This window comes from Thunnus maccoyii, chromosome 8, assembly GCF_910596095.1.
Source record: "Thunnus maccoyii chromosome 8, fThuMac1.1, whole genome shotgun sequence".
Taxonomy (NCBI): domain Eukaryota; kingdom Metazoa; phylum Chordata; class Actinopteri; order Scombriformes; family Scombridae; genus Thunnus; species Thunnus maccoyii.
Genome location: NC_056540.1, coordinates 25,531,601 through 25,675,779, shown reverse-complemented (window position 1 = coordinate 25,675,779; position 144,179 = coordinate 25,531,601). Strand labels below are relative to the sequence as shown.

The 144,179-nt window shown below is 37.9% G+C and overlaps 1 long non-coding RNA gene across 1 annotated transcript; it reads left to right on the top strand.

Moving 5' to 3' along the window:
- Positions 1-39,927: 39,927 nt before the first annotated feature.
- Positions 39,928-119,512, top strand: LOC121901287. Its single transcript, XR_006097226.1, has 3 exons — positions 39,928-40,011; positions 82,390-82,462; positions 119,451-119,512. It is a non-coding gene; the product is annotated as an uncharacterized LOC121901287 (long non-coding RNA).
- Positions 119,513-144,179: the final 24,667 nt, after the last annotated feature.

The window sequence follows — 144,179 nt, the reverse complement described above, 5'->3', positions numbered from 1 at the left end:
ACGACAAATTTCACTTTGTGTCAACACCAGTCAAAGAGCATGTACAAAACTGTATGTCGGCACATGTTAAGCCCAGTCATATTACCAATACATTTTGGAAGCAGAGCAAAAGGCAGATGGAAAAGCATTTTGTGTACTTCTTATAATTCATGATTTCTCTTACTCAAGGAACATCCAATTCGTATCCCCCACTGAGTATTTCATCCATTGTGCACAGCAGCAAATCTCTGCCCCACTTGTCTGGAAGTGTCAGCTTATAAAGACTTTTCAGAGCACTAGGGTTTTCCTGGAGGTAGTGCTCCAGAACACATAAATGCTTTGCAAATATAATATAACTTAAAAGATTTTGGAGACCTTACATTTAAGCCAACAATTATTCTGGATAATTCCTTGAGAAAGCACTTTGCCAGTCCCTCATCCTCCCAACACAATGCTTAACAGGACACGTAATAGCACAGCAAGCAAAACTTTATTTATATAGCACATTTAATTCCAAGAAAAATACAATGTGCTTCACAGAAGAGCAATTACTAATACCTCAGTCAAAGACATGGAAAATTAAATACTTACTAACACGTGGACTTTTAATCATAATTTCCTGGCAAAAGTCTTTCAAAATGGCTTACAGTTCACTTGCAAAATTTTAGATCTAAAATTAAGACAGAAAAAAACACATACGCACAAATACAGACTTGTTGATGGCCCTGGGCCAAATCACCTGTTTAAAAAACTTGAGGGACAGGTGTCCTAGCATGCAGCGCTGACAGCAGACAGACTCAGTGATCCACCAAAGCAACATTCTTTAGTGTATTATGATCAGACAATAGTTTGTGAAAAGCTATTGTATGTGGTGGTGAAGCTTCAGCCTTGGATCAAAGCCACAAAAGGAAAATAAAACTGGGATGGGTTATTATACTGCTGTCATGAAAAAAATAAGAAAAATTCTGATGTCTTTTACTTTCTTGAACGGAGCATTTCAGTATGTGCACATACAAGGCTTTCATTTTTACCCTGCCTGTCTGTGTACCTATCTAACCGTCCCCAAATCCTTGACTTTGTAGTAGTTTCCTTATATCTCCTCCTCATCTAGGGCACTGTATGCTTCCCTTTCACAACATTTAAAAAGTGGTTTGTACATGTTACCCTCATCAAACTTTCACCAGAGTCGGTTAACTTTTAGGCACAGTTCAACACAGATAAAAACACAAAAAGTCAATTTGAGTATCATCTTGATACTGACTCTGGATGTGATCTAATTTTTGATGGTATTTGCCTCTTTTACAAAAAAGTCTAGTATTATTTTTGATGTATTCAACCAAGTGCACCCTGGGAGGGTTTTTACACTGCTATGTGATAATATTACCAATTTGAAAAATAGCCTATATTGTGATGAGTACAATGGAGTCCAGCAACGCTGGAGGCTCTATATCTAGTAGGAGGTAATTTAATTGCCCCCATATCTAGCAGATCCTCTAAAACATAAGCATTATTAGAATCAAAATCATTTTTAATGATAACGTAACTGTCAGAGAACACTGCGGGAGAGTCTGTGCGCTCTAATTTTCTTCAAGATGACCATCGACCTGAGCTGAATTAATGAGGAGAGGTTGCAGGAAAACTTGGCACGCCAGCTGTCAGCATCAGGGTGCAGCACTGCTACGTTTATCCCTGTCAGAGCAGGTCACTGTTTCAGAGACATGTATGCAAGCAACATTGTCAAAACATCTGCAAACAGCAGACTGTGTTCCACCACAGTCTGGATGTACAGGGCCTTATTAGCATTCATGACTCTCTTTAATGGTATTCACAGTCACACATATATAATGTAAGCTTATCAGATATGTTTCTTCATTGTTAGATCATGGTCCATGGTTACTTACATAAAAAATAGATAAGACATGTTTAATTTTAGAAAAAGATAAAGGACTTTTTTTACAGTTGTTTCTTATCTTCATTGTTTGAAGCTATGTTATGCACCAGAACATAAAACAAAATAACTCCAGCCTTGCACTTATGTGCAGTTTCCTTATCTGTCAGTCGAGGCTCATCCTCATTCAAAACACATTTTGGTGCATGTAGGGAGAGTGTATTTGTTCCTGGATGAGGTTTGTATGTACATCTCTGCCATATGTCAAGTTAACCTCCTTCTTAGATGTCAGCAGTAATGTTTGGTGAAAGGCGGGAAAGAGAACAACGTGCAAGTCATTACAGTTTTATACCAGTAATCTAATCCAATTTTTTGGTGTTAATAAATAATGGCTTTTTAACTGAAACAGTACCATATGACACACTGTATATGAGCATCGTTTGTTGTATTATATTATATGTATTATAATAATTTCAATATTCCAAATAAGAAATAAGCTGGTTGTGAATGAACTTTAGGTTTAGTTTTGGTTTAATGAGATCTCTTGGAGGTGTAGTTCCTACCTTTTGCAGCAGAAATCTGAAAACAGTAAATGTCAGTTTGGTGAATTTCAAGAACACACCATCTTAAACCTGCCTAAATAAATATTAACTTTCTCTTGACTGCAACAGATTGCACATAAAAAGTACCCTGAGAAACCTCTCCATTTAAAAGTTAGCTCAACATTAGTCAAATATGTGTGATACCTTTTTTCCATTTTGTCAAAGAGAAAATTACCTTTTAGCAGGCAGATACTGCCAACAAATGAAGATGCCCCACACAAAGGTCATGTGCTTCTTCAAAAAGGACATGGGAGAAAAACATCTGACTGCAGTCATTGAGAAAGTGCTTGGGGACTGAGTAAAAACAGTTATTCTTTGGCAAACTGGTTGCACAAGCATGATAAGTATTATTTAGGGCTGAATGCCAGACAGATGCTGACAAAAAAAATTGTGGTGATCTTTTTTTGTAGGAAGAAACTGTGTGCCTGTCTTTGCATGTGTGTGTGGATCTGCAATCTTGATATAATTTAGTCTGACAAGTGACAGTGATGCATTACTACTCCAAGAACCCACAACAGTCCTTGAATAATACATTTTGAAAGGGTTATATGGGAATTTGTGGAAGAGTGACATCTTTAGCACGAGTCTCCCGACCATGTGATCCTGCCATCTGGCTCTTGAAATGACTTAAGTGGGTACGTGGTTTGGAAGGCATCCTACTGTCTTTTAGTCAAAAGCTACTGTTATCTTAAGTGATGAAAATGCATCCAGCCTGGAGGTGGGGCTGGAGGGCTCTCATGAGGAGCCATCATGTTGAGCTGCTGAATTGGATAGACTGAGAGTGACAAGGTTATAGCTTCTTAGCACAGACAGAAAGTGAGGGTCTTCACACCAAACTTAGTTTTCACAGTTTGGGGGCCACAGAGAGCAGGGCCTGTCATGTTTGATTTAAATTTGCTGAACCCAGGTAGTGTTTGTATTTGACATACTACATATATAGAGAGAGGTAGCCTATACTGTATACAGGAACGTACACTAATTCTCTGTGCAAACAAATACTGATTTAAGACTAATCTGGTACTGTAAAGCTTGTCATCAAAGAAAGAGGGCACACAATGCAAGTGAAGCAGGAAAAAGTATGCTCTGCCGATTGTTAAGACCAGAATTAACATTTAGTTTATGTTCATATTCAACACAAGTGAGTTGTGTAATATGTAAGAAAAAGATGACACTAGGAAACTGAACTCAGTGAAAGCAAAATCACAGATTACTAGCTATATACATAGACTGTTTATGAACTTGTCTTGTTATGTCTAGCAAAGATTCATATGTACAGAGACTGAAAACTACTGTCCAGGATGCACCATTAAAATAGTCTTCCATTATTAAAAAAACAACATGAAAAAACAGCTACTTTAAATTTAATCAGTAAATGTTTGGGTGTGTTGCCAATTCGAATCCATTGTAATCTTCAGTGTGATTATGCAAACACCATGTTGAACAAAATACTATACTGTCACTAATTAGAGTTTAAGTGTATATACTGTACATTTCAAGTTAGCAACATTTCAAGATGAGCAACTTGACTTTATATATATAGTTCGGCGGGGGGGATATATTACCCAATTTTGACAAATAAGGACAAGAAATAATTTCTGGAAGGACAACAGCTTCCGTCTTGGCTCTATCTCAATGGAGAAAAAGTGAATTCTTGCCAAGATCTTCCTGTGTAGGTCTACCTTTCAGCAGATTTTGAACTGTTGTGCTCAGCATCTGCGGTAAGTGCTGAGGTTCTCTGCTGACCTTGGCCTAGTTTTACATGAAATCTGTGATCTCTCCTTGCACTGCATACAACATTAGACTGACCTCTTTCAGACTGTCAGTCCAATGAGGCCTCATTAAAATGGGTTGTGTGGAGAGGTTAGATGCAAAGGCCCAACCTCTCCTTTCCATTGTCTGAACATCAAAACATGTCATCATATATATCGTAAATACCATATCACCTTATCAAGCTTGGGTCACTCATGAATAGATTTATGTTTGTACTTTTATATAATATCTCCTATAAATACAGGATTGTATGACTGGTCTGAATAGCACCTTAAACTCCAGAAGCATTATGCTCTATCTCTGGAGCATAACCACAAATAAAGATGCCTATACTAAATACTTTTATGATTTTGTGAGGTACTTTGGATAAAGGCCTAGAACAATTAGGATATATGATACAAAGGAACCTTATCAATGTTTGTACCATGTAATTATATGAATTTATCCACACAGAACATAGTCTGTATATAAAGATGGACGGAGCAAGATGTGATGTCAACCATTGGTTTGCACTGGAGCTGGTGTGAAGGCCAGAGTCGCTGCTTATGGTCGGCACCATCTTTTTCCTTTGGAGCAGGTGCTTTCAAATAAAGAGGGTGTTGTTCTTTTACGCTCTGGAAACACACCCTACTACCTTGGACTGAAGCGCACACTAGCTTACTTGGAAAATCAAGTGGTGCACACTTGCACACATTAGCTACTTTAGCTAAATTATGCTGTCATCATCAAGTCACATTAAACTTATCTAAACATTGTGAGTCCAGGGGCCGGAGAGAGCAGCAGATGAGTGAACTGTCAATCATAGTGGTCAATCAACACCCACGCAGCAGACTTCAAACCGACTATAAGTCTTAAAATCTTTTTAAGAGAGCAATATGTGGGGAAGCACCAACTCCCTCACTAACTATTTGCTAAGCCCTTTTTGTAAGAAAGGTAGACATTTGCTCACACACATTTTTTTTGTTTTCTTTACTCAATTTATAGTACCAATACCAATTGTCAAAGACAAAGAATTGTACTCAGCTTTAGAATTTAGTTTATATCTTTTAATATATTAAAAGACATGCTGTAATTGAAGCCATAACCTGTCAGACGCTGTGTCCAAAATCGCATACTATGCACTACATACTCAATATGTAAATACACAAACAGTAGTATGTATCTTTTCGGACGCACTGAGCTGTGATTATCACGTCACTTCCTGAGAGCCTCCTTGCTGGTTGGAGACGCGAAACCATAGTAGCCTGTGCCCACCATAAAGGCTGAACTACTTTAAAAAATATATTATGCCAAGCATAGTGAAAGCTTACTTAAATTGAAGTGTTACTGACGTTACGCCAGAGCTGCCTTGGTCGCTGTCTGCCATTGTGTTTTATGTTGTTCTCATCACTACTGCATTGCATTATGGGATATTTATGCAGGTGTAGTGTCCAGTGCTTGCATACTGCAATATTTGCCTGTAAATGGTATGTAATTCACATACTATCGCTTTCGTACTAAGGTTTCGGATATACTAAAACACGACACATAACGTTTTAGCATTAGAATGGAATCTCGAACACAGCCCCAGTTTGAGTCCTTCGTGGAAGCCATCTTCTGCCAGTGCTTAAATAGGAAGCAATAGTAGCCCTTTATGTAGTGTATGAGTAGGCAGGTTCTCAGATTTGATTGGATAGTGGATGTGTGATGAAATTACAGCTAATTAAGATAAATACTGAATGTACAAATGATTTGTTTATTTCGAATGTACAGTATTTATGTTAACATACTGAAGAATGAATTGAGGCCTTGTTGGTATGAGCAAGTTGAGAAAACAATGTATATTTGTTGCTAACCTTGTCAATTCTCCTTTCTAAAGCTCTGACCTGATAGGAGGGCTATCATGCTATATATATAAGTGCAATGGGAGAGATGTCTGCCTATTTTTCCAGCACACCTCCCTGCCCACATGATGTTATGTCTTCCTAACATTTCACCAAGCTACCCTGCACCTCACCTTACAACACATTAATTACCAAAATAACCATGAGCACATTTATTAGAGGGCCCAAATTTTGCGAAAGAGACCATAATGACTTGTTGAAAAAAAGTGATTGACTTAGTATTTTTAAAGAAAAGTTGACGCTTTTTGAATGAGAGTAAATTGGAACCAGGAAATTTTTGGAGCCAGCATCTGGTGGCTGTTGGTGGCATTGCATTTTAAGGTACATCTAAATTGGGTTCAGCCTCAAGCCGTGGTAGTTGCTGCTTGACACAGAACCATCACAACCTAAATCAACCAGTCTGTTGCCACCATGGGAATCTATGCAACTGCACAACATTACCTGGTTTCATCAAAAAGTGAAATGAGATCTCCAACATCCATTTATATTCAGAATGTTGATATTTTACCCCAAAGCTTTAGCTTATATAACTATAATCACAATTTAGAATTAGCAGTCCTAAACTAGTTGGCCACATATTGTAGGGCAGTACAACTGTATGCCATGTAGGCAATAATATGCACTGTATGTTTATGGACACCAAAACTTTGATGTTGGGTCTAATAATATGTCAATTATGGTATGTAATTCTCTCCCTAATCTCCCAAATCTTGTCACATTACTTTGCATCAAGGCAAATTAAGTTATTTCACACTATAACAAAGCCTTTTTTCAAAGGACCAAGCTCTGTCAGTAAATAATCAGCTATCAAAAAAAAGATATATTACAGAATGAGCAACCAAAGCAAAAGACATAAATAGCGACTGATAAAGGCCATTTGATTAGGCTGAAAGTATGTATTCAGTTTTTTTTTTTTTTTAGTTATAAAAAGACATGTTTAGAAGCAACCCAGTTGCCAGCCACCTGATATCACCATCCGTGAAGACAAGTTCATTAAGGTCATTGAAGGTATAAACTTCCACTCTCAGCTTTAATAGTATTAAAAGTATATGTACAGCTTAACTGCTCGAAATGACAAAATAACCATAATATAAGGTATGTGCAGGGATTTGATCAAGTTGCAAAAATATCAGTGACTCAACTTACTTTTCCAGTGTCTGGGATTTCTGGCTTTCAAAGGGCTCATTTCGGAAAAAAATGAAATCATAGTCACTGGTACTTTCAGCAACCATGTCTGTACACACTGTGGGGACAGCGCGATCTGAATGTGTCCTTTGAATACCACAGTCCCCGAGGTATTATTCAGAACAGAGAGATGTGTTTAAAATTCATATACGTAAAAGCACAAAACCAAACTTGGTATCAGTATCAAAACTTTGTGGTATCAAAGGTGCGCAGTGAAATCCCTACTTTCATGTCCCACTCTACAAGTCTGTTCCAATCCATTTCTCTAACTTTAGAAATGAGCTCCTCTCATTGGAATATGAGCACCAGTGATTGGCTGCTTTACATGTTTGTTTCTTGTTTGCTTTGACCAGAGAGACAGTCTTTGAGTACCTTTGATGTGAGGACTGTCTATGATTTGAAATGGGAGCATAGGCACTAGTGAATGTCCCAGCTGACTTATCCCTGCTTCAGTGTTATTGGAGGCTCATCCTATCAAACAGTAGGAAACAAAATCATAATTAAGGACATTTGTAGTGGGGATTCAACTTTCATTATAGCACAAGCCAGCATAAAGCCCTCAAGCCTGGTACATGCTCGGCCAACAATGTCATAAAGGACAATATGGCTGCTGTAAGGTCCACAGTGACAAGACCAAATGACTCTCTAGCCAGAGATAATCAGCTTTGTATGTCATGTTGACATGAACAGAGTGTTAAGGCATATTGCACTTTGATGCTGGCAACACTGGCACAAAGCTGATTTAGAAAAATGCAATCGTCGAACACAAAGGGAGACAAGCCCGCAGTGCCTAACTGGCATCTGCATTAAACAACAATAAGGGAGCATAAACTGGTTAAGAGTGACTTGGTACATTAGGACTTAAATGAGTGAGGGCACTTTATGTCCATTCTGCAAAGCTCCAGAATGACACTGGATCCGTTTGAGGTGTTCTGCCTTCTGGCTCGTCCCTCCAGAAAGGTAGACAAACCACTGGCATGGTTACCAAGAGATGAGAGGCACTGATGCACTCCTCCGCAACAGTCACCAAATGAACAGCAGCCAATGTTGAGGACAGTCAGTGCCTAGACACTGGTTGTTCTCAACAGAAGCAATGTTTAATAGGTGGTATTTAGGGCATTTCTGCTTTATGAGGAGCAAGTACACAGTGGAGAGATACAGGCGATGGCAGAAGAAGAAGGGGAAATCACATGCAGTAAAGGTCTCATGTCTGATTTCTATTTCTATCTGATTTCTATCCACCTTGTCAGGAGCATATAATGTAGCATGTTTCCTAGTCTGCTGAGACACAGGAACCCCAGCAGGGTTTGAGAATTGTTTTGGTCACAATAATAATGAGACAGAAACCTTAACATCTTCAGTAATATTTTAAGAAAGATGACAAAGCCACCTCATATAGCAGCAGTGGCTAATCTATTCCACCCACAGACTAGTGAGGAATGTATTATACAACCTCTAGTTGACACTCTGGGTTCAAAGCAGCGTTTCAAAAATTGCCTGAACCACCCTTGACTGCATTCTTTATTCTAGGGCTGTTAGTGAAACCAAGACAACATATATTAATATTGTATATGTGCACATATATATCTACACAGACTTGTATATAAACCCTCAAACTCAGCTGCACTGATTAATATTGAGAGTCAGTTTCTTAATTTTTGTATTCATTTGACAAATGAAGGGATGGAGCTGCAGAAATATGAAGTTGGGAACAGAAATCACAGCAAACATCAGTGCACACAGCAGCAAAAAGCAATGTTATCTTAGGAGACCTGAACAGGGCAATGGGTCATTAAATTATCTGTGAACAGAATGTGATTTCCTGCAGGCAGACTTGTAAATTGTGATTATGATCTTTTGTTTGCCTCATGCATAAATGTGTCTTCCCTCCAGAGATGATGAATTAACTTCACAGTGTGGGACAGTTTATGGAAACATTGCTGATAAGTGTTTATTTATTCAACATGTGGTATATGTATGCATCTTTACAGGCTCAGGGGCAGACAGACTAAAGTCACACTAGAGATTCTTAGCATTCAAAGCAGACAAATCCTAGGCATCATTTTAAATCTATCTTAAGTCCCTTTGCATAATAATGAGAGTCCCCATTATGAAATCCATAATTTAAAACAAACTCTTAATAACATTGTCACAGATAGCGGAGAACCCCACCTCCACTCGCCACTTCTAAGGCACAAACAGAAGGGTGCAGTAATGCCTGATAGGCGGCATTTAATTCCAATCCATTATTAAGAGCAGGTATGTATATGATCCTGCAGCACAGCAGCCCACACTTTGTATTCAAAAGCGTTTTCTGGCCCCATGCAGTTGTATTACTTTCAGTTACAGCTCATGAATAACATCAAACAGACCATGAAGTGCATAGAAATAGAAAATGTGATAACTATGAGGGTGTATCCAGCCACTGTTTGAAGTACCTTTGAGCCTCCGGATCTTGAAATGTGGGTACAAGGAAATGCACATTGCTGTAGTGCTGTGTAATAAAAATCACTGGGTAAATTGGTTGATTAGAAGATTATGGACATACTATGGGAGAAGAAATAACCTGAGGTGAAATAATAATAAAATCAGAAGCTGCAGCTTTCTAATGTTGGCTTCAAACCAATATTTATTCAAAACCCACATCTGCTTGCCTTCTGCCTTTTTGAAGATCTTGGACAAGAAATTTTAACATTCAGTGTATTTCATTATCTATCTCCACCACTTATGTGAGGCACACATGCTTATAACTGTGATTTCCTATATTTGGAGCAGATTATCTATTGTACACCTACCACTGAAGCGTGCCAAATGGTTGTAGAAATGCAAATTTGTGTTTTCTAAAGACCATATTCTGCATTTCAGCAAAGGAACCATCAAGCTCATCCGTAAACACAAAGTGGAGAGCTTGCTCATCAAATTCTTTGAGCTCTGTGAGGTTAAAGTCATTACATATTCAAGGATAACAAGGCACTTAGCTATATGGCCTTACTAACTATTCCCTGTCAAACATGGATTGGGAAGGCTTACTTGTGAAAGAAATGTATCATGACTAAAACATACAACTCTAAATTCATGATCACAGTTATAATTCTATTATGTAAAACACTGTCCTGTCCCCCTAAATGACAGCACACAGGGGAGAGACATATACTCAGAGGGGACAGGGTGTATATTTAAACAAATTCATTCAAAATGAAATGTCCCCTTGGTATGAGCATGTGTACTTTACACATGCTCATTATAGCACCAATAGCGGCAATTCAGGAGTTAATCCACCCACTTTACCCTTAAGGGAGTGCAACCTCCACTACCTACACGTAAGCCAATTAAAAGGCTTCTGCACATTACAGGGAAACAACAAAGCAATGCATGTAATGCCGTGTTCACATGGATTCAGGCAGACGGTAGACGGCAAACTGGATATAATTTTAGTGGACGAGAGCAGAATGGTAAAAGTAGGTGAGACTGGCAGAGAATACCAACAACAGTAACAGTAGATGGCATTGACGTCAAAAGTTAAAATATATTAACTTTTTGCCGTGCTCGGCGTTGGAATTTACAACCAAATGTTACATAGTTCCCTCACACAAGGAGAAACCAAGTGTGATCTGGGGTCTGGACTATAGAGCAAGTTCAACATCCCCAGGATATCTTTTCATTAGATGACTCCATTGAGCCTAACATTGGCCGTCCAGATAAGATATATGAAGCTAGCTATCAACTAGCTCAGTCAACTCTGGATTTTCCTCTTCAGCTACTAGCGCATTAATGTGAAAGAGGTGGGGTTGTTAATTACGAGTGACATCATCAGAACCATGAATGAAATACTTCATATGATATGAGATGAAATGGTGATACCAAGTACCTGCGGAAAAGTACTTTCTGTTTTAGGGACAGCAAAAACATATGTTCGAAAAAGTGAAATGTAAACAACAGCCTGTTATCATACAACAGAATAAGAAGATGTAGAAACACTGGGATTAATGTTCACATGTTAAAAGTAGGCTAAGGCTTAAAACACATGTAGGAATTATTATATATAACTGAAGTATAGATGGAGTATTTTTTGCTATTTAGTTGGATGATGAAGAAACCATTCTGAATATGTCACATAAAAAAACTTAAAAGTAATGCCAGACTGTTCCTGCTACCGAAGCAGAGAGCTGAAAAGTAGTTAATGACTGACAAGGTCTATCTGAACCAAATGTTGCATTTATAATCATGGGAACCAATTAACATTGTGTGTGGATTATTTTTCTAATAAAAGACAATCTTTAGTTTTCATTTCCAGTTATCATCACCCAGTGGTCACATGTTATTCTGAGCTGCAGTGATGGAATCAGAGTGTAAAATCATCCACACTGTCAGCTGTCACTCCAGGGATAAAATAAACTTTGCACAATTAAAATGCAGCTAAAATCATCATTACGTGTTTAGTGCTGTAAACGAAAAATAGAAAGGCCGGAACAATAAAATGTTTCCACTGACCAATAAAAATATATATTGCTCCTTTTTACTTGTCACTTTATTGTAAACTCAAGACTTTTGTCCATGTTGGGATCCTGTAGGAATGATGACTCTTTTTTTCCAGTGATCTAATTAGGCAGTGGTCAGGATGTTGACAGGATGTGATTTGATCCTCTGATCTAACCTCCTCCGGAGCAGCTTAGCTGTTCAGCATATACTATGGCGATGTACCCTCAGTATCTTGCTAACCCCAAATCATAGTACAGGCCTCTGGACAACAAGAAGCTAATAATAATAATAATAATTGTGATAAATATCACCTAGGACCAGCTAATCTCACCCACATGTTTTGGACTTGCCCTGCCCTTTCTCTATTCTGGAAATCTACGTTTGACTCAGCCATCACATCTGCTAATATCTATCCCTTACCCTCAGCCTGTTCGGTGTTCTAACCACTAACCATCCACTACCGTCATGCTTCACTGAACTAGTACCCTTTCTTACATTACTACCGAGGCGTGTTATTCTGATGGACTGGAAGAGTCCTCGTCAACCCCTCTCACACCCATTGGATAAAGGATGCCCTATCCTTTGTAAAAAAATTAAACACTTCCTTTGTGGCTCGAATATAAAATTTGCAAAAATTTGGCAACCTTTCTTAGAGCATGTCAAGTGCCCCCAGCTGGACACTGTCCCCATTGACTCAGAAACCCCCTGTACTGCACCAACTTCCACCTGAACAAGTTCTGCTTTCCCCACACCAGTAGCACGCAGTATGTTTACTATGTTACTGTCTTCAAAATGTCTTGTAGTTTGGATGTTTTTTGTTTGTAAATTGTATTTAGTTTTTTTGTCATTATTGTTTATTATTATTGTTGATATTACCCTCATGTCTCAGTATCATTACTACCTCTGTTAATGTTTACTCCACCTTACAGAATGTTTTTTTTCTTTTTTACTTGGTCATATATACGAGGGTTTATGTTTATTTATGTATGTGTGTGAACATTTTTTATTGAAAATTTCATAAATAAATCAGATATAAGAAGCTAATAATTTTGGTGCAACAACATCCAGAATTATACAATCAGAGCTTGAAAACCTAGTTTTGGTTTTGGAGACATTAATTTTAAGTTTGCAATAGAATATTAAGAAAAAGCTGCATTTTAAAGCTACATGCATTACTAGGATGATTACATAAAATAACAGATACAAAGTAATTTATTTAATATACAGTATTTTATTCCATTCTTTGTACACAATACAACATCACCATAGCAACATATTGTCATGCATGTTTCACTTTGCCGTCCTGCCATTCTGTTGGACTGTTTCCCGTGCCGTCCAGAAGGTGTTGTCCATCTGCCGTCTACTGTCTGCCTGAATCCATGTGAACGCAGCATAAGGCACTTTTTGCTGATTTTAATTTCTGACATATTACAACACTTAGATTTCTGCCACAGCAATTTCAAATGCATTTTTAATTGGTGATGATCGCAGATAAACCACATCATTCTCAATCTTTAAAATGTATTAATTAATTGTCTAGATTAGCTTTGAAAGGATTTAAGTAGCCATACATGTAAGTAAATGTACTGTATACTTAAATCAATATTTCTGTGTAGACAATTAATAAAAATGACTACATGTAATGTGAAAGGTGGTGCTTGCAGTGATAGGAGCGGCAGATTAGAAAAAGCTCCTATGTGTCGTTCTGGAGTGCACATGGTCAAATGATGTATTTGGTCATTTAATTTGGAGGACTTGTTGGTTTTGGTGCATAAACCCCCTTTCCAGCTGTGGCGGACATCTGCTTTTTCAGCAAAAAAATCTCTAAAAAAAAAAAAAAGAAAAAGAAAAAAACCCTGTATGCTACTTTTCTGGTATCAAACAACAGACAAGGTCAGCGACAAGCCATTGAACATATGGACCATTTACGAGCTAAAGAGCCAGATACTTTTTCCCTGGAACTGGTAAAGTGGAGTGAAAATTGGATTTACATCGGCCATGAGATTAGATTATTGGAGCAGGATTGAGCATGGAGGTTTATTCTTGCCTTCTTGACTTGTAGTTAAGCAAAATAATCTTAACAAAGCATGGAACTTTGGTCACATTATTACAGGTGGTCGTAAACATAAGGAAAATCATAACCTTGTCACAAATCAAGAATGGTCTTCAGCAACTCATGTTAAAGTCCTCCTTTATCAACTACCTTTTACCACATGAATGGTGCTGTATGTATGCAGGACAACCAGAATTAAAGGCCATTAAACATGACCAACACACTTGATTCTGATTTTGTATGCCTCATTCATCCCCACAGGTGGGATAAAGATACGCGTACTTATAGTACTTAAAATAGTTTCCATGTTCAACACCCACATTCCCTGCACAGTTCCACAGTACAGATTGTGAGAGGACTGAATATGTTTTTCTCCCGCTTCAGCAAATATTTAAGCTATTAAAAATGAGAGCAGAATAGAACTTGCATGCTGTACTTCTTATAATTTATTATTTATTATAATTCAGCTTTTATGTTTATCTCTCCAGAGTCAAGACTGAACTTGTGTTGACTGAACTGAACTCCTATCAGCCTCGCAGGCCTTCACTCTTACTATGTCAGCTCTGATCCAAACAAAAGCAGTCTTTGACTAATCACTACACCCCGGCACTAATACAGATCAAATAAGGGCTGAAGGTGAACCTGATTTAAATGCAATATTTCTTCACTTCACAGAGTGGTGAGGCACACTCTGTATTCAACAAACACTGACACATTTAATATGAAGCGCTTTCACAGCCACTTTTTCTTATTGACCGCTTTCCGACTTGGCAGGCATGCAGTTATTAAGCCATAATAAATAACGGCAGGCATCTCCCGTAGGCTGTCCTGAGTGCCACCGGTGATGAGAATGCTGTGGAAACAAGAATGCATGTGTGAAATAATGTAACATTACACATAAAGGAAGCAACCATATTGTTGTCTTTTGTTTCTGATGTGTGTGTTTCTTCCTGTGGGCTACCAAACAAAACAAAAGTGTAAAGACAGAATACACTGCCTCAGATCTGCAGATACACTGCTACACAGATGTAATTTTTCATTGAGCTCACTTTGACAAATGAACCTGGTTGATAGCTGGGAATTTGTACAATGCAATTGATCATCCAACGGAGCTGTGTTGAACCTGCATGAAAACCTTGATCTATTGGCTCAAGTGGTGTGAGGAGAGCCATAAATGTTTGAGGCCTTAATTGGTAATCTAAATCTTCATTATTCACCTGTTTAGCAGACAACACTTTATGGCACCACTTGATCCTGTTTGTGCAATCAAAAGCATGAACTCTAGTAGTAAGATGGCTGCTCATTCATTAAACTGCTCAGACTAAATAAAAGAAATGAGTAATAGAGACACCTTTGAGCACCAAACCACTTTAGCTTCCATAATTGTGGTCATAACTTATTTCATCCCACACTGCAACCTACCTGATAGCACATTACTTCAACGCTCTGCTTGAGACACACTAACCCTTGTATACACATGCACTCATATTGTATTCCATGCCACCTGAATGCCCATACATGCTTAGTGTATATGCTTAATTTATATGCATAGTCTACAGTCCTGTGTGTCCTGCTCTGTCACCTTGTGCTGTACATGATGTGTGGCCCTGCAGTCCCTGTTCTATATGTGTGTTCTGTGTTGCAAGGTAACATGTTGACCTATCTGTGCATACTTTAAATATCAAACAGCATATACCTGCAGTTGTGGCTCTGAGTCAGAACAGGTTCTCTAATGCATACTTATTCACGGCATCTGAATGTGGTAATGTAACCTTTTTACTGCTGTACTTTTTCAGATGTATATACTTACAGTATAATTATATGTGTAAATAAATTGTTTAAATTAAAATGTATATTTCACAATGTAGTTGTGATTGGATGTGTTACAACTAGTATTGAAAGTGTTTGATGGGAAGTGGGTTGTCATGCGCTTTTGTTTGAATTCCGCCACATGACAAGAGTTGAAATGGCTGATGTACAGAATCCATTTTAACAGATTGCAGTTCTTGCCAAAGACGTGGATGAGTCCACATTAATATTTATAAGCTAGGGTTAACCATACATCTGTAAGCTTTTGTAATTGAATACTCTGTTCCTATATGTGTGGCTTTTTTTTCCATTACCTGTTCTGAGGAAGCATGTTAGTGACACATTTTAACATTATACCCCTCATAAATCTCTCTGTCACAAAGAACAATCCTGCATTAGTGCCACTTTGATTATTCAGTGCACTTGTGTATATTTAAATGAACTACGTGCCAAATCTTCAGCAACACTCAGGTATGCTACATAAAGATTCTACTAGTGTTTTATTGTTATACCAATACAAGCCTGTCACAGTTTGGGTTATCACTGTGAGCCTTGGATTACTGTTATTGCGTGATTGCTGCAGCAGTCACACTTTGTTCTCCATTTTGTTTATTATTTTTATTCTGTCACGTTTCTTCGACACGTGACTAGTCCCACATGCTTACAGCTGTGTTTTGAATATACCTCACCCACTGTAAGCTTGTAGGAAACATACTGAGGATATGGATGGACAATCCAGAAGTGGATCATGATTTTCAAAGTTTTTTTGGAAATTGGATAACCACTGGCATTGATTGTAACAGAAGAATCCATTATGTAGGAGCAAGTTACAAACATTTGCAAGCTACCTTTCAAGCTTACAAAGTCCTTTAAATTCCTTTATTCCTTTAAATTATTGTAATGTCTCTTTGTCATAAAAAGAACTTAATTAATAACAGATTGACTACAGCAGATCCATATGTGTACCGTTACAGCAGATGTGTGTATTCAAACTTGCTGCTTGGTTCACTCTTTCAAAAAGTAATTAAAAAACTGTTTAACTATCACCAAGACACATGAGTATTTTCTGGATAAAGGTGGACAAGTGAATGAGTTTCTTTGGATATAGTCCATGGGCCAGGCCAGAATTTGGTACCACCTAAGGTGGTAAAAATCTCTTTGGTATCAGTTTGTTTGTAGGGTCCACATAAGTACTTAGAAACATGAAAACTATTTCAAATGAGTGGCGTTACTAATTTTTTGGGACAATCATCATTTTTGCCATTATCACCCTACAGTATCCACACAGTAGATTTGCGTGCAGTCTGGTGTAAGATCTTATGTTCCACTACATGCAATAATTAAGTTTGAATCACACATGACATATACAAAGAATATAAACAGGTTATATGTAAGACAGACAACAAAACAGCCTTGATAATATTCATAGTGGACCAGTGGAAGGTAGCAGAGAACCAGGTAAATCTTCAATCTTCCTTTGTCCCGCAAACTATAAGAAAATAAACAGCCCCTTGAATCAGAAATGTGGCACTCAGAATCAGACAAGGTACATCAACATCAGCAACCTTGCTCAGCTCCTTAGAGATGACCTATGTGATGCTCTTGAAAGTGTACATGCCTTTACAGACTGTGATAGTGTAACTGCTTTTGCAGGATGAGGAAAACTCTGCCTTCTCAAACTTGTCAAAGGAAACAGGACATTCCAAGAGTTCAAATCTCTCTACTAAAGGAGGGAATTTCTGTATGTATATATGTATGTGTGTATGTATGTATGTACTGTAATGGGAAATTGCAGATCACTCAATAAAAACACAAAGAGAGCATTGTTAGGTTATGAAATAATATAATCAAATAACACCATCAGAAGTACAATGCATCATAGTTCTGGAGACAAAGATACATACCAACCAGCTATCTTTTCTTTGTCTGAAAAGTTGGCACTTAACCAATCCCTTAAATACTACGTGTACAGAATTTAAGACATCTGTTCACTAACCTTACAGGTCAGCAAGCAACCCTCAGATAGAAACAAAAGTCAAAAGTTCAACTAACCTAGGAACAGTCTTTCTTCACGACCATATATGATAGTACATAAGCATGCACCAAGTAGCATCACAAAATAACATTACTACTATATTAAATTAAGGACAAATCACACTAACCTTATCAGATTAACACATAAACATCTACATAACTATAGTTTATCTTATCATCGGCTCAGGTAAAAGTACAACAGAATAAATTAACTGTTAAACACTCAACTGCCTCATCTTACACAGCAAAGAACTAAGTTTAGAATAGACATAGCACAGAGGAATTTAGAACAGGTGTGAAACACAAACTAACACTAAACTGAACTTAAACATTATCTGAAACATACATGATATATACAAGAAATACATCAAATGATAACCTACTATTCGGTTTTCTTTCACAGTATGTATGTATGTATGTATGTCCTTTGCATATCTAGAGTTTGGACACATGATACATTTAATATTAATAAACTTTGAATAAACCAGCAATCAGCAAACCGCTCCGCTCTGTGCAGGGGCAAGGCGGAGCTTCAGGGTTCTGTCGACTGACTCCAACATGTCAAGGAGAGACCAGAGACGAGGTGTGACATGAGTCAGAGAAAAGTGCTCCAAAAAGATTAATGTAGACAGTGAAAACATAGCTTTTAATCAAGAATGGACAGTCTTACCGAGTGTCTAGACAGAAAACATAGCGGTAGCAGTACGCTTAGCAGATCAGCAGCAGCAGTGAGTGACTACACAGGAGGCGTTCAAGGTACATGGTTGAGTGTAGGTCACCCAGGTTTTGGAAGCGCTTAGAGCACAATACACAATGGCTGTAGTTACGCTTGTAAAACGAAGGAAATACATCCCACGGCCAGTTCAAAACAATGGACTATGGACAAAGCACAAATCTTTCAAGCAAACATACCCACTCAAATCCAAACTGAGGGCACAGAAAATAGGAACGATCTAAGAGCCCAGTATGATTGATCCACTTTATTTTAGGATGTGCATTATTTTACTTTTAAATGCAGCCCTTATTTTAGGCTACTTGAAATGAGAAAAAAAACATTTATTTACTATTACAGTACTTATTATTTATAACATCTGTGTATAATAGAATGTTAGTTTCTTTCATGTTGTTGGTGTATATACTCAATCACACCTCACATCAACTGTATTAATTTTTCTATGCATTGAAGTATGGACCCAGCAATTGGTCTATTCCGAATGGGCACTACACTAGTGCTTCAAATTGGAGGACCAACTCCACAGTCCTTGTTCTGTGTAAAACATATACTCTAAAGTTGAGGAGAAGTGCTAAATAGTTACTTTAGCAGAGCTCTCTTTTTAGCAACACAGGAGCAGGAATGCAACAGTCTGTTATTTTTCACACAATTTTAGCATTCTGTTTCCTTAAGGTCCCTGTCTGAATCACAATATGATTGATGCAGTCAGTCATAGATTTTAGCTATTTAGGCTACAAAAACAATCTTGTGAAAAAAGTTTAAAAGTTTCATCAAAACCTTCCACTGATTTTTGATAACACACTCAATCACTGATCTTTTTGTTGAGCTGACAACATCGGGATATTTAACTTGAATTTCTTCAAATATGCATTCTTCTAATGGGATAAATAAGTGCATGCATATCCAAAAGTGTCTTCTTCTCTTCAACCAATATTGCAATAGCAACAGCAGAACACTGTTTTGTTTGCCCTCCAGTCCTTTGTAAACATGTGCAACGTGCATCAAAACAGCCTGGCATCAGCTCTTACTTAGCAGCACTCCATGCATATCAGATGAACTGCAGCTGGGCTCATTTACATGTCGAGTCTTAGAAAATCCCCTGCTAAATTAAAGAATTGAAGTGACGCAAACATTTGCAAGTAAAAATAATAAATAGGCAGTGTTTCCTTGCTGAGCTGCAGCAGAGGAATACTTCACCGTAATTGCATGTAAGTTTGTTGCCAAGACAGAACACCAACAATAAACCTACACGGGACTGCCAGGACCAAGATATCCACTTGATTTGGGTAAGAGACTCCTGAAGGCACATATTAGCTTCATCTAAAATTGCATGAATACATTTTTACATGGAACAAGTACTATGGATTTGTCCCTAATTTTTTACAGTGGGATCATGTTAGGAAGGGATTGCTTTAAGGGTATCATGGAGAGGAGGAATAATTTCCACCCGCTAATAACTTTGTAATTATACATTTGACATGTGAATATTGTATTGAGATAAACGTGGAAAACTCAAAACCTATCCTTGATCTATTTTAATTTTTTAAAAGGCTACAGTAGGCACTCAAGTTGGTTTCCCATACAATATGTTATGTCAACACTGTACTGATTGACAATGATATTACATTACATATTACATTGCTGGTCTTGAAGAACTCAGAGATTCCTGGAATCTGGAAGGCTGGAAGGTCACAAAGGGCCAGAATGCGTCCAATGTTGACATCATTTTTTTCTTAGATTGACAATCAAAAAGTAATAATTATTACACAAATAATTATACATGGCACACACAGTGTAACAGTTCAACCAATGTAATTTAAATAATATGATAATTATGATGGTTTGATTTTTTTAAACACCCATAGTTGCCACAGCCAACTGCAGATGGTACCAGGCCTTTATTGGAAGCAGGCTTATATTAGTTTGATAAGTATATTTGCTCGTATTTTAGTACAAAGTCTTGTTTTCTGATCTGCTTCTGTTTGCTCTGTTAAATTTTTGTTACTGCATTACCGGTAATCCACTTACCCTGACATGCAGAACAATAATTCTAGCACTTGTCACTTCTCTGTGATGGTCATCTAGAGGGCTATGTATGTACTCATAAAACCAGAGTTACATCATAACTACTACCATATTTATGTTTAACTTGCATGCACATTGTATAACAGGCACCAGGAGTTTATCCACCCTTTAGTTGTTCATGTCGACCATGCCCCCACCCATTATCAGAGACCCAGCTTTTAATTGACTACTGACTACTATTAATGAAAATACTGTATGCAGATTTTCTGCTTTTCTCTATTTTATATCGTTGTGAATTGAATATCTTAGGGTTTGAGACTGTTGGTCAAACAAAACAAGACATTTGAAGAAGTTGCCTTGAGCTTCTTCAAATGACACTAAAATGGGCATTTTTTCCCTACTTTTTGTCATTTTATGGCCTAAATGATTAATTGATTTATCAAGAAAATGACCATTAGTTGCAGCCCTAGTTTGAAGTTGTGAGCAATTTAATTTATTTGGTCTTCAAAATAGATGTGAAGCTGAAAATGTTTGCCTGCAACAACTGATGAACTTTAATCCCTCACTTATGAAAAAGTTGAAGGCCAGTATCCATTTCAGATGAGGCAGCCAGTCACTGGAGTAGCACTGGGGGGACCCTTGGGTACATGGCTAATAAAATTAAACATTAAAGCACCAACACTATTTCAGCATACATCATACCAAGATTTCTTTGAAGCTCACAGACCCTCAGTGCTCACGTTCCAGTTGAGCCTAAGAGGAAAGATAAGTGACAACAGATATAAGTTAACTGAAATATATGAAGGATTTATCATACGAACATGCAGTATGTTTAATAGTAACACAATTCAATATTTACTGGTTCATTCAAGCTATTTATATCCAAAACATAACTATTTAGCTGAATTTTTCCTAGTTAAAAAAAACTGTTTTGACTATTTCAGTAAAAAATATATAAAATCTTAAGATCAGAGGAGGAAAGTAGTAGTTCTAGGACTGTTATATTTGAAGGGTGTGGCTGTGAAAAAGTGGGCGAGACCACACCATTTTTTCCCCATTACACTTTGTATTTCTTTCCTTGTCATTTGTTTGTTTAGCCAGTTTTAACATCTAGATTCTTAGCATTGCTGTCACATTCTATCCTGGCTTTTGTTTGTGTTGTGCATTGTTTTGTTACACTTACATCTGCATTTATAGTTTAATTGAGACAGACAGGTATTGTTTATTGATTTAAAGGGGACCTATTATGTTCATTTCCACGAGACTAGTTTTGCATGATTCAGAGTTTAAAAAGCCCTTTATGCAGCCCCTCAGTTCAGTATCTGTGTCTTAACAGGCCGTTTTAGCTCCTGTCTCTTTAGGGCCCCCCCACCTGATGAACCCACTCTGTTCTCACTGGCCACCTTTAGGAAGCCTATTGAGGGGCAGCTGAATCAGAGTGATGTTAAGCTACTGCTGATGAAAACCCAACAAAAAAAACTTTTAAATGACTAAATAACGGGAGACTTTTATTTTGAAGAATTTACAGGAAATTAAATATGTTCACCACAGAATAAGTGGAGCTTCATTAGCGGCTGCTATTCTTCAATAAAAAACAGATTAAGACAACAGCATATGGAGATATTTGAAGCTCTTTGTTCAGCAGATCAGTTAGAAATAATGCAAGGAGGAACAGTACAAGCAGAAACAGTCAAAGTGATGATGATGTTTGATGAAGAGCTACAGACGACCAGCACACCTCCAACAGGTAAACAACTTATTTTACTTTGCCGTGCTGCAATTTGTGCTGGTCTTAACAGTCAATGACAGAGCATTTTGCATGCTTATCTCTTAGCTTAGAAATATTGTGTTTGCTGCCAATCCAGTTGATTGCGAAAATAACAATGGCTACCCTTGTCCAGAAATCATGGAGAAATAAAGATGCGGGGGCAGCTGCAATTTCAATGATGCCCCAAGTGATGTAAGAGGGGGCATCAAATCTGAATGGCCTGTTGAATCGCATAAGTGCAGAGCAAGCCAGTCCACACCAAACTGACTGAGTGGTCCTACTCCACAGTTTGTGTACACATCAGAGACCAAATATATATGCACAAGTACTGAAAAAATGAGTTTTTCATGATATGACCCCTTTAATTCCTGACTTTCTTGAGTTGTAGATTAGCTTGCATTATAATTTGCCATATACCTATCATGTTTTCCAGGAGAGAAAAGGGGGAGGCACTGAACCACTTCCTGCTTTTGGGTTAGACCAAGTATGGGGGGATTTATTTTATTTAGTAAAATGTTTGGTTTTGTATTTATGTTATTTGTACTTTTCTTGGTTAATGGTAAGGATTTTGCTGTGGTTGATGTGTGTGTAAACTATATTAACTGATACAAATAACACTGTTACCAGTTCTTGGTGTAAAGGAAAGGACTACCCTACTAGAAATATGGTTCTGGTAGGCCTATTTAGGGGGAGAGTTGTTGGTTTGACAAAGAGCAGAAACGAAAGAGGATGTCAGTGTAGTTGAGTTAAGGTAGATTAAATTTGCTTGATTTCATTCCATCTTTTGGAGAAACTTTTTTGGTTACACTGGTCAGAATAATATCACCTTTCTTAAGTCATTCAACAAGTCTCTGATTCTGTCCCTTATCACCTGCCCTGACACTTCAGCACTTCCTCACAGGTAAAACTTTATTTCACAATAAAACAGCAAATAATTGTAAAAAGCCAGAAAGTGCTGCATAAATGTTTAATTTAGAAACTCTGAATGCCAAAACATTTGTTCTCTTCAATAAATGTATGTTATTACTTTTCTTTTTTCTTGCATATTCCAGTGATTTTATCAAATTTTTATTTTTTTTAAAATTAATTTTCAAAATATTTACAGTGGCAATCTATGGGGGGAATTATCCATCGGATTTTTAAAGTTGGAATCTCAACAACTACAAATGCTAAAGTATTGGCATTTGATACAATTTCAACTTAAGGTGGCGCTTCACGATTTACGAAATTTGTGCAGCTTGCAGCAGCTCTCTACAACAGTAGAGAGTTGGCACATTTCTGCCAGGGCAGTGAAGTATGACTTTTCACCCATCTTCATCCATCAAATCAATGGCAGAGTTCTTTTTTGCATTGCTTGGTAGCATAGGCAAAAATACATTACATTTCCAATCAATTTGAATTGTATGATACACCCTTACTTTACCATGCCATCTGATCACAGCATGAAACAAATCAAGCCAGTTTACTAGTATAGTAAGCTTTAGTTTTAGGCAAATCAATTTCTACTCAACAAAATGGGAACTTTTTCTTCACATGTCAGGGATAGTCTGCTGGCTCAGTGGTTTAAGCACTGTTCTCATGGTCAGCTTCCCTGTGAGATTATAAGGTTGAGGGTTTGATCCATGCTCCTGGCAACACTGCTCCTCTTAAATAAATGCAGACACAGGGACGTGCAGTTGGTTCCACTTAGCTATTTGAACTTATCTCTGTCTCTCCCTTTTAACTGTTAGTACATTCAAACCTTCAGGTTTCATTCACAATTCAAAACTGCTTCAGTCACAAATACACACACACACACACACCAAAACAATAAAAAGACACAATAACATACTGACATGCACAAACACACACACAAACCCCCTCCTTGTCACCTTGTCTCCTTTTCTCTTAAAATTAAGTTGTTCAGTTATTTTATTTGAATACATCAGAGTCTTGCTGCACACTGTTAGACACATGAGTCATTAAAGCCATCTTAAAGAAGTGAATCAATTTCTCCTGAAAAAAAAGAGTAATCTTTTGCCTACAGATAGTGGTATACCCATGTAGTCCGATGGTATAAGATGAGGCCTTATCAGTGCCCTTTTTAGATCCCAGGGTTGTGAGTTTGATCCCTGTTAAGGGCAGCACTCAGTAGAGTTTTTAAGGTGACACAGATGCTGACACATACAGGTGCTCCCAATCTTCTGATTGAGGCTGATTGAACACTATCCCTCTGTTCAGATCCCTCTCCCTCTCTCTGTTTTAAACTGTCATCTCAAACCTTCAGGTTTCATTCGCAATTCAAAACTGCCTCTGTCTCACAAACACAAACAATACATACAAAAACAACATAGCACACTGGCATGTACATGCACAAACACAACCCTCCCTCCTTGTCACATTGTCTTCTCCTCTCTTCAAATGAAGTTGCTTAGAAACAGTGCTTATTTGAATATACTTCTTTGCATTCATTGCAGTGGTATGAAAATTGTCCAGAAAATCCTTTGTCTGGACAATTTAGATGATAGTTGCCATGGTGTCTTTTTAAACATGTGTGTTGGAGGAGTCAAATGGTTTTATTTCTGATCAACATTAAAACAATTCAAATCATGGTGAAGATAGATATGCATGTTACTGACACTGTACACTGTTACTAATGTGTCTAACAGGGGCCATTTGAAACAGAACTGCTCCTGGACCATCTGAACCTTAGCAAAAAATTCTGTGCTGCATGTCAGACAATAGTAACAAATATGCAGTTTCATGGATTAAATAAAAACTATTGTTGTTGTGTGATTGCCACAAGCAACTGTGGGTACCTTGACTGAAATCAATCTATGGATATAGGCAACGCCCACTTGTAACTATAAAATGTTTTTTGGTAAACACAGTTTGTGCTTCTTATTGTGCATATTCATCTTATCTTCACCAAACTTGGTATATACCATATTTGGATGACCCCGAACAAAACTTATCTTTTATATATATATATATATATATATATATCTCCTACTGTTTCTTGTAATTGGTTACCAAATCTTTGTAGGTGTGGTGTAATACACATAAACTACCATATCTCCTAAATGCATTTTTCAACAGAAACAGAACAGACAGGTATGCTGAACAAGTCTGTAGCATTTGATACAACTTCACCTGTAGGTGGCGCTACAAAATTTAAAATCTTGTAAAATTGCTGCTGGTGCAGAGGCTTGCAGCAGCAGTAGCAGCAGCTGGTAGCAACAGCAGCTGGGAGCAGCAGCAGTAGCCTGCAGTCTTATCAGCTAGCAGCAATCACATGCATTTTCTTCAGGAAATGCACATTCTAGCTCTAGTTGATGTTGCTGATTTCATTGTGATCACTGCCATGGTTGATATCCATGTCAATTATAGCAACAAGTGAAAGAATATGTAGATAAAACAGACACTTAGGCCAACCTTTCTCTCCTTGATGAAAAAGTGGTATTTGTAAAGCTGTTTGGCATCTCTCCATCACTTTAGGGGTGCTGAGCTTTGTGAAAGCTTTATACTTCCATTGGTATCCTTTAAGGACATATCAGATCGGTACAAGTGGTAGAATATGACACTTTACAAACACCTGGGTAATATTCTGTCTCAGATGAGTGTGCCAAGCAATAGCAGATGCCAAGGAACCAAAACACTCTTTACGATGTCAACTTTGTCTAAAAGATAAAATCACACCTGCTGTCAAAAGTGTTTGTCTTAAGACTTCAGCTCCTCTGTTAAATTGTTTTTCTTCCTTTCAGTTTGCTCTCCATTTTCAATGACAACTTTCAAACTGATATTTGTAGTTGTCATAACACCTTGTGTGGCTGCACTGCTGTCTTAAGTGGGTCCTCTTCGGTAGTTTCACGTTCTCCAGAATTAATTAGATTTAATTACTCCTATAATGTCATTTAAATAATTAACATAACAAATACAACAAGCATTGTAATGTAGCAATGTAGCAGTTTTTTTTAAGGACAGCGTGGACACAGTAAGCATCTCTAACATGGATAACATTATGACTATGAGATTAGCAGATTGCGCACAGGGAACAGCAACACATTAATTATAAGGACATTAAAAAGTAATGAACATTGAGAATATAATTTTAAAATAACTGTGTGGATATGTGACAATTACGTGTGCTTGAGTGGATGCCAAATTAAAGTCTTTGTTTTTAGTGTTTATTTTAAGCCTTTATTGGACAGTGACAGTTTGCACATGATGAAACGAGGGAAGAGAGAGACAGAAAATGATATGAAACTAGGGTCCACTGCTGGAATTGAGCCGTAGACGTTGCGGTTATGTGGCATGCGTCTTTTACAGATTATTTAATGGAGAAGATACATTTAAACCAATTTTCACCAACAATTTACATGGTTCTCTTATGATGCTGACAGCTTAGGGAATGTGTCTATTGATGGAAAGTCAAGTGAAAAATTGGCTAGAAGGTGCAAATGAGCATGGCATTTTAATACTGAAGAAAAAAGAATGTTAACATTAAAGGAACATGAAAAGCGAAAGGAAAAAATACAATATATATCATGATGTAAACTCTCTCATGTCTGAATGAACTGAGGTTTGTAAGACTAGCAAATACACACTGAATTGGTCTGCATAATTAACATGGATATCTACAGCTGCAGTACAGACAGAGGACCAGCAGAGACTAGACATTGTCAGTGAAGAAAAGTGAGGAGAACAACTTATGCTTCCTAAGTAGCGATTTGCAATGGAGATGAATGAAATGGTTTCACAAGTAAAACAGTTCCATGTTACAGTAGTGAAACTCATGGAAAAAATTCTACATTCATTTTTCTTTGCCTAGTTGTCATGTCATTGGTGGTGATTTTTCGGTGGTGAAAAGTAAACGCAGTAGATTCACCACGACACTGTTCAGATTTGTGACCAATACCGGTCAATCAGATCCACATAAGTTATCTATTTTGTTCTGTAACAATATGTGAATCAGAGCAGGGTGTGATCACAATATAATAAAACATGGATTAAATTGAATAAGCAATACAAATAAATGAAAATGGAACAAGTAACATGATATCAGGACATATGGATCCCTGAACAGTCAGCCAACAATCTTATTATATTTTGTACTGGATTCAGATTACTTCACACTTCTCAAAACCACATAAAGATGAAAATGATACCTCATTACAAAATGCTAATGAATAGACACATTTAATTTTGTCTCTCTACTTTTGGCAAGTAAAGTGATCTGTGTGATCTTTATATTTTTCCATGAATCAGATTTATGTTCATGACAGAAAGGGAGATATTGTCCTTCCTTCCTACAGTAAACTGTGTGTGTTTGAGGCCTCCCTTGTCTTGTTAAATGCACCTTAATACAATTTGACTCTAGGGAAAGTACATCATACAACACCTCTATTATAAACCAAACACCATAAAAAACATTTTGCCTTGCAGTCAGTGAATTAGGATTTAATCTCCATCCCTTGTACATTTTTGTTTGGCATGTGTCAAAATAGTGTCATATACTGTTGAAATGACCTTGTCTTCATTTATAATTAGTGGACATATTTTATAGACCTTGTCTCATAAGAATTACATTCATAGACAACTATTCAGCCTTGTGTTCAGTGGAGACATTAAGTGCTAAGGTAGTAAGTAGTGCAGTGAAAAATAAGAGTGAGTAAGTTGGGGATATGAATGGATATATAAAAATGTGCCCTCAACACTTTGCATCTTGTCTCATATCTGTAGTGAGTGTTAACATTTTCATTGTTTAACCACATGAGCACATTATTTCCCTGCTCTGCCCACCCCTAACCATTTTGTAATAACACTTTTGTTCCACACCTGCAAATAATATTAATTTTAAATTTTTTGATAATAAAATTTAAGCTTATATGTATTTTTTTATAAAACACATCAAATTAGATTCCTCCACGATCTCTAACCACCAATCACGGCTCAGCTGTCAAACTTTGAAATCTGTTTCCCTCTCTGTCGCTGTCAGCTGTCATTCCAGAGCAATCATCGCAACCCTCCTTCGCCCCATCCGCCTCCACAGCCGCGTCCCGGAAGCTCTCTCCTCTTCATGCCAGATCACCATCTCGCCCTCTCCATTCCGTTACTTCAGCACCAAGCCTGAGTTCACCAGATGCCACTACCACACCACCAAGATCTATGCGTCTTCATCACCACCACCAGCGTCTAGACTCCATCGGAGGGTTATCCTATAGTACTCTTGCATTCACCTTCGCCTTACATATCCGGTGACATCACCATGGAGTCTAATCGCCAAAGACTTTTCCACCTTCATCTTCATCTTCATTCAGCTTGTTCAATAAATATCATTTACTTCATAAAGATATTGAGTCTCTCCTGATTGAATTGCTCCATAACACGATATTTCCACCAAAAGGTATTTTGCAAGGGACAGAATTGCAAAAGGACGTTTGGTTAAAATGGGAACTCAACAAGCACAACATTTTTATAATAAAATATACATACAAGGAAAATCATGGCTAAATTTCTTCCTGCTTATGCAGTTTGTCTGAAATTTGTTAAGGGAAAATGTAGATATTGTGATGAGTCTTCCCAGTTTCAGCTTAGTTCAGTATCTATTAACTCTGCATTCAATTACATCTCCTCTGCATTCCTATGTCCTGCATCAAATGGAGGTCCTACTTGAGAGGTTAGGTACTTTTTCTCAAATCCCAACTCACAAAGAAAATTCAAATGAATATGGCTGCCCACATAGCCAGCAGTAAATTAAAAACAATTCCAAGTTCAGCTTGGCATGCTTTGAAATCATTCAGTATAGGAATGCATTACAAATTAGTTAATTAAACCTGTACAAATGAAAAAAATCTGATAATCATGGGCAAATAAACATTTGAATGCAGGTGTTTTTCTGTGGTTGAAAGAACCTTATACAGACTTTTGTGTACTGTATGTGACTGTGATATTCACTGTAAACAACCAATGTCATGTAGCTGTCATGTAGCTGTAGCAATGTCGGAAACAGTGTGATGTTATTATCAAGTGATTAAGTCCCCAGAAGAAGCAGGTTGGGTGACTGGATGGGTCAACAAAACATTGAATTTCAACACAGGATGCTGCAGATGGTGTTCTAACGATAGAAAACATGGAAAACGTGGTTCTCTTAACCATGCCTGCGGTTGTTCCCTAACTGTAACCAAGTAGTTAATATAACTACTATTACTATTGTAATTATTGAAACCAACGAAGGTCCCCTAACCTTAACAAAGTAGTTATTTCAACCCAAACCCTGATCTTTCCTTAACTCTAACCGAGTTGTTCGTGTGCCAATACCTTAACCACAGCATTGATAGGATGTCACATCAGAAAATGCTTATATGTGTTGTTTTGGGGCTCGTTTCACCAAATTTTCAAGATGCAAGCTGTGATTTGGATCTTGAGATCATTTCCTCTCGCATCAATTGTGATACATTCAACAAATCAAGAGAAACATAATACTTGTGACCCGTACATGAGCATGCAAGAGGACTGCAGGACTCACAAATGTATCTGCAATTTGCATGTGACAGTCAATTGTGAAACAGGCCTCTGGTGGACATGGGCCAAGAACGTTTTTTGTTGTTGGTTACAATATGCATACAAATAACTACACACCAAGATATTTTGTTAAATGAAGGATGGATTATAATGGATGGACACCTCCTATTAGTATCAATTTTCTAAAAATATTCAGCATTACTCTGCTATCACAATTTTGAGGTGAATTTATTCATACTCCTAATACACTGTATGTTTTAAATGGCAAAAAGTCAAAGAGGATTATTGCAGTATTAATGTGTGCCTGTGAGCAGACAGCAGGGAGTATTGAAGGACAGGACAGTCTTTGGGGCATACTTGTCCATTCATTTGTAATTTTAAGTGTTTAATCCTTAATGACCACCACATTATATTCTTTTTACTATCTATGAAGCTCCTTGGATAAGTCTTGATTAAAGAAACATACTAACATCAAAGCACCCTGAAGAGTAGAGATTCAGCATACGCTTATTCAGCGATTGTTGACAGCCTAACACAGCACTTCAGGCGGCATCTCACGCACAAGAGAGTAAAACAACCTCATTCAAGGTTTGAGAGATAATTATACATTACTATTCAGTAAGTCAGGGAGTTGGGTGGGATCCAGCAAGTGCCAGGTGGTTAATGCTGGGGTCACTGAGGGGTCATGTTGACTGAGGACAAAGGCAATGCAAGCAGGCTGACTTTTAAATACTACACTCTTTGAATATTCAGTACATAATGTAACTGATGGCTGCAGGCTTCAAATGCTTTTTAGCTGTGGGGCATTAGAATGATATTTTGTAAAAGTTGTTCTATAGTATTGGAAAGCTGTTATCACAACACACACGTACTGATCCTGTATGGAGGCAGCATATAGTAATAAAATAACTCATTGTAGCTATTGGCAGTATTTTTACTTGTGGGTTCTATTGTTTTACTTTAAAGTTGTACTGAAGGATGATATTCTATATTTTTCTTGCAACTCCCATAAATAGACCAACACCAAGGATGCATTGATCCTACTAACAATTGTTGTCTATGTATCACAAGCCTGATTAAACTTATTCCTCTGTGCCGTAGAGCTCTATTAAAAACTATTAAAAACACATTAGTGAGCCACAGGGCTGCGCAATGTCAAGCCCACATACACCATCCTATTGTCATACTCACTAGTGCACCAATTCCACAGCTGAAAATAGTACCCAATGCACTATTTACTTCTCTTTGAGTATTTTTTTTTTTGATGCCCAAATTTTCAAGCCATTTCTTTTATGTAAAAGTATACATTTATAACTTGTTTTTAAAGATTTACATCTTCAGAAGGAACCTGCTGGGCTTGGGGTTGAGTGGCACAGAAGTCAGAAAGTACAGAGAGACAAGCTAATGCAAAACAATGACAGTAACACAAATATAGAATATCTTGTGAAACAAAATCTTTAAAAAGAAAGAGGAAATTACATGCAGTCACAAATCATAAATTAAGATAGAATAGATCTGCCTTGACCCAGACTTCTATTCAAAGGGGTTGTCTTTTAGCCTGAACATTTTGTCACGGAAGATTATGTGTCCTAGTTATAACTGATATTACCTGAACAAAATGTCCAAAAATTGGACATTGGATCCTTTAATGCTGACAGCATTTCCATCATGGATGTGCTATTCTTAAAATTAAAATCTTGTTTAATCTAATCACAGAAGACATATCTTGTCTGATACACTGTTATTTCACAACTGCACACGCTGAAGTTGTATTTTTCTGCCTACACATGTACCTTCTTGACCTCTGCCAGTGGGAGGCAAAGATATGGCAGAGAATAGAAACCTTGTTTTTGAGTTAAGTATTTCAGGTGGGTTTTTGTGATTATGTATATTTTAATTAGTGCTTGAGGTTTAATCATTACAATTGTCTTTGAAATTGAAAAATAAAATTAATTTTGTACTACTTTGTTCCACCTACATAGAAATGTACTGTGCCAAAAGAAGCAGATATTTGTAATACATAACTAGAAATACAACTCTACAACCACGATTTGAAAAGGTCTGCAACGACAATAGATGACCATGCTGAAAGCACGAATAAAAAGCAAATTATAAGCTTCTACTTTAATAGATATACAGAGAGACAGACACACATACACACTCTATACTAGATGATGTATTGTTGGATGACATAGAGTTACTGAGCAATTCTCCTTAGATATTATCTTTTCACATCAAGCACATCTCTACTGCACTGACAAAGAACCATTACAGCATCATTAAAGAGCTCATTAGCTAACTGTCACACCTTTGCTCTTCTCATAAGGTAAAGGAGAGAACAGAAATTTTTAAGGTGATAGCATGTTAAAAAGTTTGTTGAGTGGATTATAAAATCCCCAAATCAAGCAATTTACACTGGCTTGCAGTTGGGAAACGTTTTTTGTCGTTTCTCTGAGGCTTATGGCATTTCTTTTTTGTTTCAAAAGGTATTACTTTTTTAACCATTTGTCTGTTGTTGAAGCAAAGTTAAAAAAAAAAAATAAATAAAAAAATAAACACTATTTTCATAAAAGAAGCATCAAAAGAAGACAGAAAATAACAACAGGCTTATCAGAGAGAAAGGTTCCCCACGACAACTTTATATTTTACTGTGCTCACAATGTCTACCTTTCCCTGCTTTCTTGTCATCAAACAAATTAAACATCAGTCTCCTCTAATACACACCTACACACACAAACACACACACACGCACACACACACAAAGGAAGGTCATTCATCACTCCAAGTCTCTTTGTCACACCAATCACAGTCAACTGGTGAGAATCAGGTGTGCCAGTTCAAACACCTGCTATCTATTTTGCATTTAAAACTGTTTCACTGTTTTGCAGTTTTTCACTTGCCTGTTTTTTTTTGTATTTATCAAACTTTTGAAGGCAAAATGTAATATATTTTGATATTGTATCTATCAGTTGTGCATGTATCTCAATGCCAAGACCAAATATTTACTTTTCAAACACACACAAAAAGAGGAAACAAAAAGACCACAGCATACAGCAGTCAACAAGAAGCAAACATATTGTCAAACACAAGAAAATGATCTACAATTTGTGTCTGTCTGTGACAGTGCAGTACATACTGCATTTTAATTATTTTGCCAACTATTTTGCCTGTTTTGTTAATTTCTCTCAAATACCTGTGCCACTTACTAGCATACTATATGTATATTTCTGTAGTAAAACCACTTAAGGATATAGAGGGATAAACTGCACTGCTGCACTGTTTACAGTTTTTCTTACTTGATTCAGAATTGTTAAATAAAGTCATTAATTCTTTGTGAAAATCTCAAATCTATAGTTTATTTTTAAATGTGTTGCATTTGTTAGTGCTTTCATATATGAGTCAAAGTCAAGTCAAAATTCTCATTATTCAAATTATCCAGTGACGCTTTGTGTTAGCCTCTGGGATCAAAATGTATTATTCTGCTTCTCTGTATAACTCAGATGTGTTCATCAGCATGCTTATTGTGTAGAATCCTCACATGCAAAATATTAAAGCCAAGAGTCACAACATTTTAAACATAAATGTCTCATAGGTTTCAGTAATCTGGTATTAATCTGTATGCGTGACATATATTGTAATATACTGTATGTCTGGTTTGAAATGTTTCAGGGTAGATATGCTTGAGAGGCTATTAATTAGTTTAATTGTTTTTTTTACATCATCACTAGAAGTAGTTAGACATTATACTAACAACAAAATATGGATGTGTTGTTTCTACTGCTATTGACAATATTAACAAAGCTACATCTTATAAACAAATTAAGACGCAGATGTATTCAGTAAGAAACACATTTATCTGATCAAAGTAAAACGTTATTATATAAATACTCATGTGAGTGAAGTCAAACCAAACAATGGCATACTTGCTGTTACAGACATTTCTGGGCACAGCAGGAAACTATAGGTAATTGGGACAGCGTATTGCATGCTGCCAAATCAAAACATGAATCAAATACAGTAACTATTATGTAGAAGAACAGACTCAGAAATGAACAGGTTTCTTTGCTATTGCTACTCTGCCAAACGTGATTGGCACAGTAGGCTGTACATATATTTGAACCAAAGCACCATCTCTAAAAGCATGTTCCCATTTAATTACAAAAAAATTATACTCCATGGACATATGAACCTGTAATACTAACCTAAATTACTGGAGGGTAAATTAAGCAGGATCTCATGGATTACTAATTTGTCTTTATGTGATGAAGCTTAAACCCACCTGCACTTTTAGACCCCTCAGGAACAATCAAATGGCCTAATTATTATCCACATTTACTCTGCCACAGAATGTATTGCAGTTGTGTTGAAAGGCTGTTAGATACACTTGGACACTGCAGGCAGAAAGCTCCACTCTAGAGCTTAAGTTAAAATCAACATCATTACATAACCTAAGGTCGGAGCTTTGGCTACTCTGATGGAGATGCTACTTGAATTACATCAGTGTCCAAATCTGTTGAGGACTGGACACTAGATCGCCTAGTCTCTTTCTGTTATTAAAGATACAGAGGAGTAATGTTCAGCTTCAGATATTTCATGTGAACTGAACTGATTATAATTTATGACATCTAATATATCAGATAATCCAAACACACACCAGTATATAAAAACATGTCTTTTATATATCTGTGATGAAAGTGGTTAAGAGTAAAAAATCTGTGTGTGTTATCTTGTTTAGTTACTGCAGCTGAGTGAAGGGGACTCGAATCAGCCCTGAATGTGCACCACAACTAAGATCATCTCTAAGATTGCTTGTTTTCATCAATTATATTGCTCACTAATTCAAAATGTTTGTATTTTTTATTTATTTGATGGTATTAGAAAATTATGTATTCTGTTATCCTATCTATTCCATCTTTATATTTTCAAACGGACATACTTTTCGTGCCAAATATGCTAAACTTTACATCTCATCATATTTAAATCGCTGCAGTAATACAGAAACAACTATTTTATATTTCCAACACAATTCTTAATTAACTTAAATACAGTTTAGTAGGTTTGTTCCTAAGTTTAATCCTCCCTGTTTGTAAACTGCTGCATCCATACCTGAGGGTGAGGAGAAAGTCTCCATAGGGCGTAAAGTATATCAAAATAGAGACATCCACATTAGAGTGTATTAGTCTGGGGATTTATTATCATATTATGGGGCAGATAAAACTGTATCACAGGAATGTGCTGGGTGTCTTTCTGATCTTTATTTTAATGAGGCTTAATGAGGTATGCCCCTCCTAATTAGTTCCCCCTTAACATGTCAGAGTTTCAATTCCACTGTTGATCAATGGGGTGGAGACAAGTCATTTAATTTACCTCAAGACAAAAAGTGTCAGACAACATTTTGTGGGAATCCTGAGCTTTAATGATTCCCGATGCTATGACCCACAAAGTAAATGGTAAACAAATAGTTCAAAGAGCAAAATCAGACAAAGCATGCATACTTCCACAGATGTATAAATAGGAGCAGCCAGCCAGATTCATAGGCATTAGTCAAATCCACACAAATGTCTTTTTTGCTAATGCTGTCAATGGAAAGAGAACGTGGAGGGGATAGTACGTAGAGATGTGGGGCAATGACGCCTACACCAAAATTACCAGATCACAAAGAGAGATCTTGTGAAGTCTCTTTTTAGTCTACTTAAGACTGTCAACAGATGAAACATTCCCAGGGGCATCATGCACTGACACACTGAGACTGAAGAAAATCAGGGCTCTAAGGATCAGCACTGAGTGAGGTTGGCTCATCTTTGGGCTGCAAAACAGACTGATAATGGCTGGGTGTTGAGCTCACTCAATGCAGGAGATCTGTGGGAAAAGGCACAAATTCAGAGGTGGGAAGTAACTATACATGTACATTTATTTTACTGACTTCTGTACAATTTTGAGGTTCTTGTTCTACCTATCTATCTATTGCTTCTAGCACTTTAGTAAAGGATTTGAACATTTCTTCCACCATTGCACAAATAGACTGAGTTAGCAAAAGTAATATAAATAAATTACAAAGTAACTGTTTAATAAGTGGTGACAACATGGAGTAACCGGTGTTTAGTTGACTTTCATTATAAACCAATGTTCTGTTTGGTTATGAGTCTCCATAACTGGAACATATGTAAAATAAGCTCATTTCAAGTGTGTAAGAATCTCTCCATTTAATGGAATGAAAGTGCACAGGAATAGCTGAAGATGGGAAATTTATGACTCAACCACAGCACAGTGGAGTGACGCAGAGAATATTCTTGTAAATAATGATGTTAATATCAAAAGTGCATGTCAAAGTGCAACAGCAACAGAAGCAACAAGCTTTGATTGGGCTCATAGAAGCACTGACTGCTAAATTAGCTGTCCGTGACTTAAAGAAACCACCTCACTTTGCTCTACAAGTTCTTTATTGACTTAATGAGGTGATAAGATTCAAAGCTACATTTATCAAGTAAGTAAATAACTTTATTTATATAGCACCTTTCAAGAGCAGAGATGTCACAAAGTGCTTCACAGAAGCAATAAAGCATAAACATACTATGCATACAGGCATAAAACACAATGAAAACAGAATTGAATAGAAAATAGAAATGTTACATGAAGGCAATAGGAGTGTGCCAGAATACAAATACATTATTTGGCAAAGCACAAATAGTGGGTTTTTTACAAACATTTATTTCCTACAAATATTTTAAAAATTATTTGTTTACAGAACGAAAAAACAAACATGACAAATACATAGACTGTATAATAATATGGATGTAGTCACCGTGACGTCACCCAGTGGTTTCTGAAGAGCGGTTTTGAAGCTCAAAGTGAGCTGTTTTCCGGCCGTCACCATCTTGGCAGTGCATGACTCTGCCTAACTCCCGGCCAATCCAAAATGGGCAAAGAGGCAGGCCGAATGGCTAAAACAAGCACTTCTGTATTGGCTTCATTTTTCAGCCCCGGATATACCAGCGTGCAGGTCAGTTACATCGCTATCTTAGTCTCTCTCCTGTGCTCTGCTGTTACATCTATCAACGGGTCTCAAGGAGGAGAGTCACATCAACCTGCTGCATGATGCACATTTCCTTATTTGGACATCACTCCTGGAGTTAGGGGTGTTCCCCCAAGATAAAGCTGAGCTAATGAGACATGCAAAGTGCTTCCAAGGAACTCTCCATAACCTGTTGTTCCCCTTCTCCTTTCCACAAAGTTTGTAAATAGGCAATAAATGAAAAGTGCAAAGTAAGAATCGCCTTTGAAGTTCTTCTCTACACATTACACACTTTGTTGTCTCTGTGTTATTAGTGTATAAACAGGTAGTGGTCTGTCTGCGCACCAGCAATGCACTCGGTTTAGCTCCGTAGTCAGCGCAGTCATCTACAATCTGGGAGACTCGAATTCAAGACCCAGTGTGGGGACCTCCTTCGTAAGATAGTTTATTCATAAACACTTATTTTAACACTTTAATATCCTAAAATTAAAAGCATAATAAAAACAAAAACTGGATTTTTACGCCCTATTATAAAAATTTTATTACACTTTGTATGTGTGTTACTATTTCACACAAATCATGATGAATTGTTCCGGTTTTGTACTGCAACTCTGCAACATCAGCAGACTCATCAGCTAAGGTTAAAGGAAGTTCAGTATTATATTTGTAAAAAGGAAGATAGAGAAAATAAATTGTTGGAGACAGGGCGAGACATGTCATCTGGGGGTCAGTTTTGCAGGTTGGCTCCTCATTAGGAGAACTGAAAACAGTCATGACGTTATCTATGAAGTCTGTACTTGACAAATTAGGAGAAGAACTGAAACGCCCACCTATACTGTATAAAAACTCGTTGTAGATGTTCCTTGAGGAGCCTTTTTCTTTGTAACCTCATCTTGTGTGTTGCACTGTGAAACGCTCCTTCTTGTACACGAAAATAAATTCTGTTAAACTTTGATACTTCGGTTATGGTCTCTATTGTTTTAAAGATTATTACAAAGAAATTCTTCTGACACGCCCATTTCCACTTTCATTTGAATACAAATACAAATATAAATAATTTTGCTGACTCAACAAATATAGATACAAATACAAATACTGGGCTCTCTGCACATCCCTAGAAGGCAAGTCTAAACAAATGGGTCTTGAGCTGCTTTTTAAAGGGGTCCACAGAGTCCACAGATCTTGCATCCGAGGGGAGAGACTTTCCAAAGTTTATGAGCCACAACCTCAAAACCTCAAAGGAGTCTCCTTTAGTTTTAAGCCTAGAATGAGGAACAACCAGCAAACCTTGATCAGAGGACCTTGGAGACCCACTGGTGACATAAGGCTGCAGTAGATCTCTAATTTAGGCAGGTGCCTGACCATATAGAGTTCTATAAGTGATCACAGGAACTTCGAATTGGATTCTGAATTTGATGGTTAACCTTTATTTAAGGTCCTGCATTCAAATGTTCACCTAGGCTAAGTAAAAGTATAATCAGCAAAATATCATCAGCAAAAAACATCCATGGTTTTGAACCCTCGAGTTTGGCATTTTGTCCGTACCCATCTCGGATTTTTGGAACCAGAAGTGATAAGAAGTGACTATATTTGGATGAGAGCGTGGAGCTCACCCTAACGCTAGCTGCTAGCTTGGTTGCAACAGTGCATTTAGTCTATGGTTAACTGTGATAATGCTATTGCTAACGCTAATTTTCGTTAGCAAAAACGGGCTTGAAACCATTAAAACAAAACGTACTTATTGGAAAAATTGAATATCCGACTCCTTAAAAGGTCTTTTAGAACAACCAAACGCTAAAGATTTTTTTAAACCAAAATGTTACAATTAACTTTAATGAACTGAAAACACACTGAAATAGCGATGGCTATGCCCATACTCTGTGAATCTGGGGTTACGTCATATTTACGTTCCCTAACCAACGTTGTCGCCGTCGCATACCGTCCTTTATCGTCATATTTAAATAAAATGGGACCATAATTTACAAAATGAGCATCATGCTGTATTGAAGAAGACTTGAAACTAGCAACTGAGACCATAAACTCATTAGAAAGGTGTTGACTGAGGTAATAAATCAAGTGAGAAGTAACGTCATTTTCTCATAGATTTCCATAAAAATGGACTTCTTTTCGGAGTCAGTGGAGTTGCCCCCAGCTGGCCATTAGACAGAATGCAGGTTTAAGGCACGCATTGGCTTCACTTTTCAGACTTGGAACTACACACTTGGGTTTTACCTTATGTTGGTACTGGCTGCAGTGGTAGTATTAGTAAAAGTGTCAGTTGGCCCACAAAGTGTCAGGAAAGACTTTAAGGACTTCGTTGGTCTCTTTTTATGTGTACTGCCGCTGAAGGAAGTTAGACTATGTAATTATTGAGGGAATATGTCGGTAAGTTTGTTCACCCAGAAATAGATAGGTCAAGAAAATCACATCCAATTTCTGAGAAATTGTCTGGGAAGATAACAACTGTGATATACCATTAATGTCAAGGAAACCAGAGTCAGGTCAAAATCAAATCTGATGTTAGCTACTGGAGCAGCCTGTGATCCTGTCAGTGGTATCAGAAGTTTGGAGGCAGGCGTCAACGTTAACAGTGACATTACCAGTGAGGAATGCCTAAACATGGCATTTGGAGATAATTGTAGTAGTTGAATAAGTTATGAAAAAGTCCAAAATATAATTTAATATTATATTGTTATATTGTTGTATTATATTATTCTTTGTTGAGGGAGACAGAATGACCTGGAGAGAGAGCAGGATGATACGTGACAATGGTTAAGGCGAAACCCAAACTAGAGCGTCATGGGCATCACTGAGTCATCAGGAAGCTGCAGAAATTTGCAGGCTTAATTGCCTTTTGTAAGGTGGGTGATCGAGCTGTTATATGTTTAATTGCAGTGTGTGACACAATGCTAAACATACTTCATTTGCAATTCCTAATGTGTTTATAAAACAGCCTTTCAATATCCTATTGTTAGAATACTGTGTGTTTAAACTAGAATATGCTATCAGATTAAGTCCTTATTTGATCTTTATTAATCAAAATATGTTTACATGGATATATCCTATTTAGCGTATTGTCTTATCTGTATAGATATATTTATTATTTTTAATTTTGGGTAGTTTAATATGTATGATCTCTGTAGGACCAGTATTAGTAGTCATAACATTGACCGAATATATCTTCTTGTCCTGTTGCACAGATGCCAGCCCTCACCTCTCATGTTCCTTTAACATCCAGTGGCCTGTAATGGACAATACAATTGCATTTTCACAATGGAGACAACTAAGGTAATTTTTCAGAGCAAAGCTCAACAGTCAGTGTATTAGAATAGGTAACATATCAAAATACAAAAAAATGTAATAATACACTTTGGTCATAAGTGGTCATTAATAGCCATTAAGTTGCTGAGCTGTTAATGATGCAGTCATTTTTTATTTGTGTAGGATGTTTTGAATCTTGTATTTGACCTGTGGGTCAGTCAAATTGGATGAGGGGTTTGGACTGCTAACATAACATCAATTTTTTTAATCTAATAGTGTATATTTTCTGCGGTTTGTGTCCTGTGCAGACACTGTTCAATTCATTAAAAGAATGGTTGTATTTAGCTATTTAGCACATGTCCCCATCTACCAGCCAAAATTACAGATACACTGATACTACTCAAGCCTACTGATAGTCAGCATAAATGCTCCCTTGTGGCTGTTGCACGTTATGGCAAAATCTTCAGATGACACTGAACCAGGATTGAGTGCTGAATTGTTCACAGTGTGATTTGTTTCTGTGTGACTTGTTAGATGAAACTGAGTCTACCAGAGACAATCACAGTTTAGTTTCTTTCATTTTTAGGGTTCTGGGACAAAAAATGTGATGAGTGAAATCATTTTAAAATGTTTAAAGCAATGTTTTCTGTCCTCTGTGTGTAATTATTAAGCACAGTTTTTGGATGGATGGATTTTGCAAAACCCTGAATTATGTTCAGTGGCCATCATTTGATTTAAAATAATTTACTTTAGAGCTCCAATGATTAGTTGAATACTTGATTAGTTGATCGACAGAAAATTGGCAACTATTTTGATAGCTGATTAATCCTTTTATTGATATTTTTCTGTATGAATGCCACAAATTTGCTATTTTACGATTCTCAGATGTGAGGATTTGATGCTTTAGATTGTCATATATAAGAGTAAACTGATTACAGTGGAAACTGCTTATAATGATCACGGTTACAGTGATCAACTGCTTATATGGATCAAAAAGCTCAGGACAGAATCATTCCTATACAAATGCTGTTTAAATAATTTGCTTATAGTAGTCCACTTACATTGTTTATTTTGGGTCTTATTGGGTCATATATGACAACATATGGGAAATAAATTAAAGCTACAGTAATTCTATGTTTTTTTAACTTTACTAAGTGGTTTCCACTGTATCTTTGGGTTTTGTACTATTTTTTTTTTTTTTTTTTTAAAACAAACTGTCCAATCATCTATCATTAATCACCTTGGCCTGTTTGTAATTTTAACAGATTTTCTGACATTTTACAGTATAGATGATTTTATATCATGATTAATCAATTCATCTGGAAAATAATCGTCAGATTAGTAAATAATGAAAATAATTGTTAGTTGCAGCCTTAATTTACTTCATATGTATCTATGCATAGCAACTTTAATATGATCTAGATATTGTTAAGGTTGGGCACCTAAAACACTTGGTTTGGTCACCGTTAAAAGAACAATTATTAAATAGTTAAGTGGGTCTGTCTAGGATCCTAATCTTGCTGTTGCTGTTGTTTGGTTTTTGATAATACATTTTAAAAAATGATATTAAAAGTGAAAATGACAAACCAAGGATATACATAAGTCATCCATCTTTACAAGTTGAAAAGTTGCAATGACAACGGAACGACAAATGGGTAGATGCTGGCATTTTGGAGCATGGGTCTGGATTGTGGACAGTTGGTTGGAAACAGTGCTACCTCGATAATGAGATTCAGGAAGGGCCGTGCTGTTGTCTCAGCCAGAGGGCTTACCCAGGCTTATCTGCAAGCTGTACCACAGAGGGAGGGAGAGAGGGAGAGAGAGAGAAGGAGAAAGAGAGAGAGAGTATTAGAGAAAGCAACAGCAATATATTTTAGTATAGACACTTACCTTTCACAGTAAACATTTGTGATGAGTATTGACGACTGGCATCAGTTTTACAACATTCATGACATTTTTAAATTGAGTATCGTACATTGTCAGAATGTTCTGATCATTCAGCCACGCTTCACACACCATCTGTCAGTGGTAATGCACCAATCACCATAAAAAGAGCAGTAATAAGATTAGATTTTGGTGTTTTTATGCCTCTGCCAAAGGCATTATGTTTTCAGGTTGTCAGTCCGTCCATCCTTTAGCTTAATAATGATAATTTTGCTTTAGTTGCATATCGTCACACATTTCAAACATAGATGAAGCTCGGTTCAGCTATTATCATGTAATTTAAGCCATCCATTTTCTTCACTCTTGTACAGACATACTTTAGGGCAACACAAATTGGCAACCTCACATAGCATTAGGGATGGGTACCGAGGACTGGTCTTAAATTGGTACCAGTTCCTGATCGGTCAGAACCTTGTTACCAATAAACTCCAGCAGCATTCAGTACTTCTGCCAGTATTTAAACATCATTTATTCATTTGTTTATCACTCAGCTTTTTTGTTTTGAATTACCTTTTTCCCTGCATGGAGACATCCACCAATGATGTACTTAGTGGTGTTGCAGGACATTGTGTTTACAATCTCTGGACTGTATGTACAGTGGACGAGTCAAAATGCCCTGAAGAAGAGGTTAACTGTTAGAAAGTGAAGAAAAACAGTGAATAATAGTTTTGTGTAACAAAGGAACACCTGGCAAACAAATGGGACAGTATTCCATATATTTGCAGTGTTATATATCTTCTGAGCAAAGCGGGTTGCTTCTCCTGCAGCCCTGCAGCCAGTTTTCTCCCCCCAGCCTGAGTTGGTGAGTGACTCCATTGACATGATGAGTCAACCTCATGTCAATGTATGAAGTTATAAATTTCTATCCCTTTAAATAAAGGAAGAGTATCAATAAGTAGAAGTGTTGCTAAGTATCGATACCAATAAGCAGTGCTGGTATTGATTAAAAACTGTACATAGCGTTGCATCATTTGAAGTGTGTCAATTGATACCTGTAAACACACAAGAAATAGTCAAGTTGCAGTAGCCTGGAGCAAATGGAGCAAACATTTCTGCTTTCCTAGAAAGTTGACACATTGATGCTGGAAAATAGGACAGTAGTATAGCCTGACATGGCTGTACATGTGCATAGACAGAAATTTTTAAGGAAGGGGTAACAGTAAAAGATAATAATGTACTTCCTGGATAATATCATAGTGTGAGATGGCTTGTTTAGGTCCAAAATGTTTTTTTCAAGTGAAATACGTGATGACATTGTTGACATGACTCCCCAGGGCAGACATTCATGATGGATGGAATACAGTAGGCAAGTGACCCTGCCAAAGGCACTCTAACATTTAGCTCAGAGTTTTGGTGACAAGGTGTTGATGAGATGTGACCTTGCCTTGATAATATCAAGGTCAGCATCCTCTTATCAAGTCCAAGGGAAAATGGAAGCAATGCATAATCTACGTACTCTATGGTTTGTGTCCTGTTACAGTTATACATGGCAGGTTAAATATTCACGCTGCAGGGATCCTAAATGATGAATTTGTGAGGGGTTACACAAAGCAGTACCCAGAAAACAAGCAACCTGACTTGGACCGTGAAGTCCAGGCTCAGCAAGATAATTGCCTGGCTTTAGTAATGTTATTCACAGTAGGTGTATGAAAACAGCATGTATTGTTGTCATGTGGCTCTGAGTACATGACAAATTGAGTGTGCCGTGAATAGTCTCTCAGTAAATACATGTGGGTTGGTGAGATACTGTATATGTGGGAGGATTTCCAGAAACATTTCAGAATTTTATTTTGTTTATAATTGTTCTTCACTTTGTTTGTTATTGTGCTATACCTCTAGGCTAGTAATCACTGTGTATGTACACACAATGATAACAGAATTTCTGGCAATTTGTTTAGGTGGCTAATTATATAATTATACGGCTGTTACGTACATGCATTGTCCTTGTTTCTATGCAGGGTGCTGCTCTCTTGCTTGCTATTTTTGTCTTCTAGTTCAGTCACTCTTGACAGTTGGCCAGCATCAACTACTGTACTGACTCTACTGAATAAAAAAGTTTGCAATAAAAGACATGTAAAACAATGTGAACTCTAGGGATATTAGTAATTAGTAATCAAATAACGAGGATTGAGAAAGCAGATTAGATTGCCTCTTGACTCAGTGCTCTTCGCTATGCTGCATCTTCTTCTCTTCATATCTATTTAATTTTACATATTTATCAAGCATTATTTGTTTCTCTGAGGAGTATGGGCGGTGAACCTTTCTGTCTGACATGGCTGGAAATGGCACAGCAGTAATTGTCAAAAGCCAGAGCTAGAGGAGTGCATATCTCTGTGTGTATGAGAGGGAAGGAAAGGAGGAGAGAGAAAACGAAAGGGTGGGGAGGTGCAGTGAGAGGCAGGGAGGGGGCATGTACGAGGGAGGGAGAAGGCAAGGGAGAGAGAGAGAGAGAGAGAGAGAGAGAGAGAGAGACGGAGCGGGAGAACAAGCGGCTCACCTCATTCCGCTGATTTCTCAGCATCCATTCTGAGACCCTATTCCGGAGAGGAGAGAGCTACATAACAGGCAAATTGGAGAAGGAAAAGGGGGGAAAATCCATTGAAGAGGGAGGATATCGAGGAAAATAACACATAATCAGGGCTTGCAGGCATCTGCTATCACCTCTTATAGCTTTGGCAAAGGTGTCTGAAAGTTTCCATCTGGGGGGGGACACCCTCCCCTTGTTGTGGGGATGAACAGCGGATGCTGAATTTCATTCCTGAAGGCAGGAGGAGAGCTGTGAAGACCGGCTGGATTCACTTGCCGTGGAGCTGGTAGTGCGCACCAGAAGAGATCCTACAGTGCCTCTTTCTCTCTCTCACTCAGTCTCTCACACGCGTATTTTCCAGTACGATACATTATTTCACTGTGCCAAGGTGGGATATCTGAGTGGAAGCAACCCAAAAGAAATCTTCCTGAACCAGGGAAGTAAAGGAGAATGGATTATATACAGAATCAGTGAAGGACATCCTGCTCTCAAAAAGTAAGTTCTATCAGAAAAGGCTTTTAAATTGGTTCTGATTCTGAGAGACTTGAAGGATTTTTGCCCTTTTTCTTTGTTCTGGAGCATCAACGAGCTTCAGGCAGCTTATCTTGTGGACTATAGGGTTCTGGATGGTATTTCAAGGTAAGGACACATCTACGGGTTCTTGTACATTAATAGCACCCCCCAGGTTTTGAGAAAAGGGGAGATTAGGGAGATGAAAAGCTCAGCGTGAAAGATACGGTGAAGGAGGAAAAGCAAGACAGGAATATGGAATATGCAGGTCTTATTCTAGACTGTATTCACCAGTTTAACAGAAAGTGCAAAGTTGAGACAGATGTCTTTTTAATACACTACCGTGTCAAGGACTCATAAAGAACATGACTGTTTTTTTTTTTTTTTCTTCTTGATGGCTATTGGCAGGCTACTCCCCTCTGCAGAGAGGAATGTATCTTTGTGTATCTGCATACTTCTGCATGTGCGTTTGCTGAGAGGGGAGATGCCTGTCTGCAAAGCAATTCATCTCTCTGGTTCTTTGCTATATAGCGGTTATCACCAGGGGAGGCTGCTAGTGGAAGGGGCATAATTGCAGTGGCTGTTTGTCCTCGTCTTTTCAACAGCTAGTATCTGTGAGCACAGGGAATTACTTTTGTACTGTAGCCACATTTTATTCATAATGGTGAGTGCCTCTCTGCATTTTAAAGGCTGCTCTGTCCCTTTTATCTTTGCTCACAGACAACTGATTGTACCCGGTATTACACTATCAGAGATGCCCTACATTATACCTACACCTTCAGTTTCTATGTATGTAAGTTTGTTCGTGTGATTCTGGTCCAACGGTGCATCTTTTTCTATGTCTCTTTATCTCTCCCCTTTCTTGCTCTCTCTCTCTAAATGGGAAAGTGATGATACAGTAATTCCTGTATGTCTCTCGCTCGTCAAGTTTCTTTTCAGATGGAAATTTTTAGGAGACAGTGCGCAGACTGACAGACAGAAGGATTAAGGTATACTATTGTGTCCTTTTTGAGGAAGAGTGAATCTGCTGCCCTCTTGATCAATACCAGACAAGTGCAAGACTACCTCCTTTTGTAAGCCAATGGTTGAAATATTTATGATTGCATGCGCATCCAGTCAGTCCCTTGAAATATTTAAAATAATTGAATAATAAATAGCCTGTCTAAGCTGTCAAAGCCCAACTTTGGCCTGGACAGATGATTATAATTCCTCCTCCTCATGTAACATGCAAAACAGTGACCATTAAATGCCTTTGCCTCTGGGTATGAACATTTTGAAAGAAGTGTCTCTCCTCTTGCAATACATCCACTGGGGTGAAGTGGATCCTGATGGGATGTTAATGACAGCTCTTGTATATCTGGCATTGACTAGCTATAGGTGGCTCAAATGACCAATTGTTCCCCTGCAAACATAGCTTGATTGCAAGATGCTGTGCACAAACGTTCTATTGAAATCATATTTAGTATTCATGAAGCACAGTGTGTGTTTGTTTCTTCTTGAAAGAGATGCAAACCTTTAATCTGCTCTGCCTGCTGTATTAATTTAATCTAATGAGCTACATCTACAGTATGTATATGTCAAATATGCATGCTAGTGTGTACTGTATATGCGTGTGTAAAAGAGCGTGTAAGAGTGAAAGGGAGTTTCTGAGTGTATCTGGTATCTGCGTGGGTGTGTATTTGTCCAGAGCTCTGAGCTTCATCCCTTTTGATGTTTTATTGAGTGTTAACCATGGTAGTACTGACGCATTGCCTCTGATATGGAGTAGCATGGTTAAAGGAAAGCACTAAGACTGACTTTGCTCTTCCTAGTATTTCCTTTAACTCTGAATTAGCAATGCTGCGTCTGCCTTTTTCAAGCCCCTTGGATTTGGTGAATGATTTGGATCAGGTACTGTATATGTGCAGTGGTGTGATAGTGTGCGTGTGTACATCTGCCTCTGTGTGTACAAGCAAGTAGGGTATATGTGTGTCATACATACATACAGCATGTGTACTCAGGTGAGAGTGCCTGTCTGTGTGTGTATAATCCTCTTCTCTCTCTGTAAAAGGGGATGTACAGTGTGCAGTCTGTTTTTACTCCCATTTCTGATGATGGCAGTGGAGTCAAAGACAAGGCCCTCCATTTTCAGTAGTATTATGCATCCACTGAATCACAGGATGGACGGGACATAGGGAGGGAGCCCTCATCTACCTCGTGATTATTCAGTGCCGTTCACAGCATGTTTACATGGGGCAGAAATCAGAGGAAACAACTTTGATGGCAAAAATGCCCAGCTTGTGATTTATTACTTGCAGAAACAGGGTTTGAATCAGTATGCATGCACGCCAGTAGGCAGCTGAAATCTGACACACCTGCTTCCAAGTATCATAAATCATTTGCAATTGTGTGCCTTTCTTGGTTTGGTATCAGCAAAATATCAGTCGATTACAGATGTTGCCAATCAGTTGCCAATATTTTAGTATCAGGTTTTTATATTGCCAGTATGAGACTTTATACTGTATTATCACTTGGGGGTTAATTAGTATATATATTACATGATTATTATTAACTGATAGGGCTTTTCCAAAGATGTCATATCTCATCATTGGGTTAGCTTTAAGGACCTCACAGCATATGGAATAAAATGAGTGTAGGCAAAGTATCTGTTCTGGAATATTTACTTAAGTTTGATGTGAAACTAAATCAAGATATCTCTCTTAAGTGAGGCATCAAATTAATTTTGTTATTGAAACAGATGAGAACAGAACTTAATTAAAAATTTTCTAAGAGATAAAATATGGGGGTGATCTCAACTCTCAACAGCTCTCTTTAAACCTACAGTGTGGAACTTTAACATATAAATGAATGTCTGTTACATTCAAGCCCTTGCCAAACGAGTTCACACAAAGCCGATTAAGCCTATACAATAAATCTCTTGTATTTCAGTGTATGGCGTTTTTAATCTAGTGTCAGGTTTGTGATTCCTGCACTAGCCGGACTAGGGACTTCTTCCAGCCAAGCTGGCTAACTTCCGGTTAGCTCTCTAACTCTCTCTGCTGTTATCAGACTGAATGGATCAAATTCTGATAGTGAAATGAGTCATTTTGTGCTCAAATGTCCACCATTTTACAGCCACAATAGTGGTGACAGTGTAGGCTTCAGTGGGGCCATGACGTAAGCATGTGTTGACAGTATTTTTGTAAATACTCTCACTGCCAGAAGGGAGTGATAAAAGTCCCGCACTTCAGCTTTAAATTAAAGGCTTATGTGTTACATTAAGTCTGAGTGTGTCAAGATTTGCAAATATTGCATTCATATTGCTTTATATATCATATTGAAATAATGTGACTTATCTGCACACAAAATGGAAGAAATACTATAAATTTGATACCAGATATGCATTTTAAGCTGTGAAAAATGAAGCTTAGATTAAAATTAAATAGAATTTGTTCCACTTTTAAATATCAGCTGCAATGCAGTGGCATCTTTGCACAGCCATTTAAAGGTATTTCAGTTTTAGTCAGTAACATGCTCCAAAATGCTTATATCTAAAAATAAATCAACGGCTTAAAATTAGTTTATATAACATATAACATTATAGATTTGTATATTGTAAAAATAGTCATACCACATTATTTCAAATACTGTACACTGGAAACTTAATTTGTTGTCAGAGGGCAGATATATAGAGAGCTCTGTGAAAAAATGGACCTGTACCCAGAAGCACAACATTGTATTTTTAGCCTGTCCATTAAGGACATGGAAGAAAAATCAATGATCACAGACTGAAACACTGGGTTTCAAATTTAAGATTTTTTTTTCCTCTATGACCTTTGGGTACAGTTGGACAGTTGGGAATAAGCGCTTAGCAAATATGGGATTAAAACTTACTCATGGAAAGAGTCTTTAGACATAAATGAAACAAGATGTTGTCTTTCTCATTGTTTGCTCATATAATTTATAAAAAAAAACCTTAAACGTAATTAGGTAACTTATTTATTCATAGGATCACATTTCACTGGCATGTGGAAAAACTATTGCTCTCAGGTTTATATCACACAGCTTTGTCTCACCGCATACTTTCATATTTCAGGCTAATATGTGTTTAATTGTTGCTGTCACTTAGAAACACATTAACATGCTCATGCTAGCTATCATGAGCCACACATCTGTAGCATACACACCACCAGCTGGCTGAGTATAACAGAAGATCTTATTTTAAATGGAGGTCTGGTCAGCTGGACTCCAAGCCGTGAGCGGATGTGGCTGATCTGTTGTCAGCCCCTTTGAATCCCTGATGAGGCGAAACACAATATGCTCGAACAGCTGGGTCATTTATGGAATATGCTTACTCATCATGGTCCACTGCCGCTAAAAGGAAGGGAAAAGATTTCTGGATGTTTCACAGAAAAAAAAGAATATTTTAAATCATGTATATTCATTAGTTTACAAAAATTTTCTTTCTAAAAGACATCTGGGGGAAGACCTTTGAGTAAACAGAACAACTATACACTCACCTTATTCTTATAGAAGTGACAAAATCATCAATTTTTCAAGTGTATTGAGCACACTATCCATCACTGATTATGCAACAATATGGGCATATATGTGTTTGCCTGTGTGGCTCTTTCTCTGAATTTGCATTTATATTTAAGACAGCTAACAGTCTCATTAAAAGCAACATTCACTCTATATCCACAATTTCTTGTGCATAAGAGGAATGTTAGGCAAAGGACACAAACACAAAGGATTTTTGTCTGGTATCTGTTGTAGAGGGGATGTGCTAAGTGACAGCTGGTGGCAGTGTAGCCCTTTTGGGATACAGTAACCAGGAAGAGGCTGTCTGGGGCATGAGGACTGATCTACGAACAGCTTCCATTGACAGTGACCTTGCTGTCCGTGTCACTTTGAAGTGTGACCTTCCTGGGCAAGCTGCCGGGGGCAATAAGTGTCGTGCCACCTTTGGAAAAGTCCCTTTATGTGTGTGTCGACAAGCAGCATTAGTAAGGGTCGGAGGTGATGTAGCTGGCTAAGAATAGGGGGCAGAGGATATCCATGAGGCAGTTGAGATAGAACAAGAAGAAAGGAGAAACAGCTATTCCCTCATTTAAAAAAAAACAACAACAACAAAAAAAAAAAGGATCAAATGTTCTTGGTCAGAGTCTGCAGTTTAAATGAAGAGACTCTATATTATAACCTTGGCTTGAACTTTTGCTTCCCTTATTACATGTCTTTACACAAGTCTTCCCTTATTCCTATCCAGTGCATTGTGCAGAGTAGGATCCTATAATCTGCCAACTGTATGTGTTGCCTCTTTAATCACGGCTGAAGGAGACACCAGAGAATATAACTGTAACTGCAAATCCATTTGTTATAAGTCGGAATAAAATCATATGTTCGATCCAAGATTTGGTGATTTTCCCCTTCCTTGCCCCTTCCTGACTAAGATTATTCTTTATGAATGACAACAAATGAAAAATTAAAATGATTTTAGAAATGACATTGTTCATGGGCAGTGTGCTGCTCTGTCTTGGGGTCACATCAGTTATCAAATGCCACCTGAAAAAACAAACAAAACTGAAGTATGTAATTTTTCTATTTGAATACTTTTGTATCCCAGCTTCACAAATGAGAGGTTCAATTAAATCTGAAAAAAAGATGTTTTAAATATCACATGCAGGTGAAAATACAAAAATGTGTTTATTAAAAAAAAAATTCATAAAACAATTCTTTGTTTGTGAAAATAAAACATTGTGATACCAGTGCTGGATATTTCCTTTATACCTCTTTAGCACTTGTATGAACAGAGGATTGCAGGGAAGTGCCAATGTAACACGTACCTTAACATCCTTGGCCACAGTGTTTTACAATGCCTCTTTGTACAGTATGTAAAGGGACATTGTGTCCTTTCTGTTGTTGTGCTATGCATGTGTTCTTATCATAGGTAATCCAGCCAATAGTAATCTACTCAATAAGTAATTTGATCCACAAACATGCAAACACAACAACCAAATCACTAATGTATCATTGCTATACCAGTCTCATTTTTTAACCTAATTAAGGATCATTAAATATTCACGCAGTAGAATAACCTGCCTATATCCTAATAGCAAGGAAAGATTGATACTGGTTCTTTTTTAGTGAGTCCAATGTTTGAGACATCCATTTTGTGTTTTGCCTAAATCAGCCACTTTAGGATGTCCTCACAGCGACTTTTCCACCTTCATCCTTTCCCTGCACCCTCAGTTTTCAGCTGTGAAGCAGGGTATTTAGAGTATTGACCGCTTTGCTCTTCAGACGATAACAGAAATGCTGTGTCTCTTGTATCAAGGTGAGGAGCTACTTACGTATTCAACTCTTTGTTGTGTGCGTTTTGTAAAGCTTGAGCTATAGTCCCATTAAACGATGGGTATTAGCAGAGCAGATCAAGGGTTGAATATTAAGATAAGAGAAATGATTTATTCAGCATGTGCGCTTTTGTAAAACATGTAAAATTCAGTTAATGTAAAATTCATATAGCATAAATATGTGCATGGATTTGACAAACTACACTTCACTCATTTGTTGCATTTAACAAATAAAAATCATCAGGTAAAAACCGATCTTTCAAATAGTTTTAGAAAGACAGCAGTCTCAAATATATCTCTGAGCTGTGCAGGGCCAGGCTGGGTCCCAGAAAGGTTAAGTCATTACATACACTACAGTATCCCCACTAATGCTTCACAGGTAGATGTGGATATGTCAGAATGTAGTCTTTTCATTGCAACAATGGTGGAAATGTCAGTACATGGATACTTCCCCCGCCTCTGAGGGGACTATGGACTCTAACAGCACTTGTGTCTCTTACACTGGACAAGCTCACATAATCCTGCTTCTGCCAGACTATGAAAGGCTCTCAGTAGGACACTGGGCCTGCACTTGTTAGTGCAGGTCACTGATCCTAGCCTCCTTTGGGCTTACAGCTGGTATAGAACAAAGTACAGCTTGGATGTTTGTTAGTTGCTTAAGCTTTAAGGAGTCTGTAGGGAAGAGTAAGGACGCCTACACACCTAGAATCCTACTAAGAGTAGAAGTCATTGTGTTGGGAGAACGAAGTGGATTGTCTCCCCAGGTGCTGTAGATTCACAGAATATTGTGCTGGGTTTTGTGGTGGGGGTGGGGTTTTCTCTCAGTCTCCGGGTGGGAAAAGGTTTCTTCTAGAAAGCTATATGTGTTAAATCTGAGGGTGCAGTTAAAGAGTGAAACAAGAGATGGAAAAAATACAAGAGAGCACCAAGAGAATCAGGAGAGGAGATAATAGGTCTAGTAATATATACAGTGGTTAATCATTTCTATAATTAGTGGCCTTGCCTTTTATTGGGTTTCACAGCCTAAATGTCAATTTTGACTATTCTGTTGGTGGAAAAGAAGAAACACAAAATGACATGAGATTAATTCCTGTATAGGCACAAAAAGCTCGTATTACATTTGCACCATTCTATTTAGATAGTGACAGTTGGCTGCTATCCAGCAGGGCCAACCAACCCAATTTCATAACAGCATTGTTCCTGAACTCCCATACAGCAGTCACCTCCTGCTCTATTTCGAGTTGTTGCATAAACTACCAATAAATCGGGAGGAGAAGCTGTCTCAGTGTTGCCCTTTTAATTTATTGCATGCTTTTTTCTTATATTCGAATAATCTCAGATAGCTGTCAGTAGGCGAGAGGCTCATTAGAACCTTTGTCATGTCGTTGCTCCTGGGCTGGGGAACATACTGAATAGATAAGAACTCCTTCTCCTCTCCCAGCCTCTCTCTCTTCTGTGCCCCAGCTCTCTCCTTTCCCCTTTCCAGCCTGCACTGTGTGTTACCAGAGGTTTGACTGTCAAGTGGAAGCTCTAAACATTTTGGAGTCTTTGAGGGAGGCGATGGAGGTTCTGATGGCAGCACATAATCTTCTGCCTGCTGCGGTCTCATTCTTGTTTGCCTTTTGGTTAAAGAGGGTTGTTGTCTGATGATTCAGTTGCTTGTCTGGAGCAAATGTGGGCCATTGTGTGTGTGTGAGACTATGTGTTGACTATGTACAGTTATTGGCAAGATGGAGGAAAAAAAGTCAGATTTGTAGCGATTGTTAGTGTAAAAACAGATAAAGACTAGTCAGGATGTCCTTATTAACTTGTAAATTACTAATGTATAAAATTCAGTGTTGAAAGTGTGATTGTAGCTAGATTGGAGCTGTAACAGGGTTTTAACTGATACGATAATAAAACTGATTAATAACTTTATTAGCTGGTGACTTGCTTAAGATTAGTCAAAACTCATACTCATACACCATCACTTAAACTATGTCACTGTTAAACCTTCTGAAGTAGTAATTGCTGGTTAAACATTTTATTACATCACTCAGACATTTTTAACAAGGCTTTGTTACATTTTTCAGATTGGCATTTTATCAGGTATTAATAAGCTATTTCATTATGTGGTAGTTAATATATCTATAGGTGCTACAGGATTTACTGTGTGATTTATTTATTTTTTAATTATTATTATTATTTTTCTTTTTTAAGAAAAGAGCAGTCCTTGTCAACCAAGTCTTAACAACCATCCAATCGGTGTGAAACGAGACAAACTTTACATTCGCTTAAATTTGTAATCTGTCATTACAGTATGACATTCTCTGTGAAAACACTGCCTGCCCACTATGGGCTTTGTTTACATTGTGATTCATTGGATTGAAGACCTCATTTCCCTCTGATATTTGTTTGTGCTATTGACATTAGAAAAATGATTCTGTATGTCACAACAAGATATACAATACAGAATGAGATTTTGATATGTATTTACAAATTACATAAGAAATGGGTCCATAGATCCCATGTTCTATTTAAATTTGCATTACATGCAGACAGGGTCTGAAATTAACACCTGCCAAGCGCCAAATGTGGGTAGATTTTCCGTTTGGTGAGTAAATCTCGGAAGGCTGGCCGCCACACTGGTGGGTAAATGTTTGTACCAAAATAGTCATGCAATAAAATATCTGGTATGATGGCTCGGAGGAAATGACTCATGTTTGTCCCTATGCAGTGTAGACACGTGCAGCATATGTGTTTTGTACGCACATCTAAACAGTGCTGCGCAACTGTAAGAGTGCTTGAGACGTCAGAGGTGAAGGAACACCAGCCACAGACAGTCTTGAACACTCCTAGTTTTGTGGCACTTTTTACCATTTGAGACATCAGCTACTCGACATGGCAGCTCTCAGCTAAACTGTCACTTGCCGCTGGTCTCCTGCTAGCTACAGTATTCAACATAACACCTTATTATCTAAATTAATTATATACTGAAACAAAATTTATGTGACACAAATAGGCAATTGATTATTTTGGCTGGTAATAAATACACTTGGCCCTTGGATTTTTTTCTTTACCAGTCCCCTGAGCAGGTGAGTCAAAAAGTTAATTTTGGACACTGCATGTAGACAATAAAGAAAATATTAGATTTGGGTTAAAAAATACACAGATGTCAGGTTGCGACATGAAGTTAAAAAAGCCGCTGTAGCTCAACAGTATCAAAATGCTTTGAGATAGTATACCATAACACTACATCACCATCAAGATGATGATTATCCTATGTGACTCAATAGGCAGACCAGGACAGAACACCTGACATTGTCATGGTTAGGTTTGGTTACTCTAAAAATATCCAAATCCACTCCTAGTATTGTAAGCCACACTGTGTAAAGGCCTTCACCAAATGGCACTTGCTTTCTGGGTTACAAATGGGTCCATAGATCCCATGTTCAAATATGCAAGTTATGGGATATACAGTAAATAAATAACAAATGAATAAATAAATAAATAACATCACATATCTTTGTGAATGAAATTGATGACATCTCCACAACAACTAGCTCTCTCCTGCCACCCTTACAGTGTAGGCAACACATGACATAGATTAAATGTACATGTCCTCAGAAACACTCTAAACACGTACTGCGAATTCAGCTTGCCTGCCACATTCAATATTGCAGGGCCTGTACTGCCCACTCCTGTTTGATGAGTCAGGAATTAAACCTCCAAATTTAAACATTGACCTTTACTTCCAAGTATACAAGAGCCACTGCTATTGTCAACATGTGTAATTCCTAGCCTTGGATGTCGGCATGCTCGCTGTGAATTATAAATCAATGAGCATGTATTAGTGTAAAATCCTCTAGCACTTGGGGCTTTGCTTGTGATGGAAGAATGAATAGGAGGGAAACAGGGGCACCTCAGGGGATGTTAGGCTGTCCAACTCTGGGTCTGCTGTTCACAGCCTGGAGCTCATCCATACAGATACATAGAGACAGGGAGCTTATATAGCACTGGCTGTGAAAAAAGTGTATTTTTTGTGTGTCTGTGTCTGTGTGAGTGTGCTTTGATTAGCTTCAGGGAGTTTCAGGAATAGTTGCAGCCTACATATTGGACAAAAAAAGACACACAACTTTATGTATGTCCATTATTGTAACACTTGTGATTCCACATTCACAGTACTGTACTGTTGAAAACCATAACTTATCCTGGAAATGATTCAGTGATTTGCTTGGCAGCAGTAAGAATCGTTTGTTTGGAGTAATTATTGGAGGAACTGGCTTGAACTGCCACATTACAGATCACTAGCTACAGGCACTCAGACTTCATCTACAAAAGAGAGAAACACGTCGCAGTACTGGACATAGGCCTACTTCTTGATATGAAGTGATCTTTGTGATGTGCAATGCAAATGCAATGAAGGAATGGGTGCTTAGCAACAGAAATGCTCCCCCTGCCAAGAAAAGGGAAAAAGGGCTGGTTAACATTTTGTTTTGGCTTTTTGATAGATTATTTAATCATCGAGCATGAGAGATGTTTGCAGGAAAGCTCTTTATTGAGAATATGACTCACACTCTTTGTGTCTTAGCAACTCATGGTCCTTGAACAATATGTTATGTATACAATATGTTAGCGATATGTTTGAACCTGTCTGTCTTAGTGTTGGAGTTACAGTAAGTAAGAGGCACCGAATGACAACAATAGCTAAGTTTACCTGTGACTGAATGAAGTGGAAAATCTGCAGTCTCTGCAGTAAACCTTCTTGAAAATATTGCACATGTATATTTGCAGAGATGTACTGGATGTGGAAAAAAGTTAAATTTTTGGAAAGACAAGTAATGAAAATCAGATTATCCCATTTGTAATTAAAGTAGTATGTGTATTGCACAATATCACACAGAGATGGAGTTATGATGATATTTTCAACTTATTTAAGACATATGTGTGCCCTTAAGGAATTCCATAAACACCCACACAGACCCAACACTCACATGCACACATACACATAAACACTTGGATGCACACAGAAATCTGAATAATTTAGATTCTATGAACATGTTAAGATGCATTATTTCTACAAGCACTCAACAGAAAGTAATGGAATTGTTTTACATGAATGCATCAGGAAGCTTGCTCAACATGTTCATATTACTTGAGAGAGGGAAATTTCTTAGCTTCTTTCAGCTAATTAGCAACTTAATGACCTGAGACACAAAAAATGCTAAAATAAAATCACCACATTTATTGTTTTATCTTTTGGAATTTATATGGATACATGGTGAAAACATGACCACATGAACGTTCTGCATGAGAAAAACTCAGGCGCAGATTGTACAGCTGATGATCACACAGTTACTTATCTGCCCTGCAGGAAGAAAAAGAAATGACTTCAACAGCTTACTGCAGGGGTATATGATTGACTCACTGAGGTTTAAGAGGTTGTTAAAAGAACTTTCTGTACCCAGAGTAATAATGACATGGCACCTGGTGTACAGTGAGGTTGAGGAGTACATTATATTGACAATCACTGTTCTGTTAAGAGATGAAAGTTTGCTACCACACAGTTTTGCGTCCACGGCCGTTGCCTTTGGTCCTCAGGGTTGCCCATATACTCAGCGGTCCTGGTTTCCTCTCTTCCGGTGCGACACCCATCTTATCCCATTACTGTTTGTGACTCACTACTTTCAACTGTCGGGAGAAAAAAAAAGGTGCATAAATAATGTATTCCTCGGGTGTATCCACCCCCGGATCAATGACAATACAAAGACCATCTACAAAGACGGTTGGCTCAAGGCCATATTTGATCACTTCCACTGCGCACGATCACTGCTCCCTTTTTTGTCAGCCCGCTGAGACTCAATTATTTCCAAGTGTTTGTAAGCTATTGTTGAAAGAACATGAAGTGAATATTTAAACTTGGTGAGGGGAAGAAAAATCTTTGATGAGACATGAAAACAGCAGATGGATGGTAATAGTGAACTGTTAAACAGTGAAAGAGGAGGAGAAAGAGAAAGAGGAGAAAAGAAAATGACGGGATGCAGCACCCTGTTCCTCATAGGGATACTGGGAAAAGAGTTGTATGCATGACAACGGGCTAGCCACTGCTGTGTTCAAACAATATGACAGAGGAAAAGGACAAATAACGGAGCACTTGATCATCTGAAAGCAGCTGATAGAGCAGGTCATAGCATTTAACCAATCAGTAGGAACTGGAGTGCAACTCTGATGGGCTCTCCTAACAAGGGAGCACATTAACAGTTTTCATTAATGTTCAGAGCTAATCTACTTAAGCACAGCAAGAAAGTGTTAAGTGTTGTTCCTAAGGTGCACCAGAAAGGAAAAAAAAAACAACCTCACACAAATAAACACTGACAACAACAAAAACACATACCACCACTTTGATGAATGAAATCAGAAACTCTTTCTAAGGTCGTTAGTATATACACAGAAGAATTTAACGTTTAGCTTTGTGGTCCAAGCAACAAGTGACAGCAAACCTTTCTTAACACAGAAGCACAGATGTATTTTTCTTCCCATATCCCTTGCTGGGCTTGTTCCTCCCCAACCCAGATGGCTGGGCTCATAGCCCAAGATTTTCACCATGAAAGAAAAAAAATCAATTTTTTTTCATTTCCTACGGTGCAAAATCTTCACTCCTTTAGCACGAATTGATGGTACATCCGATTGGCACGGTACCACCACTCTGGATGTCCCACGGATGATGAGTATTTGTGTGAAGGGCAAGGCACACGCTAAAATTAGATCAAAGGTCTGTGCTCTATAGGCATCAAACGGTGGACACAACTCTTGCTCCAGCATGGGTAGTACCATGCCTATTGAGTTACTCAGATGTCATACCACTGATAATGACTGGAGACGTCTTTTGATGTGGCGTTCCCGAGTGGTTTCATCAGTCTCATTTACATTCCAGACAATATTTGATGGATTAAAACTGTGTAGCTAATCAGCAAACTGTTGCAGTAGGATTCTGCAATCATTGATCAGTGTTTTTTGTACAGTTGCACATGAAAAAGACCCCACCTGCCACAAAGGTCCTTAGTCACACCTTAGTTTTTTATTACCCCTGCAGCACCTCCACCTGCTACATGCTATGCTGTACTTGTGCTGACATGGGGCAGTATCTGGTTTTTAACTGAACTGGAAAGTGCAATGATACTTCCATACTGAAGAAGACGGGAACAGAGGGGACAGCATTTGCTTCATAGGAGACTGAGAAAATTATGTTTTCTTCAATATGAGATATTCACAAAAAATTAACACTGATTCATATAAAATTATTTCCTGGATGACATTTAAATACTTGCTTCAGGCTTTTGCTCATGTTTTCATAATACTTTATTTTAAGTCCCATACGTAATACATTAACCGGTGCATAGTGTATCTCAGGAAGAGTAAAGACAGATCACCATCTAGACTTTGCTCACCTCCAGTGAAATTTATTACATTTCAGTCATCTGACCTTTTACTTTCAAGTGACCAAGGTCTCACTGTTGGGTCTCATGAAAGTATAGCTTTAAAACCAAATTATTTTTACCTTTTTAAAAGGTGATATCTGAAATCATGAACGCATTCTCTTTATTTGATGAGTGATAGCAAAGGGGTAGGTAGAAAATTAGATGTCAATGCAATTTGACTACTCTCATTCAAATAAAAACAATAAAAAAGATGAGACCCTTTTTCCCCCACATTTTGCCAAACTTGTAAGGTTAAGAGAGGCAACTGTAATCAAATATTATTTCTTGACTGAAAGTACTTCTTGAACTTGTCACTCTGGTTTATCGTCCACCCGACTTACACCTCAAACCGCTGACAAAACAATCTATATAATCATTGAAAATGCGGCACAGATTGTCAGGTGTTAAGCATGAGGCTGGCGCCTATCATCGAAAATTTAATTAGAGAAGTCTGACGTTTGCAGGAGTGTCTCCCCTTGTCACTGCTGTCTGATTAAGTGAATGCCGTAGTGATGGAGTCAACCTTTCAGCATGTTGAATTGGCAGTGTGTCATGTGATTCACCTCTCACCACCTACTGTATATGAGTGGGTTATCATCTTTTAATCCCCCGTAAATGGAAAATGTGCATTGAATGTTATTAAGAGGTGATAATTTGATTCCCCATCGGGTCAAGCAAGTCAATAAATACATCTAAAAAACCATCTGCAGCATGCATGAGTAAAACAAATAAGGGTTTAAATGAGAGCTCTGCTGATAAATGGGCAAAAGGGTTCAGTATGTTCATCTTGTTTTCTTGATCAAATGTGATCAAAAGTCACTAATCTGAAATTACAGAATACTTCACTGAAAATGTAGTGTTTTACACATTTGCTTAGCTGCTTTTGGAAGGTGTTCAAAATGACTCCTTGTTGACACAGAGCTCAGGTAACCTTGTGTGTACTACTTTGATGAGAGAGGGGGTGTAGTTTCATTAGATTTTAAATAGGTCACTGTCTGTGTGGGAACAAGATACAGTACATAACATGACTGCTAGAGGTATACACTGGAGAGATGATGAATGAAAGTCAGTAGGAGCAAGCATGTGCATGAATGGGGGGGGGGGGGGGGCAGCAGAATGGTGAGTATGCAAGGAGTAGAGGTAGCGAAGGCGGATGAGTTTAAATACGTGGGGTCAACTGTTCAAAGTAACGGGGAGTGCGAAAGAAAGGTGAAGAAGAGAGTGCAGGCAGATGATCTGTGACAGAAGGGTACCAGCAAGAGTGAAAGGGAAGCTTTACAAAAAGGTTGGTGAGACTAGCTATGTTACACGGTTTGGAGGCGGTGGCACTGACGAAAAGACAGGAGGCGAAGCTAGAGGTGGCAGAATTAAAGATGCAAAAGTTTTTGTTGAAGAAGAAGAAGACGAGGCTGGTAGCATGAAGTACATCTGGGAAACAGAGCTTGGCCTTGGATGTGGAACACATGCTTTATGATTATATTTAAGGAAGTAATCTAGGCCACTAATATTACCTCCACCCATCCATCCATATAACCACTCATCCTTTAGACGGTTGTGAGGGGCTGGTGCCAATGTAAGCTGACATTGGGTGAGAGGCGAGGTACACCCTGGACAAGTTGACAGTATGTCACAGGGCTGACACATTGATGACACAGATAGACAACCATTCACATTCACATTCATACCTACAGGCAATTTAGTCTTTGGACTATGGGAGGAAACCAGAGCACCTGGAGAAAACCCACACAGGCACAGGGGGAACATGCCTACTCTGTACAGAAAGGTCCCAGCTGGCTAGCGGGTTTGAACCCAGAACCCTCTTGCTGTGAGGTGACAGTGCTATCACTTATTGCGATTATTACCTTAGCTTGATTATTTTTCAGAAGATTAAAATATTTGACATTTTGTGACTTTGCTATTGCTTGTTGCTATGGGCAAAAGACAGAGGAACACTGCCAATTTTAGGTGCTGTTTTAGTTATACAGCTTGGTTAACCATTGTCAAAATCATTTTATTATTATTTATTTAACAGGGACAATGCATAATACATTTATTGTACCAGATATAGCTAAAAACAACCACATCACCACAACAGTCAGTTGTGGTGATTTAAAACATTGCACTCTGAAAAGAAGCATGATAAAACATCAATATTACAATCAGAAAAAAGAGACACTAGTGCCCACCTAGGGAGTATACTGTAATCTAAACATCATTAAAAAAAAATCAGTATGACAATTTTTCCAGTCAAACAAGTAGTATTAATGCTGGCCAACATGATCAGTGTGTCTTAGTTCAGGGTCTATATTAGTATTCATCAGCCATGTTTGTACTAGATTTGAATTGTTTTAAAGTGCTACACTCCATGGTAGAAAAAATACACATCCTGGCTGCCCTGTGTAAAATTATGTTTCAGAAATTCAGGCAGAATATAGTTCTTATAACTTAAATGTGACTTGAAATCATTACAGATCAGTGGCAGCAGTTGGTACCAAAAGTATCTTTTGAAACTAAGTTAGTGGTACCCCAATACTTTTACTTGATGAGGCTTTTTATGGTAATTGCCATGTTTGTGTGCAGATGGTTCATAAAATATTTTAGTGTCTACCCCTTCTGCAGTCTGCAATGTGCATATGTAGTTTTGGGAGCTTATGTTTCTTCTTCTCCCCTACTGTCATCTGTACCATATACCACATTTTATTCCACTCGACTGCATAACTTAAAGCTGTGTCTCTTATCTTTTCTCCCTGTGATAAGATCATGTATTTAAGATTTCTGTCTCATAGGCATTCAAAGTATTGTTGAAGCTACTGCAGAACAAAGACATCCAAAATTTCTTTGACTGTATAGATTTACATTTCTGCTCCTATACAACCCATATAGCCAATTTCTGTTTTTATTTCTTCACATTACCCCTGAGTTTCCTTTTGTGGAATTGGAAATCTTTTAGAAGGCTAGGGGAGCCTATAATAACTTAAAGGTTGAAGGTTTGATACCACATATAGTCACTGTTCCTTTGAAAATTAACATTCAACTTCCGTCTGGTTTTATCTTTACCAGCACACTCCAAGACAGAAGTTGTAATCTCACTGATACACACTGATATATATTATCTACACTATGAATAATAATTACAGTAGGTACTTTATTTCTGTCGACAATCATTTTTCCTATTCAAGATTACGAGGAGCTCGAGCCTTTCTCCAGTCAGTTGTTGTCTGTTGCAGAAAGAACATACACACAGACAAACACATTTAAACTCACATTCTCATCTAGGGAAAGTTTATGTGAACTGTATATTCTTAGACTGTGGTAGGAAACTGGAGCAGCCAGAGGAAACCTATGCTAACATGGGAAGATGTTCTTTTTGTGTGGTGACAGTTCCACAATATTGGCTCTAAGGTAGAGCACAGAGATGTCTTTGAGTTTCAGAGGCTTACCCCAAAGACCCTTTGTAGGCTGTATTAAACTGTCTGACCCTCTAAAGCAAGAACTTTGATCTCTCAGCCACTCTGGGAGGTGGTGACATTTGGCTTGCTTTGACCTTTTGAAGCATTTTTTTGTCTCTGAAATGAGATTTAGGAAGGGGAAAAAAGCCTTAAGCTTGTTGATAAGACTTGGCTGTAATTTTAGCAACATATTCATTAACTTAATAACATGGGAACAATCTTCTACAATAATAATACAGTAATTACTGTATTAAACTTGTTTGATGACTTTGATAGAATCATAATGGCAGGACCACAGACGTTTATTAAAATTGAATTGATAGTGCTTGAAGTAACCTTGCAAGTAAAACAGATGTTTTGGCAGAACAAGTGAAAATAGCTTTTTGGAAATATAGTTACACGGAGTCAGATAGTGTTGACTTATTGCAATTCAGCAGATCTTGTAGCAAATGAGAAATGTGGAAATTGATTAATTTGCATCATAATACAACAAAGTATCTGCATATATTCACCCTCAAAGAAAGATTAAATTATTTTTATGATGTTTGTTATATGATAAGTCCTCTTTGTGTGGTTTCCTTCAACAAAGCTGTAGTGTCGTCACTCATCACTGACATGTCGCAGCCATTCTGCCTTTGTCCTCTTGTACTGTGTTACATAATGTTGCTGTAAAATAACTCTTGTGCACAGTGGACTTGTAACATGATGTGACCAACAGCAATATAGGCACGCCTAATAAAGTTTATGATTTTTCCAAGAGACAGCACCTCCTTGCTTGTATTCTAGAGTTGAGTGCCTAATGTACTGTACTTCTAATGACAAAAACAAATATCAATTCAGTTAGTAATTTCACTTTGCACTACCAGACTGCAATATTCTCCACATCCAATTAGTAGGAGTATTTCCTCCATTGATTACAGAAGTGAATAGGAAGATGATAATTTGATTTATCAATGAAAGGGCAATATTTAAAATGGAGTTGGTAGAGAGAGTGCCTGGTTTTTTTTTCCCAATGACTTGTCATTTGAGCTGAGTTCTTGTGGTTACCAGAAATGAATCAGCTAATGTAACCATTTCCTTTCTTTAGAAATGGCTTTACATTAAGAAGCTGCTGAGTGCTTATGAACTCAATTATCCTGAAGGGAGAAATATCATAAATACTTAGAGGAACTTTCCCACTAGTCTCCTAACATGTTATATAGGGGTGGGTAAATAAATTGATTCACTTCAGTATTGCAATTTTTAATTTTTATTTTTTTATGATTTTTTAATCACCACACTGTTTCCTTAATTGATATTTCATTATTTACACTGAGCTATAAAACATATAATAACAGCTAACAGTTAGACCAGGAGCTAGCTGGTTAGCCTGTTGGTATCGGCACATGCAGGGTGAAGAGAAATACTTTCAGTGAAAAACAATTGTTTTGCCTGTTTAAGCAAGTTTTTGCAGATGGACTAAACTGCTGAAGGCCTGCTGTTGCTGTGTTTGAAATTTTCATTATTATTTCGTCATGCTACGGATGAAAAGAGGTTGTCAGAATCCCATGCAAGCCTTCCTGCCACAACAGCTTCTCACTGACTCTCCCTGACACAATAGCTTCTCACTGATATACCATAGGACACTATTAAAAACGCCATTGTAAATCAAGCTTATCAAGCAAAGATACCAAACCTACCAGATAGTATCCACAATTTAAATAAATGATAACCAGCATAAAGCTTATTCAAAGTTCTGTATAATGCAAGGACCATAGTGAAACTATTTTGAGTTACTAAATACTGCTTTTCTTTGTTTTGTCATTTATTTAACATGTTTTACAGCTGCAGATAAGGCCATGTTGTGAGTGACGGCTTCTTTCAGCAGAAACTACAGTGCTCTAAATACCTTTTAAGTACTGGGAATGATAACAGGGAACTATCTCTCACTCAAGGCAAATGTCTTTTGAGTGTAGCAATTGGTTAACACATGCTGCAGGATTATTTGTTAATTTACAAATTTGGACATTTGCCTTCACCATGTCTTTGCTCCATTCCTAGTATTTCAGCCTTGGATCTTCAACCCCACGCCACATCCTACAAAGACATACATTGCGACATGAGAGATTCATGAGAGATTTGGAGTGATGGTTGTGAATAATATTAATGCTAGCAGAAAACTGACATAAATAACTGTAAAAACTGCAGTTCAAATTTCAAATGTTTACAGAAGAATTTTATCACATAGTTACAGGGATTAGTGAAACTCACATAGATTGGTGGGTTTTGTTAAGAAACCAGATGATATTAAAACATGACTGCCCTTACACAGAACGTATTCTCTACTGTAGGTCACAGCATTCTTGATATCTCTTAAACAGATCCACATCAACACAGCAACAGCAACAATGCCAGATACAAAATGTCCAACCAAAGCTGAAGTGAAAACTTCAATTTAAAATGATAATTTCATATTAAGTCATAGTGATTGTATCTTAATCGGTGTTATATGACTACCATACATTACCTACGTGTATGATTTCCATTAGCTTTACTCCTTTCAAAACAAACAAACCAACATCTTCATCAGAGTGAGTTGGAGAATATGACTAAAGAATGAGTGATAAGGCAGGTTAATGCTGCATGTAGCCCCCACCACATACATTCCCACATGGACATATCTGACCTGTTGTTAGGTAAGCAATTACAGACCAGTGCGTGGGTATGAGTTTGCGGTCATAATTACATGCCAAGGTTTTTTTTTCTGCCTCTCTTCATTTTATGATTTATTGCTCTACCATGGCTGTCAGAACTGGGGCTTCACTGATTGGCTCTTAAATGGGAATGTTATTAAAATGCAAGTGCAATGCCACTGAGCAGCCCAAATGGTTGAACTGTGGCTCCGGAAGGTTTCAGTAAGCAGTGTTGAGCCAGACAGCTGTTTTTGCATGGCAAAACAGGGTGTAAATGAGTAGAATAGATTGCAGATGAGGATCACTACACTGTGACATGTTGTTTCTTCACCTGAGACTGCCGCTACAAATGATTGCTCAATTTAAATCCACCATTTTGGAGAAGGTTATAAATGTATTGTAATGTGATGTTTACAGGGGCATGTCTCCTCTTGGATCAGCGTATGATCATGGACGCATTTTGCTCACAGCTGCACAGTCGCAGCTTCACACAGTGGAGTGCCCCTTGTTTTATTTGGATAAATCAGTAGTCTTCTCTAAAGCTGAGTACAAATTCTGGTTGCAAACACTGAAGCACACAAATAATATAGATCCCAGATGCCTGCTCAATCCTTCTCAAAGAAAAGCATTGGATTTTCTCTGTGCGGCACAACACTTTTAAAAACAAAAACAACAGCTCACTGGTCATGTGCAGAAAATGTGCATTATACTCATCAGTGGATAACAAAACACATTGTAATTAAAATATTCACACTACACTATCAGCAAGTTCATGCCAACTCTAGTGGGAGTACTGCATGGACCTGAAATTTCATCCTAAGCCTGACCGAGCCAATTTAATTCCAGCCTGAGCTCAAAGCCAGTATTTTAACATCAAAGCTTTCTTATCTTGCTGGAAAGTCACAACATGTTGTCACCACTACTGTTGTGTTCTGTATGTGTAAAGCAGAAGCAAGGACTGAACAATTGTGTAGCAGAGTAGTACATGTGCGAGGGAGCGAGACAAGGACAAAACTATTAGTCTGCATTTTAATCTGTGCAAAGTTTAAATAAAGTTAAAGAATTGAAAGTAAAACTTAATAGTGACATTTAATGGTTTGTAGTTAAATTTATATTTTAGGCTCTAACCTGAACCCACAGTACGCATAGTCCGAATTCGGCCCATTTTTCAGGCCTGTCAAGTCCCTTTTGGGTTTAGGATGAGTTGCAGACCCTTAGTCTGGACTACAGAATATATAGATGTGCAATGTATTGTAGTGTGCAAAGATGACATAGTGATTATTTTTTGCAGAATCTATGGGTATATTGCATTGCCATTAACTTCAACTCTTTGTGGACATCGTCATGACTAATATGACAAACTGTAAACTTGACTGATTGATTTTGTTGTCTTATGTGGAGGTCTTGCAAGAGGTGTGTTTTTACAGCTGTCCTGTCATTATCCTAATTCCATTCTAATTATCAACACTCAGAGTTCATATGCACGTGAAATTCTTGCTTAAATTACCAGTAGCAGGAATATAGAGGGCAGTTCTGCTTGCCATAGCCAAAGGGATTGTTTAACCTGGTGATTAGAGTCCTTGTATCCTGTCTGTGGTTTTAGATTTTATACAAATGTGTGAAGGTAGTGACGGTGTGAAAAGGTGCCTGGCGTGCACTCAGTCATACAAACAAGCTAATACATGTCAAGAGTACAGAAACAACAGAGCCTATCTAATTAGCTGTGTAACAGAGCAGCAGCTCAATAAATGCCTTCTGTTAGACTGGACAGCAGTTACAGCCAGAAACCTAATGGTTCATTGAGAGTGAGTGATTATAGAACCTTGAGTCTTTGACAGGTAGGAGTCATTGAGCCTTTATTGCAGAGGCATCTTACAAACACTATGCAAAGAAAAGAACCTGAGAGTTATCATAACTGACAACATTAAAAACCAGGGTATCCACTTGGGGTGGAGCTGAATCCGAATACGATATTCAGAAAAGCAGAAATAATGGGCTTTTACAAATATTTATTTTGTACAAATATTTTCTTAAAATTATTTGTTTTCAGAAAGAAAAAAAAAACGTGTCAAATAACAGCTCGCAGGTCGGGACTCGTAGCATAGTGAGGTTACATCGCTGCCGCCATCTCTCTCCTCTGCTCCGCTCTGTTGTCTGTTTCTGTGTCATGGATATATAAATAGCTGCAGGTCTGTGTGTCTGGTGGAACTGAGCCCTTTGGCTGAATGGTCAGTGCAGTTGTCCGTAGTCTGGGAGACTGGGATTCGAGACCTGGTGTGGGAACCCTCCTTCACTACAACAGTTTATTGAAGAACATATATTTTAACACTTTCATATCCTAAAACTAGAAGTGTAATAAATACAAAAACAGGATTTTTATGCCTTTTAATTGAATACAAATACAAATACATACATTGCTGCCTCAACAAATGTAGATACAAATACAAATACTGGGATCTCTGCACATCCCTAGTATCCACTCCAGCCTCCAAACATTTCATTTTTACAAGTTACGTGTGTTAGCTTGCTACATCTGCCATGTGCTATGCAGGGTTTAATTAAAAAGGGAAAAAATGTTCATGTTTGTGCCATCTCTAGACTGCCATCTCTATTACTCACTGGATGCTGAATGACAATGCTGAAAGAATCAATGTCCTGAAATCACTGCCTTCTCAGTGAACATACCAAAGACTTTTAAAAGAATAGGACATTTACATGACTTAAGATGTTTCATAAAATCATTTATATTCTTTATGTTGGATCTTCAGACGTTATTCCTGGAAGCCCTCACTCTCATCCACTACCCTTTCATCCTCCCATTTTCTACTTAGATTTGTATCTCACGGCTAACAGACGCTGAAAACACATTAGGGACTAAAGTCTGTGATTACCAACGGCTCCTTAGTCATCAAGCTCCAGCCTTCACTGCTTTGTATGCTGTGGCATGTGTTACCACCCTCTATGTGGAACCCATGAGGTGACTTTTATGGTAATTGGTTTTATGGTTAACCAAGCCTTGCAGTAGAGTTTGAAGAGGTTTTCTGGTTCCCAGGGTTTACACTAGGCATGGGGAATGTGACATCCTGGTTTCAGCTCTGCTCCTGACTTTAATGGAAGGGCAGTTCTCTTCTTAAAATTTACAACAAAGTCCACCAACACTTGGACTAAATCAAGAGAAGCTGGCACTGGCTGCGGGGTGTCATTGTACCTTTGTTGCAGTAGATTGGGACGGGGGTTAGCAGGACCATAGTAAATGGAAGAATTTGACATCTTGACAGTTACTTTAGTATCAAAGAAAATTGAGTCAACTTTTTTTGAATTTGTTATATTCTCACAGTAGAATACCATGATATATATTCATTTTTGGAATAAATACTTTTTTTTCAATTTGGATGACATTTCTAACCCCAGTATAAAATATAAATAAGGAGGTGAGCTAAGGAAAGACATGCATACATTTAAAATATAATGAGAAATAATAGTCCCCAAAGAACTATTAATCATTTGATATAATTATATATATTCTAGAAATATAGACATTTACAGATATAAATGTTTCTTACTCACAGCTGTGCATCAGACTGCCTGTGCATGACTGCTATGAAGGAAGAACTGATGAGAAACATGTCTCACTATATGAGCCAATACTAAAATGATCACTTCATGAAAGTGTTAATCAGGTAGGAAGAGTAGGCAAGATACTGTGCAGGGGAGGCAGCGTGGCAGAGGTGACAGAAGGCTTCCTGTCTCTGACAAGGCCTTTCCATAATCTCTTGGCAGTGACCGGGCAGCTTGGCTGTGGGCATAGTATAGCTCCAGGCTACTTCTCTCTACTCTTGCAGTTTTGCATTCCATAAATAACAAGGGGCAGACAGAGGCAAAGACAATGAGCAAGTGAGGACAATGTGGCAAGGAGGCTGAGAGCTTGAATAAGAAACAGACAGTTGGTTGTCCTGAAGACAAAAAGAGCCAAACGGTGATTTGTTGTTCAGAACAGAGGCAGATTGGGGATGAATAGTAGCATGACATTGGGAGAACAAAAAAGGAAAACACTGCAGAGGAGAGATAAGGCTCCCTGTATAAAGGTATGGGGAAAAAGACAAGATGCTCTTTCTCACCCTGAAAAAGGGTTTAAGCAAATTTACTTGCATAATTCTCGCCTATTTATGTGGTTACTGTGCAGGGAATGACTAAAAATACTGAAAAGAAGCAACGATTCCAAGAAGTAAACAGTACTCCTAATTAGACTGTAGGAATCATTAATCCGTAAGTCAAAGACTGACAATATAGTACAGGATAGACGTCGAATAATGTTTATGTATACAGTAAGGACACTTCCAATCATAATACAGCATCTCTCAAGTAAGGATGGGAATTGAGAACCGGTTCCCAATTGACCGATCCATTGGAATCTTATGCATCCAAGCATATTAGTTCCTTTTATTGATGCCGGTATGTTTTTCTGGCAGCTGTGCACTGCAAAACAATGACGTCAAATTCATGCATCTACACAGTTGGAAACTTGCAACAAGAGGGAATCATGGTGGTAGGACCAAGACAGCAAATAAAACACACCCAGAATAACCAAGAAGACCCAGTATTGACGCAGTACTGTGACCAGGCTGGGCTGCAGGGAGAGTTGCTGTTCTGTCAGTCTGCTGCTGGACCTAACGGAGCTAACTAACGGACTGTGGACCATCAGCTGTTACCAAACAGGGGTAACGGGCTAGCAGTGCAGTACAGTAATACTGAGGGAACTTGGGGGTGATCTCCAAGCAATCCCCTCTCTGAGTAGAATCACTTGTTCCAGCCTGCTGTGGCATATATGCCTTTTTTCAACTCTGTTTCTACACTGTGTTCAGACAGTAGTGTTATAAAAATGCTACTGTCTGATAAAACAGTAAATGAAACAGTAGCGTTGATGCTGAAAACGTGTGGGGAAGCTTTTGTTGAACTTACAGCACCATGACGAGTGTAGTTGTTATCAACTCAAGTAACGTTATCTTCACTTCACCTGGTTCACTGTCTCTCCTCTGCTCCGCTGTGTCTGTTATAGTGTGTGTGTGTGTTGGGGGGACTGGGAGCAGCTGAGATGGTCACTTAAATGACAATAGCTAGTCCACTTTAAAGGTCAGTCCACCTTAAGTGAGCCTGGTCTGGTTAGGCTGACCCATTGTAACTAACTTTGGGGCTAACGATCTTCACTTTAATCAGCAGGTGGCAAGCAAGACACAGGAACTTGGCTTGGGTCTTGAGGAGTTGTAGCATTTTTTCACTTACAACTGAACATACACTGCACTGCTACTGCTAACTTATAACTTTCTGCACCGGTTGCCAGCCTCACTGTCACACACATGCGCTCTCTCTCTCTCTCTCTCTCTCTCTCGCTAGAGTAACTAGCGCAACTGTAAATGACAGCAAAACGCAGTATAGACTCTCACACTGAGCTGAAATGAAACAAGTGCACATAAATTAGGTAAATAACATAAATAAACATATTTTGTTTCTTTCAGAGGGGGTGGGCTGCCCCTCCAAGGCAATGGAAGGGGAAACACTGTATATGTAAATGGGATACTGTCCCACCAGGGTAAAGTATGTTTACCTAAGTTGCACTCAGTGCTGTAGGCCAATGAAGTGTTCTAATTTTTAGCATCTTATATATTCTGTTGACATTTAAATTATAAATGAGTATGCTTGTAAAACCAAAAAACAAACTAATCTAGCAGTTAAATGAGAGAAAAATAGATGTGCACAGTATAAATGAGCAATATAGACAAATGTCGTCTGTCCCTGTAGCTGTACTTATGGCAGAATTTGTATACAGTGTTCATATAGATCCATGGAGCTCTTAGAGGTGGATGTTCACACATCATCAGACACTTTACATGCTAGCTTTCCTCCACATCAAGAGCCAAATCTTTGAATCAACCAAGGTCACTATTTTCATTATTTAAATAATGGCCACTCTGATCTATAAGAGGGGATAGTACCACAGGGAACCATAAGAGGAGGGGAGACTGCAGGTGTGTGGTGGAACGGGCCCTTAAAGATGACATGTTTTATTCATTCTTTATGTACACAGGGAGCATTAAGAGCATGCATACATGGCAGTGCTACCTCTACACAGCCAACACAAGGACATCACTAGATTTGTTTGGGTCAGTGAACAAATTGGGGTTGTGTATGATCGCTAAAGCAGGTACACCATGCACATGTGACACAGTGTGCTGAGCTTTACAAAAAATGACATATAGCAATGGCACTGGACTAATAAAACACAGAGGTATTTGTAGCAGTTTCCAATGCTACAAATACCAGTCACAATTTATAATGAGCATGCCAGGTGTCCCTTTTCCTTAATAGAAATAGTTTTGTGACATATAATGTACATATAGATTATCTGTTATAAAAAGGGGTTACAACAAAGCAAATTTCATGTCATCGATGCAAGAATAGATCTGATTTAGGTTACTGGTTTGTCATTTTCAACAACCTTGCTTCTCAGTAATTGGAGGAAATATTAAGACTCTACTCTGTTATGCAGTGACATTTAAAATGTCGCTTGTAAGGTTGGGAAGGAATATCATGGCACACAAGGTACAGCGTGTGATGATACTAAATTTGGAAAGTACTGCATCTGGCAGTAATTGGCTGCAGGTTGATCATACATACATATTTTACCAAACCCTCAATTTGTTGAAAAGTTTGATGTTAAAATACTTGAAGAAACATTAATGTTGCACAGGACCATTATGTACTGGAGTTTACCGCTATAATCCTCAGTGGCCAGGGACTTGCTATGACATTGACAGGCATCTGGTTACTAGTTTACAATGTATTTTAAGTCAATTATAAGGTCACATTTTCACAACTGATTTGATCCATCTTAAACAAGTATCATACAAAACCACCTAGTGAACAGATAAAATAGTATGATGCATAACTCCTTGTCATTTGCTCTGTGGCTTGTCATTGTCTTGTTAATTTCTACATTTAAAAATAAGCATGGCATATTAGTAAGTTTTGAGGAATATATTTATGAATAAAGCAAGCTTGTTCAGCAGCATTAGACAAAGAGGGAGGAGAAGGATCTGTGCCCTTCTAACTTTAAAAGCACAGTGCTCTCATAATCCATGCTCTATCACTCATTAAAATCCTAATGACTCTCTGGACACATCCTTTGGATTAGATCCAACAGAAAAAAATCTGTATTGTGTGCTTTTTTTTAATTATTATTCCTGAGGGTACAGTTATTGATGCTGTTGATAAGCAATCCATATATAAACTATCCATAATGGCTCATAACTTAAGTTTGACTCACACAATAAGAGTTCTCATATTGGGGCCATACTACAGTTCATATTTCATATGTACAGGATGGTAATGAATCTGGACACACTGGTTTACCCAGCCACGCCCCATGGATTACATATAAATAACCTGTGCCAGTGTGACATTATGGATTGCTTGATCTACGTGTTGTGACTTACATGTGTGTGGGTTGCATCATTGAATGCATTATTATGTGTAGATTAGAAGTCAGTCTTTGGGCACCGTCCCTGGGTTGCTGATCCCTTTATTCTGTGATCTCTTGCCTTCCAATAACGGTGCTTCCGTCTCTCCCTAGCAGCCATTTTCTGGTGATCTGCTGATTAAAATGGGCTATCTTGGGATTCGCTCTGCTGCTACAGCACATAGCATCCTCCATTTCCTACATGAACAACTGGAGACAAACAAAACCGAACGTTTCCCTTCAAAGAACAGGGACAGCGTCTGTTTGAACCCCTTGGGTCAAAGGGAGGATCTGTTGGCTCAACTGAAATTGGTTTGTCCTTGAATCAGGATTGCCATAAAGGTAGGGGACTTTACAGTGACTGCAGCTTCCCTCACGAAGAGGTGGGTGTAATTTACATCCATAATTCAGCATTTTAACCCAGTCAGCTGTGCTGTGGTCACTTTTTTTCTTGAGGGAGGATAGGAGGTTGAGCAGCTGAGGTTTAATTGTGCCCAGTCAGTGCCCTGGCCCAGTACATGCTGTACAATCAGGATTAGAGGCAGACTGATAAGTTGTTCATGTTTTAGATCCAGTCATTTTGGCAGGCCCTTGTCAAACCAAGGCAGTCACGCTGTGGATGCAATTCAGTAGGATGAATTCTTAGGTGTTCTGTACTTGTCCCACTGGTGTTTCACTTGACTTGCAGCTACCACACAGACTTTATGGCAGGGAACCTCTTTTGCTGCATATGTGGTAACCACATGGTCATCTCAGTCCACATTTTAGAGACTCTAATACTTGAATCTAACAGCCTGTCCCTCCTTCAGTGAGTAAGTGCTGGGATTGACATGACTTTCTGCACTTACGGCTTGATTCTCTACAATCTGATTTTTCTCCCTTCTGTAGCTTGGCATCTTGTGGGCTGCCCTGAGCATCTATTTGATCTTGTACGTGTGGCATTTACATCTGTGGAAGCCTTCTCCTGTTCCTTTTGGAGTCGACTCTGCATCTGACATCAACAGTCCTTGTGCCACTCAGGGGCAGCCTTTGTGTCTTGTGGCACCTTCTCCTTCATACTGAACATTTGTACTTTGATTAGTTTGTAGACTCTGACCATTCCACAATGAAATTTAATAAGACATGTGCAAATGCAATGTAGAATGCAGTGCTTTCCCTTATTAAGGCATTAAGAGCATTTATTATCCAATCAGCAGCAAACAACCTTCTCTGAGGCACTGTATAACACCCTGTGCACTTGCGTGGGATTAAAAAATGGAGGCAAATTTTATGAATTCTGGCAGAAACATGACTGCAGTTGTAAATTCTGTCAGAAATAAGCAGAGATGTTCTTAATTAGAAGAAAAGGGTGAAAAAGGGAAACCAGTAGTCACTTGCTGCCACAAACATACGAGAATCTGGTGTTTTTCTCTGTACAGAGTTTTTGAAGATGTTACTTCATGGCAGTAGTGGGAAAGAAAGACTCACAGCAGTGCTCACATACTTCAATATATTCCACATTATCAGCGATAGGTATAGTGGCTTCTTCAGCATTATTGCCAGACTGTGTTTGCAACCTCAAATACAGTATGTGCATGCATATTCAAAGTGTGATTTCTTATTTGCAGTTTCTCAACCACTGTCTAACTCACAGCCTAGTTTACATAAGCACCCACTGTATTGCCACTCACTCAAGCAAAATGTATGTAAACTACTGAAAAGAGCAATAAAATTATGTCCTTATGTTCAACTTCTCTAAATAAATGTAATGAGAAGGTGTGAGCAAAACATGTAGGTGTTTATTATTTGTGTCTGCCCTCTACTATTAGCAGACACAGAGGTATAATTTTAGTCAAAGATGTTTTCATCATAATTTCTTTTTATGGAAAGTACTTTTGACTGGCATTGTGTAGAGGAATTTTCCTGCCCAATCTAAAAGCCATTTCATTCTGACCAGAGCAATACCAAAAACCTCGATGGGAAACAGAGCCAAGGAAATTGACTGTTCACTGTTATGTTTTCACAAAGCTAAACTAGATGGCTAAACTGTATGTACTGTAGAAATGCTTTTTGGAATTATATTTTAAATGCAAAGATGACTATGATGTTATAGCTTTAATTTGAGATTTTCTCACCACACCTTTTTCTATACATAATCCCCCATTTGTAGTGGACCAAACATCCTTTGCATTCATTCAAAATTATTCACAAATGCTTGATATCTTCCCTGATGGCGTTCTACCAGTCTGCTCTGTACTGCAGACATTTTCACTTCTTGCCTGTTTCGGGGGCTTTTTTCTTTCAGGCTGGTCTTCAACAAGTGAAATGCATGCAGCTGGATTACAGCCACCTGATTGACTCAGCAAGTCAAGAACATTGCATCTTTTCGTTGCTTTGGCAGTATGTTATAGCAGTATGGGATCATTGTCCTGTTGCATGATAGGACTTTGACCAATGCAAAGTCTACATGATGTCTTTCATCATGTGTTTGTGCATCTCATGATAGATTATGCAGCTGAGGTCTTAAGTAATGTTCTCTAAACTTCCTATACACCTTACAAAAAGGAGCATATACCCAGGATGTACTTTGTCTGTTAAGGTAGAAAATTGCTTTATAAGTGCAGTCCATTTACTAATATGAGGTATGTCTTCTCCATGATTTCCCTCTATAGATTCTTGTTCAAAAGCCAGCACAGCTTTGGTGATCAGTCCTATCTGCAGATATACTGGAAACACTCGGCAGTTAATATGAGCAATGCACAGTATTATGTAAGACAAAATGACACTTCTATGGTAAGTTAAATTAAGAACTTAGAGTCATGAGCAATTACTATGTAAAATAGTGCTTCCTTTATTCTAAGAATGTACACAGTTAAACTCTTAAATCTTAAATTATTTGATTTATTTACAGTATAGTATGCCTATTGAAAAATTTTAGGGATAAATATGAGTGGAGACAAAAATTTGGGTTAAAAATGCAAAATAAAAAAAAATATATTACATGCAGTGTTACTCACAGAAATGCTGTACCTAGGTGAAGCATCTAGTACATCATCCAACATTGTGAATGACCCAAAGCTTGAAAAATATTAACATTATATTTTTTGGCCGTATTGCCCAGCCCTAATTTTAAATTATATATGATTTACTCTGTGTTTGCTTGCTAGCAGTCTTCTTCTCCACTGCCTTTGTTGGTGTGTTACTACATTTCTTTTCACATTACAGCCATCGACTGTTAATCACCAAAATACTGTGATACCAGCAGCAAGAATGTGTAGCGCTTTACCTACATGCCTGGATGCATTCATGTTGGTTCTTTTGCATGTGCATGATACGAACAAAACAGGGACTTGCTCATGAAAACATTGCTCCCTAGCACTACTAGTGGTCAGAAACTCCATTATTGTTAACATAAGAGATCTTGGCTCCTGGAGACTCCAATTTAATAATATTAAGGCTCTAACTGTCAGGGTGGTAATATTCTATTAATATAGTAATATTTGTTTGTGGTAACAAACAAATGAATGGGGGACAAGGCAATCCCATAACCTGTGGTCTTCACCAGAGGTAACAATTAATATAAAAAACATATACAGTATGTGGTGCAGCCATTTATTAATGATGATTTAAGATATATTGTCTCTTTTTCCATACTGTGTGAAAATGAACCTTATTCATACTTTGTTCGATAAATGGCCTTAAACATCTCAATTAATTTACACTACCTTCGAAAGTTTGGACTATTCCACTGTTTTTTTCACAAGTAATAAACATAGTTGATATGTGTGATGCATTTCTCGGGACATTATGGTTTTAATCTGAAATAAAGTCCAACAAATCTCATTAAAATGAAAGATCTTCACAAAAGCAAATGGGAAATATAATCATTTACAATGTGCTTGTCACAGCATATGATGATTCTGATTAGACTTTACGCTCTGATGGCTGTGCAGATCTGTTGTGTATTAATATTGCAACGGCAGTATTGTCATTTCAACACAGCTTTCTCTCAGACATTAACTTGGCTAATATATTGGCTGAATGATCATCTCCTGCAGTACATCCAGTATATGGACTATAAGAAATAGATTTTAAATGCAAACACTGCAATTTTCCCACTTTTTGCTTCAGTTGGTAGCACATCAGTATGAGGAAGGAATCATCGATATAACCACTGAAGTAGAAGCCAAACTTCCCCTCTTCAGCTCAAACTCGTAAATTGTGGCGATGCTATTGTTGCTATCATTTGGGTTTTGATTCAGGAAAACAGAAATAACTGTTTAACATTGTAAGTTTGCATTTATTCCAAATCTAAGCAAATTATTTGTCATGAGCAATTATTTTCCCCTATTTTTCCCCAACAAAGTTACTATATATACTGTATGTGTGGGTAATGCCAAATGTTTTTCCTTAAAGTTTCATTGATTACATGCAGCTATGGAGAACTCCCACATATACTATGAAGCTACAAGATTTATTTTGGGATTTGCTTGAATTTAATACTATAAGAAGATACATAAACAGCACCTTTTTAACTACACATTGAAGAGACACATTTGTATTTGTACTCCTGATTTCCTCAGATGAAATACGAACCCAGACCTGAGTGAAATGCCTCTAAATCACCCTTGACATACTCTGTGTGCTGGGTTGTACCGGATAGGTCTTAACTGGATATAACCGTTCCTTTGGCAGTGTGCAAATCTCTCCAACAGTATCTTCCTCTGCTGTGGCATTTAAAAACCGTGACTGAATCTCGTGTTCTCTTTGTGTTCTAAAGCCTTTGTACTGTGGCCTACATACTGATTCTTGAGATTTAAAGCCTCCCAAAAGTATGCTGCAAAGGTCCCAATGGGAAGTGTGACACTGTTTACAAGACTGCTCCAGATATTTTATTGAACAACTATTATCTCAATCAGGGTTGTCATTCCGTTTAAACAAATTGAAAATAACTTTTTTCAGTGCAAGATGCTTCAGAAATTATGAGGCCAGCCATGATTGCATACTGTTTTAATGTGAATTTCAGCTATAAAAAATTCAGTTATTTGTTTGATCTTGGGCAGTTAAGCCTAGATTTCTGAACATGAATAAGTTGTTGCCAAAGTTTGCAACACAAAAATCCTGACATGAAGACACATAGCTTGAAGCTACTTGATTGATAATTAATGGAGGACCAACTTGTACCCAGTTGTTTTTTCTTTCTTTTTTTACAGTTTTATTTTAATAAAACTGGAAATAAATGATCTGCATGTAAAAAATAAATTGTTTCACAAATCACTCAGCATGCATTATTGATAGACTTCCTTCAGTATGTTTTGGTTCTCTTGTTTGTAGGTTTGTTTTGCTGAACTGAATTATTTAAGGAGAGAAATATAAAACATGGATTCCATTTTAGGTTGGACATCCACCCAAAGTTTTCTACCTCGAGGTACATACGGTAGTTTCATTATTTTAGCTCCCTGATGTTCAGAATTAAACTATCAGTAGTTCTCTTTGAAATTAGTGTTAACTATATCTCCATCTCTTCATTGTCTTGGTAAACTGAGGCTGAGACAAACTGGGCCTTTGATGTCTCTGCCTGCGAGGCTCCGGCATTGTAATGAAACTGTATTGCATTGTCTCAGCACCAAATGTTTGGCATGACGAACACAATACTAATTCTAACTGAGGCTTGCCTGCTTCCGTTGGTTTCAAAGCTGTTGGTGCTTTTTGTATCTCAAGAGAATTGCAGACGCTCCCTCACAGAGCCAAACAGCTTTCAGGCCCATCAATTATTTAGCGCCTGTTGCCTTCAGGGAACTCCTGAGAAATTATGATAATGAATGCAATCAGGAGACAGGATATATATTTATTTATGAATCTATATTTTCGATGTAGTTTTAATATTTCTTGATCAGGAGTTGGAAGGCAAAAAATTGATTGAAATTATGTGACAAAATCAGAATATTCTGCACAACTCCCTATGCATATCGACATAAACAATGCACAATCACAAAAAGCACTTTGGTATTTAGGGGAGGCCTTTGAAAGGATTACAAAAGGCACTCTGTTTATTGTGGGGAAATACCCATGTGATGTTGAAATGTTTCCCCTATTCTCCATGTCTGCACGGAGTCCTTTATTATGAATAAGCATGAATGTTTTAAGACTGATAACTAGTTCCACATGCAACCAAACAAGAACATTGTTTTTGTCTCTCATTGAAATTTTATAAGAGGACTAAAGGATGCGTCTTTAATGGACTATATGGATTATGCTGGAACACTAACTAACCTTTTAGAGTACAGTTTAGGACATTCCTTCCGGAGTATGACTGCAATGTACAACATGGAAATCTAACTTGTGTTTACAACATAATAAAGGAAAGGATCTAAAATGGCATCATTGAAAAAGTTACATGGAGGATCACACCTTTTGTAGTCTTGCTAAAGGCATTGGAAGATGACAGCACAATGTGTGACATGTGAGCCTCATACCCCAACAGGTTTTAGATCAAATGGAGAGTTAAAATTCACTCATAATGTGTCTATGGGGAAAGATGTTGAAATTGTTTTGGATGCACACATATAAACACTTTACTCTTTTGATGAACATCCTTCCAAAGCCTTTTAAGGCACAATCTGTGCTTACCATCAGGTTTTAGTATGGGGGGCTCAGTTTGAAATCCTACCTTCCCAGGGGTTTGCAAAATCATGTACAATGTGCAACAAAATAATATAATGCAAAACTGTTTTTTCTTTCTGCAACATGTTTCCCATAATGGGATGCCTACATGTAAAGTAGCTCCTTTTACATTTTAAGCATTCCTTTTCATTTCCTCTTTTTCCTGTCTCCCTTCTATAAAGCACTTCTATTTTGAAAAAATGTTATGTGCTGTACTTACTAACTAACTGTATTCTAGTAAAGACATAAGACCTGCTTTAATTAAACAATTAAAAAAGATATAAATAAAAAAAATTACTACAATGTCACACTAACAAAAATGGGAAAAAGCTCTTCCCATTAACTGGTATGTATCAAATTACACAGGAACTAACAGGGGACAGTCAAAAAATCTAGAAGCATTAGACGAACTAGCAGATTTCATGAGGCATGACAGCCTGCCATCACTGAGCCAAAATATCTAATGCTGTAGTAAGGGCAAAGGTGAGGATCTCAAAATGACCAGAGACCAATGTAATGACATGCAAGAGAGGTTGGAGAGAGTGTGTGTGCGTAGTTGTACAGGCACATATAACCAAGTGTGAGCCCAGTGGAAATTTAGCAGTTCTCAGCAGGTTGTCTTCAGGGAAGAGCCAGCGTGTGTGTGTGTGTGTGTGTGTGTGTGTGTGTGTGTGTGTGTGTGTGTGTGTGTGTGTGTGTGTGTGTGTGTGTGTGTGTGTGTGTGTGTGTGTGTGTGTGTGTGTGTGTGTTTGGCAGTGTTTCATTTCATAGTGAGAGTTCTGCTGACCTTGGCAAGATTTCATCCCAGTAGTGTCTCATCCCTCTGCTCTCCTTCTCTTCCTCCTCGTCCTCTCACCCTTACACCTCCCAAATCTCTTTCCAGGACAGTGCTATTCTTCTCCTTTGTGAAAAAGATACAGAGAAAAAGGCACCAGCATCTGTATCTTTCACCTGCATAATTTGGCACAAAGCTGTGATAGAAACAGACAGGATACTAGTTAGATTTTTAGAATGTGAAGACTACAGCCAATAGTAAGCCTAGATACGATCATTAAGATGGCTCTGTGTTAAAAACTCCTGTGGCTGTTTGACTTTTCTTGTCATCTTCATTTCTGCTGGCTTATGCCTTTTAGGGTAAACCATGCCAGAGATCTCATTATTTCTAAACAATGCTGTCAGAAAGGCAGGGATGCAGTGAATGCCAGATTGAGGTTTTTCTGTCTTATTTTTCTCTCCACTTCAAACACAGTCTCATCAAATATGATAGACACATTATAGTTAAAAATATAAAAGTTAAGACTTTGTATATAATTTTAATTTGGGGCAGCTGTGGCTGTTGAGGTAGAGTGGGTCGTCCACTAATCGGAAGATCGGCAGTTCAATCCCCGGCTCCTCCAAGTGTCCTTGGGCAACATACTGAACCCCAAATTGCTCCCGGAGGCTGTGCCATCGGTGTGTGAGTGTGTGTGTGTGAATGAGCATTAGAATTCCTGATGAGCAGGTTTGCAGCCTCTGCCATCAGTAGGGGTGAGGATCTTTGGGAATCTCATGATTCGATTCAATTTCGCTTCTTCGATGTCCGATTCAATTCAGAATCAATTCTCGATTGGATGAATAGAAAAGGGGGGGGGGGGGTATTTTCAGTTTCTTGCTCCAGTATACTGTGTGCCAAACCATTCACTGGTGTCCATAGTGCACTGAAATACAATATGAAACATAACTGGCAGATAAGATAAATGGTCCCCAGCCTTTTTATTTTAAAAAGTTAACTGCATTAATGAATGAATTAATGTGAATGCATCTTGCAGTCTCCTGCCTGTATGAGAATAACAAAATGAGGGAAAGGCGGAGTGCCCCACTGTGTTGTTATTAACGTCATGTCTCCAGCAGTGGAATAGCAGCCTCTCTGCTGCACCGTTAGCTCCAGGGAAAGCCACTGTTGTCCAACACGCTGAGCAGGCAAAGGGTTTTTGAGGTGAAACAGACTGAGCATCAAGTTATTTCTTCACCTCACAGTTGGTTTAAGTTGTTTAATGCTGCAGTGTGTGTTGGTCGGCCGGTCTCGTTTGTTATTGCTGATCGCTGCTCCACTCTGCTAACGTCAGGCTCTGAGTGATGATATAGAAAGTTCACAATATACTGCACGTTCATCTCGCAAACGTAATTATTCACTCATTAACTCAAAAATGCTTGCAACCGTTGCCTTTTGTGAAGATGAACTCTAGTCTGTTCGTGCTGTACATTGTCCGGTTGCTGCGCTGCCCTCGCAGTTGAGTTTCACCTTTTCGTTCCATCAAAATCACATTATTAAGTAACATTTAGAAAATCGATATTTGACATTTGGGAATTAATGCAGAATTGTCCACATCCGCATCGGGATGCATCTTATAATCGATTTTTTCCCCATCCCTAGTCATCAGTGTACGAATAATCGTGTGAATGGGTGAATGTTGTACTCTGAGTGGTCGGAAGACTAGAAAGGCACTATATAAATGCAGCCTATATACCATTTGTATGTAAAGTATTTAGAAATGAGTATACAAACCAATAGCTGCATAACTGTTAGATTTATAAAATGATTCATTCCAAACATTCCACAGTGAGCATAAATAGTTTTAGCATCAAAAATAACAAAACAATGTTTTTAATGCTGTTACACAGAGGTATATTTCTAGTCTTTAAAGTGCTTCAGGTTGACAGCCACCCTGTGTTACTGCTAATCTACCTATGGGAAAAACAACAGGCAAAGCAATTCAATTGAAATGACAATTGCTTTTTGTGTTGTTTGTAATATGCCATACAGTCTATGCACATTGGTACACTGAATGTTCAAAATATCAAGGAGACTTCTTTTGTGAAGTGCTTTTTGACATACCTGTCAAAATCAAGCCATTTGATCACATAATTTGACACAAAATTCCTGTAAATCCAATACTGCCATAAAGCAGTCCTGCTCATTCATTTATAACATTTTCATTCAAAATTAGGAATATACTGTATGTCTGCTGTCTGTTTCTGGGACCTGGATATACCAGCCTGTTCAAAGGCAAGATTATTAAGCTCACTGAACTCAAATTTTGTAAAGCTTATATTATACGGTACAGTGTTAATAATGTTCTCTGTCCCTTAAAATGCAGGGAAGCATGGATGAGAGTTATATAAAGTCCAGGATTTACATTTATGTTTTAGGCATTCAGCTGATGCTCTTATCCAACATGACGTAGTGTACAACGAGAGGATGACGCAAGCTTCCTGCATTCTGACATGTGCTACCAAATATTTCCCATGTGTCTGTCTTATGGAATAACATAAGTCATTCATATTGCATGTCCTCACAGAAGTCTACTCTTTTTGCATTTCAGACTGAATCTGTGTAGGCACCTATCCCCTCTTCTGGCAGAAAGCAGATATGTTCTTTTCCTCTGTTCCAGTATGGTAAGTTAATCTTTTGTTTCTCTATTAGCATGAATAAATGTGTCCCTAAGGGAAAAACAGCAGGGCTTCATGCATGACTTGTTATAGATTTTGGTAACCACGTGTTGGTTATGAATATTCTAAGTGCTATGAATAGACACAGGTCAAGGAGTGCCAAAAACTACTTGCTTAAAAGAAAAGCTATTTTGAAAATAAGAATACCTGTCATTTAGGAAAATATGAAAACCAGGATAATAGTCAAAGGTCAGTAGTCAAAGTTACTCTGTTTGCTTTTCCCTTCTTGCTTATTTATACACATTTTGTAAGGAAGATAGATCATTTGGACACTCTGGGAACTGTGGCATGACTGAAAGAGCTTCTGGCATCCTTGCATGTCAGATTCCCTTTTGAAGATGGTAGTTATATTCAAACGCACCCGCAGGTACATTGATAGCGAGTGAATCCGTGGGTGGCTTTTCAAAATAGGCTGACAGAACACACTGTTCTTTTCACATACAGCTTTTCTCAATCTACCCACAGTCAGAGCAGATTAAAAAATAACACTGCCTTTGACATCTCTTTGTCAACTCAGCATTAAAAAGATGTGATAAAGAACTAATGACTGTTAGCATTGAGGTTCTGATGTGCCACTGTACACCCTTCTTGAAGGTTGTTATATCTACAGTATTTAGCAAAGCTATACATATTTCCCTGGCAATGCTGTACCTACTAACATACAACAATAGCTTGCAGGACAGTATTACTGCATAATCATACAAGTAACAATAAGATAGGTTTGTCTGAATTCATCTTTTATTGACATATATATAATGTTACATTACAATGTTGCACACAGTAATGCAAGAGCTCGGTGTATTTGCTGGTCAAGAGTGGTCTCAAAATGGAGGCACCCACATTTGCCCTAGAGCTAAACATGGATATATACAGGGTTTGTCAGGGTGATTGCAGCCCAGGGGCACAAATCCAGAATCTTTAAAGCTGTTCTCTTGTACCGTTCCCTGTCATTGTGCTTAACGTGATAAGAGCAACACGCAGGTCCATGCCAACTACTGTGCCCATTCAGCAGTACCAAATTGTACTGGCGAGGTTAGAGTGGAGGACATGGCACAGTAGAACAGAACGCAATGAAGCATGATGTAGCCAATTTTTGCAGAATCTCTTTATCTGTTTTTTCTTTTTCTTTTTTAAACATTATACTGTAAGTGGTATATTGATACAGTTTTTATTAACAACATGAGCAGGTTGTTTTCTTTTAATTGCCAGTGCAACTAATCAAAGACAGGGTGGAAATGTTGCCTGAGGTTTATGGGGATCTAGTATAAAAATGATAGCTCTGGGGAGGGTGACGAAATGGGAGCAGGCGTTGCTGTTACTAGCCTGCAGTTACTGGTATTGTGATGACAGTAAAAATGATCTATACCAACTGTAGCTTTTCAGACAGCTTGTGAGTCTTCCAAGACATGAAATGCTGAGTTTGGAACACAGAATGGAGGTGCAAATGTTTATTTATCTTCCACCTTTAAAAGAAAATCACACTTGAAATATTATTTGTGCTGTTGCTATTATCTTGGACATGGTCTGGTTATTACTTTAAGGCAAAAGGAGGGTGTGAAAATGGGTTGATCATCTTCAGTCATAGATGTTCTATGAAATACAACCCACAATATATAAAAAAAAATTAAGAGTGAAAGGTCAACAAAACAGTGTGTGTGTGTGAGTGTGAGTCCCCGCAATGTGACTGTATAAACAGATATATGTCATCATAACATGTTCTTTTGTTAAGAGTTTGTATTTTTATGGCAATTACTTGGATAAACCTTGAATGTACAGTACCAGTCAAGTTTGGACACACTTTCTCAATGAAGTGAATGGGAAGGTGTGTTCAAACTTTTGACTGGTACTGTATATGAGCTAAACTTCAAAGCTGAGAACCAGAAACCCTGGAGTTAAGGGGTACTTTTTGTAACTGTTAATCCTGTTTTGTGGATTCACTATGCTGAACACCTGCATTGTAGTGTTTGGGAAATAAATAAAATACACTGTGGTCAAACTATTTTTTTGCTGTTGATATTTAAGCACATATATTTGAAAACAATAAAATAAAATTATACAGAACATACTTCATCAGGTGGCCAGGAATACCCATCTCGCCCATCTTGTTGTGTGCCATGACTTAGTCATAAAAAACAAAGCTTAGGAAAATTATACTAAACACACATAGCCCATTTGGAAGACCTCCACTCCATTCTCCTTATTTCTGTTCCACCTAAATTATTACCCTTTACCCACCCGGCAGCTCCTCTTACTTTCATCCATATGTACATATTTCCTCTAAACTTACCCCTGCTTTCTTTCCTCACTGTGTCATCAATTAATGCTATTTCCCAACATACACACCATTACCAGCAACGTCTCTAGCCTACCTCAATAACCAGCATCATCGGTGGCTTTGTATCTCTTTCACAGCATCCTGCACATGTGATAACATGAAAAGCGTGTATTTTAGAGTAGTCACACAATTATGGACTGTTCCCTGACAGTTTCCATATTTATGTTTAAGAGTCGTTTCTGTTGAAGTATTATTATTTTGGAGCTTTTGTTGCTTCTCTACCTGAGTGTGTCAGGATGGATTTAAACCTAAACCTGGTTGTTAGGGAATAAATGGTTAATCCCATCTGCATGTAAAGTGCAAAATACATCATTTCAAATTACAGTAATAATTTATGGTAGTTCTTGAAAAGTAAGCTAACCTAACCTAATCAATATACTCTAAAACATTTTCGTCACTTGTTGCAAAAGCGGATGGTTAACGTAATCCAAAAATGAGTAGCGAGTAGCAGTGATACTACTATAATCTGTTTTTTTTAAGATCCACATTTTAGCAAGGAATTGAATCTAATTATTATTAGATTCATGGGTTTGCAAATGGCTTGTAAAATCCAATTAAAACAAAAAAATTAGATAACATTAAAAACAGCAATTGCATTTCACACTTGTGTGGTCCACTGTAGCAGGTCAGTTCATTAAAGGGCAAAATGAGACGGGTGCAGCATTGTATTATTATCTAGCATTTAAAATCAATTTTCCTCATATATTCTTCTTGTTCTCACCCTCAGTGGAAAAGGGCAAAAAAGCACAGCTTAAAAAGGTCACTGCCGATTGGTTCCGGGTTCTCCGAGTCAACCTTTAACTTCACTGGTCATCATCACATCATTTTGTGACTGATTCAGATTCAGTGTCCCCCTGTACTTTGCATTTCATTCTGCACACTTTAATTCCTCAACATATAGGGTGATGATCTTTTTATTGAGGAATACTGCAAGTAATCACAATTTGTTGGCTCTATCTTCCTGAAACAGGACGCAAACAAGCAAAATGTCAGAGTGTTCACATACGGGCGTAACGAGAACATTATTTCAATTTTAGTGACCACAGGTGTCAGTGCAAACCAGGCACAGCCAGGTGCAACCTGCTGCAACGTGGAAGAAGCTGAAGATATTTATTAGTAGGATGAACACTGCATCAGAGCTTTGCTGGTATGGGGCAGGTATGGCTCGCAAACAGCACCTATGTGAGAAAAATAAAATAAAAGAAAAAGACAAATAATGTTAAAACTTTGAAATGTTTTCACAAGCCTGTTTTATTTGGTCATGGCATGCAGGATGGATAATTAATTATGTGGTGTTACTTGGAGTGTGTGGCTGATGTAGGCTTATACTAGTTAAATTAACAAGTATGTAAAATTCACTGTAAAAATCCTCTTGACATGACAGAAAAAAAATTTTTGATACTTCATGCAGAGTGTTTTCTATTGGCCTAATAAAAGTGTCCCGACAGATTTGATGGCCTCATTCTGAGGTCGGCCACGTTACTCCAAATGATTTTTCTGTGAAATTTGAAATCTGTGAGTAATAGCTTCAGTCTGGTGTTTAGAAAAACACAAAACATTGAACTCTGTCAACAGAACTGTGTCGGGAGATTTAAAGAATTAATGAAGTTTTTGCTGCTTTGCCATCCATCCATAAAATTATGTACAGCTCCCCTGATTGTAGGTGAAATACAGCATCATTCCTGCTCCTGTGTGATGACTACAGGCATTTAATCAACTGCACAGAAAAAGATTTGACATTCACCAATTTGTTGTGGGCAACTCACTAATCAAACAGAACCCTGGATTGTGTTCAGTGACGTGGACGATAGTGGTAAGACTCTTCTTTAATCACAATAAAAAAATTGTATTTTGAGGCACGTATCATCTTCTGTTGATGGAAAAAAGTGCGTAGAGGCCAAAGTTATTATATCTGAAAGGGGTTTTGTGATTGTTGAGAGGCCTGTGTGAGTTCAAAATTTACAACTAAAGCTACAAAGATTGCCACAGGTCTGAAATAAGAGTTGTTCTCAGCAGGTTTTAACACAAATGTACCTTCAAACCAAAATGAGCACCAAATTTGCACTGTACTGCCTAATCACCATAAACACAGATAGCTGCGCCTACCCTACCTTGCTACAAACATGTTTGTTTGGAGACAGGAAATACCAAACAGGAGCAGACACCAAAAAATACATTAAGCCAAGGGAAAATGGCAAAAACAGTGTTTGCCCAAACGTTAGCTTTGCACTAGCAGGAAGGCATATGCCTTGTGTATGGTATTGGTAAGTTGTAATTGTGATGATTAATTCAGTTCAGGTTGTATTTATCTTTATGTGTTATTTCTGTAAGACAATAATGTACAGATCACAATATCCAATGAGAAAGCAAAGAGAAGGGAACATGCCATTAACATTCACATCTAACCTCTCAAAGTAAATGATTGGCTGAAGTGGTATATTTAGGATGCACTATATACTGTACACTTTGTACCCTTTTCACCAAGATGAGGGGAAAAAATGGTATGGCTGATAAGGCCCAGTTTAAGTACCTTTTTTCAGTAAGTAAGTGAGGTAATTAATACTGACAAGGGCTTCCACATTGGTGATGTGTGATTCACATTACAAAATGATCAAAGCCCCTATACTGTACTTGGTCTGTCCCTGTCTGAGAAGTACTTGTTTTACATTTCCTACGGCTTTTCACAAATTTCACCTTTCAAATGTCACTTTTCATGATGCAACTTGTTTTTCAGTCCCTGGATTGGCACACATGCCTTTTGATTCAATGAAGACCAAGATCTTACATTTTTCTTTGAGATAGGTTTAATGAAGCCCTAGACACAAGCAAAACTGCAGCAGCAAGATACAGACAGGCATGTCTTGTGTCGTAATCCTGTTGAAGAAAACAGGTTTTTTATCAAAGTGGATTTACTATGTCTGCACTGTGGTGAAGACAATATAAGAAAAAACTTTACAGAAGCCTTAGTAGTTCGGAATTCATTAGAAGATCAAAGTCAAGATTAGGAATTGCTACATTTGCAATATGCACACTCGCACAGGCACACAGAAATAAAAATAAGAAAAAATTACATTACCTTTAACATATTATAATACATCTAAAACCTTGGTGCCTACCCAGGAGCCCAACATTGACATCAAATCCCTTTGATGCCATCCACAGCATACCTTCTTATGCAAACTTGCATCTTGCATTCGTCTCTCTTAACACATCATCATCAGTTTCCAACCTCAGGCCCACCAGGAGCCCAGCAGTAGCTGTAGCATAAATTGCCACATCAGAGGCTCTTCCAGTGAACTGACAGTCAGCAGCATCATGTTATGGGGTGAGGAGGTGGCAGAGCATGAAAGGATGCATTATGTGGTATGCAGATCAACAGGAAGCTTGTGTAGATTAGACTTCACATTGCCACCTAGCTGTAAGTAGCAGATAAAGAAGATTGTGGCGTGAGAGTTGGAGAGAGGCGGAGACAGAGAGTTTTATGAGAGACGGAGAGAGGGAGAGAGACCACAGGCAAGAAAAAGATGTCAAAAGAAGTTAAGCTCAAAAATGTCCATTCTCACCTTTAAAAAAAATAGTTAAGAGGTCCTATATTTGCCTCTTTTTTTAAGATTTTGGATTGATTTGTTTATCAGTTGTTGTGTGTGTCATTGGCCACCAGATAACAGTGTTATCCAAAATGGATTTAAGACATGATAGGGTAGTCTGTTAAGAGCAGGTTGGCACCAATGATAGTGGTTTTCAGCAGTAACTTAGGTGTGAATGTGCAAGAGAAGTCATTATCAATTTCACTGATCTGATGCTGCAAAACTTACGTGCTTGTTTTTTTGTTGTTGTTTGTTTGTTTGTTTGTTTTTTTCAGATGTTAGAGGTGCACATCCCTGCTGCTGCTGGTGCTGCAGTGCTTCTTTATGCCAATAACAAAGAGTAGGAGGATTCTGTTGCCTGTTGGGTTAGCAACGAATGTGTAGATATGAAGTAATGCTTAAATTTGAGCTTAAGTGATAACAGAGCAGAGCCACTGTGACAACTTTGGGCTGTTGTGACAACATAATCTCTGCAGTGAGTTGCAGCAGACACAGAGATAATGCTTTCTTTGTTGGAACTTTTTAAAATCACCCACTGAGACACATTTCAACTGTATGTCTGTTAACAATGTGTCACTCATCTGAGTAAATATAACATCCGTTCATCAGTTTAAGGAAAACTAGCTTAACCTTTGCATACTAGTGCTTTCACACTGCATCAATTTTAGGTAGAATCATAAATTGATAGATTGTAGGCCATTTGTCATGAGTAATCTGTGACACTTTTATCGGTGACTTGTTCAGCTATCTTCAAGTCCCTCCTCTGTCGTTCTAATGCCAGTTTATTTGTGTTCCCGGTACATTTGTCATTTTTGTTGCCAAGGCAATAAGGAAGGTTTGACAGCAAGGACTGAACGCCTGACAGTTGATTGACAGTGCAATGTTCCAGGAGAGAGGCAGGTAAATTATCTGAATATTCAACGTGAGGATTAATCCTTCTTCTCATGTACTGCTGAATATATTCAGCTGTGGATAGGATAGAGGGGAAAGTGTTTAAACATTATATTTGAAGTTTGAGTTAATTGAAGCACATTGTTGAGAATCCATCAACAATGCTAACAGACTGTGGAGGGCAAGTTTGGTTTTGTGTGAATATTGGGCAAATTGAATACAGTTCCTCACACACAATTGGCTCAACCAGAGATAAGCTTGAAAGTTATTTCATGGCTCTATGGTGAGAGCCATGAGCTCCATGTTACAAGTGGAACATGGAGCAACCAAATATCAACCAATATGCAAAATTAGACAATTTTAATTGTTGTTAAGAGTAAATTTCAACCAAAAGAAACATTTATTTAATTTATCAAGAGCAGTTCACATGCCTTGCTTATTCTTTATTGCTGCCTTTTGGCTGGACATCCTGTGCTGTTTGATGTTTTAATAAGAAAGAAAGCAGAGAAAGTAGCACTCAATGAACTCTACTGCACTGAGCAGCAACACCTTAAATAAGATGTAAGGGCATCTCAGTCAGCCGTCTAACTTCTCAGTATCTGAAGCCATTGCTCTGTGTCTCATTTCCCAGGGTATTGATGTCTTTAAGTGAGCTTCCCAAGTGCCTGGAGGGAGTGGATGCTATACAGATTGCTTTCAGGGTGTTGGGACACAGCCGACTGGCGTAGCTCAACAGTAGACCCATGATCGTTCTTTCAACTAGTGCTGTAGTGAAAGATTTTTGGAGGACAAAAAAAAAAACCCAAAACAAACACATTAGATCTAACTTGTATTACCTGCATCAGCATGCAAGAAAGACAATACAATTTACCTTATTTATTTTTTGTCCCCCAGCTGAAGCTAACTATTCTAACAAAATGAAACCAAGCCTGGCAATGTTAAAGAGATACCGATGTATTGCTCCTTTTTTAATATACTTTTCTGTACATTCACATCTCTAACTAGAGGTTTAACCATCTGCAGGTACTGCAGTGACCTTCAGCCATCATTGGTGGATCTCTCTAACAAAAACAAGACTGTTTTACTCAGCTGTAGGGGAGGCCAATCATTCTACACAAGAAAAGTCACTAATGATACAGAGTAGAAAATGAGTGGACACAGGAGTTGGCTTTGTCCTCACCGATGAAAGCACTATTTCTAATAGAAGAAAAAAGAAAGGGGAATGAATACTGGGTACCAGCAGAGAGATGGTTCACTATAAAGGAAAGTAAAAAAAATGGAAACAAAAGGAGAATCAATACTGTTGCACTGCAACATGGCCATGAAGCAAAGTGAATTGGATAGAGAGCTTGGATGGATAGGTGTAAAGAGTCACTGGAACTAGGAACAAATTGTGTGATTTTGGACTCCCCATTAAAAGCTGCAGTGGATTCCTGCCAGACTTCTCTTTCCCCTTCATGTCAGCAGTATCTCATCTTTAGACTTCTACCACTGTTTCTATTGAATATTACAATGAAAAATGAGCTGCACATCATTGAAAAGTAAGTTAGTTTTCTGCCCTTTGACAGACCTCTTTCTGGATGATACAGTGACAATGATGATGATGATTATTGACTATTACGCATTCAAGTTCCTTTGAATTTGACACCATGTTAAGGCAGGATGTATGAATGCCTTTATTAAAGGTGCAATGTGTAGGATTTAGTGGCATTTAGTGTAACAGACTTGGCAGAAATGGAATATAATATTCATAAGTATGTTTTAATTAGTGTATAATCACCTGAAAATGAGAATTGTTGTGTTTTTGTTACTTTAGAATGAGCCCTTTATATCTGCACAAGGAGTAGGTCCCCTTCCATGGAGCCTGCTATGTAGCACCGCCATGTTTCTACAGTAGCCCTGAACAGACAAACCAAGCACTAGCTCTAGAGAGGGCCTTTCGCATTTTTTGTGAGTTTCGCAGCCACTGTATGTTCTCCTACATGCTTTAAAGGGAGGGGTGAAGGTGAGGGGTTTTCAGTTGGTTGCAATCCGCAAACTCACCTCTAGATACCACTAAATCCTACACACTGGTCATTTAACTGTATGTCATGCACATGCTTCTCATGTAACTGGGCTTTCCAACAAGAAGTCAGATTAATCCTGCAACCTATATGGATTTCTATGACCTTCTGTGATGTGTAAGTCTGTTTATATCCAGTTAAATTATATTGATTGCCTCTTTTTAGTTTATTAACTATTCCTGAGTAGTAATTTAACAGAGGCACAGATGTTACATTAACTCAAACAAGAATGGAGCAAATATGCTACCACCTGGTCAGTCACTCCTACTGCATGCAAAGAGGCACGATCTCAAGAAAACATTGTGGCCTTACTAAACTGGATAAGGACTGACGGTGATTACAGAAGAGACTAGAAAAGAAGTGTTTGGATAGAGAAGCTGGGAGAGTGCTCTGCAGAGTGTAGGCAGCTGGACTGCAGTAATTAGTCACTGAAGCTCTTCGTGGTTAAGGGGCATCTGACCACTGGCCTTGCTTGCTTAGAAGGATGGCAGAGGTTCTTCCCTCTCTCAAATATGACTGTGATTAACATCAGCAATTACCTGCAGAAATTGCAACCCCTTTCTTCTTTTAGACAAAGAGAAATCAATTGCCTGTGAGGCACAGATAGCCTCAACCACAATTTACTCTTTTACAGTTTACTCAGTCCACTGTCTTAAAGTCCATACCATAAATTACCATGGATATCATACTTAAAATGTATCATAGACTTTTTATAAATCCATGTCACCTCCCTGTTCCTGTGAAAGAACAAAATGAACCTGCACACTGTCACTGTTATAAACAGTTAACTTTTTTGTCCACCGGCTAAATGTCTAGTAAATGTTCAAATTTTACCAGCCACTCAATAGATTACCATTGTTTTTTTTGGTTGGTGAGTGAAGCAACTCTACCTCTTGCATATTTTACCAGAATTTGGCTGGAGGCTGGTACTAATTTTGTGCCCTGATTGTAAATAAAATGAGTGCCAATAATGAGCAGTATTCAGGATTTTTGGTTCTTTGACAGAGTTTTTGATCAGACACACCTGTCAGTAAGTCATTCTGGTGTGCAAAAACTTTGTTACCTTCCTTTTCCCACAAAGTTCAGTGCATGATTTTTTTTCAGTTAATCTGGCCAAGCAATGGCAGTTCTGATTTTGTGGAACATGCATAACATTGACACTGCTGCTACATTTACAGCCCTTTATAAAACAATATTATATTGGAAGACAGGGAGGCAGTTATAAACAGAGGAAAACCCATCTGGTGTTACAACACAATGGAGTTGAGCAAGAAGCCTGTGTTCCACAAATCCAAATTAAGGGAAACGAGAAGCCAAAAATACCAGGAGTGATAATGAAAACTCATTAAGACCGCTTTTCCATTTGAATAGAGGCAATATATCCATTTTTAAATAAATATTCTCTACAGCAGACATTTTATCCATGCAACTATCTAACCTAACAGTGGCATAACATTTGTGATGCTCTCTAAAAATGAGCTCTCTGATCTCTACATTTATGTCTGCTGTCATTTACGGTTGAGCTAATGAGCTAACCCCTTGACACCTTGTGAATTTGTTGATGTTTACCTCCAGTATGGGGACAGGTGGGGGAAAGGGGTGTGATATGCACATTAATGAGCATGTCATGCGGACAGCAACTAATTACAATGACGCATTTGGGACCTCATTTGGTGATTGTGTCAGCAGTAACAGCCTCCTGGCCATTTGAGTGCCCATGTTAGTTTAAATTACCATAGAAGTCCCTCTGGAAGTTCTTCTTGTCTAAAAGTGTACGTGTCTCTGTCAGAGAATGGAGGTAGAAAAGCTTTACATTTGTTTTGGTTTTTTTGTACTTTGTGCCAGAGAGAGAGTAACGAGAGAATGTTCCTTTGAGGTTAGACAGAAAAGCTTTCATCATCTCCTGTGTGGGCTAACCTGAGATTATTAAGATCAAGCCAGTGTGTTGGAAGCTCTACTAGTAATGACATTGTTACCCAGGGTTTTGTTGTCCCTTTAGTAGCCTACCAGGGGTGAAATTTCCTGATCACAAGGATCCCCTGTGGCTTCATTCATAGCAAAAAGCCATTATAAAAGTATATACTGCAGTGTGCAGAAAGAAACCTAGCTTTGAGGTTGAGGCATTGTTTGGAATTTCATGTTAGTAGCAAAACATGAAGATAAACAATGAGTCAACTCTAAGTAATTATTGTAGCAATTTATTTCTGCAGTGTCATCCTACTGTACATAGTTTTTATGTGTAGTGGCCGAGTGCATATATGGAAATGTAAGTGGCTATGTTACAATTTATAAATCCACTGCAAATTTATGTGTCTCTAGAATTACAAATATTTTGTGACAAAATAGCAGTTTTACTTATTTCAAAAAATACATCACATAGGGGCTGCTTTACTGACATAACTAACTTTCTCTTTCACTTTGAAGTTTTTCTTCAAGAAATAATCCTTAAGATTTTTACCTTATCAAGACCTATTTTGATGCTATTTATTTATTTTTCAGGAATAGGCATCCAATGTATTTGTATTCTGTATTAGCCTCTCTATGAAAAACTTTGCACTGTTCCTGGCAAAGTCTGCCTTTCCCATGTGGGATTCAAATCGTGTATCCATGCACAAGTAACTCACAAGAAACAATTCATGCACGACAAAATTTGGCGCATGCATGCATTTCATGTAATCTAGAAGGAAACATCAGTTGAGTTCAGTATCACCATGTCAGATGACATTGTTGCTGTCTTCTTCAGTCTTCATCAAAACAGTGTGAGAGTATGATTCCTCGTTATACCTGCTGATGCTCAATCAGCATGTTAACATGCTAATACATGTGTTAACATGTTAACACTTTGTGAGCATGTTGGCATGCTAACGTTAACATTTAGTTCAAAGCAATGATAGGCCTAAATATGTAAACAGATTACAGACAGATGATTTGCTCTTCTTTTGTTGCATTTCTGACAGAGTATGCACTCAAGAAATGTTTTCTGCCCCTGGCAGTCATTACATTTATCATTTTGTAGGGAATTCTGGGACATGTATTACTAAAACACACTTGCTGTTACCATTAGTAATCATAGGTGTCTCTAAATCAAGCAGGTTAATAAGGTTATATAACATAAGGTAAGGAGTATAACTAATCAAAAGGTTTAGAGAAGAACATACTGTGCTGTTCTCAAAAAAACTGTTGAAACCTTTAAGGATAACTTGCAACTGTAATGCAGAAAGTATGTGAAATGAGAAAATGGTGGAAAGATACATGATTTGTATGTGTGCCTCTGGGAATGACAGGCAGGCTGAGATTGAGAGACAAATGTAGTCTATTGAGGGATTTAAATCTGGAGATCACATGAGAGAAACGCAATGTAAAAGGAGCTCCAGTGGCAATTATTAGGTGTAAAAAAATGAAATATATATGTGTCACAAATGTATTACCCCAGATACATTTGTGACACATATATATTTCATTTTTTTCATTTTTATATATATATATATAGTATATAGTATATAGTATATATATATATATATATATATATATATATATATATATATATATATATATATATATAGAGAGAGAGAGAGAGAGAGAGAGAGAGAGAGAGAGAGAGAGTATATATATATATATATATATATATATATATATACTCACACACACACACATACTCATACATACATATACATACATAAATCTGGAATTCTAGATTTTACTCCCTGGAGAACACTGATTTTTCTGCCATGTATACATGTAACCTGGTTTCTAATCGTCTTTTTACAAGTAAACATGCACAATAACAGACTGCAGACAGAGCAAGCACAGTGCTGAGTGGCTAGATGAAAGGAGAGATCATTACACAGAGCGAAGTGTCCTCGTATCTAAAATAATGGCATCCAAAGCCTGACTGAAACTAAAACAGCGTAGCCTGTAGATGTCTAAACAAGTCAGTTTCCTCCGCTGAACATTTAACTGTTCGCACTGTGAGGAAGAACGCTGCCGTTCCTGTCTGTCTCTCACTGCTCTGTCTGAATGCTCCAACACACGATGTGCTGGATTTATAACACAGGACAAAATGAGAGCATATTGTGAAATGGGGCGCGGCACAATAATGGTTTTATCTTGATTATCTTGTTTTCATAATCGTTGGAAGCCAATATCGTAAATGAAAAATAAAATTTGATTAATCGCCCAGCCCTAACTGATACACTGAAACCTGCAGCTATTTTTCTATGATCTATGATTCTATGATACGCTCCCAACTTTTGCCTTATACAAGCAGTTTGAATCGATGTAGCTGTACCCTAAATATTTAGATTGGTTTGGATCCGTAAATCATCACACCACTATACTACGATGCCTAAAGCAATTCAGAGGATCATTTTTACAGGTCATACAAATTATGACACGTTAATTATTAATATAAGGGAAGTTCAGTTGTTAGGAGGTTTCTAAAGAACCAGTTGTTGATTGCAGCTCTATCATTTGTCTTAAGTATTATGAGCAATTTAGCTGACAAACATGCTCCATGAAGGAGCACAGCCAGGAATAATTATGCTCCTTGGCTGGATAATGAGTTAAAATTCTTAATGGCAGAATAATTATGCTCTTTGGCTGGATAATGAGTTAAAATTCTTAATGGCAGAAAAAGATACCATGCCAAGATGCCAAATAAGATAGGCAATAAAATTAGAAATAAAAATCTGACAGCATTACACAGTGAAAACTTGGGGACACTGACTGTCTCTAACATGTACAGGTAGAAAGGGAAATGTGCTTTAAGAGCTAAATTTTGTAATGGAAAAAAAAAAAAAACAGAAAACAAAATACTACTCAATTGGTCGATTAGGATGACAGTTATTATAACAGAATACCGCAAAACGATATTTCACCTCATTTCACTAAGTGTTGAACAAGCATCGGAAATGAATATGATGAAACATCACATATTCACAAAAAAGGCCATAATTGTTCAGTAGATAAAGTCTTTGAAGATGTATAGTTCTCTAAGAAATGTTATATATACATATTAAGACCAGTAACAATGAGTATGAGTATACAGTAAAACTACACTACAAGCCATCGCAGATCAATTAAACGGATGCATTTAGACTGCACTAACATTGCCATCTGTTTTCTAACGTCTGGCTGCTGTCTTGTTTTTTTTTTAAATGAACTCTCATTCTTCCTTACGTTCATAATAACTGACAATTATGCTTTTACATAAAGTTACATTCATAGATATTTGGCTGTGTATCTATTGTTTTAAGTCTCCATGTCAGTTTAGAGTTAGTAGTGCGGACGTGGCTTGTGAGGATATGAACCTAGATTAATTACTCTATGTGATTTTAATTAAGTTTTCTCACTTTTCCCAGTTAAGATAGGAGAAATGTGTGTTAAGAGAAGAATATCAGGTGAAAGATAACAATTTTTCTCTCTCACTGTCTACCTTTTATTTGAGCAATGGGACGTGGATTTAAGCCACATATAAGAGTATGGACTCAGTCATTCTAGTGTGTCTCGGTAAACCATCAGTTGATCTTTCTTGACAAAACATTCATCCACATAAATTCACTATTTGCTTAAAAATGGTACCTCAAATTACTTTTGTCTCACAACAGGAAAGTAGAAACAACGTTGCATTTTGGAGGTAGGGTGACTAACACTTTCTAGCTTTCTAGCTGTTGAATGATCAAAGAAGTGACAATATGCATCCAAACTTTACACTCTCAGTTAGTCATTTTTATAATCCATATGACCTTGTTACTAAAATATTTTTTCTTGCATTTATTTACTTAATCTACTGTTATAGTATACTTACTAACCTATTTAGCCACTACAGAATACTTTTGGTGAGTGCTATGTTCAATAAAGTCAATAGCTGAAATCAAACATTGTATAAAAAGGAAAAATCAATGGGTTTCCTCCCTATTATTATGAGAACTGGAGCAAAGCCCCATTGGCTCTCAGTCATGCTTACTATTGATTGTAAAGGCCATAATTTACTTTTGTCCCAAAGCAATCTTTTCACCCCATTACGCCCTGCTCATGGCTCTATGGCCAGAGCCAGTCTTGGTCTCCATCATCATTAACACCTGCCTGGTCATTAAATTGAGCAGCCAGATAAAGGGACAGAGATTATAGATTCCATCATTGCTCTTCACATCACTCAGGCTAATGATTTGTGTAAAGGTCTAATGGTTAATGTGGCAAAATGCCAAACAGTGACAAAAAGTCACAAGCTAGGACCCCTAGAACAAGTGTTGGATTGTTTTTGTACCTTCACCTTTGACATTCATTACCAAAGCCGAGCCCTTTACTAGTCAATGAGGCCTGCAGTTGAGTACATATGCAGTTCATTCTTAAAAAAGATCTTATTGAAGTAATATAGGATGTGTTTACTCAGTTGAGACACTCAGGATTTCCTGAATAATGTCACAACAATGGCGATCACCTTTTGAATAAGTATGTTCTGGTGACTCAACTCATTTTGATGTTATTAGCTGTGTATTATTTGTCCATATATTTACCAAAATGCACCACATACCTATATATATTTTGACACCTATCTGCTCATTCCCTCAGAGCCAAATTTACTTTTGCAATTATATCCTCATGACATTCACCTTGCCTAAAATAAGTTTTTGATACTTTTTGATCCTTATAATAGATATTTAAGTAGTCCATCAATAATAGTCACAATGCTCTTTTGGACTACTCTGTGTCCTTAGGAACTTTGGGGCACACTTATTTTAAATCTCCCTGATTAAAACTATGGTTGCAGCTCAGGACTTCAATCAATCCCATTATTTTCCCCGAGTTTCTTGCCAAAATCCATGTCCATTCATGGATAAAAATGACTATGGGAACCCAGAAAACTCGTGTGTCCATGTGAGTCTGTGCTGTATTCCTTAAATGTAACATCACTATTTTGTATACTGGAATCTAACCTTGGTACACAGTTATGTTGTAGGAGTTCTTCATTTCCACCAAATCAGAGTGTACAAGGGAGTTCGAAGAGGATTGAGTGTAGAGGATGCCCCTAATGTAACAGCAAAATGCCAGAACCATGTGTCTATACCTCAAATGGCAGAAACAATTAGAATTGTTGCCAAAATGGCCACATGTGACAGATTCTCCATTTATGCAATTGCGTGCAGTAATTACTTCATGTCAGCACTACAAAAAGACCATTCAGCAGCTGTGTGCACTACTTTAGAACAGCTTTTAAGTGCTGTGGATTTTCAAGATTGTGACTGCTGTCTTTTTTAATCACAATGAATGCATTGGACTTGTGATCTAAAAGAAAAATGGAGCAATCCACAGCAAAGCACTGCATATAATATCCCACACACATTGTTTAATCTTTCTCTGGTCAGACCCTGATGGATTCAAAGGTAGCTACAGCTTTGAGTCATTCGGGGTCTCAATCGATACATTCTTGTCTGTAAAGCATCACAGTCAAAATGGCAACCGATAGCCTGAAGAATAGAGCACAGACACATCAGGAAATAAATTAGGTTCCTCATCTAGATGGACTTAGTTCCCATGTATCATTCAGCAGCTGGATAACAAACGGAGTAGCTTGAGAAGATCTGGGAGAAAAGGTCAAGCTTAAGAGATTTCCATTTCTCACAGCCAAATCCCTTGCTAAATAAGTGCAACGTCTTATCAACATAAACCGAGTTAAATGAAAAAATTTGTGTTTTTAAAGAAGATACAGGAAAAAGACAAACATGATTGGAACAAAATATCTTTTTTATTCATGTAACATATAGATGGATCAGTTGGAAAATGATTGAGAAAACACATATGTACATACACACACATCGAGTGCCAAATTAGAGGGGACTCCCAGAAACCAAAGCCAGAAAGGGGCAAAGGAAGATGGGATTATAAATATTTATGGCGGATGCTGTTGAGCTGCATAGATTCTGAAATAACAAAGTTTAGAAAAGTGTAAACATTGTTCTTCTGGCTGTGTAGGCTTGACTACTCCCATTTGCAGGAGAGTGTATACTGTAGACGCAGGGCATTTTAACTGATATTCCTTTTACTTGCACACTTGAAGTTTGATTAGACATGAATATGGCAATAACTTAATTGGCCAGCTGTAAATAAATAGTCTTATCTAGTACCAAATTTTTGACTTGACTAAAACAAGCAAAAAACACCAAATAAATACAGGTCTTGGCTGATTAAAATGGACTTGTAGAACAGATGTATAGAGATGTTAAAGTCTGTTTCTTCTTGAGTGAATAATTTGCATATAATGGTAAGCAAAACAACAAGGGGAACACAAAGCAGAATAGCAGGACGTGTCTTCTGTTAGCAGTTGCCAGTCATTGATTTAAGGGGTAGCTTGACTTTTGGTGCAGTGAAGATTCAATCCTCTATTGATCCTCAAAGTGTCAAGTTCTTGTCAAGAAGGCCTACACCACTTTCTGATGCAATGCCTTAGCAGCACAAAAAATACAGTGTACATAAACTGTACTCCCTACTCCCTCCTTCCTGTATAGGGAATGTCGATTAAGAGAACTTCCCTCGACAAAATTCCTCCACTTGGAGGACCCTGCAATGACACCAACCCAGACATTACTTCCTTTGTGCGTTACCCTGGTAACAGAAACAACTCGGATACCTGTTGCTGCTATGGTGGAAATTTTACACCTCTGAAATAAAATACTGAATATATATTGAAACAAAAACTGATACCATTACAAAACTTATTCTATTGAAATGTATGTAACTTGTGAATAAATGTGATTTGATTCATTTACAAGATGTACGGTGTCATTCCTAAGAGATTAATATTATGCAGATTATTATGTAATATTATATGTTGATTATTTGCAGATTATTATTATGTAATATTAATATTGTGTCATCTTTGATCATTATGAATTGTGCACGAAATTAATGCAAGCCCCATTATTTGTTTTTGGTGCTCCAGTAAGGTGCAATGACTGATGGGTAATCTTGCTTGTCAACTTGCGGCAAACTGATAAACTGTTGTTCAGTTCTTACCTACACAGTTCACAGTTCCCTTTGAACTGAGCATTTTTTGCTCCCTATGGTCTGGAATCTTACTTAACATGGCTGAACACCCTGTGCAGTCCACTTCACAGGGAACTACTAGGCAATCAAAACGTGCCTTGAGTGTGTGTGGATGGAATGGATGAGGGGAGTCATGTCAGTGTTTTAAAAACAGAATTGGTTTTTTGGTTGGTTGCAAAAGTAGTTTCACATTGTTATACACCAGCAACAATTCTAAGTCTGGAGAGTCAGGTGAATGGTTGGGATTTCTGTTGGAGGATGGGTTGGATGATCCTTCTTTTAATCAAGTAGTTTTGGTTGATTAAATTTAACCAATTCTGTGCCATAGAGGAACTCATATGAGTTATTTTCGAAACATGGTTGTTTTGAAAAGCACTTATTGACTGTTGTTGTTTGGGTTTAAATTTAAAGAGTAACTTGATACCCCCTGAAAATTTTGTTTTTGCTGACCTTCAGCTGTTTGACCTCTCAGTTAGCTACAGTGATGTTCAGTACTCCAGGACCACCTGACATCTCAACCAGCAGTGAAGTTGGGTGTGGTCAGATGTGGTAAGGCCTAAAACTTTCAGCCAAAGATGGCAGTAAAACACTGCTTCCTAGTATGGTGTTACTCTTTAATAGAAAGCAAGTGAAGGAGAAAGGAGTGAAAACAACAGAAAAGCTTGTTTCTGGACAGAAGCATCAACATCTTCCTCTGGGTTGACTGCTTTGGAGCGGCAGCAGCAGGGGGTTGAGAAACAACAGACAAGACTTTTTTTGGTCTTGAGAAACTACAGCATTTATTAACTGACACACTGTAGCCTGTACTGTACATTTACTGCCAGATTGACAATTTACTGCTAACCTTTTCCTCTGCTTTGCTCGCATTCACCATCACTTTTCTGCTGCTCATTCTCCCACACTCACTCAACCACACACTCGCTATGCACACACATTACACACTGCCCTATTCCTTAAAGGAGCTACACTATTCTTATAACAGTACCTTTCACATAGATGCCCTTTGAAGAATGAAGAGAGGGAGGATTCTGGGATTTGACGCACTAGTCGATGGCTCCAAATCATTAGTAGCCCATTGATATTAATGACTGCTGCAGAATGAATATAGGGGAAACTGGCAGAGTGAGCAGGAAAGCAAGAGCCTGGTTAGACTGGTGACTCACATATGAAAGGATGGTCAGCCTTGGCAGCTGATGATGATTTAAAAAAAAAAAAAATCATAGCCCATCACATGATACTGACAGCTTTACTTTCCACACTGACTCTTTTGTGCTTCAGGAGGAGCTTTATGCCAGTGCGTTGATTAGTTGACAAGTTGCAGCTGCGCTCTCTCTCTCTCTCCAGGGTCATTCAGAGCTGCACAAATACAGAAAAACCTTGAATGTATTGGTTTTCACCTCAAACACAGCCATCAAACAGGTGCAAATATATTTCAAAGGTTGTTGCAAAGTGTTGTGCACCAGTGCAAAATACTTTACTCTACTGCAGCATTTGTACAGGCAATTATTCACTTGTTTCTGCTCCACAATTAATATCTCTTAAAGTGCCTTTTTCTCCTACTTTTTTCTACTTTGCCATCATGATTGATTGTGTCAAAAATTGTATTTCTTACTTCACTGTAGAGTTTTCATAGCCTTATGAACTAGTACACTGTCCAATACACATACATACACAAACACACAGGCCAAACAATAATCTCGTAACAGGTAAATCCAAAATATATTCTCTTAAAGAATAACACTCACATGGCAATTGGACCATTGCCTGCAATGTCCATTTATCCATTGCTTGACACCTGTGTATGTACTGTATGCCAGCAGGTGTTATTGGCAAGTAGCCTGTTGATGCTGTGTTATCTGATGTTCTGTAAATATGAACTGCCAGCTACAATAACTGTTCATGTCAACTTAATAGTGGTAACTGCAAGTAGCATATGTTGGGGTTGCTGGTATCTTCCAAATGGCAGCATGAGCAGTAAACCAGAGCTGCAGATTTCACCAGTGTCATCAGCCCAAGGTATGGAAAATCACAGTTTACAGTTCTCACTGATACAATCAACCACACTGACAAAAGTGAGATTTCTGGTTGTGCTGTGCTGTCTGCTCGAATATTTTGTATTTTAGTCTGTCAGTGCTTAGTATTGTCTGTTCTGTCTCAGTTTCCTTTGCTATACAAGTGTTTGAATAAAAATGTGTTCACAAGCAACTTTGTCAAATATTGATGAAATGTGTTTAAAAAAGAGTTTACTTTCTTGAGTAGTTAAGAAAGAACCATCTGTCCTTAACACCAAACATGACAATTTATCGGTCCTGTCAACCTACCACTCATCTTCGAACAAGTACAAAAACAGAGTGCTGAGTTACTATGCTTCTTGATTGGAAATTCTTATTAGCAGGGCTGAGGTTCTCAAATTGGCTGGTGAACCTCTTTGGCTTGTTACCTTGTCTGAATCCATGGCTTCTTTCACAAATGTCAGACTTTTGCAAAGTCCAAACCCTTAAAGTAGAGACAGAACGGTAACAGGGACCAAACCATGCATTCACAGCTTACTTTATTTCAGCTGAGCTGTCACACTCTGTAAGAAGACCATCATGCCATACAAGTCTATATATTGTCATTTGTAAAGTAAGGACCAAGGAAGAGCAAAAGCAGGTTACATGCTCTATACTACAAAATGTCAACTGTGGTTCTGTCAAGACTGGCACAGAGATGACAACATGTTAGGATGTTGACACTTTATATTCTTTTATACTGATATGATATTTTAGTAGAAAGTACATTTGACCAGCTATGTGTAGAAACTAAATAATCTATCTTTACAAACAAATCAAAATATAGCTTATTACAAAAGCTGTTGATTAACGGTTAGTTTTGAAAGAAAGTATCTACGATAATCATACAGTAAAATACACAATTACATATACTGTATGCAATGTTCTAATATGATGGCAAAAAGATAAACTTCTAACCATCAATAAGTCAGAGTATTCTAAATCACTTTTTATTGATTGTGAGCCCATTTTAAATGAATATTCCTACCACCAGGCAACAAATCGTTGTCTTATTTCAGTTTATTTTCCACTTTCAGATAAAACAAAACAAAACAAATCTTCAAATTGACAGTTGTAGTCTTATTGTAATGATGCCACCTTGCTAAGGGAAATAGACACATCAGTCAAGAAAAAAAGTCATATTTGTTTCACCTCATCTTGCTTTGACAATAGAAGAAGGCATTCAGTTGTGTGATATTAAAGGAATTACAGAAAGCAAAAGTGAAAATCACAACTCCGCGGTCAAGTGTTTCTCTTATCGCATCGGCCAAAAGCAATCTGCATTGCTTGAGGTGATAAGCGAATTGATTTCCACCTAGGATGAAAGAAATTGAAAAAATGTGAAGTTGTCTGTCTAACAATGATAAAGCTCTAGTTTATAGGTGACATTTAAGTGTATTTAACAGACATGAGCCAATGGACACGTTTTGTGTCTTGTTGACTTACAGATGTACAACCTTGAGTCACACTGACAGCTGCCATCAGCATCAGGGACTGAGAGTGTAGCAAAGAAATACCTGTCTAGATTGAAGACAGAGAGAAATCAATTAAAAAGGATGCAGATAACATCTGACATTTCCGCTAACACCAAAGAGATTTTTATCTATGAGGTGAATGCTTGAGCTGGGGTGCTTTGATTGGGCTGTCCTCCTCGACAGCTGGCGCTGCTGAAAGGCCAGATTATAGTGTATTGTCACAACAGCACTTTTGGTTTATATTATTATTTAAATGATTAACTAAAAGGCACAGTGATAAAAATACACAAATAATGTTTACAATCAAAGCATGCAAATTGTACATTTCACCACACATTTCACTCACATACATTTTTGTATGGGTTTTTTCTTACTATGAACTATATTTTGAGGAAATTATCTTGGTTTGATTGGTTTTAATTTAAATTTAAGCATCCAAGCAGTCTCTCCACTCTCAAATGGAGGATAAGAATAATTGTAAATATATAAAGTATACATTTTTGCAATAGAAGGAATGACTTCTTCAATCAGGGTTACCATATTGCATGGTGCAGTTTTATTGCATGACTGAAACTGGTTCTCTCAGTTGTTGTTGAGACAAAAGAACAAATACTTAATTCATAGGCCTGAGTCATTTTGTCAGACTTTGTCAAATGAAAGAAACATTCAGCAACTTGAATAAAACAAAATAACTGTTGATTCCCGAGGGCACAATGCTGCCTACAAAAATGGTAGATATTTCACATGAAAAAGATGAAATATGACAATAGTATATGAGTAAAAAGTAATTGTTCATAGGTCACACAGATGGACAAAGTGGGAGCAGACATTTGCCAGGTCACAGGGATCAAGACTAACTCATCCCAGTACTGTGCTCCTAGTGACAAACGCACATGCAAAATGTCATGCTGAAATTGGTGATTGCTGTTTTGGCAGACTTTGTGCCAGAAAGAAGCATTTGCTTGTAACAAAACACTATCATACACAGTGCTAAGGGACAAATTGGGGTGTCACCGAGAGACAGATCGATTTGAGAAATAACATAATTCTAATTGTCCGGAAACCAGTATCCCATCTGCATCATCGTCACCCATGAAATTAAATTTTCACAAGACTAGCTCTGAGTTGATAGAAAATGCTGAAGGTACAAAAGAAAAGAGAAAAAAAAAACATTAGTGCTTGGTCAGTCCCACATTTTCGGGACAAAGAAATCTTTAAGTTATATATTTAATGTGTATTTACGTGATTGTTTGTCAACTTTCACCTGTATGGTCCGCAATGGTAGTAGAGTTGATGTGGACTAAACTTACCCTTAATGTGAATATAGGGGCGATGGAGCATTGGATGGAATTAATGACTGTATGTGTTTTGCTATGCAAATTCAGAGTTAAGAAGAATTATGTCTTTAGATGCAGACTGTTTAATTATTATTAAGTATAATAATTTTTTTTTTTTTTTTACCTTTTATTTCCAGTACAAACTCTTTAGTGATTGCTTTGCATCAACTGTCCATAATCAGCAATCCATTATTGTGCCCACACTTTTTAAAATGTAAATATATGTATATCAAATCTGATACTGTATCGGCATAAAGTACATCAACATCGAAGTCACTGAGTGATTAAACCTTTACGTGATGGCAGGGTTTGCTATCAGGTCATCATACAACAAATTAAGAATGTACCCGCATTGTAACGGCCAATTCATCCCATTCTGGAGTGCTGCGTTGCGTTAAACTCAATAAAATTTAAAATATTTTCCAACGGTGATATTTCTTCCAACAAAAACGTGTTTATCGACTGGTTCACTGATTGGATTAATTGTCACACATACATTAACCACTGTTTAAAATGTAATGTCATAGGAAAAATTGCATGTTTCCCTCATACAAATGATGAAACTGGTTGTTTCATGTCCCCGTCTTCAGTGGATTTGTTTGTGTTCTCTCTGCAGTTTGCAAGCATAAGGACTAGAATGAGTTGTATAACTGACAGGCACCAAGGATGTCTCCTTGCATTGCTGACACTGTGAGGCAGGTATGGAAAAATTCACAGGCACCATGACAAGTGACAAAATAACACTACCTACAACACCTACAACCTTTTATTTGATACAAAATCATATATCAGCAGTGAAATCATTGTTGATGAGATTATTACTTGTTATATCCCTCATCTATTTTAACCCAGCATCTTTCATTAAACCATATATAACTTTAAAGTAGACACAAAATGACATTTATCAGTTATCTTATATGGTGTGAGGATTGCAACTCAGTGTTACCCAGAGAAAAGGGTTATAGTTAATATCAGGACTGCAAATGCCTCACCAGCAAGTGAAAAAAATCAATGCACCACATCGGTCAACATTACAGCTGATTTCGGTATCCAAAAAAAAAAGCCATCTTTGGATTAAAACTGCACAACTACCGTAAGTCCTTTTGTATTCATTTTCAAAATACAGCAATATATGGTGATAGTGTAGGAGGTTTAGCCATAACCTTATTATGAAATACTACCGTCATATGCAGGGGTGATTATAAGGGGTGGCAAAGTCCATCCTTACTACCACCCCACAATCCTGAGCTGTACTGTTATTATTGTTGTTCCAAGAAAGGCCTCCAGTCTTGCTTTTGTTCTTTTAACTTAAATTTTGCCGTCTTTATTTCCAGGTTCAAATGTCAAACATTTAAAAATTATTTAATCACAGACAGCAACAGGTCCATCAGTTTCTTGAGGTTTCTGTAGAGACATTTTCAAACTTAGATTTTGGCTATAATGGGAGCCATAAATTGGAATTTCAGTAAAGTGGTACAGCAGCTATCAACCTCTCGGCTGAGTGTGATAGGTATGTGTCTAAAAAACAATTGCCTAATAAGCAAGGAGTCAAATGTACAGTAAGTCAACTATTCACTTGGCTTTGGTGCACCACAAACAGAAAAAAAAACTATCCGTGTCTCTTTGGCATGCTAGATGTTCAACATTCTTCACCAGTTGACTGGTTTACTTCAGCTTGGATTCACTGTATCTGGTGAGCTGGATAGCTCTTTAAACCCTCACATCTTTCAGCAGTTAAACAACCTCATGCAGCCTGGCTCATGAAAATTGAGACATACAGCACAATGCAGTGCTATATTTCCATAAATCTTCTTTCCCTCAATCTGCTTCAGTGAAATCCTTTTTGATCATGTGCAATCCCTCCTCAGTACCTGGCTGCTGACCATTTTCTACACACAAATGTCCATTTGGCATGAAGAATGCAGCAGACATGATTCTGCTTAACATTTCCAAGCCGGACAAATTGGGCTAAGACACCAGCTGTTAAGCATGGGAAGGCTAATCAGTTTAGCAGAATGTTGAGGATTATGCAGTCAAAGAATAGTTTTTGTTCTAAACACAATATACTGCAGAGGACAGCACATCTGCTGTTGGTTTCGTTATCTGAGCTATTTCCTCTTGTTCATTCTGGAAGCTTGTCTTAGCCTTATTTGCTTGCTGCTGTTTACCACAGGCCTGTTGTGAAGGAAGTGTCCAATTAACTGTGGATTTGGTGGCATGTGCTATCACATCAGGGTTCCCAGAGTCTCACGTCCTCTGTGCTCTTGTGTGGCAGGGTGTGAGGGCTTAATGCCAGCAGTTTTAAATCTCTTTCCTCAGCTAAATGTACTGCATAGAACAGTGTATGTGTGCATGCGATAAAAAAAGAAGAGAGTTTGACAGAGACTGACAATGTCTGTAAGATAGAATTACATGGTTTATGCATTCTTTATATACTATGATTATAAACTTTAAAAAAAATGTTTGGACACTCTTTCTCATTCAAGAGAATGGTAAGGTGTGTCCAAACTTTTGACTGGTAATGTACACTTACACTAATCATAACACACAGTAGGACACTGGAAATAAAAGTGATATTTCCATTACATAAATTTCTTAGTCCTTATGTGACCACATGTCATGTCATCTTGTTATAACAAAACAAAACTTCTTTATTAAAAGCAGCTACACATGATCCAAGAAATAACCCATATAGCCCATTGGTTTAGGCACTGAATCGACTGGTTCTAATGTAGACTTGCTACTCTACATTTAGAATAACCTTTAACAATACGTTATTTGGTGGGTTTGAACACTTTTGCTTTACTTGCCTATGTCAATACCTGTCTGTCCATTCACTATAATATTGCGCAAAGGTAAGACAACATGTTGCAGTAACGAGTTTGTAGGTTTTACAACCAGGTTTAGAACAACACAAAAAGACAAAGTGTTCAGCCAGACTGGTTCATTTAATTAATCAATCAACCCAAATGTCTTGCACTAATTCGATATCTAATTAGTCAAACTGGTGTGGCCATTCTTACGGGACATAATTGTGCAAAGCAGTGGTTGTTTAATTAACAGGATATTGTTTTTTAGATGACAGACTATGAAATTGAGGTTAAAAGAATTATCTGCTGTTCTTTGGATTTCAAGATCAGAGACCTGTACCGTTTGACTTGTTGACAATGCAGAGGAAATTAATAGTGAGGAATCAAGAAGCCTGAAATCTTCAGTTTTACAAGTTGTAGAACATTCCCAAAATGCTTGTATCTTCAGTTTAGAACAAAAATGTCAGTGTTAATCTTGTTGGAGTTCTTTATCTCAGAGAGAGCTGCTGTAGTTGGTCATTTAGGAGAACTGCTTCACTTCAGCATTTGATACTGTATGCCATAACCCTCATGGTAGGCAACAGAGGGCGGCGGCAGGATTCTTCTTTGGTCTTCTCTCTGCAAAATTGTTCAAGACTGGCCTCATAAAACAAGGTCCCAAGGTTGAGACACTGTTGGAGTCTGACTCAGACACCATTTGCTACAAGCAATGATGCAATAAACCTTTGTTTAGGGAAGTACTCACGGAACATTAAACTGCGGTGGTCACAGAGCTCTCAGCATGGGGCCAAAGGCACACGTATTTTCCTGTTCCAATCTTTTTCTTTTAGATCCTCTCCAAAGGGGATGTTTTTTGATTTTTGATATTCTTGAACAGTCTTTAGGCCAAATATAATGTCCCTGTTTCTGTTACTTCTACATTTATTTATTTATTTTTTGTTTTTATTTTTTTTTATTATTAATTTAGACAGGTGGATTTTCCCTCATTGTCTGTTCCTCCGTCTGTTCATGTTTATAGAACAGACATTTTCTTTACACTGTTTCCTTTTTTGTTTCATCCAAGCTGGTTGCATATAGATACTACAGTACCTGCAAAGATACACCTCTGACCCAAAAGTTTCCCTGATTTCTTTGTGACATTTTTGTGACCTTTTGAACTAATAATCCTCATGTTTCCAAACTGTCTTTTTTATTTTCCTTTGTGTGTGAAAAAGTAAGAGAGCTGAATTCGCTCTTTGTCTATTCTGTTTAATTCTCTTTGAAGAGAGACAGATGAAAAGGAAGATGGGGGAGGTTGTTAATACTGTAGTTTTCAGAAAGGTACTCCAGGCAATATGGATCAGAGGCTGGCAGCATCTCTATATGCACATGCGGCTGAGTTACATCGTCTAATAGTGTGTCAAAATATATAGTATGTTGTAATTTCTATCCAGTCGGCCAAAAATTAAAATTGCAATTGCATTAAAAACACATGAGAAATCTAATTATTGCACCAAACCTCTTAGCAGTTCTGACCACAATAGTCACTTAAAAAGTTCTATATACTGTATATTAGACACTGTAGAGGAAGAGGACCATTAAATCTATCTATAATGCATTCTATTATTTAAATTTATTATCACAATATTTCCCAGTTTACAGCAGTCCAACATTATTATTTTCCATGTGTTTGTTAAACTGTGGCGGCACAGTTGTAAGTAAGCTGTGAGTAATAAAAATTTCCCAGAAATCTTTCACAGTTTATGGTAAACTGAAACAAAACTAACCACCCAGCATGCATCCAGAAAGAAACATATTGGCAGTACTAATATGTGACTTGTTAGTTATGTCTGCGTATTCAGCTCACAGGTATTCAGTCCAGACACAATGTAGTGTCTATGGGTATTAGTATAAATTATTGTAGTTAGTTCTCCTTATTGTGCATGTAATTTAATTGAACTTTGGATCAATGCAACTGGGCCTGCAAGCCTCCTTTGGCATGTTTGTGTCATCAGTTGAATTGAATGCACAAACTTCGATTTGCCCTTTGTGTCTTGCTACATAATGAAATTTCTGCCTGGGGTGTCGGCTGAGTAACACTGTTGCAGATGATGGCTCCAGCCCCATCTTCGGTCTGGCTGACTTCAGACCTTGAAAACCACCGAACTGAAATGTGAAATAATTCATGATAGAGGATGTAAAGTCAGGTCATAAATTTAATGGGGACACAGTGATGTACTACATAGGCTTAAGGAAACAAGCCAGTGATTGAAAGGATTTTATTGCGCACAAGGAACCCTGTAGCCTCCAGGGCTGCACTAGAAGGGAAAAAAAAAACATTCATGAAAAAACAAAGAAAAAATATCCAATTTCTGTGATACAAATTAACTGAACTACTTCATGAACTGAACTACTACAGAGATACCTGTTCAACTTTCAAAGACAGGGCATTCACAGTTTCTGGTATTTATGTAACAAGGACAAAAAGACAGCGAATAAGCATTGAAGTGAGTTGAGCCTTGTTGACAGTGTGGCCTTTTGTTCCTGGCGAGGACAGTTGCTAGATTGAATTGATCTGACTTTAATGTAGCCTTACCATTTATGTTGGTCAGTCATCTGATCTACAAATGGAGACAGGCTCCTTGGAGAAATAAACTGCTTGGAGACCTAGTGAAGGGTCTACTTTATCTCTCTACCATGGCAGCAGCATTTCCTTCACTCGTTAAGTGTGTTTGTTTCTCCATCCTATGAAAACAGACCCCCCGTGGGCAGCCCCAAACTGGCCGTTGTTTGCATAATCCTGTTTAAATTGATCTAAAATAAAAACCATGATTGCTTGAGCATTTGTTTTTTTTCGCAGCTGAAAGCTAAGGCTTCTGTCTTTCCTGTCATCATGTTGTACGCTCATGTCACAAATTGATGTCATTACATTGCGTTAAGTTACATGCGATGCAAAACCAACTTGGTGACAACGCACAGTAGTGCCAGGGGAGCAGAGAAGCAAGTTGATGGTTCATGCCAGATAGAGACTGAGAGAAATAGAAAATAAAAAAATAAAAAAAGTGCAAGGTGTGTGGGAGAAACACCATTCATGTGCTAGGCTTGCAGAGTGCCCTTGTGTGTCATTGTTGACAGGAACTGCTATGACGACTACCACAAGTGAACATACAGCTCTTGCACAAATGAAACTACCAACAACGCCTTTGCATTCTGCTCGAAAAAATGAGCATATCTCAAAAACTAAAAAATGTACATAGTTCAAATAATGTCAGTTGTGTTAAGAAATATTTTGTTCATGTTTCTACATTCAAAATTGTTTTGGATCAGTATGTTTTGTGTGTTTATTTAGTAAAATTTGATTAAAAAACATGCCAGATTTCTGTATTTGTTTAAATTTATGATACAGTTTCAATACTTTTATCAATTATTATGGTTTATTGACTTACATAACCTAGCTTAGGTTGTACAGATTTTAGGGATATGAAGCATCTGAACATACTCCAAGAAATGACACCACAATAAGCAAAAATACCAATGTAGACTACTGGTGGACCCTTTCTGTTGCAGAGTTCAAAAGGTTAAAATGTTTAGAGTTGAAACAATTATTTGATTGACATCAAATTAATCAAAGTATTCTAATAATAAATGAATCAAACCCTCCCTAGTTCCACCCACTCAATCATGAGAATTTGCTGTATTTCTTTGTCATATTTGATGGTAAACTTATGAATATATTTATAACAGGTTTTATACTGTTGGTGAGACAAAACAAGCAATTCAATGACAATACCTTGGGCTCAAAAGAATTGGGACATTTTTCACTATTTTTGACATTTTATAGACCAACAATTAATTGATTAATTCTGAAAATAATAAGCAGATTAATCAATAATGAAAAGAAATTACAGATGTGAGTGAAAAGGGAAAAGTCACAGCACCCATTATAATGAAGAAAGCTACTTAGCCAAAATAATTTCAATTTATTTTTATTTAGTCATAACAACATAATATTTAGTAGACAATGCGCCACTACCCTCCGCCTCCTTATGGAGGCACTGAGCAGACTGGTGATGGTCAGATGTAGAGCAGTTGTAGGTGACAATGAGGAAGAAATGCAAGCAAAATCACCAGCCATGAGCAGCTGCTGTCAGACTCTCCTTGTCTGAGCTGGAAACATAAGGAATCCACCAGAGCTTTGACAGCCACTAGATGCACAGTCATGGCCCTTCATAAAAGTTTCTGTGTGGTACCTGTGTTATAACTGAGCTAGTATCTCTACTACAAGAGGCTCTCTTGTGTGTGTGTCTGTGTGTGTGTGTGTGTGTGCGCGCACATCTGTGGGAGAGTTGCAGTACGTAGCTGCAGCCCTGCTGTTTATGATATTCATTTTACCATCGTCACTCATCAGCCCTGCATATCTTGTAAGGCTCTGATTATAGCACAGTTAGTTATCGGCAGGTCGTGTGCTGTGTTTAGTGCCGCAGAAAAGGAATAAATCTTTGGGTTATTAGCATGACGTTGCCTCTCTGTTATCTCTAATCAGACTTGCTAGTGCTACCAGTAGCTCTGTGAGAGGCACAGACTGAGGCTACATAGCAGTGTTGTGATATTTATACTTGGCGACATTTCTTTTCTGTGAAACTAATGTACTGTTAATAAACACTGTACATTATCTGACCATTTCTTGCTCTTTGAATTTTTTTTTTCTTTTTTTCTTTAGTTACAGATATCATGATATATATCATAATTATTTCTTGGTGATATATCATGTATCGCAGAATCACCTTTGTTGTGATATATTGTTATGGTGGAAAGAATATCATGATAGTATCGTATCGTGAGTTCATCTGTGATTCCCACCCCTTGTAGTATGGTAAGTTACAAGATCAAGTGGGAAAAAGTAAGTCAATGTGACACTAATTTCCTCCAGCAGCAAGAGAATGCTGTTGGTCCTGCAGCCACATTTTCCACGGAGATTTCCTTTTTAGTTCACCTCTCTCCAAGGAACCCTCTCCTCTTTCCCTGAAAAATAAAAAACATAAAAAAATTTTAGAGATTCCATTGGCACAGTTGCAGCTCAGCACTGTCACTCCAATTTAGAAAGCTGTGAGCTGATCCTTTTGACCGTGTCTTCTGCTACCTGGGCCATTTCTAAGCCACAGATGATAATCCTCAAGGGGCGCTCATTAAGTCTTTGCTCCAATTAAGCCACACTCATTTTGCCGCAGCACAATTGCTCTGTACCACAGCACACAAATCCTCTAACAGTGGATTAGGCTGATCGGTGGGTGGGATGAAAATAGCAGCATTGGTAAATCAGTGGAAGAGTTGAGGATTTCTTAGTTGTTGACAGCCACTGTTCTCACATCTGGTGGCACATCAAACAATTTGAGTTCAATGAAATCACATCAGATGTGAAATTACACTAAATTTGTTGCCAGAGTAGATAATGACCTATTTAAGTGGCTCAAGCTTGACTTGATATAGTTAGTAAAATCCAGATGGCATTAAGAATTTTTTGGGCCCAACTTAGTGCTGGGCGGTATACTGATTCATCTGGTATACTGGTTTTAATTTCCTATACAATATGAATATTTCATTTACCACCATATTGGTGCATAGCTGAAATAATTGCTGTAACTCTTCAATAGGCGGCAAAATATATAATCACCTGGAAGAGTGGTACGGTCAGGGCAAGCTGTGTAGAATATATTGAGAGGGGACCCCTATTAACTGCGTACTCTTCTTACTAATGGTCATGACTTAATAACACAACAATTAATAAACCACAACTGACTGTCTTTAACCGGGCAAAACACCATGGCACACAACGATTTGTGATTGTGTATTTACAAAATTACACCTCTGAGATGGGTACAGCTCGCTAGCTAGCCAGGTAGCTCCATTATTGAGATTCCAGAGATTCAGATTGAAATCAGGGCAAATGAGGCCTTGCATATAATTACAGTTATCGAGGCAACCTCCATCAGCCTCCTACAACTTTCAAAATAAAAATGATTCTCACATGAATCACTTCAAAAGTTTGTTTGTGAGTCTGAATGAAAGTAAACAGGAACTAGCCTCCTGTAGCACCATTATGGCTTGAGATTGCATTGCATTATCCATTTCGTGTGTAAACTCTTTTTTGACATCTCCAAAATCCACCTCAAGGGAGCGTAAAAACTTTTTTGCGAAACTGAGGAATTTTTTTTCGAATTTTGGCATTTCCATTAAGCTTTTTTAATGTGATACTTCAACATGTGCATAAAAATAGGTGAATGGAAACATGGTTTATTTTGGACCACACAGCTTTGTGTGGAATTGTTGATGACCATGAGGGAGACATAGATGCACAGATGGAACATGGTATGTTAGTTGTTTTATTAAGATAGGTAAATTAAGCTAAATAGAATTGTTTATTTAACAAAATGTTCCATAGATTCGAGCGATGACCACAGTAACTGCTCAAGGACACAGGAGATTGAGTTTGGAGAGGCTGCACCTACCACTGGTTTCAGTGCACATGGAGAGGCTGCCTCCACTGCTTGTTGGCAATCTGTGCCGAAATCTGCAGGTCAGCAACATGTGCCTGTCCTCACAGATGCTGTGTTGGAGTCACATAGAGATTATAAATGCAATCAACAACGTTGCAATGAATTTTAGGGAAATACAAATTGTTATGTCTGACATAAGTAGCAGTTTAAAAGAATTGATTAAAAAACAACATCAACAACAACTATTTTTTGTCATCAGGTTGAAGGTGCTCAGGGGGGAAAGGAACACTATTCATTTGTGCCACATTATGCAACACAGCACAGGCCCAGAATACCATGCACACCTTTTCTGGCTGATATAATAATCTATATCAGATGCATTCAGACACAGTCACCTTCCCTTAAGAAGGCTAAAGCAGTGCTCTACATCAGAGCATGCATGGCTGTGCACTATACTGTAGTGCTCTTGTTGTGCCTCCTGTACGAATGCAAGGGGTAGCCGTTATCTCCTATAAAAGAGACACACAACAGATTTTAAATTGTAGACCACCAAATCACAATATTAAGCATATATTTTCACGGCACAAATCTTACCAAGAAGCCATCCATCCGTTACTGCACCAGCTTGTAGTTTTCTCCCAATGCTGCTTTGAAAGAGTATAAATGAGTCATGGGTAGAGCCTGGCCATTTAGCCACAACATTTGTTAGCACCATCACAGATTATCTGGACACAATGACAGTGCTGTCTGTTCACAAATACATATTCATCCTCCAGAGGTGCCCTTATTGCAACATGTGTGCTCCGATCATGTTTGGAAAACCAGATATTGCTGAAAATTGCATTTTGATGTCGACCTGCCCACCTGTATTGTATGGGAATCTGATGTATCTCCAAATTTGATTAATAATGCCATCCCACACTGTGGGCATGACACGGCTTAATGTTGACTGACATATTCCAGACCTGTCCACCAGCACCCTCTGAAATGTCCCTGTTGAAAGGAATCCAAGTGTTATTAAAACCAGAAGACTGAAAGGATTTGCATGGTTTCTTTGGGTCTGGCATTCTAAAGCTGGACTCAGTCCCTTATGTAGCTCAAGGAGAACAGTCCCTGTAAGCCTAAAGCAGCACATGAGCCAATCATCATCGTTATCCAGAAAATCAGAATGATCTCTAAATACTCTTTTTATATTTTTTATAACACCAACAGTGTTGTCATCTGCGGTGACTTCTTAAGCAAACTGCCCAAAATTGCAACGATTAATAGATATTAGTACATATTAGAATAGTATCAAAACAGTTTACAGATTGCCTCACAATAAATTAAAAGGATATAAGATTAAACAAAGCTAAAGGAAAAACAATTATTTACAATACTATTTATAAATTGTAAAATTTCTATTGCTGTGTAAACAGCAATAATGAATGCAAGCTCCATAAAGTTGGCTATTTTGTTTTACGGTAAATTCCTTGTCTCAACTTATTTTGCATTTTCACTTCACTATGTCACACTTGCCTTGTGGGAAATGGTGTACGCATGGTTTTTGTGTGTACACATCGTTTATGCATCTGGCCACACTAGATGTCTATCTGATAGTGCGGTAGCTAAATTTAAGGAAGTGATTCTATCAGTACATAGTTTAATGCCATGTCTTAATACAACAGGGGACTCCTCTGCTAACTTCAGTCCCTCCCAAATTGATCATCTTGTTGATAGTGCTGCAGACTCACTGTGAATGACACTTGCCCCTCTAAAAAAGAAGATAATAAAACAAAAGAGGTTAGCTCTATGGTATAACTCCCAAACCCGCAAATAAAGCAAACATCACGAAAATTTGAAAGGATATGGCGTTCCACCAACGCCATATCCAACTGGAAGAATCTCGCTTAGTCTGGCAAGATAGTCTTAATAAGTCTTAACATATAGGAGGGCCCTCTTTAACGCCAGAGGTTCCTATTACTCATCATTAATAGAGGAGATTAAAAACAGCCCTAGGTTCCTTTTCAGCACTTTGACCAGGCTGACAAAGAGTCATAACTCTATTGATCCATGTATTCCTATAGCTCTCAACAGGAGCGACTTAATAAGCTTCTTTAATGGCATCACCTACTGCCCTCAACAGGCACTGATTTATCCTCAAACACAGGAACCTTAGAAACAGCTGTAAAACTTGATATATATTTAGACTGTTTTTCTCCAATTGACATTCCTGAACTAACTTCAACAATTTCTTCATCTAAACCATCAACCTGTCTCTTTAGTTATCACTTCTTTACTAGATATGATCAATCTGTCTTTACGTTTATGTACCACAGTCCTTTGAAGTAGCTGTAATTAAACCTCTTCTTAAAAAGCCTATTGTATTGGACAAAGGACTTCTCTCTGTACTTGTCTTGTTAGATCTTAGTGCCGCATTGAACACCATTGACCATCACATCCTATTACAGAGACTGGAACATTTAATTGGCATTAAAGGAGCTGCATTAAGCTAGTTAAATCCTATTTATCAGATAGATTTCAGTTTTGACACATTAACGATGAATCGTCCATGCATGCAAAAGTTAGACACGGAGTTCCACAAGGTTCTGTTCTTAGACCAATATTATTCACCTTAAATATGCTCCCTGTAGCTAATTTTATTAGGAAACACTCCATAAATTTTCATTGCTATGCAGATGATACCCAATTACATTTAGCAATGAAGCCAAATGAAACCAATCAGTTAAATAAACCTCAAGCATGCCTTAAGGACATAAAGACCTGGGTGACCTGCAATTTTCTGCTACTAAACTCAGATAAAACTGGAGTTATTGTACTTGGCCCTAAACACCTTAGAAACACATTATCTAATGATATATAATGACTGTAGATGGCATTACCCTGGCCTCCAGCACCACTGTAAGGAATCTGGGAGTTATCTTTGATCAGGATATGTCCGTTAACTCCCACATAAAACATATTTCAAGGACTGCCTTTCTCACCTATGTAACATTGCAAAAATCAGGCACATCCTGTCTCAAACAGATGCAGAAAAACTAGTCCACAGATTTGTTACTACTAGGCTGGATTATTGCAATTCCTTATTATCAGGCTGCCCCAACAAGTCTCTAAAGACTCTCCAGCTGATCCAGAATGCTACTGCACTCGTACTGACAAGAACTAGAAAAGAGATCATATTTCTCCCATTTTAGCTTCTCTGCATTGACCTCCTGTGAAGTCCAGAATAGAATTTAAAATCTTTCACTTCACCTATGAAGCCCTTAATGGTTAGGCGCCATCATATCTTCAAGAGCTCATAGAATCCCATTACCCCACCACAACACTGCGCTCTAAGAGTGCAGGCTTACTTGTGGTTCCTAGAGTCTCCAATAGTAGAATGGGAGGCAGAGCCTTCAACTATCAGGCTCCTCTACTGTGGAGCCATATTCCAGCTTCAGTCTGGGAGGCAGACACCCTCTCTACCTTTAAGAGTAGGCTAAAAACTTTCCTTTTTGATAAAGCTTATAGTTACGGCCAGCCCAGGCTTTCCTTGGACCAGCCCCTAGTTATGCTGCTATAGGCCTAGAATGCCAGGGACTTCCCATGATGCACTGAGCTCCTCTCTTCTCCTCCTCCTCTCCATCTGTATGCAATCATGTCCCATTAATGCATGTTAATAACCTGAAATCTTCTCTTTCCCATAGCTTTGTGCTTTCTCGTCTTGCAGGTATCTCTGCCTCCGGAGCTGTGTAATCTTGATCTGTGATTGCTGCCCCCATGATCCTGCACAACACCCACTGCTACTTATATTATTATTATTAGTCTAATTATTATTATTACTATATATCTCTATGTGGAACTTGCATTGTGCTATGCTCTCTCTCTTCCTGCTCTCTCTTTCTCGCTCCCCCTTCCCTCCCTATCTCTCTCTCTCTCTCTCTCTCTCTCTCTCTCTCTCTCTATCAACCCAACTGGTCGAGGCAGATGGCCGCCCACCCAGAGTCTGGTTCTGCTCGAGGTTTCTTCCTGTTAAAAGGGAGTTTTTCCTTGCTGCTGTCATCAAGTGCTTGCTCATAGGGGAAATGTTGGGTCTCTGTAAATTAAGGAGTAGAGTCTTGACCTGCTGTAAATGAAAAGTGCCCTGAGATAACTTCTGTTGTGATTTAGAGCTATATAAATTAAATTGACTTGACTTGACTTGATTTTGTTGATATTGTGAATACTCTGCAATTAATTACTTGTTTCATCTGGCTGCAGTACGGCCAACTGAACATGCTGATCTCTTTCACTCAGTGAGCATAGTCATTAACCAAGAAAACCACAGACACAGCAAGTAGGGAGAACTACAGAGTCATTGAGCTGTATTGGCAAATTTTAAGTACAAGGGGCCAATGTTTGGCCAATAAGTTGCTAGGCTTGTTGCTAGGCCCCTCTCTGTGAAATAAAGTTGCTAAAGCGGTCTTAAAAGTCGGGTGGTTTCAAGCGTGACACATTGAATTCCTTCGAAACAGTTGGCTGCATTTCAACAGTCAGTAAGGGACACTCACTGTCCGAGGCTGTTCAAAGTTGAATGGCATGAGCCCTGAAAATGCTGCTCGCTTGTCTTCCTCTACTTAAATGATGGTGTAATGAGCCATTCTCTAGCAGCTGTTTAGGCAGAAAAATGATCAAGTTGAGCAGGCAAGGAGAAAGATACTGGGAATATGTCATATGGGTCTTTTCTTGCCTACCGCTCTGGTGTGGTCTCACTAATGTTCTTCCTTGGACTGACATTTCTTCAAGGATGTTTATCCTGGATCGCTAGGCATTTGTGGTGGCTGAGTCGGTCATAGTCGTGAGCTCACTCTCCATGTCTGCTCTGATTTGTGTTTCTTTTCTTTCCTTTCAGACCCTGAAGTAAATGACCTGTGAATAGAGTCACATTGGGGATTTTCTAAAGGACTTTCTTGCTTCTGTAACAGTGTATGGACGTATGACATTGGGAAGCCCAGCAGGTATGTCAAGATAAATTCATATCCTCTTGTAATTGTAGATGCTGTTGCCTTTTTTATTCTTCAGTTTCTAAGTTAGGTTTGTATAAAAAAAAATAAAAAAAAACCAGTGTGGAATATAAAATAATCTACATTATCATCAGGTAAAAATCTATACCAAATATTTTTTTTAATAAGTAATACTTTAACCTAATCTATCTAGAACTAATTAAAACATAATTATACATAAGCTACATTACAAGATAAAACTCGGACAATTCATATGGATATTAAAGAAGGTATAAAACAGCAGTAAAAACTGTATGTGAGTCGCAGGTGAAGTAACAGCAGCTAGAACGTCTGATGTCACCAGGCCATCTGTTCCAATGTTAAGGTCCCCTGACAGTGAAAGCCCAATTACCCCTAATATATACAGTATCATAGATAATTAACATGTTTGTTATCCTTAAAATGCACTTGAACTTGATTCCCTGAATTGAAAGGCCTTAAATGTATCCCAGCACATGTGTCTTAATTGGTTAATTTTACACATTAGTGACTGTGCAATTAGTATGGTGAGCAGTGTGGAGTAATATGTCACATTGCTGTCAATGGTCAGACTCTACACCACCATGGCCTCATTTATGGAAAAGGCACCGAAGCAAGCGAGAAGGAAGAGAAGATTTTGGGTGTGCTGCTCACAGGAATTTATCTATTTTTGGAAATGTTAAACATAGATCTTTAGTCTTTTAAGACATCTATCTCAAATAGCCTTATTAACCACAGTATGAAAACCTGATGCTGTCAAATTTAAAGAACTGCCACATTATTTTGCTGAACATGGTACACATGCCCCAATGTAGACATCTGCTGCAGGTATGAAGATTTGACATGACATACAGTATATTAGAGGACACAATATAGGTTAGAAGAGAATGGTATCATGACAGTTCATTTGTCTTTATTTCAGCGATTATATTCAGAGTCCAGTTACTCTGACTCACATGAGTGAAGGTGAAGGGAATTTGGGAATTCAACCTCCCTAATAAGCGCTTGCCTTTCTAAGATTTTGTGCTGCCCCTGAAATCACCAAGGTATGTCAAGTCAAGTAGCTTTTAACAAACAAGTACAGTACTTGCTGCATCACAGAAAGGGCATATGTACAGATAAAGACGAGATCAGAGCATGAAATGAAAAGCATATCCAAAAATGGTTAGATATGGCCTGCTTCATGGACAGACCATTCCTCTTTGAATGCATTTCTTACCTTTAGTAATTACATTTTGTCAAGAAAAAAAATTACGATAAAACGGGAAAAAAAAAGTTCACTGAATCATCAACCTCAACATCCCTTCTCAGTGCTTTGAGGCATCAAAGTGACATTTTCTTCCCAAAGGGCAGAGATGACACAGAATGACTTGGAGGGTGTCAGACACATCTAGCCAACATGCTTAAAATGCCTGGCCTCAAATGCCAATGCTGCATGTTTTTGGTCAAAGCTAATAGGTCTGGTTAAGTTTTCCACCATTTGCCTTTCATGTCACTTTTCAAGCGAATGTTCCCAAGGAAGATGTGGCAAGAAAGACTGGGACCCGTTGGAAATTAATGTGATCACGTCGGGTAAGGGACTGTGCTGAACGACGTGGGGAAAGAAAATGTGTCCCTCTGAACTCCCTTGCTGCCGTGAGGCATAACACAATTAGACTTTAGATTGTTTTTTCCTCTCCCTCTGCCCATCTGATTTCTGCTCTTGCCAGGCTATTCTCTTTCATCTGCTTTATTCCTCTGTATTGTCATAATGTAGCAGACCCTGAGTGCTCTCACAGATCACTGGTACAGCTTATCAGTGAAGTGGTACCGCTTCAAATTGGGTCCCTTAATTTAGTCTCTCTACATTCATTCTCAGGATTATACTTTCACAGGAAAAAGCTGTAGTAGTGGAGAGGAAAGATAAACATACTCTAGGTAGAACAATCTAGATTAGTACATGGAAATCTCATGCAGAGTTTAGGAACTGAGGGAAGAAAGAAAAGTGTATTTACAGTACTGAATCTTCAAGCAATTCCTTACTTTTAGAAATGACTGTCCTGAACAATCCTCAGCAAAGTTGGAGGAATAAGTGGAGGGCAGGTTGACATCAAGTAAAACATTAAATTGCAGGTATGGCTGGATGATTTGTTTTTTAAGCTTGGGGTCAATTCACAGTTTAAATCGAGTTTACCTGCTAAATGCGAGATTGAAACATCATTTATAATTATTTTTTTAGAGAGTTGTGCAAGAATAATAAAAGACCTGCATCACCTGCCAGACTGTCATTGTTATACATAAAATATGAGTTATCCCATATAGCTATTGACTGTTAGTACAAGCTGCTTTAATAATCAGGTTTAACACAGACAGAACAGAAAAGTCCGCTCGCTAATTGATCTGCTTTGTGTTTCCAGACAAGACATCTGCAAACTGCGGCTAGCAGGCTGCACACTGTTCAGTCAACTCCCAGCAATTCAATTCTTGTAACCTGAGATGATACCTTGTCAACTAACACAAACCGAGTCATTGTCAGTCTGTCCTTATCGTAGATGAGACTGTTAAATTCACTACGAGATAGTCAGAGACAGCTACCAACCTGGAGTTACGACAGTCCTGTAAACTGTGGCGTGTGTGCATGTTGTGTAACTAATCATGTCACAGTTTAGGGGACAGATGTGACTCAAAATGGCTAATGTAGCCAGCTACCGTCTACATTACTTTTGGACAAAAAATAACCTTCGCATATATCGTAATAATGCGATTTTTACGATTTAGATATTTTACACATCATGCAAAAACAAAAAAACAGTTTTTTTTTATCATAGCCCTAATTGCAGGATAAATTTCAACCCATCCTGGAAATAGTACTCTGTAAAAGTCATTTTACATACAGTATGTGCTGTAATATAATGAAAACAGATAATTTTGACTTTAATTGCAACTGTGATTAACCTTCCTTTATAGTTAAATTTAAGTTCTGATGTTTACATAAATAAAAAAAAGTAGTTATCACCCACTCCTCTGTCAGGGAACTTTTCATCACTCAATTAATTGCTTAAAATGCAGATCATTAGTTTACTCCCCTGAGTGCCCTGCAATATTGTCTTCTATTTAAAACTGCTGCCTTGTCTCCCTCCAGACTTGTACAATGGTTCACAATAGATAGAGAGGCGTATGATGGATTTTATATCAGAAAACATATACGGAACATATTCACGGAATTGTTTTTCATCTAAGTGGTGGTAATGTAGGTCAGTTAATATGTATTTCAGTAAAGAGTAGTCTGATATGCCCTTCCTTCTTTAGAAATTGACAAATTGCGCACATCTTTGGTAAATGATGAGATGATACATTTCAGGAGGTATCTATGTGCAGGTTTTTGTATAACAAGGAGAAAGGAATGATGATAAAATTATCAGAATTGTGTTTACCAACCTTGATGATCCTGCCATACAGTGTACAGAATATGAACAGAGGAGAGTTGTCAGATATGAGAGAGGAAAGAAAAAAGCAAGTGTGTATCATGCCTATAAACTGAGAAAATACTGTTTTACCATAATTGAGAAAATACAGTTTAACCTTGGATGCTCTGCCAAAGTTGTTTCAGTTATTTAAACATGGTGAAAATACTGTTGCTGTTGTTGTCATGCAGTACTTCCACAGAATATTGTATTATCTATATTATGTCAGTCTCAAACCTGTAGGCTGCCTTACAAAGTCTGTTTATTTCACTAAATATTTTAACAACCCTTTAACTCAGAATATTTTTTTTGTATTTGCCAAACATCATAAAGGGGTAAGAATTTCACTAAAGGCATTCAAGTAGAATAGCATACAGTATGGCTGCAGCTGTGAGGGAAATCAACAGAGTACTTAACCAGTGTACTTGGTAATTTTACTGAATTTTATGGATATGTTTACCTAGTGGCTCCTACATCCCAATGTGCTCAATTTTCTTACTTGTTGTCAGATGCTAATGTTTCATGGGCTAGTTTCAACATACCCAGAGCAGATGTCTCTAAATTATTTACATATCAAATTGTTTTTCAAGCATTACCCATGGATGTGAGAGTTAAAACAATATTCATCTGTGGCTGCACTTTACTGGAACGAACGTAAAGGCATGATTAAGCCATTAAGGCCACATCTGCCAGCCTAATTCCTTTTTAATTTGCTGAGAACTCTGTTGTATATTGCTACAGTGGATGTGACATTTTAATTAAGCAAGGGCTGTAAAAATGATTACCACGAGGTTGCAGAGGGCTTCTGCTCATATCACTGTGGAGAATAGCGACCAGGAGTCCACACTGTCTACCAATGCCAAACCAGCACACCCCAGAAATCACACTAACCTCCCTTGTATCATCATTGTAATCTGTGTCACTCATTGTACACGGACAAAGGTAGAGGCAAGTGAAATTAATTTGCCTCTGCTCAAGTTGAATGAACTGTTTTCATACCAGTAAAACCAGTGTTATTTTATGGTATCCTTGGACTTTACAGCTGAGCTTATTACATCAGTGTATTTAAATCTATTTTAAAGATTTTTTTCACGGTAAAACCCTCTTGAGATTTCCTTTTTTTTAATGCTGCCTTTGGCATAAACACTGTGACTGGAAATAGAACTCAGTGACTCTCAGATTAATTTGACACACAGAATGCCGACTTGAAACACTGAAGCACAGACAGAAATTAAGAATGATGATGATAAAATCCATCATGTCTAATGTATGTTTAACTGAATGATTTAAATGGATAATTCCTGACTCATTTCTAGAGAATGTACAGGGATGACAGATAAAAACCCAACGGGAGAAAAACTAAATCTAGGATTAATTTGACTCTACATCTGAATGGTTTATTTCCTGTCAAAGGGCAAGAGGATGGATCAGCCTGTTAAATTTGGTAGAATAACTGCAGATGTCAGAATATCAGTATGAATTTGTGTTTCATGATCCTGAGCATACTAGATATAGAGATCTTTAAAACAAATACTTTTCCCATATTGACTATAATGTATTTTTTTAAATTCAACATGTCATATAGTCTAACATAAACAGGAAAAAGAGAGTGCATTAGTCTCCATCAGGGAGTTGCTGGTTTGAATGTCCAGGAGTCCTGGTAACATATGAGCTGGCAAAGTGAATGATTTCCACTCTCCCTTCACCATCTTGTGTCTGTAGAGAAACTGTTCAATAATACAAAGAGGAAGTGTGTGACTCTGCTGAGCCAGTCTCCAGTACATATAATGCACTGTACCTGTGTGACAGACAGAAGTGCAGCATTACTGTAACACATTTCAAATTATAAATCCTTATCCTTATGTAATGTTTACAGAGTCAGTAATTTATCTATAGAAAGCACATGGCCTCAGCCAGTGTGCAAAATACCCGCTGGCAATCAGGAGTCTCCTCTACCTAGTGCTCCAGTGTTATGCTGAAGTCTTACACAGACTCAATACCCAATATACAAGATTTCATGGATGCAAGCCAAGGTAATCAACTAGGCTATACACGCTTTACACACACATCACCACGGCTAATATTGTTAACAATAATGCCACTCAAACAACTATACAACCACACAACAATTACGCCCTGCAACAGAATCCACACATCACACTCGCTTCTCTCTCTCTAACTTGACACACACGTGCACACGCACACACACACTTTTCACCTTATGCACAGCAGGTGTGTCGCAATTCAGTCACAGCAGACATAGGCTAGAGATTGAAAAATATTCTATCTTACCTTAAAAAAGAATGGACCACAGAGGCCTTGGCTCAGCTTCTTCCCACTGCCATCCTGGTATCCAAGAAGAGGAGAGACGATGTCCTGCTGTAATTCAGGTTCTCACGAATGGCACTGGATCAGATTTGTCCAAAGGGGGTCTGTTTCAGTCCACAAACAGAAGTGAATACAGACTCTCTTTGTGCAACCTGACTCTGGCTGGCTGTGTTATTTACAGCAGAAAATCCTCTCTCGCACTCAGCAGACATGGGGAGGCAGTGCGACTTGCTATGCATAGTCTTTCCAGTTTTTTGCCATGTGGTGCGCCCTGTAGTTTCTGGTCTTTAAACTGCTCCACAGCCTCCTTGGCTGGTTCCCCTAGCAGCTAGGCTGTGTGTGTACTTCTTGTTCACCATACAAAGTCAAGGCCTCCTGCTCTCCTGGCCAAAAGCGCTTATCAGGAGCCTTTGAATTCTGGACCAAGTTTGACTTGAGTAAGATGTTTTATATATATTTTAGTAACATATTTTACTGATGTGATGCATACTGGGTCCGTATTTTTAACCGAGTGTAACCATGATGTTGCAGCAGAAAAAAAAAATCCACTGCTTTTCAGGTTGTACAGGGTAACTTTAGGTTTTCTAAACCACACATTTGGATTGCGGACCATTTGCCACCCATGGTGGCACCCAACAGTGCCACCCGTGGAAGATGGCCTTACCAAAAACAACTGGGTATTCAATGGCAATATAAGAGGAAACACTACAACAATATTTTTCTGTATTCATATTTTTGAATAAATGTTTTGCAATTTGAATAATGAATACTGAACATAGTAAGCTTGTAAAAGACATTTTCAGTGGCAATTGCAAGTGACAAATAATTTTTAAAGATTTTTCCAGAGACCCCCCAAAATTTGTTGCTGTTGAGGCTTTCAGAGGGTCTCAAGTGTCAGTCAAGAGGTCTTGGACCCCCCGAGACCCCTGTATTTCACACCCTGACCTCAGCATTAAAAATTTAATGTTAAAGAATATAGACCATATTTACAGCCTTATACACACACACACACACACACACATATATATATATATATATATATATATATATATATATATATACATAAGGTATAGTTGAAGTTGATTATTCATGACACTAGTGTTCGTGAAAATGTTTGAGGAACCACTGAGGAACCACTTTGCTTAACAGTGTACTCTCTATATGCTCTTTCATGCTCAGAACTACCTTAGCACATAACTTGACATTATAATGATACATCATTATAATGTCATTGTAATGATTTTCCTGTGACATTCAGCAAAATCTCATAAATAGGTTTGATAGAAATTTCTGTGCACTGCAATGATGGAAATATCAGACAATTCAGGCAGCAAAAGTACTGAGAGTTAGTAGCATGTAATTATAACCGACTGGGGGATTTCAGGATTTTACAAAGCATTCTGCACACATCCCTGTCAAAGCACAGTTTGACTGGTATAGTGAGTGGTATGTGGCAGACAAACAAAAGAGGGTGAAGACTGTCTGAAAGTGGTGATCTGTCAGTGGAGTTGTCTGCTCTGACTAATGTTGCAAGGCCGAAACAGAGAAAAGCAGTCAAGACTGTGGACAGCTCCACTCTGTGTTGTGTTCTTATCAGGACCTCAGACAGCTCCGCAGGGATCTGACCATAGCCATTGGTGGTTCATTTACCATATACATTTTGGATGAGGAACTGTATATTTCTTTTCTGCTTGTTTTTCTGCACTTCACGTTTACTGTATTTTGTTATTCTGGGAACGGTCAGTCTGAGATAGACAAGAATACCAAGCAACCTGAGGCCTGTTTTATGAACTGAGAGTAATGGGTCAGTGAGCTAACTTTGTGCTTAACTGGTTTAGCTGGCTTTTTGGACTCACAGACTGACTTTCATGTGAGGTAACCATGGTAACCTATTATTAAACTGCTCCAGAGCCTGTCAAGTCCTGGCTAGTGGCCAACTGGTTGTCTGGAGATATTTTTCTATAGGAGCCCAATATGGACAAACGATGCATTAAAATAACACTGATAACTTCTATAATGATCTGTAGATGTTATTCATTAATAAGGAGCTGTCTACAGTGCTGAGTTTAAAATAGCTGTCTTTAGGCTTCATTGAACAAACACCATGAGATGGAGAAGCTTGGCTTTTCACTCATATCATATTTTACATAGAAGTACAGATTTCTCACTGAAGAATATTACCAAAATAAGAATAGTATGAGGATATAAAAGCCAGTTTTTAAAGCGCCTCTCCAGCCAGTGTTACTTCCTGTTTAACAGTTAATGTTAAATCTCAAAGAGAGAATTGGGGTGTGGTTAATAGATGTAAACCGTTACTATGGCAACCAGATTGCCATCCTAGCACACTGGAGATGTGTCGGAATGGTAGTGATTATAGTCTAACCTGTTCACTTACTACAGTATTAGCTATGTAGACTAGGTTACATGTCAGTAACAGAGATATTTGAAATCTATAAGTGAAATCAGACAATGGCTTCTTTATTGATGGATCATCTAACCTAAGCAATGACATCTTCCTTTATTTCATAGTAAATGTCCATAGATTTTCCTCCTCAGTCGCCAGGCCCAGTTCTACAAGGATGAAAAAGTATGCATTGCACCCCAGTTTAATATTTTGCATCCTCAGTTGAAATTTGAATAATAATTACCAAGTGCAGCATGGTAGGTCTTAGGTGCATGGACTATGTGGGCGTCTCTATGCACCCCTGCCATTTTGGTTCATTAATAGATACTCTCTTAGCCAGTCACATCACTGCTGACATAGTTCTGAAACAGCTGAGCCAATCACAGTTAAACGTGATAACGACGGCTCAACAAACGGAAAGCTTCTCTTCAGGAAATGTCTAGACGGCTCAGAGCGTCTCGACATAAACACATCACCACAAATCTGTACCCAAAGACAGATGGAGTAGATTTTTACATCAGTTAGTTACTACAATAAATAAAGAAACCGATTTGTTTATATGATTACATCAGACTGATGCTATTTTAGCAGTAATTCTAATGTACTGTATCTCACCTTGTACATGGTCACATAGTTTAGTAACTAATGTTACATTACAGCATTTGCACTGCAGTGTGTTTCAAGAATAAAACATCCTTTGTAAAAAAGCCGAATATCATGTTATGACTGACCAGTCTGATGGGTGTAGAGGTCTGTGCTGTTATACTAGCAGCCTGGTGACTTTTCAGGTGGTTTAATGAAGGTAAACACAGTGAACGGCTGTGAGTAATGGTGTAATCATTCGGTCAAAGGGTGAAATTCACTGTCACGAACTGCACAAAAAATAAAATAAAAAGCAGGAATCCCATCAGTTACTGGTTTAAAGGACCAGTATTTTAGATTTAGTTTAGTGAAGATTGAAACCAACTGATAACCCTCACCCTCACCCCTCCCTTCCAAGCGTGTAGAAGAACCTATGGTGGCCGCAAAAAACTCACAAAAGACTCGCAAAAAATACAAAAGGCTCTCTCTAGAGCCAGTGTTTGGTTTGTCCATTCTGGGCTACTGTTGAAACATGGTGGTGCAACATGGCAGCCTCCGTGGAAGAGGACCCACTCCCTATGTAGATATAAAAGGCTCATTCAAAGGTAACGAAAACACAACAATTCTTATTTTCAGGTAATTACACACTAATTAAAACATACTTATGAATATTATATTCTATGTCTGCCAAGTTCATTCCGCTAGATTCCACTAAATCTTACACACTGGCCCTTTAAGGTAAACTAATGTATTCATATTCTATCACTGCAGCCCTGACAAGCATCAAGTTGACATCATGAGTAGGACATCTTTTTATAGCCCCAGTGTGACAACACAATATTTCATCTCATCCTGAACTGCCTCATCTGGAGTTGCGTGTGACTGCCTATTTATTACAAATTACACCCGTACAATGTGAATGCAATCAGACCTTGATTGGAGCACTCATGGAGTTGAAAGAGCACATAACTTGATCAGTGAGGCTAGTTATCCAGGATGTCCTATTTTAAGTCTAACAAAGGAGGCGAAGGCTCTACAACAGGTTCCTATAATTTTTGGTATGTTTTTTCTGTTTCTTAGACTTCACTTCATACAGAATGGAAAAATAAATGTCAGTTTTCTTATTTCAAAATCTAGCTACTCTAGAATAACAGAATTCTGATTGACAGCTTAAGGAATCAAGTCACTGTAGTTTTTCTTTCACAAAAGTTCAACATCTCAAAAGTTTTCACTTCTCTTGCAAATCAACATGATAATCCTTTTTCACACAGCCAGAACCCTATCATGGGTTTATTGAGTCGTGCTGTAAACATTGTGGAGGGTGTAATGGAGATTCCTTGCATTACATGAACATATTCTCACCAGAGTGGGAAATAAGTTCAAGAAGCAAGATATGTATTTCCAGGTTTTTTAAAGCCTGAAAATACATATCCCGGGGAAACAAACTTATAAGACCTCAAAAGTAATTTTATTCCAGCAGTTCCTAAGATTTATAAAGGAAATGCAGCTTCTCTTCTCCTGCCTCTTTTTCTTGTGAGCATACTGTCAATTCACTGTCGTAATTTAAGGATCAGTGCTATTTTCATTTCTTTTCATTTTGGTGTTTTTTGAATTAATCATAGACAAATAATGGATGTACTTTGTGGACTCCAATTTTGAGGCCTCGAGTTTGGCATTTTGACCGTCGCCATCTTGGATTTTTGGAGCCAGAAGTGGCCATATTTGGATGAGAGGGTGGAGCTGACCCTAACGCTTGCTCTGAGCTGCTAGCTTGGTTAGCACGATGCATTTACAATCTATGGTTAACAGTGATAATGCTGATACTAATTTTCACCAGTGAAAAACAGGCTTAAAACCATTTAAACAAAATGTACTTACCAGAAAAATTGAACATCCAACTCCTTAGAAGGTCTTTTTGTACAACCAAATGTCGAACAAGACTTTTTAGGCAACCAAAATGTTACAATTAGCTTACAATTAACACTGAAATAGCGACGGCTACAGCTATACCTATACTCTGTGAATCTGGGATTATGCCATGCTTACATTACCTAATCAACGTTAATGCCATGGCAGTGACTTGTCAATCACAACATAGCCACACCCTAAAGCATACCCTGCTTTATCGTCTATTTTACTCTAAATGGGACCATAATTAACAGGATGAACATCATGCTGTATTGAGGAAGACTTGAAACTACGGGTTGAGACCATCAACTCATTAGGAAACTGGTGATTCTCATTGACTTCTTTTTGGAGCCAGTTGAGTCGCCCCCTGCCAGCCATTAGAGAGAATGCAGGTTTAAGTCAACTTCCACATTTGCTTCACTTTTCAGACCCAGAGCTACCCACTTGGAATTTATGAAAATTAATGAATACTTTGTGAATATTACAGGATAAGATCTGTCTAATTTTCTATTTTTGTCTTGGGGAGACTGCTGTTTTGACTAACAAGACACATTATTTGGAAGTCAGTCATTAGATGTCTTAATCATGCAGCTAATTTACCTTGTAAAGTTTGGATACTTTCACTACTCCCATCTCTGTGCAATGTCACTTACTTTTTGTGAGAAGAACAAAGAATAAGAGTTCTGAAGAATGCACCTGATTTTTTCATGACTGTTTTAATTACAGCATTATCATAATAGGCTCTGCTGGCTGCTTTGAATAGATTTCTGGAAAACCAAAAAGGAACATTTCAAAATGATGGAAACATGTTGGTAGGTTTTGAGTTCCTGTAGATAATAAAATGGTAAAATTACACCAGCTAAATCCTAAACAGTGAAAATTACTCTTGCCTTTAGTGAAATGCTATGCAGATTGTTTTATTTATCCAGGCTTCTAGATATCCTTGTCTGAAGTTGTTGTCTTCACCCCGATACTATAATGGAGGTGAATAGATTTCTTTTTTTAATATGCTTTTTAAATTGTACCACAACTTTTTTTTCCAGAAGCAGTGTCCCTGTCATCACATATGCAACACATTGAAGCACATCATTTGCCAATATGTCTACCAGAAAAAAGAAATCTTACAGAAATGTTAAGTATGTGTTTTGTCCATGTCACTGCATCCCGCTTGTCTGACTATTAGTGTTAGGCTTCAGATTAACATCCCCCTCCTTTTCATATGCCCTTGCCTTATTCACCAGACTCCAGTCATCACTCGGTACCAGAGAAACTGTGATTGAGCTGCCCATCAAGACTTTATCAAGATTTTTTCTGTCTCCAGAGTAGAGCATTCGCTGAAAATGTTTGCGTAACTAAGACTACATTCTGCCTCAAGGCCATTCAGTGTATAATCCAGACCTGCCAACCTGTACTTACTTTAAGGTATGCATGATCGCATGATTGTTTCTTCTCCTAAAAAAAATGACCAATGAATAGTAGTAGTTTTTAATGTCAGTCATGCCACACTGTGTGGACCTAGAAGTTGCTGCAGGGGAAGCCTCCCAAATCAGTAAAGTCCACGTATGTCTATTTCACCTGTCATGCTCTCAGATATGTCTGCTTGCTTGTGAGATTATATTGACTGGAAAGTCCTAATTTTTTGGAATGAAATGAGCTATGGCACACACAGGTTTGAACATTTGACTGACAAAACAGGTGTTCTAACCAGGAATGTTTGTGATTCAGTAGCGCTACAGTTAGCGAAAGGCATAGCTAAAAGGTTGTTGCTAAATTTGGGGCTACATAGTGTGTTGCTGTCTTTTCAACCGCTGAACTGTTGACATAGACATTTTTATCATTTTAACTTTACCAATATGCAGTGCAGGGTGTACAATAGCCAGAAGTAAATTTGGGAAAGGATTAGCCTTCTACTCGCTGCCCCTGGTTACACGTACACATAAGACGTAACCTGGCCACTGAGGACACTTTGAAGAGAGGAGAGGAAGAATGGAAAAGTCACCATGAGATACTGAAGGAGAGAACTGAGGGGAGAGAGCTGTGTATGTGTGTGCGCGTGTGTGTGCGTGTATGTGTGTGTGTTGGCACTGTGTAGTCTATAACTTAGCCTACACTAGGAAAGGAAACACCCCCTATTTCAAATGAAGTACACACTATGTAATATATGTAATTATGTACAATAATTCATTGTGCAAACAGCAGTGATTTGCATCTGACACATCTAGGTCGCCGAAGTGGTACTCAGAAAGTTCATCCAGAGTTGGCAGGTCTGATAATCATTTTAAATTTTACCCAATTAAACCAGCTATTTCACTTTTTTAGTATTTTTTTTTTTTTTTTTTAAATCTTGTATATGTAGGGTTCAAAAATACTACATATTCATCATACTTACACTAGGTCTTTGGCAGGCATTCAGATTAATAACCAGACCATTAATTATCTCTTTCCTGTCTGTATGAAGCACATCCAGTTATCTTAAAAAGCAAACTGTGGAATCAGGAGCGAAAAACTATGTCAAAAAGAGCTATGTGATCTAAATTCCTCTCTGCACATTCATGTTTATGGATGCTGAAAATGGTGGATGTGAGTTTCCATCATGCTTTGACTGTAACACTTCAAGGCATAACCCTACTACCATCACCCTGTTCTGTCCTCTTCATCTTCACTACAGAGGGCTGTTTTCACACCTGCCAGGGCTTTTTTTGGCCAAATGTGATTCGTGCACACAGTTTTTTTCCCCCCTTCTCATTCCATTGTTGGATCTATCTGTGAATCTCAGATGCTCTTAACCTGCCTTTTTACTGGGAGGTTGGTGCATTTAGACTGCTGTTGCCTGGGAGTGACTAGAGTAACAAAGAGCTTTCATTGCCTACCTCTTGATTATAAATACATTTTAATTCTACTCCAATGATTATGTAAGTTCATTACTTGTCATGTTCTGCAATGCATTGAGAAAGATGTTGCAGCTGGATTGAGCTTAAAAGCAATGATTATGATTGCCTGGTACATTTTTACTCATACAGAGTTGTGTGGAAATTTAAAACACTGCTCATGAAATCTTTACTATTTTGTTATTTTGGAAATTTAGCAAGAAAATAATATTTGCACTATCAAAATATAATTCAGTTGAGTATATTTTAGTTTGCTAATTTTCTCCAGCGCTAATTGGTATATAATATCATGGATCGTTTGTCAAATCAGAATTCAGTAAGTCACCAAGAATTATAAATGTAGAGATAGACCTAATGATTAATGGATTAAAAATCATAAAATAAAAATAAATATGTAAAATAAATAATAATTATCATTATGAAAATAATAATTGGTTGCAGCCCTAATAAATAATAAAAAAAAGGATGTGAACTTTGGGGTAAGTAAATTGCTTCATAGCTTCAGGCTATTTCAAAGTTTTTATAAGCCCCCTCCTTTATGTATAACTCTGTAATAATAATAATAATGATAATTATAATGGATTACTCAAAGTGCCTATATATTCTCATATATACTTATAGCGCTTAATATTCTTGTTGGTTTCAACTGTACAATACTGTGTTCTCCTTGATATATCAAAATAATTTATCCCATCATTTTTTTTTTCTAATGCACCTGAAGTGGAGGCACAGATCATTTGACTCATTTGGATGTCTCTGATGTTACCCAGAAAGCTCACATACCATAGCACTGATTGCCAACCCTCCTTTGTAGCTGACAAGCTCTGCTAATTGGCATTCAACCAAATATGACCCACCTCTGAAGCAGTGTTTGTAATTGTGATTAAGACTGTTTAATGCGCTATTCCATGTGGTGTATACATAATCTTATGGACTACCTGTATATCTGCAGTAGTGCCCTGTAACTGATATGAATATGCACCAGGTGCCAGGTAAATTAACATGATAAAATACACATTGGATATGTTGTATTTTGGAAATAAATACTATTTCAGTCAGTCAGTGCTAGATGTAGCAGTACAGTGCATGCTTCTGTACCCTACTGTGGCCTTTTCACCGTAGGTTAATCAGAGCACTGCAGTAGACAAATGGTGAAGATGAGATAGGTCCCCCTTGTAAAGAAAAACCATTCAATCTCTTCTTATTGTGACTCTTTTGAGCGCCCCTTTAGCGAGAGCTTATATCTTAAACTGTCTGCTCAATAACTCAATTCTACTCTTATCTCAGGCACAAGGAAGAGATTTAGAGTGAGGTGGGAGAGCTTTCTCTCATTCGCGGTAGGATGTATCCCACAGGCCAGACTGTAAAGAAATAGAGAGGACCCCCGTCAATGATGTCTTTGAGAGATTACCATGAAGATGGGCGTTAATAACAAGGCACAGCATGTGACAACGGATGGTTTATTGATAGGTACTACAGAGGCATTTGCAACACAAGGTGGTAGTGACAAATTGTTCCACGGATAGGACTACATGGAGAGCTTATAAATGGAAGCGATGGGTCTATTTGCTACATTGATTTTCTTTATACTTTTGCTATAAATACACACCTGATCCGGTTTCAACAATTACTGGAATAAAGAAAAGTGGGGACAGGATGATACATTGCTGCAGTGTCAATACTTGCCACTTATAAAATAAAAATGTTCCCTGTTTATGCTTTTTGTGTGGATAGTATCTTAAAGTTACAGTGGTAAATTTTGTTGTTTTACACAAGTTTAGAAGTATGTGTAACACATTGCCTTGTTTGTTAGACAAAGTCATGTGATATAATATGTCAGGATCCTGCAAACAGAGGCAGCCTAACATGGGGATTCCACTGGGCACGGCTGCGTTGCTGTTTTGTTCTATCCTCCCCATTGCTTCATACTCCACTGGGGGTGTTTCAGAAGCAGAGCGTTTTGCCTGCCTGATTTTGTTGACTTGCTCAGATTTTGTTGGTTTGGTAATTTTTCCTTGATTCTTGTGGTTCTACCATGGGTAAGTAGGCTACGTTGTTAAATGGTTTCTTTTTTGTCTGTTTCAATAGTGTTTATTGTTGATATGCAATCGGGAGTCTACACAGGGTGTTTTATTTTGAAAACTGACCAGATGCTGTTCCTGTGTCTGACTTCCTGCCTGACTCGATCTGCTCTGTGCAGTGTGACGTGGTTTCTGTAAAAAATAGACTACGCACATATTTTTAGTGGAGCAGAGAGCCTCTTATGGGATGCTTCTGAAACGTGCTGCGGATCACAAGCATTGACTAGAGAGGCCGCGATCAGCTCTGGCGACCGCATCGGAACCAGAATGCGATGCAGCTGTGCCCAATAGAATCAAGCTGTAATACCTCTACTATTGTCACTTTTATGTGAAATGTGTGGAAACCCATCTGTGCATGAAAGCTGCTAAAGAAAGAAGGTGTGACTCCATGTCAACCAACTGCTCAGGGCTGCAGGGAGGAGGAGTGGGGCGTTTTGTATAGGTGTTCGATGTTTGTATTTTTCAAGGCATCTTTGACATTGAATCAGTTGTAGGTGGGTTGATGGTTTGACATATGCAATACTAGATGGTACAATGCATTGTGTTTACGGACAACCATTAAGTTCCTGCAAAGCCCAAACAATGTGATTCTAACTGTGCTTCTTCAGGGACATTTTAATAAAGATTTTTATACAATATCATAACCCATTATTCACTTGTCATATTGACAGTACATTTCACAGAGGCAACGGGTATCATACCTCTGATTGTGAATAGAAATATTTCAAATCATTTCAGCTCAAGAGAATTCTTCTCTCATGGGAAAACAAAGCACCATTTCAGCTGGACAGGACACAAAGATGCGATTAGGTGTTCTCGGGGGAAAAAAGAACATGTTTACACTAATCCATCCCGACACTAGATATTTGTGGTCCGATTTTCCTCAGTTCTTCTTTCATTTGAAGTTTCTTTCTGCCTTGCCCTGTTCTCAATTTATTCCCCCATTTATTTATTTATTTCCCCAATTTCCCTGTATTTATATGTCTTGAATTTGTATGAGACACATTATTTGCATTAGTGGCTGTGCAGAATAAAAATTGAACACCTTTTTCTGGCTGGTCTGACTCGCCCTGGTTTGTTCTCTGCCCTTTATTTCTTTTGCTCCCTATTTGACATTATTTGGCCAACTTGTTTGTTGTCATACCCAGTTTGTTCAACTGTGTGTTTGCCTGCCTTTGTATTTGTCTTAATGTTTACAGAGAGCAAAGATGTATTTGTTTGCTCTTGTTTGCTTTTGCCGTTTAGTGAGGCGGTTTTGCTGCTGCACTTGTAGAGACCAAACCAGAGAGAGGAGCTGTGTATCCCTAACATGTTCACCTGCTCATATTTTATATGGACCTCCCCTCAGAGGCACATATTTCCTGAAGATACATCAACTCATAGCTGTTCTACAGGGTGTGAACATAGCAGTGCATGTGCAGTATAATGCAATACAGTGCAATTTTGTTAAACTAACATGGTTCAATTTTTGTTGAAAATGTGTGTGTTTATCCAGCTGTAGGCTGTCAGTCATAGAAAATATGAGATTTGAGATGTGTGCAAAGGCCAAAAATACATCTTCGGCTGGAATATTCTACCAGTAACTATGAATTAATTATAAAATTACAAACTACATGTTACAAACAACTCACTGTGCATTGTTTATGAGTTGTTTGTGATGCCCCAGCACCCTGAAGAGCCACAAAGGTTGAGAGCATACTAAACAAAATCTTGGTGTGCGAGCAATGTAACCAGAGAGGGCTTGTCCTCGTCTGAGCCAACAAAGGGGTCATGTTTGTATTAAAAACTCCTTGTGGGCGGGGTGAATTAATTGCCATCACATGAAGACAGAAATGCCAGGCCTCTCTGGTAATGAGAGAAAGCTTGGAGGTGGCAATGACCAGTCTGACATCCACCATCCTTCCCTGACCTTTGACTTTATGCAATCCTTCTATGTCCAAGCAAACATTATCTGGGTCGTGGAAAAACAAATGTCAAGTATTTCTGCATGAGCATAGTTGCACTTTGGACCCCGGGGACAAACAGGGGCCCTCTCTTTAAGCTTTCTCTTACTTTTTGATCTCTCATTTTCCTCTGTCTTACTCTTAACTTTTTCCTTTTCCTGTCTGCACTGTGGCACACAGGACCTGTCCAATTGTTTGGGGACAGTGTTGTGGTAATGTTGTGTGGCAGTTGCTGAGGACAGTGGCTGCTGGGTGTTTCGTGATGTAATGATCCCTGCCATCGCTTCTCACCCCCCCCTCCGGGCAGTAAAGGGGAGAGGGGGCTGGAAGGTAACGGGCCAAGTACAAACACGCATAAGGAGGAACAATGCTTGTAAACTGCACCCTAACGGAGCCTAGCTTGTGACTGGACAGTTGCCGGCTCAGAAATTGTATAGGAAAATTAACTGGTGAAGTGAAGTGTACAGGCTCTCTCATTCTTCAACAACTAAAGCTGTGGTTCACTTGTGCAAAGGTCTTAGCCCCCAGATGCTCTGGTGAAGCTGCTCAGTGGTGAGCTGTAAAAGACAGTGGCTGTGAAACTCTGATGTGTGAATGTGTTTAACCATATGATTGTTAAGCTGGAAAGGGGCATTCACACTTATTTTGCTGTGTGCTGGTTTGCTCTCTGTCCATATAATCTTCTAAAAGGGACATATTATGCACATTCACAGGTCTATATTTTTAATCTTGGGTTTTACTGGAATATCTTTGCATGATTTACAGTTCAAAAAACTCCTAATTTAACTCTACCACACTATCCTTTTACACAGCTCCTCAATTCAGCCTCTATCTGAAACAGGCTGTTTCAGCTCCTATTTCTTTAAGGTCCCCCTCCTGATGAGCCCACTCTGCTCTGATTGGTTAGCTTCTGGAGGCTAGATAAACAAACTATGATAGTAGGATTTCATTACCTTTTTCTTGTTCTTTACTTAAAATGTCAACTTCTCAAATACATCAGTACGTGTTGGAGCCAAAATCTTATATGAAATATGAGAGTGGACAATGCAAACAATACCCAGAAAAACCTTGGCAATAACCTTAGCAATAAAGGCTATGGAACAGATGGCCATTTACAGGCATTTGTTAGAAAAAAACATTACTAACAAAGCAGAGCAGGTTAAAGCCTGAGCTTTTGACTGGGAGCATTTCTACATACGTTAACTTCAAGTTTTAGAACTTTGATCATGTTTAGCATAGATATTGGACATCATGACAGTATGTAAACAACAGAAAATCACAAAAAGCATAATACGTCCCCTTTAAGATTATAGACGATATTACCTTGCTGATGAAGAGTCTTTCAACTTGCTGTTTCAGAGATTACATAAACAGCCTAGTTGAGAGCATGAAAGTTCATTGTTGACCTTGTCAAAAGTAGTGACAAACTTTACTTTTACTAGCCTTCAACCTCATATCAGGGTCTTCATAAAAGGATGAGTTTGCTCTTGTGATTAAGTTAGCTCAGTTTTCATCAGATGGCCAAACTAGTGCAGTCAAACTGGCATTTAAGTCCAAATCTGGGAGCAATTTGCCTAAAAAGTTTTGTTATTATAAACAATTTTCTGAACTGGGAGGTGACCTGAGAAACACCATGTGAAGAAGGTGGTCTGAGATTAGTCCCACTTGAACTGTGGCTTGGTTCGGGTGTAGTCAGAACACAGTCCGTGCTGCCACTGGAAAAAACCCATATGTGCTTATCATGATAACATCTTTAGTGGCATTCTTGTAGATCTGAAATATTTAGTCGAGTAATTGATTTTTCAATCCACAGAAATGAATTAGCAACAATTTTGATAATTGATTAATTGTCTAAGTAATTCTTTAAGCAAGAATGCAAAGAAAGCAAAAAATTTGTTTTAGCTTCTTAAATGGGAATGTTTGCTGGTAGTCTTCTATGACAGTAAACTGAATATCATTGGGTTTTGGACTGTTGATCAGATAAAACAAGAAATGTAAAACTATTTTTCAATTAATTAAGAAAATAGTTAGATTAAACAATACTGAAAATAAATGTTTGTTTGCAGTCCTGCATTATTGCATTTTTAGCAAGAGAATGGAGGAGATACTTGGCCTCACTGATGTGTGAGCAGAATATAACAAGCAACCCTAACTTGATGGCAGGCAAATATTTTTTTTATTTGAAGTTTTGGAAGATGGGTGATCATTATTTACGTCTTTTCAGCCAGTACAAGTAGTAGTGCTACCTTCAGTCCTGCTCACATGGCTTCGGCCATCTGTACTCTTTTCTGTACGTTTATCTTACAGATGTCATTGTCTCTTTGCAGCAATGGTAAACACCTCCACTTTTATGGCAAATGTGTTACACATACATAGCATGAATCAGAGCAGCAGTAAATAATTGTGAAAGCAGACCAATGGGGTTAGGTGGGGACAGTTGACCTCAGATTCAAAAATAAACAAACAAACCCAGTGTGAAGAGTCTAAGAAGCTGCTGTTGGTTTGTTTTTGGTCAAGGATTCTGCTGCGTCTCAGTAACTTGCAGTTCCCCAGTAGCCTATAGCTATCAATTCAAGTTGCATTTGGCTTCATTGTATCTGTAATCCAGCATGTCCGCTATCGTCTGCTCAGGATATTGCAAATAAGTAGTGAAGGTAGACGTGTGTTTTGGATTCTAACTGGCTGTTCTCAGCACAGCCAGAGGTTCATTTCAACTGTCAGCACAATAAAACCTTTGAAAATGCCAGAATTGGAAATGAAAAGCCAGAGAAACAAATATATACATCAAATGTTTGTTAGATGTCAATATGCACTGGCATACCAAAATGTGCAGATTGTCTATCATTCATATCTTACCTGTTCAACTAACAGTGGACTTTAATGATACACCAACAACCAATCTATAATGGACAGAAAAAAATAATAGAGTGCAATTCAGCTGCTTTCCAGCTCCATAACATAAAAATACATGTCGACTGACACTGGTAATGACTAGGAAAGTATAGGATCCATTTCTGTGGTGCAGCAAGATAAAACTGGTTCTTTTTCAGTTGTTGTTGCATTTTGAAGCCACCAAATTCCAGAGAATTATTATTTTATGGACACGCAACTGACAGAATAGAAGCCCACAAAACACCAAATACACCAAAATTTGGTTTAGATCAGAACGGGCTGTTCTGACAAAAAACAACAACAAAAAAACTTTCAAACTGTAGAGGTACAGTAACTTGACTAAGAACAAGGCTTGGCGAATTGAGCCAATATTGCATTGTCTCCGGAGGACACAGGAGACCTACATATTCCAATCAAAATCTGTTCAAACCGAAACACAACTAATAGGAGGAAAATTGTCAGTAATTAAAATGTACATCAGAACTTCTTGTCGAAAATACACCACAGGCTGCTCTTCCATCTGTTAATTACTCTATGAGTGGCTTGTTAAGTGAGTGCCTTGGCAATATGCTCATTTCAGATACATTCAGCTGATGAGCATGACTTCAATGATGAGGTTTAGATTTGTATTTGTTAAAGACAATTTTATCCGTTTTGTTAAATATTTTCTGTCTTTCTCACTATAGTGTCTGTTTAATAAAATACAGATGACACATAACACCAGTTCATTTTTCTTTTTGGTGACATATAAATTATAGTATAAAGAAAACAAAATAATCCCTTTTTCTACATATTTGTATCATTATCAAAAAACATTGTTAAATAATTGCAAAATCGCAGAACATTTTCCTGCAAATCAGGTTTGTTAAATACATATTTCTTTGTCCACTTAGATGCATCATATCAATACTGTCAAACTCGTCCCCTGTACCAATGTGATTCCATTATTATACGACCAAATGTTATCGCAATATTCTTCACTGCAAAAACATCATCTTCAGTTTGGATTGATGACAAATTGTTTTTTTGTTTTTTTTTATCGTAATTATCTAATCTTGACAACTATTATCTTCATACTCCAGCTTCATCCTCACTAAGGCAGACTTAAAAAAAAAATCCTCATCCATCATAGTGTCAGCATCTTGCTGAGTCAAAGCAAAAACAACTTGTCAACGTCCCTTTTCATTTCTTATTTCTGTGTCATATTGTATCAGAGAGAGGTGTAATTTCAAACAATCAAATTCACTGGAGTCTGTATAAAATTCAGACTCTGGTAAATGTGCTGCAATAGTTGGTTATGTACTGTACTGTAGGTTCTATAAAGGTAAAAAAAACAATCCACTATAAACAAACCTGAATGGGCTCATGCTGTCAGCAAGCACAGTAGGTTATCTGCAACCAGGAACTACATTCCTGGTGAAAAATTTCTCATTTCATATTGGTTTTAACTTCAACTTAAGCAGATAATCAAGCTAGATTGGACTTGTTTTAAATCTGTTGTAGGCTCTTCTTCATCAGTCCTAGTAAACATTGTTTTAAAGCTGTATATCATTGCGTCCAAAATCTGATCTATGAAGCTATTGAGCAAAAATAAGAAAAGTTTTTAAAAAAAAATAGTAATACAGTAGCAACAATAAAACAATTAGATAGAATAAAACAAGTAATAGCAAGTTTATTTTCACTTTAATTTTTAGATTAAAGTCTGTATATTGAAATGTGTCATCTTTTTCATTTCTCATTACATTTAAGAGATATGGCAGTTAATAAGTAGTATGATGGTGTTTTACTAATGACCACAAGGTGGGACTATTGGTGCCATGCTTCAATACGTCATGCACATCCTCATGGAGAACATGTGTACCAAGTTTCATTTTATTCAAGACAACAGAATTGTAGAAATGTCAGATTACAATGTTACAGTAGCGCCCCCTGTGGGTGCAAAGATATCAAATGGTACACTCTTCTGCAGTGTGGCCATATGTACAACATTGCCAAATTTGGTTGCAATCGAATTTAGTATTGACGAGTTATGGCCCAATAAGTGCATCAGGCCATGCCTTCAAAATTTTGATAACCAATTATAGACAAATGGTAAGTGATGCCCAAAAAGGAACTCATAAGTTTTATTTGGGGTCATCTAAATATTGTATGTACCAAGTTTGGTAAAGATTAGATTAACAGAAGAAGAAGATTGTGCCAACAGAAGCAAAAAATGTGTTTACCAAAAAATCCAAAATGGTGGAAAACACATCTGTGGTGCCACCCAGTGGCAGAATATCAAAGGACTGCATAGCGAAGCTCAGGCCTAGCATCAGAACATGTGCACCAAGTTTGGTTACAATAGCTTAAGCCAATTTTGATTTATGACTGTTTATGTAAAATTGAACTTAAAGACAGACTGACGTATTGAAATTTCCTTCTTATACTTTGATCAGTGACACCCGTAGATGATACTGACAAAGCTTCAGGATGATTGGCCCAATGGTTTCTGACGAGTTCTTGAAAATAGGTTTTTGAGAAAATAGAGAAAAAGTTGCAAAATTTTACATTTTCAGTGCAGATGACCATGAGAGCAAAAATGCAGATGAATTGAGAGATTAAAATGATGAAAGAATTTTGACTCCAAGTCCAAGCTGTTTTCGATATAATTGTAAAAATGTAAACTTGATTGTTACAGTGCTACCTTGAGGTTAATGAGTGTGATTTTATGTGCCTGAGTAGTGGGTGAAATTTGCAATCCACCCAATTTAGGTGACCTTTGGTCTTACAGTTTTTGCTGCACAACCAGTTTTAGCCAAGAAAAATGAGAAAGAAAGAATGAAAGAAAGAAAGAGAATAATAATGAGAACAAAAATAATAGGCCTTCTTTTGCTTTACAGCAAAGTTGTGTTTAAACATTCTTTTGCTTGTCAGCATTCACACTAGATAACCTTTCAGTGTACAGCTTATCAGAATCGAGTTTATTGCCAAGTAGTACATACAGGGAAGCACATACTAGGAATTTGCCTTGTTGTGGTGCGCAGCAGTCTTAGATATACACAAAAATACACAAAACTTTAGTAATCCTAAAATATTATAAAAAAGAATGAATTTACAAAAGAAGAAAAAATGATGGAAGGGAATGGGATGTATGTGCAAGATATTGATTAGGAGTAGGCTACACAGTATATAGTGTTCAGTTATTAATAGTAAAATACTACAAGTTGCAAAGATCACAGATGTGTCATGTAAGAAAAAGTCTTATTTATTTAAACTCCTTGGCAACCTGAATCTGTGAGGACATGGCTGCTGGAGGGCTGAGACGCACAAGGTGCAGTGGATACGGCGGGGCTGAGCGCACTCAGCTCAGCTGCACCACCATGCACTGACCCCGCTAGAACACGCAGTGATTAAAAACAATAGAAAATGTCTAATTTGTTTGTGTAAATAAATGCTTAGACACAACTTGAATGCATTTGGTTTACTCTCTTTTCAAATGAGGGAATACAAAATATGTACCTGGGTCATCATTTGCGTCTTGCATATCTGTGTCCCCTCCACCTACGTCACTACTCAGGAGGGATTGCCTGATAATTCCTGCAAGTCGCTGATAAGGTGGCTGAGCTCTGGTGTCCCCTTTCCCCTGCCCGTGGCATAAACACTCTACTTTTATGTCGCACCACTTGTTTTTTATTTCGGAGAGGGTCCGACCTTCTGAGCCAGCAGCATTCACTGAGTCTGCCACATACTGCTACTCTTTTAGCATTGTAATGGCCACACTGAGTCCCTCAAACAGTATATTTTTTCTTGCCTTAACCTGCCCAACAAGAACTTTGATTTCACACTGTATGAAATTTGGGTTTTTTTAGCCATTCTGTCAGTGTTTGCCAGGTTTGTCTTCATGCAGTCGGTATGAATGAATATTAATTAGAGGCGTTTCACTGACTATTTATTTATATATTTAAAAGGGTGGGACAAGATGCTCTCTCACATTTGCCAAATTTCAACTGTGATTTATAAAGGGGACGTGCATGCGCACTGTTATAATTCAGAATATTTTTGTATGTAAGCACTTTTGATGTGAATGCTGTGCAGAATTTTATAAATGAGGCCCCTGGAATTGCAGAATGTTAGGTTGTGGTTATTGGGGT